The sequence below is a fragment of the Dryobates pubescens genome, chromosome 18 (genome assembly GCF_014839835.1).
Source record: "Dryobates pubescens isolate bDryPub1 chromosome 18, bDryPub1.pri, whole genome shotgun sequence".
NCBI lineage: Eukaryota > Metazoa > Chordata > Aves > Piciformes > Picidae > Dryobates > Dryobates pubescens.
In genome coordinates, this window is record NC_071629.1 from 8,706,237 (window position 1) to 8,833,195 (window position 126,959).

A 126,959-nucleotide genomic window follows, 5' to 3' on the forward strand; every position below is an offset into this window, starting at 1 on the left:
CAACTAGTGCTATAGCCAAGAGTCTATGCATAGATTGCATTTTTGTGAGGACTGAACTGTGGTGTAAACACACAAGAGAGAAAAATCTCCAGTCAATAAGAATACTGTTACATGAATAAATTCATATTTATTTATTTGGCCTAAGAAAATGTTGTGACTAAAACACTGAGGGAGATCAAAGAGACAAACAAAAAAATCACCAAATGAAACAGTAATAGTCGGTGAATTCAGCTTCCCTCTTATAAACTGCTCAAATGGGACAGAGCAAAACAGGTTCTTAAGCCCTTCAGTAATCACAATTGAAATAAGTAGCTGCAGAGCACACAAGAGGGGAGGCTATTCTTAGCTGTGTCCTAACTAACACAAACAAGTTGGCTAAAGGTGTAGCTATAGCTGAACCACTAAGCAGCGGTGAGTACAGTGAGTGGTGTGGTGTTTTGTTTGAAACGAAAGCTTTCTCTTTGTTACAGAACACATGGAAACATCTGAGGGGGAAAAAATGTACAGTACTTTAGGAAATGAGCAAATTAGATCTGACAGAACAGTGATATGTAAAATAATGAATGTGAGACAAAGGGTGCATAAGGGAATTCTCAAGACACCTTTCATCATAACAAAACCAAAAGCCTTGCAAGATATTGAAAGATATTTTCCTTTCAAGCTATGGAAATCTTTCCCCCCTTTTTCTGGCATGTGTTTTCTCAGTCAGATGAGTGGGAACCACTCTTCCATCTGGCTGAAGTGCTGGGTCTTGCTTGCACAAGACTTGACCAGTGAGTAAAGTTGCTCAGACTTCATATTCACAAACAGAAAGTGTTCTTTTTCAGCCCATTTGTAATGGGTGAAACAAAATATTGAGACCTTACTAGTATTCAAGAAAGGACAATTAAATGCTCAGAAACAGGTCATGAGCATATCTAGAGTAATATTAACTAGGATAAAAATCTTAAGAGATTTAAATGTTTATGATTCACAGTGTATATAAGTACTAGCTGATGAGACTTAACGAAATATTTCCCTTTAGGGCAGATTTTTCCTTAATCAACCATCACAGAACACTACCTCTGGTCCACAATACCAGACTAAAGGGACAGCTATTGTGATCCAAGATGGCAGGCTCCATCTCCCTGCAAGGTGACATGCCTACTGCTAATGTAGAGTGGAGTTGCCATCATTGGAGGTGTTTAGCAGGAGACTTGATGGGGTGCTTGGTGCCATGGTTTAGTTGATTAGATAGTGTTGGATGATGAGTTGGATGCGATGATCTTGAAGGTCTCTTCCAAACTGGTTTGTTCTGTTCTGTTCTATTCTAATATGGGAGTTTCCATTTATTTCTTTCCCCCCCATTTTAAATTCCTGCCCAGGTAGCCTTTTTGAAAAACTTGCAGAGTTACTGTGTGGATTGATTATGTCTTGCACCAAATTAGCCAGTGACTGGTGTGGACAAGGAGTGTTTGCATACATGTGTGTTGCTATTAAAGTCTGGGTTGTGGACTGTGCAGAATATAATTTTGTGAGGAGTTCCCAGTTTGCCTAAATTTAAAAAAATATATATATCTTGGCTGTATTGGTAGATTACTTAGTATGATCTGCTTTGGGTGGGATCTTGCTTCTGTAGCTGTCACCTGCCTTACTTCAAAATCAGCAGAAACTGCAGGTGGGACTGGCAGGAAAGCAGGTGTCATTTTGAACAAGTGCAGTCCTGTTAGATCAGCAATGAAAGCTGTCATCTCCTGCCAGAAAGGAGAGGGGGGTCCTGTCAAGCTACTGCTTCTATGCTGTGAAAGTAATGTATGGATATGTTTGTAGGAAAACGCAGAGCTGTCTGATACAAGCAAGCGTAGTGGGCAATCAGCAGCTGGTGTGGTTGCCTACATCTTGCACATCTAAGGAGCAGTTTTGTACACTGATTGAAGCAGCTCAACATCCACAGCAGTAGCATGATCTGTAACAAATCTCCTCTGCCATGAAGGCATTAAAACTTGAAACCAGCTCCCTATTCTGTTGACAGATCTTTATGATCCTTTCATGGGAATACTGAAGTCTGCAGTTAAGTCAGAAGCATGTTTAAGTAGTATACTTTTGTCTGTATTTTCCTTGGCTAGAGGTTGAAGTAAGTACAGTGTGCAAGTGATGCAGTAAAAGGGGCTTCAAGAAAGAAAAGAGCATGAGATTTGTGTGTTAGAGATGTAAATATCACTAGCAGAGCTGCACTGCAGAATAAATTTAAAGGTTTATAATGGGTTTCTGTCAAGAGGTTGCATAATGGTTAGAAAGGCGATACATGGTTCAAGTTCACGGTTCAAGTCTAGAAATGGCTGCAGATGGAAAAGTATTGATTTATACTAGTGACAGTAAAAAAATAAAGGAAATAATTGAGCTACTAGAGCTAGTTTCATGTTAAAAGAACAATGTTGATGTTCCAGTTGCTTGCTGCTACTGGGTGTCAGGGTGACTACAGTAGAAATGCCTGTATTTCAACCACTGATTTGCATCTTTGAGCTTTGAGATACAAATAATTTCATTTTAATAGCTATCAACACTGAATTTAATGGCATTACTCTATATTCAGTAGTGTTACTGGAAGCAGATGTTTTTGTTAGTAGGAAGCAAACCAACCAACCAACCAAACAATCTATATTTCTACCCAATTCTTTCTAGTAGCATAATTCTTCTCCACACTGGAGAATGAAGATGATGTCAAAGATGTGACTATAACTGCCTATATGCTGATCAGTCTATACTAGCTGACCCTAAATGATTTAAAAATTATCATGAGATCACTCCAGTCTACACTGTTGGAATGGAATTTACATGAAATGGAGAATCACTGAAGCAGAGCATCCCTTTGTTCCCAGTTAAAATGCTTAATGAGATTGGAAGGGCACAGAAATCACTCCCTCTTGGAGGGAGTTTATTTTTTTCTAGTCACTTAAAGCAAAATCTGTTACTTTGTGCCACTAGTACAGTATCTGCCATTCTAACTTAGGATTTGCAAGTGACCTGTATGAACAGTTTAGGAGAGGTCCCAGCAGGTTTGAGTTCCACAGTCACTCAAATCAGTGACCATCTATCCAGGCAGCCACACTCCTTCCTGTGAAATCGGGAGAGCCCAGTGGTGAGTTTCTGGGTCTCCCCTTGACATGGGTTAGCAAGACAGCTGAAGTTGATACCTGAAAAGGGAATGTACTTCTTGATCTTCTTAGTTGAGCCTGTGGCATAAGCATTGGGTAACATCTAAGCTGAAGAGCTGCATGCAAAGTGACCTCCTGCTCCCGTTCTCTCCGTTCATTTCTTGCCTCTTTTCTGAGCAGAAAGGGTGAGCTGAGGCAGGCTGGGGTCCACTTCAGTTACATCTTGCCCTCTGAAGTTTAGATTAAACTGGTCTTGCTTAAGTTGTACCTGAAATCTTGATGTAAATTACTGCTAGACCAAGAAATTGTAAATTGGGATTAGCTAAAGGTGTGATATGCATTGTATGAAATGGTATTTTCATCAGCCTTCTTTGCAGACCTACCCACTTAGATACTGACTCCTCAAGCTGCATTTATACTATAGAGAGGTCTGGCAGAAGTGTCCACAATGGCAGAATGAGGCTTTGAGGACTTTTCTTGTGTTCCCTTTGGAAAGATCAGGTGTGCCCAGCTCTGGAGGGGCTGCTGCCAGACATGCATCTGATGTGTTCCTGCCTTTTTCCACTGGTCCATCTGCCCCAGTAAGAGACAGTGCAAAGCAACAAAGATGAGTGGGATTTCTGGGGGAACCTAGGCTTCTTCCTAAAGGAGTACTAATGCTGGCTGCTGCAAGAGCAGATGGGATTCATAGGAACCCCAAGCTCCATCTGTTCACAATAGACTTGATGAGCCCAAGATCCAGGGCACAGCTGAATGCAATGGTTAGCCCAGCGCTGTCAGCTGGAGGTGGAGGACAAGTGGGTCAGAGCAGCAAGATAAGAAAACGGAGGGCAAAGGCTTTTCCCTTTAGGAAACAGCAGAAAACACTTTTCACTGCTGATGAAATATACCTGTAGTAGAATCCAAACTCTTCTAAATACAACTGGCTGTCCTTTGAAGAGCCTTATTTTACCTTCTAAGTTGCCTACAGTTGTGCTGCACTGAACAAATCGGCTAGCCGATTGCAGCCTACAACCTTTTACTTAGTGGGTGGAGCTGGCACAGCAGCATTTGTAACCTCAGAAGCTTGAATAACCCAGTTTCTAAAATCATCGTACTTGCCAGCCTATGCAAAGAACATATAATTAGAGCAGCCTCGACTATTTCTGTTGAAATCACTCTTGCAGCTTCTTGTTAGTTCCGATAACAGGAATGTTGCTGCTTCTGCACTAATTGCTCTAACAATCTTCTGAGGGTTCAATCCTGCAGTTAACATGAACAGTTCCTGCTGAGCGTGCTGCTCTTAAAACTAAGGGACTGTCAACCCTGGCAAGAACAGAGAGCAGTGCTGGCTGGTGTTTTGAAAGTTTTTCTTGCATAAGAGGGAGAAGAGACATTATCCACTTGTTGGTGATAGACTGCACTCTAATCTGTTCAGACAAATGTGTTTGCCTCCATCAAGATTTCCACAGCTAATGTCTATCAGCGTTCATGAGCTCAGTTGTGACTTTCAGGAGCAGTCTTTCTCTACCGCAAAAAAAAATGAACCCTCCTGGGTAAACAATGAGTTCATCTGAGATTGCATCCTTTTGCTGATTAACTCACTGCTTTTCCTGTGGGGAGAAGACACTAAAGTTATCTTAACTCTATTACCTTTTACATGTTTGCCTTTTACCTTCTCCAGGGAGGGAAAGCTGCTGCCTTGTTTTGGCTGTGATTCTCATTTGCCACCTGAGATTTCCAGTTCTGGAGCACCAGGGCAGTTTGCGTCTTCATGGCATAAATTCCTAGAACTGCTCAGCCTCAGGTGAGGCCATATTTCCAAGTGAGCTTGTTTTCTCAGCTGTCTAGTCCTGCCACAGCAACCCCAAACCACCTCTGTGCACGCTCAGAAGACAAAATCAGTTATGTATCTTGAAATGCCTAGGATCATCAGAACTTTCCACACACAAGACAAAGCTTTCCTTTTAAAGGCTTAGCTGCTGTTGATAGGTTCAGGCTAATGCATTCGCAAGACAGGATCTTGCCCACATAACACAGGTTAGAGTGGTGTATTTGAAAGTCTTTAACACAAATTTATCAGTCACTGCCTCTGGGGAATTCTCCTGGTATGTTGCAGTCATCTGGATATTTTAACAGAGTTTCAATAGACTTGCATCAAAATCATTTTGCCATCATCTTGACATAGTAATGTAGTCTCCAGTGATTGCAGTGACATTATTTTGCCATCATCTTGATATCATCTATTACAGCATTGTGGTCCCCACGCTCTGGCTTTGCTGAGTGCTTTGCCTCATTATATTATTTTCTTAGGCTTGCTCTGAAATTAGCACAAAATCGTTGTGGTTTTCCTAGCAACTTACATGCATAGGGGGAGTTCCCTGAAATCAGAAAAGATATTTCAAGTACACTGATCTGCTATTTTAAGAACACTCCAGATTTTTACCATTTTTCCTTTAAATGACCAAAATATTTAATTCATGCAAAACTGCCAGAAAAAAAAAAAAAAGTTCACTTAGGAGGTAAATGATGTTTTACTCAGAATTTGGCAAGAGTACTGAAAACTGATTCCAAATTATGCTTTGTTCAATTCTCCATCATTAAAAGCAACATAAACTTACTTACCCTTTTTAGGGCACACTTTGCTTATTGCAGCCTGAAATAGCCACAGTATTCCTGTGTTTGTGGTGCAATGATGCCTGTGTTTGGGATCCACCTTATTCTGAACAAGCTCAGTCCCTGACTATATCATTTTAGGTCTTGATCACAAACCTATTACAGATACCTTCACAAGCACAGGTAATTTAGAGATTGATAGTCTTGTTGAGTTGTCTTGGATAGGGAAAAGCCTGAGTTTGGGCTCAGCCTCGCCAGGTTTAGCTAAAGTTCAACTCAGATAATTTTTGTGGGGTTTAGAGAAACAACTTCTTTGGTGGAATTGCTCCTGCATGTATGAAGTAGGCACATAAGTACTTGGAGAATCCAAGAGTGCAAGAGACAGATGTAGAGATTCCCACTGACTTTAATGGCTTTAAAATGGCTTCAGTAGCTTTACATCAGGCCCTTGGAGAGCTTCTGCTTGTTAATATTTGTAGAAACAGGAGGAAATTTTAAGCTTGGTGCATCAGTCAGTGAACAACAGTAAGCCTCTGGCAATCCTGGAAGTATTATAGTTTGAAACTTAAGTATGGAAAAATGCTGTCTGTGGTATTTCAGCTCTCTGTAAGCACTAGGAACGAGGAGGCACAATGCTGACATAACCAGAGAGCCAGCTGACGCGGGACCTGATACTAAATAGCAGTTTATACTTCGCAACCTTTTGGTAAATTGCTGCAGGGTCCCTGCTTCTTAACACCCTGCCTTGGTGTTCTCATGCCTCTATTCCACTGGTCTCTTTTTCACCTTTTTTAGTTAATCACATTTTCTAAAGAAAACAGAAGTTAAAAATAGGTTTCCAGTGAAGGCATTAATCCTCCTTTTTTCATGCCTTCATAGGAGGCCATCAGATTATAAACATGAAGTTGGAAGAAAATGAGTTTGATTATTTCTTAATCAGGGGAGAAATCGCTGGGTTTCTTCCTTTTTTTGCTATTGATGTTACCCTTTTCAAAAGTACACACATAGCAGGAGTTTTAAAGTTTCAGCTTTTAAAGTATGTTGTCTCACATTCCAGTACTGATCCTTGCAGTATTGTCTCTTGGTTGGCTGCCCTTTCATTTCTCTTCAATTACAGCTCCCTCAAAAGCTGTATAGAAAAAGATGCAAAAGAATAACACAGGCCATTATTCTGGGCTTTCAGTGGTGATAGACTCCACTACAGCAGACATTCGAATAATGGCTGAACTATCACTTCCCCCAGAGGCTGTTCTAACAAAATACTACCCCAAAACCCCCCAAATTTCGTGGCATTAGCTTGTCAAAATTAAACATAAATTATGGGATGATGTGGAATCACTTTATTTTTTTTGGTATAAAAGCAGAATTACCTCACAGTTCTGTTAGCTATATTAAATCTTCATTAGTCCAAAAATGAGACTGAAATCAGGCCATTCATACACTGACATCTGCTGCGCTTGCAGATGAATAAAACTTTGTGCTTCTCCCCTGCATTCAGTGGGCTGGCAAACAAATAATTATTTTTTTGTTTCTGTTTTGTTCATACAAAGCCACCAAATCTTGGTGCACATACATACAATAGTAAATCTCCCATTGTCTCTACCCAAGCCATGTCTGGGGCCATCTATATGCACGTTGTTAAGTCTGTCCTGCAAAAAGCTGCCCAGTAACCCTGTTCGTGTGCCAACAATCATAAATGTGGTCTATTTTATGGGACATGCTGGGAAACTACTTGTGCTAGGGAAAAAGTTACTGACAGAAGCAGCGGCTGTCCCCAGGATGAGAAAACAGGCAGGTCCATTAGCAATTCCTTTGTCAGGAGAAGGAGCAGCTTATCTTCATCATGCAGCCAAGGGAAGTCTGAATTACTATCAGGAAAGCAGGAGGGTAGCTACTACTATAAGCTGAGGGGGAGGAGAAAGAGAATGGGGAGCAGGTCACTGGGACTCTCTGCTTCTGTAGGGAGTGAGAGGGCAGTTAGATAAAATGAAAACAGGGTCAGTGTCAAAATGAGGATGTTTAATTAAGAGGCAGCAGCAGTGGAGTGAGCAGGGACAGGAGAAAGGGGGACAAAAGATCACACAAGATAAAGGGATTTGGGGGGGGAGGAAGTAGCAAAGTCAAAAAGCTCAAGGGCCATCTTCTAATTCTCTCCTTTTTTGACAAGGAGAAACATTTCTGGAAAGGAATCTGTGCAATACTTCAGCAGTCATGCTGTAGGAGGTAAGAGATGCAGGAGGAAGGTCTGAGATTGCTTCAGTGATCCTCAGTGAGAGGTGGGAGACCCTTGGGAAAGGGACACAGCTCTTGGAGGGGAGTGGAAGCTTTGTATGAGCAACTCGTCTTACATTTCAGTGTAGGTGAGTGATTGTACATTTTCATGGTGGGGACAGGCAGGTAGAAACCCCCTTTTTTTCCCAAAGGCAGGGAATGGCTTTTGTGAGCCTATGTGCTGAAGCTGGTGAGATGAGGTGTGTGAGGAAAAGCTCAGCATGGAGGGAAAAGGGCTTTTGCTATGAGACCCCAGGCTGAAGCACAGCACGGTGTTTAAAATCCTTCTGCCAGGCTCTGCTTGCATCTTTCATTTTAAAACAATGAATATCGTTACTCCTAATTTATTGTAGGATTCTCAGAGCTGGCAGATCACCAGTGTTGTTCCTTCTCCCTTTAGATTAACTCAGCCAAGCTCTTTCTGTATTTCCCTGAGCTGCTGCTGTCAGTGTTGTTGTTTTGAATCCTGCAGCACCAGCTAAGTCAATCAATCACCACAATCAGTGCTGGCATTGAGACACAAAATAACACGGGGGAAAAAAACCTACTCTAACCCAGAGAAGGGCAGAGTGGCACTGTGAAATCAAGAGCAGACACATCCTGCCAGTGGCTACACCAGCTCCTCCTTCCCTGCTCTGTGTGTGTGTGTGTGTTGTGGCTTTTGTCTTTCCTGCTACAAGTTGGAGAAACTTGCCCCAAAGTGTTAGAAAACTCATCTAGTGAAACAACAAAATATTTAACTAGCACCTCAAATCCAATCCAAGCTAAGCAGAATGGGGGAAGGATTTGTGATTAAATAATTGGGTTGGAGTATTCTTAGTATATGTTTTATGAGCATGTAACTAAGTGTTATGAATTGAATGAAATCCATTGTGTAACAGAACACATCTCCTCTACACCTGTCACCCTGAGAAATATATCAGTGCTTGTACAGGAGAGGAATGCAAGAATTCTTGCATTCTTTTGCTTTTCATGTACCAGCAGACAAGCTCTGCCAGCTTCTGATTCCCCCTTCCCTGATTTTATTAGCATTACAGCAATGTCAGCTCCCACTGTGTAAGTTCATATACATTAACTTTCTCATTAATTGGGAGCTGTGGCTTCAGTGGGCAGAGATGGTTTGTCTGGGACTTCTCTGGGAATATTTGTCTGGCTGTCAACTTAAAGTGATCAAGATTCTAGAAACAATTAAACAATTTTAATGTAACAATTTTAATGTGAATCATAGAATCAACAAGGTTGGAAAAGACCTCAAAGATCATTAAGTCCAACCTGTCACCCAACACCTCATGACTACTAGACCATGGCACCTAGTGCCACGTCCAATCCCCTCTTCAACACCTCCCAGGACGGTGAATCCACCGACTCCCTGGGCAGCACATTCCAATGGCTAACAAATATTTAACAACTGTATTGTTTAGTGTTTTCCACATGTGGCTAGGTCTGGGTTTAAATGCATTTGTCGGAGGGATAAATCCTTGGCTAGTGGCCAGCCATGCAATGTCTCCACTTTGTGTGTGCATTACCTACAAATCGAACTGATGCTCCTGAGCAGGGCAGGAAGTGTAGCAGGTAGGACATGCTCTGCTACACGAGACTGTAACTTGGGCTTCAGCATTTCTGGGGTTTAATGGCAGCATTTAGTGCTTTCTCTTTTCTTCTGAAACAAATTCTTAGCTTGAGCATGGAGCACAGGTTGCATTTTCTCTAAGCAGTTAAATCTGCTCTGGAAATGTGCACTCAGTAAAGCCCCTCTGTGGTCTGCAGAAGCAGGTCCAGGCTGAGTGTGCTGCCACAGGTGGAAGCAGTAGGCAGTAAAACTTGGACAGTTGTACTGCAGCACAGCAGAGAAAAAGCTGCCAGTTTAGCCCCCAGTTCAATAATGCATTGAAACCTCTGTTCAAGTGCAGAAATGCCTGCAGGAGGGATTGCCTCTCTGCTTGAGATGAAGCACCTGCTAAAGCACACTGCTGAGACTGGGACACTGTGAGAGGGCTGGGATGGGGATTGCTGGAGCATTGTGCCATAGCAGCATCCAGGCAAAGCTGCTATTTCACTGGAGTGGATTGTCCTTTCTGAGTAGTAAAGTGAAGTGGATTTTGAGAGGTCATCCAAGTCCATCTGCAACTTTAAAAGCACAGATTCTGCTAAGTCTTTGTGTACTCCTGAAAGCTTCCAAGGAAGCTCTGCAACCTCCCCAGGCGATCTTTTCCAGTGCTTAACTAGCCGTATTATTACCAAGTGTTTCCTAATGTTTAACCTAAATTTCCTGTGCTCCTGTTTAACCCAATACTTGTTATCCTATCCACAGTGGATAAGGAAGACTACTTACACCTTTCCTCTTCATGTGCATATGTAGTCCTTTTCTGCAGTCTATATGAGAACATTCTTTCTAGTTCTCCTTGTAGCTTGTATTTCCTAGACCCCTGGCTGCTCCCAGTGCTCTCTGATAGATCTTTTCCGTTTGGTATCTGGTTTTTTTTGAAGCTGAAATATGTTGCTTCAAACTGGAAACGTGGCTCCAGCTGTCAAAATCACATTGTATTCTAAGCAAACATGCTCAGACTAGCCTGCCTAGCCCATGCAGTCCTCCTCAGGACTCTTCTGCACACTCTGCTGAATGCCAAAAGTAAGTCACTCTTGTTCCTACAAACAAGACTGCAGCAGAAGTATTTCACAGAAGCAAACCCAGGGCAGATGCCTACAGAAATGGATTTAACAACATCCTTCCAGTCAGATAGAGAATTTTGTAGGAGGAGGGGGACCATAAATTTTCCTAGCTTACTTATGACCATGAGGAGGCTGATACTAGAAAGCTTTAATAAAGTTGAGATTTATCTTCTGCTTCTCCCTGATTCCCACCGAAGGAAATTAAATTGGTTTAACAAATCTGTGTTTTTGACAAAGCCATGCTAGCTGTTACTCATCTCCTTGTTATTTCCTGAGTGGTTACAAATAATTTGATTGCTTCTGTATTTTTCCAAAAACTGACCTTCACTCACTGCTCTTTAATTCCCCATTACAGTCTTTTCACTCCCTGTGAGGAAACACTATATGCCATTTTTCTGTCTTCTGGATATGCAGCCATGTTCCAGAAGTTCTTAAAGATAACCACAAACGGCTGGGATACTGCTTCACACTCTCCAGCAGGGTACCTTAGGACAAATTGTATCTGACCCAGCCAATTTGAAGGATCTAATTTATCTAAGTACTGTTTAATCTGTTCTTTCCCTGTTTTCACTTATGTTTCTACCCCTTTGTCACTAGTGCTGTTCCCTGCCTGATCTCATTTGACCTTTTTGGTAAAGATTGCAGTAAAAGAGCTTCAAGCACTCGCCCTCTTCAGCATCACCTGTCAATAACTTTCCCTGTCTTGTTCAATAGCAGGCAAACACTTTTTCCTTATCTTTCTCTCATTATGAAGTATGTTTGCAGCATGTTTTCTTGTTATCCCTTCTGCACTGATGTGTTCTCCATTCTCATTTGACCTTCCTGACTTGGGCTCTACACTCTCCTTCTCATCTTCATCCTGGTCTTCAGTGATCTGACCCAGGTTCAACTTTCTGGTGTTTGAAGGTCATCAAGGAGTGTATGATTTAGCTAAGGTGTTTTTTTCACAGCACTTCTAATGGTTTTTCTGCTTTGGGATAATTTACGTATGTGCCCTTAACAGAACTATTTCATGGCACCATCAGCTACTCTCAGGTTTTTCCCCTGATGTATTACTTACCAGTTCTCTGAGTTTATTTCAACTGGCTGTCTTCACATCTGCTGTTTGTATTTTGCTGTTCTTTTTGCCATCAAGGAGCAGTGAGTTTTCTTGTCCTGTGATAACTATCACCCAAATTGCCTTCTGTTTTCATATTTCTAAGCCTGTTACTCCTGACTCTTGAAATCAAGAGTAAGGAGCCTTGTATTCCGTTGCTTTTCCAGCCTTGGTATCAAGACATTAGCAGCATGGGAGTTTGTGTCCTGTGATACCCTGTGTCCCAGCAGGTATCTCCATTAGCCTCCCCGCTATGTGCTTCCATCATCTTCAAGCCTTTGTGCACTGGATGTGTGATTCATCTTGTTGCCCTCCAAAATAAGTAACTCTGTCCATCTGTTCCTTGTGGCTTTACTCTAGACACTCCATACCCCCCCATTGTGACAGCACCTGTGTTCAATCCCTAGCATTATTAGCTAGGGATTTTCAACCAGTTCATCTCTTCCCACGTTTTACAACTGTGGAGTGAATGTGTCTCTGGACAGCATTTATCCCTCTTCTCTTTCAACCAACTGTACTGTCTCTATTCGTGTTCTAGTCATGCAAATGATCCCAACAAGTTTCTCGTGCCAATTAGCTCATCATTTTGAGCACATATTAAAACATCCAACTCCTTCTGTTTACCCCCTGTATCTCTTGCATAAGTTCTTGTGATTACTTTTTGTGATTGCACCCAGCATATACCAGAAGTACCTCTGAAGTCAGGGAGTCCTGTTCCGCTGTCGGTTACATGAACATCAGTCCAAGTGATTCTACTGCTAGGCAAGGAGATATTTCAGATTTACTTGCATGAGGGTGAAGGAAAAATTTGGCCCATTGAAATTAATTCTGTGTGAAATAGGTGTAGGCCAGGAGGATTAAGCATGTTTCTCTAATTGCTAGATGTGTTATATTGTATGTAATCAGTGTAGTGGCAAAAGAAGACAATGGCCACACCCAGAGTATTTCATCATCAAGCTTTTTTGGATCCTATAATTGTCCTCCCCTTGTTACTCTGCTCACATTAATAAGGTGCAGAGTTTTACATAATTGAGAAAATAAACTTTAAAAATGGGAAAAAAAAAGGAAACACCCAAACAAAAACAAACACTAGCTGAGGTATGCTTGCAGGGAGAGTTACTACGGAGTCTGTGCTACAGCAAAGCAGCAGAAACTGAGGTAGAAAAAGTTGGCTTTTGAGGTTTTATTACTTTTTGCTTTGTGATGACTGGCTTTGAGCCCACACATTTCTTGAATACACAATGGGGAGTTGGGCAAGACTGCAGAAATAAATTTTATTAACGCACAATCACTGCAGCACCAGACAGAATAATCTCCTTTAGTCTCCTCTAGCTGGCAGAGTCCTCTTTGTACCAGGTCAAGTCAATTAGCAGTATAATGTACGACAGGTTTTATTTTAAAAGGGTTTAATTAAAGTTTTGTTACAAAGCTCATACAAACTAACAATCTGTCTTTTAGGGATATGTATTATCTAGAAATTGATTTTAACTTAAACACTAATTTATAGACTGTCCCCTTTAATAAGTATAATTCCTTGGAAGATATTAAGGTCCTTCTGCCCCAAATAAATTCAGGTCCTGATTCAGCAAAACACATAATTACTAAGGACTTCAATGAGGCCACTCATGCACTAAAAGCTGAAGGTGTGCTTCAGCACTTTGCTGAATTGGGGCCTTACTGTAGCACCACTGCCCTGATTACACACATTGTTCAATTCGGCCATGAGAAAGTTGTTTACAAGAATTAGCGATGACTTTAAAATGGTTCATACAGGCCATTAAAGATGGGAACTTGCCCTTCTGATGGATATGTTTTTTCAGTAGTGCTGGCATCTTCTCAGTTCTTTTATCTAACTGCAATGATTTACCTGTGTTACCTGTACATGTATTTTTCCAAAAAACATTGGTCCTATCAAGCCTTGGCTTTTTTGTCTCCCCACAAGAGAGCAATGGCTGGCACCCCAGCAGATGTAGCTGAGCACAGCTCTGCTATCATAAATGCAGCTAAGTCAGTTTACACTAAACAAGGATTAAAAGTTTATGTAAGTAGTCCTTCTTAATGGAAACAAGTATGTTGTTCTACTGATTGCTAACTACAAACGTTCACCTTATTCTACTCCCCACACAATAATAATAGCCTAAAAGCTGAAGAATATATCACACTTCAGGAGAACTTATAATTCATCAGTATATGTGAGGTGTGGTTTTGTTTCAATCACGAGCTACATAAATAAGAAATGGGTGGATTGAAAGGATTTCTGTATGGAAAAGCTCCCAGGTGTTTTCCTGGCTCTCCCCTGGGCAGTGTGGTTATATTACATCAAAACTCCTGGGTAATTAATTTGCTCAACGGCCAGTGAGGCAGGCAGACTGGGTTCTATAGTTAGCCTTGGAGACACCACAGAACTTGCTACACGTTTATAGCATGCGCAGGAGCCAGGAATGATGGCCCCTGCTGGGGCAGCCAAAGTGGGTGGGTCAGATGCTGTGAGCGGGGCTGGGAAAAACCCAGTAGCACCCCTTTAGTCAGCTCACAGCCATGAATCCACAACAATGGCCAGAGACACCAAGAAGCCTTCAAAAGCATCTGTCTTCTCTTCACAGCATTTGGGAAAGTTGTGCCTTTTTGTTGTAATGTTTATTACCAAAGCAAAGGCCCCCTCGTTTTTTATTTTTACTTTTTAAATCTTCGAGACACATGGAACAGCAGGCCAGAATTTGCTTTGATTAATCTCCAGTCTGGTTCTACTGTGTTCCTCTCTGTGGTATAAATCTAGACTGCAGCTGGTAGGGGGTTGTATGCTTTACAGGGGGAAAAAAAAAAAAAGTCTCAGCACCAAAACATCCAAAGTACTTTTTCTGCCACCTTCTGCCTGAGCCCAACAGAGATGAGGCAGGGAAGGGTTGTATGCATTGGAAATGTGTGACAAAAGAATAAAATGGGGAGCAAGCAAACAGCTTGCAAGTGGATTCAGAAGACCTGTAGAAAGGAATAGAGGAAAAAACTTGACCAGAGAAATTCTGTGGGACAAGTCCAACACTGATGGCTACTGTCACAGATCCTTTGATTTCAATGGAGGCTCTGACACTGTAAGCAGCTCAGGCTACTTCATCTTGATGGCCTTACTTGTTTCAGCATAGCTGTTGGGTGGGGATGCCTGGCCCTAATATACATCATAGGCTCCGGCTAGCTAGAAGAACAGGCTTGCTCATTTGAAATTGAATCAGGCTTTGAGCTTATGTTTGCAACAGAGAAACATAAGAAATGAAACAGTTTGCAGGAAAAGAAAAAGGTCTTAAGCAATCTGATAGAGTCTCAAACCAACCTCTTCAAGATTTGTCCAGGATTAATGCTCAGTCATCTTGCAAGTGAAATGCGTGCCATGGCATATTTTACAAAAATGGAAAGTGCCTGTGATACCTTCTGTGAGCTCCAGCACACAGCAGGGTGTGAGGTTCTGCTGGAAGAACTCTCGGGCTCAGGTGCGCTGGGAGGCACAAGACACGGCCTGTGCTCCTGATGCAGGTTACGAGGCTGAGGGACGTCTGACCCGTGCAATTAAACAGAAACATTTTCACTGTTTGGATTTCTTGTTGGCTAGTCAAGAAGCATGGGGTGGTTTTACTTGCCCTTTTACAAGTCTAAGTCTATGTATGACCATGTTGTTTGCAGTATGTGACACTGATAGGAATTTAAGGACCGGAGCGCAATTTTCTTGCCTCTGAGCACATACATGCACAAGTTTGTGCTAGATGTGGTCGAATGGCTGTGTTTGAGGCTGTGCAAACCCTCACCAATGTGAGCCCTGGCAGAAAGTTGCAGCTGAATGGTACATGGCAGGAGCGAGGCAGGGTGTCAAGAGTTAGCTGCTGTGTAAGCTCCTGTCTGATGTTGCAAGATGCTGAACAGCAGCCAGTGCCTGGTGACTAAGCTTTCAGGTACATGGTTAACTTTTAAGGTCCCACAGTCTTCATAAAGATACTTGCAGGTTTAAAGTCAAGTGTATTTTTTGAAGTGCATTTGAGTTTGAGGACAAACTGATCAGCATTTTAAGAGTTCATGCCTAGAACTGTAAAGCAGAATAAACCCAGGCCTCCACGTGCAAAAGCCTAACGCATCAGCCCACTCTTTCATCCTCCCTTTCCTTCCCTCCCCTCCAGAAACAGTCTCACCCAATTTTACTGTACTGTAATGGAAAATAGAAACCACAACACACTTGGGTCTCCTTTACCAATTTTTTCAGTGTCCAAATAGGTCCCATAGTGCTTCTCACCATATGATTTTGCTTCCCTCAGTCAAAGTACCCATATGGGATAAAAATACAAACAGCATTAATCCTAGGAGGCAAAATACAGCAGGAACAAAAAAAGGTAGCAATGAGAATTAAAATATCTGCAAATGAATTAGCTAGCATCCCCTGTCCTTTTAACATTTGGAGTGATCTTCCTCTGGAAAAAAAATAAATTAAGGTCAACACACAAACTTCCTCTGCTTCCTGGAATTCTTACATATTTTCACTATGATAACATGATTTGTGTGTGTGTAAATGTAAGGGGAGAGGCAGCAGAAAGCTGGCAGAGAGCCCCCTCCCCCTCGGTCCTGGGAGAATGCCTGAAGCATGAGCTCAGCTGTTCGGGCTCCGTGCATGGTGTCATACACTTCCACAAGCAAATTCACAGTGACATTAAGAAAAGAAGATCTGGGGCCCTAGTCTCTAAAGTGTTCACAGTGTCCACGAGACAGCTCCTACATAAAGGGCTGTTTATTTGTTGAATTATCAAATTGTTGCCCGCAAAGGGGCTTGGGGAGTCCTGAGGTTTTCTTTGGTACAGTCACAAAAATGCATTTTCTTCTATGTTAGTTTTCTCTGACAGAAACCCAGGTCTGCATTTCTGCTTCTCCCCCCCTCCTCCCACGTATATAAATACCCTTGGGGAAAAAAAAGGTAGCCCACAATTACCCATGAATTAAGTCCCTTACAGGTTTCAAATAAATAGTTGAGGAAAGCCTAGGAAGAGGAAGGATCTCAGCACAAAGCATGTCTGTATGACATGGTGTGCTTCTGAGAAACAGAATTTAAGTGATTTGCATATGGCCACCTAAATATTTAATGGGTTTGCAGTTTAGGAAAGCAGGCTTAAAACTGTGCCATGCAGTCTATGATCTTATCTGTCTCCACTGGCTATGTTAGGTCAAATGTGTTGTTATTTTTAGGGCCTGATCCTGGAATTTCAGAAGCTGTTTGAGCACCCAGCACCATTATAAACTGTGGCTCCTCTTCGGCATTGTAGCTGCACACAGCTGAGGCCAGTACACATTCAGGTTTCTAAAGCTGTTAGAGTGTTTGAGGCTCTTTAAGCCAAAACCTGCCAATGTCGTTCCCTTCACAAAGAAGTTTCACACTAGCATCGTATCGGTTCTCAAGCTGCCTTACAGCCCCTTCTTTCTTTCCTCTGTCCCCATCCCCCAGCTGTGGCCCGCTCTGTACATGCTCCCAAACTCAGCTAAGCATTTCGTGAGTGTGCAGGGCTGAATGCACATTCACAGGAAACAAAACCGTGAGATACTTTCAAAAATGCAGACACACAAAACACTTCTAGACAGCTAAGGCAGGTGCAGAGTTTACGCTTCAGATGACTGTCCAGTTTTACAGTGCAGGACAGGGGCATTCTGATGAGACTGCTCTCAACAGCCACAGTAAAATATTAACTGAATGGAAAAGTTAAAGAGAAAGAAGGGGCTCTTCCCAGTGGAATTGTAGCATTCTCTCCTCTTCACATTCTTTTGAGCTCATTCATTCCTGTGAGCTGCAATAACAAGTTAGCTATTTGTATATATGGTGAGACTTGTAATAGAGAAGAGAGAGAAACTCGCTCAGAAGCAAACTCCTGTATTGCTGCTCTTTCTGCAGTGATCACTCTACTTCTTCCCCCAGCCACAAATAGATTTCTTTCCAATTCCACTTCCAGGCAGCCTAACTCTTTGGCACAGGCACCTGGTCCCTGGAGTTTAAGGATCAGGCCTCCCATCACAAACACGCATACAAATAACCACCATTTTTTCGAGCCCTCGCTCCAAGTTACTTCATCAGCTAAACACTGGAGCCAAGGAGGCCGATAGCCCTTGGGATTCTTAATATCATGCAGAGTCAGATTTTGCTGGCCCAATCCTGGTTAACCAAAATTCCTGTTGACACCAATGGGAGTTGCAGGTGCTTGAAAACCTCTCACATACATGGATCGTTTCATTCATCATTCAGCTGCAGTCTTGTCTGGACAGGAAGACAGTAACCTTTAAAGAGCAACACTTCACAACCATTAAGCAACTAATATTTTATGCATTTGTATCACAGTTGGCTCCAAAGACAACCTTGGCAAGTGTCTGGGGATTTCTCTTGAGAGTAATTTTGTCTGTTTATACTGCTGTTCTGTTTAAGGTGTTTAAGGCTTGTTTCCCTGATCCTTCTTCGTTAGCGATAATTGAATAGCTTAGAAGTCCGATCATTGTTTGGCTGAGTCTTCCAGTCAACAACCCACTGATTGAATAATCGCTCCGGAGATACAGAGGCACAGAAAGATAAGTTTATCACCATTTTCTAGCACAAGATCTTCAACGTGCTTGTCAGACCATTAATTACATGTTTATGAGCAGCTGCAAATTCAGAACTTGCCAGAATGCAGAAAGACTCCTGTAGCCTATGATTTCAATTTCCCTACAATTTAACTGGTGACTTGGGCAACAATGTCCTTTGCGCAGGCTCCTCATTTGGGGGGGGGGGGGGAGGGAAATCCCTTCAGTTGCTTTGCAAGGAATTTCTGTGCAACCTCAGGTGCCAGCCCCTTCCTGCAGGCTCCCAAGCAGCTCCGAGTTCTTTCTGTGCTAAAAGATTTCCTTTCACCACCCCCAGCGAGACAGAGTTTACCTTCTGCCTGAGGCAGATTTGCAGCTCAGCCATGCCAATTATAAAAAATGCCTCCCAAACGTGTATTCCTGGTTTCCAGAGTGACTCTGAGGTGCTGCCACACCTATCTTCAGACTGGCTAAAAGTTACCAAGAGGCAATGTGGCCACAAGGTAGTCACATACCGTGGTGATGAGCATAACATGACTTGTTAACCAGATGGTCAGGGATACTTGGATTCTCAGCCTAGAGTCCCTAACTGAAAAAGGCTTTTTTTGTTGTGTTGTTTTGTTTTGTTTTGTTGTGGGGGTGGGTGTAGATTGCTGTTCGGCTCTCCTCGCCTTGCTGGGACATACCATGCCTGGCTTCCCTCATACGCATTACTCCAAAGTTGTACTTGCCTGTTTCCCTGTCTCTTCAGACTGCACCGGCAGTCCCAGCCAGAAGATCAGTTGGCCAAGTTGTCTGGACAGGTTCAAAATGGCTTTCAAATAGGGGCTATTAACACTGAAGGTGTGAACTATCATATTCAAAGGCAGAAGGACTCTCTGGGAAGGAGTGTGATAATTGAACATTGTTCCCACCTTGTTTGTATCACTGCTTAGCTGTATTCTCTCTGAATCTGAGGTGAGCTCCCGCAGAGAAAACTGCTCTTAGCTCCATGCTGCTCCATTTCATTGCTGTTGACTTCAATTCAACTGTCTTGAAAACATTTTCTCATGGCTCCTATGGAAACTATGATATGTATTCGCGCTAGCATCTTACAAAAGCCTTCAAAAATAGTGTGAATCCTGGTGAAGTTTGAATGTGCAACTGCTTTAATCCTAAAACTGCTGACTGCCCAAAAGCCTCGGAATCATTGTGCCAGTAATTGTATCAATATGTATGGTAGAAGTCCAGAGGGCAATGCAGCCAGAGCAGAGTGCCATTACTGCTGCATACAGGGAAGGGAGTACAATAATTTGGCCAGCATGCTAGGCTTAGGGTCACCTGTGCAATAGGTATTTCAAATCCACCCAATTAAACAATGTTAATTAGCAGTGGTTCTTTTTCCTAGAATAGTCATAGCTGTTCTTCCCTGTCTAATAGTGGAAGAATGCCACCAGCTCCAAAAGTGATTTCCAAGGACTGATTAAGGAATATTTGTTCAACTAGAGAAGAATGAAGTCCTACATATATGTTAATACATCCCCACTAACACAGAATGGCTTTTTGTTGTTCTCCTCTGTCTGGAACGTGAGCAATTTATAGTCTGCTGCTGCATTTAATTAGCAGTAAAAGCTTGTGATTTTTAAGTCCTACATTTCCAGGCTCTGTTGTTGGGGGGGGGGGGGGGGGAAGGGAAGGCTTAATTAAAGCAAATTATGGAATTTAAAAGTTAAAGTTGGATACAGCCAGAAAATAGGGGCATGATCTTAAGTAGCTGCATGGCTGTCTCAGTTCAGATTACCAACACAGAGCGAAGGTAAACTGCATTCAACACAGATATGTGGGAAGAACTTGGCCTTGTATAGCTCCCTCCTTGGTACTAGCCAAGATAAAAATACATCAGGATTACCAGCATCTAGGAAACTAGCATATGGTGCTGCCGTAGAATGTAACACTAATATGTTTCAGAAAACCATCATTTTTTTTTCTCTCTTTTTGCACAGTTCCTCATTAATCTAGGCACCATTCATTCTCTGCCTGGATTTTCCCCGCATTTTTCCCATGAAAAGAGAGGATATGCTTGAATTAATTTAATTAATTGCCAGATGTTTTGTTTAAATAGCCCTGGCAGAAATAACTTCTAGTAGCCCAGGTTAAATAGCCCCCTTCACTGCAGCAGTTCACACTTATTGTGGCTGTCAGCCCCTCTGCATTGAGTCAGAATCACACTGCTGTTACTGTTGAAGTGGCTTGGGAAGTTGCAGTGCTTCTTTTCTCTCTCACTCTCTGCTTTCATTTCCCTGCAAGAATAAGAAGATCTCACCCTAATCTGGGGATAAATTGTTTTCAAATACTTCAGGAGGAGACAGAGTGCTCAAAAGGCATTTAGAGGCTCATTTCAAAGCCAGCTGAAAATTGTCTTCAAATGAGCAGACCTGGTCCTTCTCTGGTATAAATCTCTGCTTCCATGGGGGTATAACTGTTTACATGAAGTAGGAATCAGCCAGGTGGCATCCCCTAAGACTGGAAGCCATCTGCCTACATTTTCCACCTTCCCATGGCAAAGCACAACTACCCTCAATTTAATATGTAAGCTGCTCCAAATAGCAAAGGGTGCCCAAGAGCAGGGTGATCACCATCCCCTTTCTGACAGGGTAATGCCTGCCTTCCTTGCCCTAGCCCCAGCTGCACTGGCCCTGGCAGAAGGTAAGGAGAGAAGCTAGTTTGTGTTCCTCTTGCAAGCTTTACCTGCAAAGGTTAGCCTGGCTGGTCACGGGAGGGCTGCACCCTTTTCTGCTTTTCCCGAAGTTAATCTATTCTGCACTGCACAAAAACAAGTGAGGCTGAAGTGACAAGACAAAAGAAAATGCAATCCTGTTGATTCTGTTGTTTCTGCCACTGCTGTCAGCCCTGAAGGTTTTGTATTCTAGTAAACAGAGAACTCATTATGACGTGCGAGTGACTTGAGAAAAGTGATGGTAAAAGAGAGATGTAACAAATTTTTTACCTTTTTTTTTTTTTTAAACAAAATATAAACCCAAAACCATGCTCTGAATACTGAGATGGGTGTGCAGCACAGAGAGCAGGCAGTGGAATCATCAGCACCCTTCACCAAATCCCTCAAATGCCATCGAACTTTCAGGCACAGCTAACAGCTGAACCATAAAGGTTCAAAACCTCATAGACCTTTCTGCTGGTCTGTAAAGCCCACTGCCACAGTGTGGCATGGCACATCCTGGCGGCAGTGGCAGTCAGAGACAGGTTCATCTGCACCCAGAATTGTTCCCCTTGGGGAAGGGAACAGGACAGAGCCGGTAGCTGGGATTAGATGTGTGAGCACAGCAGAAGGACCAAGCAAAAGTCTTACAGAAGCCCAATGAAAAAAGCTCTGTTCAGGAATGTGTCAGGTGACCAGGAGCAAAAGATGGACAGAAGACCAGCAGGACCTAGGGGAACAGGCTGAGAGGGCATGTGCCCAGACTTTCAATGGTTTACAGTAGCATTCTCCTTTTTTCTGACCTTTACAATTCAACTATCACTCTTGGCCCTAATGAGCAGAGAGTTACTATCCCCACCATCCTTTTGCCCTTGCATAGTGTGTTACTTGCTCCCGAGAGATCTCTACCTAAAAGTAGTTAAATTCAAGCTGTTTCTTGAGCTATATGAGACATCTGAGATTGTGCCTGTCTTGTAATTTAAAGATGCTCTGTAAAATCTTTTGAGTCATTTCCTTTGGGGGAGTGGAAGGGGACAGTGGTGCCATTTCTTAGGACAGTGCCACCTTACTCATTTTAAGAACAAAATGCATAATTCTGGATAGCTGTGCAAGTTGTGCTGATACTGTAGTGGACACAGCAATGAATTTTAATAGCTGGTATTTGTTCCTATACTGAAGAGAAATAGAGCTTTATTTTTTGGCTCAAGAGATGTGACACTAGTTGAGACAACACACATTTTTATACAAGGCTGCAGCTGCTAGCAAATGGATGTATATTAATATGACAGGATATGCTCAGTAGCCCTGGGAAAACAAGATTTGAAATCAATAATTTCTAGTAAATCACAAACTGACATTGGCAACATCCTAGTCTGGCTGAATATTTGTATCATCACAAACACTCTTCTTTAATAAACAAAACAGGACATATGATCCTTTGTGCATTGGTTCTGCGTTTTCTTGACATCTGAGTGAAAGTATAATTTCTAGCCTGATCCAAGGGATCTCTGACAAAGGGAAGAGGGTGACATTTGTTCCTGTGGGCTTTCTGATTTTAAATCTCAGGGCCAATTCTGCCATCAGGTAGTCTATGAATATTCATGTAAATTGTTTTGAATTGAAGAATATGTAACTTTGCCATGTATCTGGCATGGAAAGTATAATTTGACAGTCATGAAATAGAGAATGATTTAAAATACAGTGTCAGATTTAGCAAAGAGAGGACAACTCTAGAAACTAAATGGAAAATTCAGGAAGAAAGGTGTGTTTCTCGAGTGAAGCAAAGTTATGTGATTCTGTCTTAAACCCAGTGAATATAGAACCATTTTTTGAAGACCTAGATCTATTTAAAGCAATTTGAAGTCTCGTCTCAGCTATGGGCCAGAATCTGCCTTTCTGTTGACTTCTAGAGGAGTTGAGGAAGGTCCATATGTTCCTGATCCATGGATGTTTGTGAACTGTATGATCCAGCAGTGAGAAAACAGCAAAGCTAGAATTATTGCTAAACCTTTTTTTCATTATTGTATCTCCTGTGTGATGCCTTACTTGCAGTCAGGTACAGGAGTCAGTTAAGAGTGTCCCATTGCCCATTGAAATTTGGCAAGTGATGCCTGTCACTGTTTCCTCCTGATTTGATACCTTCCATGGGCTGGAAGCTGCTGTGTGCCCACTTGGCTGCTGGAGCTCTGCAGCAACTGACAAATGTGAGAATGCTGCAGAATGTAATGCCTGGAGAAAAGGCATCTCCTGGGTAGTGACAGGCACTGCAAACACAGGCTCGTGTCGGCGGTGCCTCTGCATTTGCATGTAGACTTTTGGTTGAGCGTAAGATGGCTTTTATTTTGAGATGTAACTGCTGCAGCCTCAGCCCTGCCATCCTGTGCCCCAACAGCCCAGTTCCTTTGGTGAGAAAGGTCAGTGCGCAGCCCATGCTCACTGGGCAAAGCCAGCTGCAGCCACACGAGGAGCACATGTACTAAATCAACAGAGAAGACATTTTATGCACAGCTCAGAACTGGAAAAATGCCATTAGAAAACTTTTTCTATGTGTTATTGCTAACAGTACAGCTGTTAAACATGATATTATGTTCACTGGTATCATACACTAGAGTTTTAATGGAAAATCTTATTAGCTGCAAGACAATCACAATGGAAGTGACCGTTAAGTGCTGTACAAAGACAGTTACACATGTTGGTTGTAATTCAGCCTTTCTATGGAGCATTTTGGCCTTGACAAAGGTGCATCAGGTGTTTGATATTCTTCTAGCACTGCTTCTTTGCCATGGTGGCGATCTGCACTTTTCGCTTTGCAGCTTTGTATGGCCTGATTGCAAGTAGAGATGAAGAGAGGTAAAATGTTACAGAGCTACATCCTGCAGGCCAGACTTCACTCAAATGAAAATGAAACACCTGGATCAGATCATCAGACTTCTGTTTACATGAAAAGATTTTGAGTAGTGGTCTTGAGTTTGAAATGTCAGTAGGGCTGGGGTTTTGCCTCATAAGCAATGCTGGTGGTGCAGATATATCTGTGTGCTTACCTAAGCACTCAAGTAATCCCTTCAATTTCTGAGAGTGTCATACATAATATTAAGCATGTGCTTAAGTGAATCTCTGAGCAATGCAGATAATTGATTTCTGTTTTTAAAATATAAGTTCAATGTAGATCAATTTGGAACAAGCATTTGGCAGCCACGCAGACATTAACAACTTGAATTTAACCTATACTTGACTAGAGGCTATATGCTTTATGCTATGTAACTTTCTATGAAAATGTGAAGAAATTAGTAATGGAGTTGTCACCTCTTAGCTCGTAAGCACAGAGATTCTGCATCTGTTTTTCTGTACAAAAGACTCAGCACTCACTTATTTACATCATTTCCTAAACTAGTTCCTGTAGCCACTGAATTGTTACTATGCCAGTCTACCCTTTGACTCTGCCTATACACTCTCCCATGGACACTCATTTAAATAGTGACCTAGTGGAGTTCTTCTTTCCTGTCCAAATCAATGAAGGCCATGCTGAAAGCCTTTAGGTGACTGCTCACAAACGGGAGCTTTCCCTTGAAGCTTCCTATTTTCCAAAAACAATGTTTCTTTAAAGCATTAGAATTGATACATTAACAATTATACAGAGTTTTCTGCATATAAATTTACTGCACATAACATTACTAATTTCTGCATACAAAATTACTTAATGTGGCAAGTATTACTGAGGAAATTAAAACTGTTTATTGATGTAATTTATCGGGTTTGGGGTATTTCCTGTATGCTTTTACTAGGAAAAAAAAAAAAGAAAGTAAGTCCAATTAAACACATTCAGAAATTACCCCAGATGCTGTTTTACTCAACACATAATGTTACCGATGTTAACAGTATAATGGACTTCAGAAATGAATTGAAATTGTGCATGCGTTAGAAATGTCAGCCCAAAGACATGATAGTGTCCTGTGGGGGAAGTGCACAAAGGACAGGAGCCCTCTGCTCTGACCATCAGTCGTTACAAGTGGTCTGTGCTTAGGAAGAGACTTGCTAAGGAACTGCAATTGTTCAGTAGAGGTTTCTTTTCTATCTTGTGAAGCATCAGCTGTTGCCTGTGGTTAGAGACAAAATACCAAATTAGCTAGATCACTGAGCTAATCTAGCATAAGAAATGCAATACTGACCAATCAGACTGAAAGTTCATCTAGCCCAATGTCTCTGCCTGCTAATAGACCTTTAGGAGAGAAACTCTGAACACAAGGCATGGACAAAGAGAGTCCTTCCTCTACTATTATCACCTACCAGCTTCCAGCATTTAGTAGTTCAGAGCCAGAGGCCACACCCAGCATTTCATGTTAAATAGCCGCTGATTAATTCGTCCTCCATAAATACCTCCAATCCCTTTTGAACCCACTTATTCTACAATGTCCATCTGTGGTAATGATCCCCACAGTTTAATTAAGTACTTTTAAAAATAGGTATCACTGGTATCCAGAAGGAAAAGCTTTGTTGGGTGCACCTTGGAGCTGATGGGAATTCTTAAGTTCTCATTCATATTATGCTGGCTTGTATTACGCCACAGTTGTGTTCATTCCTTGAAAGCAAACACAGTGGGGTTTGTGTGAGTTTTCTGTCACTTTCTATCAGAGGAATAATTTTATATATATTTTTAAAAACATTATTATCACCCTGTTTCTGTTTGGACTAATAATTATCTTTGCTGTGAGATGGAGTTACCTACATCCCAGTTTATGCATCTCTTCCTTGAATTTTGTGTTTGGAGTAGAATTAGGACAAACTCTTGCTTTAGCTTGTGAAAACTTGTGTCTATCTGTTGCAGTTCATGTGAGTTTACCCCATGGGAGCTTTGCCTTGCATCTTAGCTCCCAATAAACATACACTCAAAGTGCATTTCATCCAAAGCCATTGATTTTACCTGTTTTCAGGTCAAAAACATGCAAGTAGCAAGCATCACATGATTTCCATCCACCTGATTCTGGGTCACTGACAAATTTGTGAATCCTTCAGTGAATCCCTGGTGAATCCTTGCACTGCTCAGCTGCTGCTTCCCTTCAGTGTACAAGGCAAGCCTTGGAGAAGCCCTTGTCTGCTCGGACTTTTGCCATTCTTGATGATGTCAGGAACACCCAGAGGTCAGCTGAGAGTCAGGCATGATTCTCCCATGAGAATAGAGTCCCAGCATCTAGATTACCTGGGTCCTCAGTTTTAGCATGTTTAGTTCACATCAACTTGAAAGATGCAAATCTTTCTTCTAACCCTTGGCTACTTCTTATTGACTGTACCTGCTGCTTGCAGAACTCAACACTGTCTTGAGTATGTGATTCTTCAACCGGTGAGCATAGCATTGGGCTGTTATTTAACATATTGCAGCTTTCCAGGTAACAGTTCTCCTTAGATAAGAAGCTATGGAGTACAGGACAAGCACTGGTCTTGTTTGGTTGGTTTGGTTTTTTAAAGACAAGACATGGTTTGGTGCATCAATTTGTTATTTTTTAGATTTATTACTTCTCAGACTCTAGCTTTTGAATAAGATGTCTCAGCTCGGAAAGAAATGAAGCTAGTTTTACAAGTGAACAATACAAATTATATTTTCTAGGGATATGAAAGATGCTATGTGAAATATAGCAAAACACTGTAATATTGACAAAGAACAGGATGCATCCCAGCCAGGCAAGTCCAGGTTTGTTGTCCAGCCTTCAGGGAAGCACTGGCAGTACAAGAATATATTTTGGCAAGCTTCAGCCTGTGGCCGTAACAGCCTTGATGCCCTCAAACTGTCTCTTTTCCCCAGAGTTCCACAGCTTACCTTTTAGCCCCCAACTTGCTTGGGGTAGGCCTAGCCTAGGAAGATAAAATGCTGCCCTGAAGAAGGCAGTGCAAGTTTTGTCATTGGTTACAGAGTAACCAGGGATTCCCCCAGGTCAGCTATACTAAATATGCCTGAAGAAATGGCTCATAACTAAATCAGCAAAGACCAAAATCGCACCCCTGAAATCCCCTGCTTAGCCATTACCCATTGCTGGAAATGAGTTATCCCTGCAGGGGTGTTCCTTTTCTGTCAAATGTCCCCACTGCCTGGATATAGGCTTTCTGTGCACACCCGAACCTGTTCATGCTGTTGACACTTTTGGCATCCCAGGATGTACCTTACAGCTTCATTTGATCAGTTCAGAGCACCACACTTGGCGCATGGGGTCACCTGGCACTGGGCTGCCAGTGTGAAATCCAGACCGCCAGATCTTGTGCAGCTTGAGCTTGTAGGTTCAAAAAAGTGGCAAAAATGTTTGCCACTGTACTTCTGTGGACTAACCAAGTGATATAAGTTTTTTGTCTCAGCCCCATTTTCATCTGAGAGCATAGCTCACCTTAGTTAGAGAGGAGAACAGAAACCATGATCTGGCAAGCAGATCCCCGTGATAACTAAAGATAACATCATTCCTGCTCCATGAGCAGATGTAGACAGGACTTCTACACATCCTACTCATGTCATCTTCCTTTTGGGGGAAATTCTTTGGTATAGTTTTATGAAGAGAACAAAGCAACTGACATTCTTTAGGAAATATTGCATATTGCTATTTGTCAGCAACTTCAGATGTCTGGCAGGAGTCATGAGTGATGTGGTTTGCCCAAAACTTCTGGACAAATTATTAGCATGCACTGTAGGTGCTGCATAGAGAAATTGACATGCACCTCCCATTATCTGGACATGGCATTGTCAGTAAGCTCAGTATATCTACAGAATCCCACAGATTTCACACATGTGTATTTTAGGCCAAAAGAACCCCCCTCCAGACAGATAGATGGGAGCTCTTACACATGCATTTCACTTCTGAGGAGGGTTCCAGGTACTGCATACTGAACAGGCAACTGTAATTCCTTTCAGGTGGAGCTTAATGATGAATGCATGTCTTCAACTGTGGTTGCTCATTTTGTGTGACTCCTGCTCAGCGTGTTGGCTCTTTTAGATTCCCATGCTGTGTTTCAGCTCTAGCATCTCAACCAGGGTTGTAGATTTGATCAGGGCAGCCCAACAAACCCAAACATCGGGTGTCAACAGGCCTCCCCTTACACCAAAACTTTTTGAGATCTGGCCCTCAGAGTCTGTAGAATTCAGGGTGTTCACACCCACACAAGTTTATCTTTTTTGTGCTTTTTTTTTTTCCCTCTTCATTTTTTTTTAATGGACAAAATACATCAAAATAATTTTCAATAATACAGAAGGCAAGATCAGTAGAAAAATAAACCAATAAGCTTCCAAACAATACAAACCGAAGTAACACAAACACTGCTCAGGGCAGTGGGCCTTATTGTGCAGCAGTCACAGGAGGCTTCAGCAAAGATGAAATGAAATGTTTCTCTGTTGATGAACCAATATTCCTGATATTTATTCACTCAGGGCACCAAGATGGATTTGGTCTATAAGTTAATTGTAAGTTGAAGATGACTGCTGTCTGGAAAACTTTCAGGAAAGTGAGGCCAGGTTCTGGCTGCACTTGCATTTGGCCACAGTAATTGGGTTTTATTCAAATAACTTTAAGTCTTATTAATTTTATAGGGCATAATTTACTAGTATTAGAATAGAATATTGCTATTGTAGAAATTATTTTTGAAAATTAGACATTTTATTAGAAATGGTATTAGGTCTCCTGCATCTCATCCACTGAGTCTGTGGACCAGGACAGAGATTCTAGCACCACCAATGTATTAGGACAGGAGTGACAGCCATACTGATCTAGCAAGGTAATGAAAAGAAATTATACCAGCAATTATTTGTGGACCCAGTGTGCTCTCCTAGCTGTCTGCAGCTTGCTCTTCAGAGTCCTTTCTGTGCAATCCAAGAGGAGGTCTGAATAGGTTCTCAGCTTTCAGTTGATGGTCTGTCAAAATTAATATTCAGAGGTTGCAGCTTGTAACAAGCACATTTAAAGTCATATGAGAAGTGCATGGTTTTACGACATGTCTCTATTCCGAGTTGTGTCTGGCTTCAGAAATACACGGAGGGGAAAACCGAAACAACTCTGCCGTTTCCTTCTTGGTAACCTGAGTTCACCTGTGTGAGAGGAGTTTAACCCTTTTATGAGTGTTAAGAGTGTTGAATATTGTATCGTAATGGCGTAAAGAAACAGGAAACTACCCCTCTTAAGAGTAACTGAAGCTTTTATAATTTATGCATCGAGCTCTCTTTTCAGTGATTTGTACACTTTGAGATAAAGAGAAAAGTTTTTAAAAGTCCATTAATCGCCAACGTCTTTCTGAGCTACCCTGCTGTGGTACTAAAAGAACTTTGAAGCTCTGCAGAGAAGGCACCAAACATGCTAGGCACCTTCTGGCGTGTTAAAACACTGTCCATGGGCTGCATGATTTTCGCCTTTATGGACAGAAGAAAATAAATAAAATCCTCGGATCTGTGAGGTTTCTAGTTTCTGAAAAGAAAGTGCTACTTCCCCTTTAAGCCTGGAGCCGTTCGTGCGTGTGCGAGTGTGTGTGTATGTGTGAGAGAGAGTGTGTGTGTCTCCTCCTCTTTGAGTGACACAGCACTTAGATATGCCTATCAGTAACTTAAACCCCACAAACTCCACCTTCTAAGTGAGGAAGCTGTGGGTTGATGGAAATGTAGTGAGCAGATTGAGACAGACAGTGAATCATTAGCAAACTGCAACGCCAGGATGAACTTGTCTGGAACCTAAAAGGAAAAAACCGTCTGAGAGTCCTTCGCGGTGCTGGGTTTTGCTAAATACAGCCAAAGTGGATCTAAAAGCCGGTTGATCCCCAGTCCAAGATGCTGCTGGTTTCCCAGCGGGTAGAAGCACCACGCATGGAGCCACATATTCCAGTAAGTAGCATCTGAAATCGATATGGACAGGAAAAGTAGGAGTTGCTTTAAAAGGACTTAGCCAGCCTCGGAAGAGTTGCTGGCCCGGACCCGCGGCGGCTGCAGCCAGGGCTGTAAAGTTTGCAGAGCCGGTTCAGAAAAGTGCCCACCTTAGGCGGGCTCTGCCCGGGTGTTGGTGTTTGTAGGGGCTGCGCTGGGGCTTTGAAAGAGAAGGAACCAGAAACTTGGGGTAAAAAAATTCGCCCCCCCCGTTCCGATGAGAGCTGATGCCAGTCCACAGGGCGAGGAGGGAGACTATCGGGGGGGGCTGGGTGGTGGTGTCCGTGGGCTTTAAAATGGTGGGGAACAAGGTGCTCTCCGGGGCGGTGCGATCTCCGGCACGGCAGAGGGGCAGCCGGTGCGTGGCGGCGGAGAGGCCGGCTCCGGGTGGCGCGCGGGCAGCACCCGGGGCTAGCACCGCTCGGTGGGGTTTGGTGTCATCGCTCGTGTGGCGACGCGCGGGGGTGAAGTGGGGAGGGAAGGAGGGGGGGGGTGCCGCCGGTGTCGGCCCGGGGGCGAGTGGGATGCGGGAGGTGCTGGTGCGTCCAGCGCCGCGGGATCCTGCTGTCCCCGGGTACACAGAGCCCGGACCGGAGTGGCAGGGAGGGACAGACCTTGCGGCGCTGGGGGAACCTGCCGGGAAGGGTCACACGCAGAGGGGCTAGCGCCGGTCTGTGTTATTATTTTTTAATAACTCCCGGTATTTGCGTTGGCAGCGACGAGCAGGGTTATTTTGGGAGGCTGAAGCGCACGTTATATAGGCAGGATTTTGAACAAAAGGCTCCATCGAGCCCGAAGGGACCCTCGGTTGTTCCTGAAAAGTATGGAGCCAGCGCTCAGCCTCCCTTTTGGGCGAGGGTGCGTGTGTGTCCCTTTCTCGAAACGGGAAAAACCCTTAAGTGAGGGAGATGGTGCAAACGCCGCGCGTTTGCCGCTCTCCCCAAGACTATACCTGTATTTGAAATAAAATGCATGCTGACTCACGATTTAAACTGTTTTGGTTTCTCATCCTGTGATTAAGATCGGGGTTTAGAGCAATTGCAGGGTAAACAAGGCGCTCGCTGATTCGGTCCCACGTCTCCTCCCGAGGCAGGGGCTGCCCCTCTCCCCCAGTCAATAGGCGATCCCTCCTCCCGGTCTCTCCTCCGCTGCCTTCCCCGGCCTGTTGCTCGGCCCGGGGGAGCGTCGAGGCCGAGGGCAGCGCGGCTTTTGTTCGGGTTTGGCTGGCGGGGGGTTGTCACCAGGGTGACTCGGAGGGATCCCGGGGAGAACGGCCGTTTCTGGAAGAAAACGGGCTTTGGTTTCCTTTCACACCGCCTGCCTCCTCCCCCTCCCTCCCTCCCCCCTTCCCTTCCCCTCCCCCCCCCCCCCCCCTTCCCCCCCCGAACAATAAATTAAAAGGCTGCTTTTGTTTTTCACGGTGCTCCCGGCAGGGCGGCCGGGGGGAGGCGGCGGAGCCCGGCGCTGGGGAGCGGGGGCCGGGAGGCGCCGCGGAGCCGCGGCCCGGCGTGGTCCCTGGTACGGTCCCTGGTGCGCCGTGCGGACGCGCGGTCGCCTCGCCTCTTCCCGTCGGAAGCAGATGAGCCCGTCGGGCACCGGGCGCTTGTAGGAGCTTCCTGGCACGGGTGCTGCAGGAAGAGCCTGCCGCCTACTCCGGCACCGGGGGACACCCCGCAATCCCTCCCCCGAGCCGCTAGCGGGGAGATTAACTGCGTCTGGCCCCTTCCCTGAGCCGGGGGCGGAGGCGTCGGGCACCCCCCGCCACCGCTCCGGCCGCCTCCCGCTGCTGTGCAGCCACCTCGGCTCGGGAGGAGGGAGGGAGGGAGGGGTGTGGGAGCGCCGGGAGGGGCGAAATGCTCCCCCTGTTATATAATGTGAGTGTTTCCCTGCTTAGCTCTGTAATCCCTGGGTAATGCTTAATGCCTGTGCCCCGGAGGGGGGCTGAGGGGCAGAGGGGGCCTGGCCCTCCCGGAGCTACCCCTCTGGGCCGAGTTGACGGGGAAATAAAGCTGCTGATGTGCGAGATGGACCATATGGTGCTTCTAGGAGAGAGGGAGCCGGAACGGCCTTGAACCTGCCGGACCCAGCAGCTGTTCGCTGCCTCCAGCCGTGGGGCAGATGATGGGTTCCCCCACCCCGGCTCGGCGGCAGTGGCAGTGACATCCCCGAAGGAGCGGGGGCCGTTGAGCCCGGCATCTCCTCGTCAGAGCCGGCTGCCCGCCGGAGCACATTGCTCTGTGTTACCGTGCGAGCAGGGTACCGGTGGGGGGTGTCGGGTGCTCCGAACCGAGCCCGGTAGGAGAAGCCGCCTCGCCCGGGGACTGACAGCCACCGGTCCCACTCTCCAGGCAAAGGCAGGCAAGAGCAGTCGGAGGGAGTTATACGCTGGCACCCAAAAAAAAAGCAGCCATCTAGTTCTGGCACTGACCATTTTCAGTTCTCTCTCCCTGCCATATGTTTGGAAGAGGTGGAAAAAAAAAAAAAAAAAAGCAATTTGGGAAAGATGCTCTCAGCTGAAGGGAGGAGGTGGGCCGAGGGAGCAAGATAGAAGGAAATTCCATGTTAGGAAAGCATTAGCAAGGGGTGACTTCTAATGTTTTCCTGCCACTGACGTTGACAGTGACACACATGTGTGGGTTGAAATTGGAACGTCACCGAGTTTTTAAACTCAACCAGGAAATAGTCTGTTGCTCAGGGATAAAAAACAAATAGTATCTATTGTAAGACAGGTAACATGCAGTTAACATCTCCTCTCAGTGAGTGAAAAGCTGTTTAATGGTTAGAACTGAACAGCTCAAATTTAATTTAGCTTTTTCTTTTCAGAGAGGGTTAAGGGGGGGTGGGGGGTTGGTTGTGGTTCTTTTTTTTCCTTGAGGTTTTTCATCTCTATTTTAAATCCTTTCAACTAATGCTTGAGAATCAGAAAAGCAAATATTGACAGGGCTTCACTTTTAGTCCCTTGTAACTAAGTAGTTTGAACCTGTAAAGTCTCTTGGGTTTTTTTTAGTTGTTAAAGGGTTGGGGGGGGGATTAGTAATTACAGGAGGCAGTTAAATTTTGTGAAATTCTTTTGTATGGCTTCCTGTTACACAAGGAGGAATGTTTTATAAATACAGAGTGTTTGGGTTTGTGCTGACCTTGTTACAAATGTTACTGTGTGGTAGCATTTGGAGATTTAAAACAGGATTAGGGAGCTGTTATGCTAGATGGTTTCTGAAGGTACAGGAAGATGTACTGCAAGAGTTCATGATCCAAGGTGTCAGGCTGACACTTCTGCCCTGGCTGACAGGTGGTTAACCTGATTGGGTGCAGCAGTAAGGACAAGGATCAACCTAGGTACTGGCTTCATGAGTGACAAAAGTTAGGGAGGCAGAAGGTAACACAAGGGCAAGGACAACAGTAAGTAAAATCTGTGAGTCGTCCTGTAGGTTAAGTACAGTGCAACTCACTGGTTCCCAGTCATTTAATCAATAAATGTTCTATGTTACTTGCTACTCTGATGAAAGTTGTCTTAAAATAACTTTTATGAGTACATAGCCATGGGAAAGTGAAGTAAATCTTGCAGAAGCTGTGACAAATGGACTTACTCAAACTGGGGGATGGAGTACTAGAAGGTTGCCTGAGCTCCTGAAATAGGGGGGAAAGGCAGGATCCCCAGGTTTTCATTGTTCCACTCCTGCTGGCTGCTTCTGAGCGTCAGCCTTCTTCAGCATTTAGGCAAAGGTGACTGTAAGTTACGATTCATTAGCAGCTGGTATGGTCTCCAAATAAAGATAACTAAATCAGTTTAAATGATGCTGGCACCTCTCCAAGGAACCCTCTTTGTATCTGACACATTTGCCACTCGCTTCTTTAAGGAACAATTAATATTATACACTGCTATTTTTTCCTCTATGTGAAGAGCAGCAGTGTAAGTCATTACGAAGGTTTTCTACCTGATGTTCTAGTTTGACTTGCTATGTTAAGAAAGAAAAAAAAAAGGAAAAGTATTTTGAACTGAAGGAAGCAGAAGACACACCAAGGCTTTGCGTTGAACTGTTTTATATCAATATTGATTTTTTAAGGGGGTTTGTGTTATAAAGAGGGAGCTTTTATCCCCCTGAGCTCTTTGGCAATTATCTTCCTGCCATAAATGTTGATACGCACATAATGGATGTAACTAAAAAATCTCCTTATCCCAGCAGAAAAGGCTGACTGTTTGTTGGAGCAGAGAGAATGCTGAGAGTGTGAATAGGCAAACCCATATGTCGCTGGTGAGAGAGATAAATGATGGACGAACAGGAGTTGGTTACTATGGATCAGCACAATAAACCAATTCCCATCATACACCTCTCTTAATAATATACCAGTTTCAATGCCATTGACGGGTAACCTAGGTAGCACCAGTCAACTGTAAGTTTTTCAACTGTTCTTTTATACATCTCAAAGAACAGTTGGGACTGTTCTAATTTTTTCAGATGTTGACTGCTAAAATTATGCAGAACTTCCTTCCTTGCCAGTAATTTTGAAGGGGAACTTTAGAGCGTTGCTGTAACGTGCCAAATGTGCACAATACTGTTGTATACTCATAGTAAGTTTTGTTTTCTGCATTCGTAAAAGGAGTGCACTCAAAAAGGCAATTGCTGAACAAACACATGAAGAAACTGTTTAGGTGTTTAGTCCTACCCTCATTAGTGGGGTTTTGGATTAGACTGGATATTGGAAGGTACTGGAGAATTGTTTGAAGTGGAAAAAGCAAAAGAACAATGCTGTTTATATTCTAAAAAACTGCCAGCCTTGCAGAATAGTCAGTGATCAATAACACGGTTTTAACTTTCTGTAACCCATTTCAGGGCTGCCAGCAGCTGAAGGGAAGCTTTGGAGAACAGTCTGTGCTTGCATCGTAGTCTCCTTCCCATGCTCTTTATTATTACTGCTAGTGCTTTGCACAGAAACTTGAAGTCTTTGTCAGTTAAAGGTTTTACTTTATGTCCTTGTCTTCTGGTAGGTATTTTTCATTGCAGTTGCTGTGGACCAGCCTGTTAGCTCTGTTCAAAATGAAAGTGTATCTCCAGGTGACAGCATAGGCAGGGCTCATGGCTCTTGGGATGTGGCTCCATCATTTTCAAAGTCACCAGCTGTGATACCAGAGAGTGATGCAGTCAGAGAGGGATAACTAGCAAATGCAAATGAGCTATGGAGAATCTTTATTCCTCTGGGAAAGCCTCTTCACCGATGATAATTTTCAGTTTTTAAATGAAAGAAAATATATTTCGAAGTCTTTAGTTTCCTTCAAGGGGAAAATACTTTGTGCAACATTTACCTGCAAAATTGCAGTTGCTCTTTTCAGAGCTGTTTACTTTGGGGTGCATCTTGGATGAACTGAAAGATGTTTGTGAGGCCAGGCAGTAGGGCTGTACGCCAGTCCTTCTCCTGTTGGGGCCCAGCCTAGCAGTCCTTTTTTATTTTAGAATAGAATAGAATAGAATTAACCAGGTTGGAAGAGACCTTTGAGATCATCGTGTCCAATCTATCATCCAACACTACCCAATCAACATCAATAATAGGTGAGACTCAGATTTGATCCTAGATCAAAGGATCTAGGCCCTTGAGTAGGGAAGAGGGAGTTGTGTTGTGGTGTTGTGCCCCCCTTCCCCCCCGCTCACTCTCACCTCTTGGGAAAAGTGAAATGGAAGCGAAGCAGGGTGAAGGACATTATCTTTTCAGGCTCAATTTTAGCTGGCCCTTTGCTTCTGTGGTGGAACCACAGTGTCCAAAAGGGTAGAGCAGAGGAAAGACCTATGGATTTCCTTCTTCCCCTCCCAGCCACACAGTCCAGCCAGCTGGACCAGCTGGGAGATGTGGGCTGTGCCCAGGGAGTGCAGCCGATGGCTGTTTCCGTGGGGCCAGTGAAGTGCCAGTGGGGCCCAGGCGTGGGAGGTGCAGGGGGATGTGGGATTTCGTATGGTCCTTCACTCCAAGCACTGCCTCATGGCTACAATGAGCCATTGATAAGCGCTGACCTGATTAAAGGGCTGTTGCACATGGGAGGCTGGGGTGCGCCCTGGGCTTTGCGTGGGGGCTGCTGGCCTGACCAAAATTGCTCTTTGGGAATGGGTGGCCGGGCTGAGGAGGAGGAAACTGGAATTCATCAGCATACCCTGTCCAAAGGGAGGCATCGTATTATGACTTGTTGAAATCTGCTCTGCTTTTCCCTGCAAGGGACTTGGCAGTTTTATTGATAAAGAAGTGTTACATAAGTACCCCATCAGGCATGTCCTAATTTGTTAATAATTGATGATCTGGGTAGTACAGACATACTGGTGGTGTTAATGTGCTCCCATGCTGATCTGCAGTCTCCCCAGGCCCCCTGTTTTGCTTTTACTTTACTTGTAGTGCAGCCTTTTCCTTTTTTTTTTTTTTTTTTTTTAATTATTTTTCAAATTGAATTTTTCTTCTGAATATACCTAGTGATCCAACTGCAGGTGTCAGTTGTGCTTTCCCGTGCAGGCAGGGACAGCTGGGGGCTTATCCTGTCCCAGACGTGATATAGATTACCTCGGCAGGGGAGGGTGTTAACTACATTATTGTTTCACCCCATGTCAGGCAATCTATTGAGTGGCATCAGTGTTAGCCCAGGAGGAAGCCAGTTTTTTGTACCTTCCACCTTTGGAGGTAAGATAACAAGTGAAGTGGGACGGATGCCGAGGTGCCTCAGCAGTTCTTGCATCAGGATTTGTCAGCGCGGGAAGCCAGCACTGAACCAGCACCCTTTGGTTTCTCCCTCTCCGAGAACAGGCTGTATTTGCATGGGTTTTAAAAACAGCTACTTTTGTCATGCCACAGCTAGGGAGATCAGAAAAAAACATTTACTTCTGTTGACACACACCAAAAAGAAATAACTGCTGGATATCATCAACATGATCTGGCTGCTTCTTTTGTCTTGTGTTGGTTTACTTTTGCATTTCTGGGGAAGTGTCTTTTTCTCTAGAGCTAAGTATCTTAGAACTCTGAGCAAGTTTGGGATTTACACCTACCCAAGACATACCTATATATTGTTTTCAGAATAACATGGCACATTTACTCTGTTGTGGGCAATGAAACCCATTACAGCCTTAAAATCAGAAGCAGCAAGGTAACTTTCTAGTTATGTTGTGAAATCTAATACCATTGTTCGCTTTTATTAACGTCTCGAGGTTGATTATATGCTGGTTAAAAGCCTGTTCTGCTGTGCAAAAGGCTGTCTTTAATTTCAAGTGGTTGATCCTGATCAGGCAGTTAGAGCGGCTGTAGCAACAATTGCTTGGAGCTCTAAATCACATTTGTCACAAGATCCGCCTGGTACTATTGGCTGCTCCAAGACTTACTCGCGACTTTTCAGCGGTAGCCTTTGGTTGGATTGCAGTGGTGAGGGACTTGCCAATCTTGCATGTTCTTTGTGCCTAATTCTGAAAGACTGGCAAGCTTTATGCTGTGTTTTCTGAAGAGGGCCCAGCTTTACTAAGCTGCCTGTCTGTCAGGGATTAATTTAACCTCTAATTACTACATTTTCTTCACAGTTTGCTGCACATGAGCGTGTTATAACAAAAGCACAAAGAAGTATGTCATTTTATTTAGCCACTACTCTGAAATTAATTTAGGGGGTATAGAGTCAGATCTGACACACTTGGTGTTAAAATAATTGTGCTGGCATTAGAATTAAAGTACATAATCTTGTTGTTTCTAATGATACAACAGTACTAGTGTAAATAGAGTTGTTAACTCGTTAGTCATAGCCACAGTAATAGAAATGATATCTAGTTGCAGAGAAATACTCAGATGGGCATGGAAGCAAAAGTTTCCCCAAAATAGTGCATGGTTCTCCCAAAATACTGCATGGCTCCTGCTTGATTCCCTTCCACCATTTGGGTTTCGGATTACGTGCCTAAGAGAGGTTTGTTGATTATTTTTATTGGGGGTTTTTTTCCAGAAAAGATCTTCCAAATTGCAAGAAACAAACATTCACAGTGGCTTGGGTTTCTTCCAGCCTGGGTAATGATTTTTGAATATATTTTTTTTTTTTAACACTCGGCATCTTGGGAACAGTACAAAAGGCCATATGTCCTCTTCTGCCTGCTCACACTGACATCAGCAGTTCATGTTGCACTGAGAGCAGTGTGTAGTCTTGAAGGAAGGGAGTGAGCCTGTTTCTGTTATGAAACCTAAGATGACTTCTTTTTTTTTTTTTTCTTCTATAGTTCTGTGTTTCATAATATTTACAACAGAGGGGTTTTGTTTTGTTGTTTTTAACTACTTTGGGAAGGTCTGGAGTGGGAAATGCAGCCTCTTTCCAGTTCAGGTACCTCTGTTTAAAAGGATTGTTGCTGTTACATAAGAATTTTGCAGTTGCTGTCTTCATTCTGCCTCAAGTCCATCACCTCTGAGCAGGTTTGTTGAGATGAGTTTGAAAATTTAATTTGTCACATAGGGTTGGGTCTGCAGAATTGTTGGCTCCTCAGTAATGATTTATTTCTAGTGAAAACAGAAGATCAGTTGTTTATTTTCATGTCATGCATTTAAGTTACAAGGCATGGCCTCAAACTAGTAATTCTCTTTTGCATTTGATGGGAAGCTTCCCCCAAAGATGCCTCAAGGTCAGGTAGGACACAGTTACCAACTCAAATCTTGTAGTCTCTTTCTCAAAAGGAGAATTAATGTGGCATTGTTATCCAGGCTTGTGACAACAGTGACACAGGACTGCCAAAAAGACTAATGGAAGGAGATGGATGATTGATTCTCTTTACAGTAGTAGATCAGGTTATTTCTCTCAATTCTTTCTTCAGTTCTCTCAATTCCCAAACTGTAACCAGTTACTGTAATTATTTACTCTAATTACTTCCAATCTACAAGTAAATTGAACATAAATTAAGATCAACTGATGTACAGGATGGGATGGTTCAGTGAGCTGGTGGTAAGGTATGGAGACGCTTTTGCTGATCAGCAGTTACACAGGATGGCTGTTCGATAGCTGTGTGGCATGAGTGGCAGGACCCTGCTCCAACTTTTGTGTATACAAGTTTTCATGTAACAATTTGAAGATTTCCTGTTTGTTACTGGCTGAGATCTTTAGGGACTTTTCACATAGTTGGAAATTGTATTCAAAATAAAGGCAAGTACACTTTACTCTGTGACCCCTTTGTTGTGAATTAGAGTTTTATTTCTTTGCTTTGGCTGTAATGCCAATGCAGATGGATTTTTATTTTTTTCATAGAATGGTTTGGGTTGGAAGGGACCTACAAAGGTCATCTAGTCCGACCCCCCATGCAGTGAGCAGGCACATCCTTCACTGATCAGGTTGCTCAGAGCCTTGTCAAGCCTGACATTGAATATCTCCAGGGATGGGACTTCAACTATCTCCCTGGGCTAACTGTTCCAGTGTTCCACCACCCTCATGGTAAAGAACTTTTTCCTGACATTGAATCTAAATCTACTTTTCTCTAATTTCAAGCCACTGCCCCTCATCCTATCACTTCAGGCTTTTGGAAACAGTCTGTTTTCTGCCTTCTTGTAAGCTCTGCCTTTGAAGGTCTATTAGGTCTCCTCAGAGCCTTCTCTTCCCCAGGCTGAGCAACCGCAGTTCCCTTAGCCTGTCCTCATAGGAGAGGTGTTCCAGCCCCCTGATCATCTTCATGGCCTTCCTCTGGACCCACTCCATCAGGTCCATGTCCTTCCTCTCTTGGGGGCTCCAGAGCTCAACACAGTACTCCAGGTGAGGTCTTGCCAGAGCATCATAGTACATTCCTGACATCACACCATAGTATCTTCCTTTTAGGTGAAACTTCAGAATTCAATGTAAGAGGAAAGAAACAATTTAAAGACAAAAATGGCATCAACTCCCAGGCATGTATTTCAATCTTTTATTCTCTGTCACAGATCTTTGTAAACTAAGTTTGGGGCAAGGGTAAACAAATATTTTATGAAGGTATTTGTCACACACAGATCCCCTCAAACATGAAAAGCTGCTTTCCCATACAGTATCACTTAATATATTAATATTTTCCTTTTTTTTTTAAGAATAGTTAAGAACATATTTAAGAATAATCCAATGCTCATTTCACGTGGCAGTCAGAATAGATACTGAGTTTAATTTCATTCTGCTTTGACTAGTTACTTTAAGTCTTACCAGGATTTTCACAATTCCAAATTTATATGCAGAAATAAATTCTGAATTCATGTGGTATTTAAGGAGCCCAGTAGATCACACTGATGGCCAGGTACTTTTAAAGATTTCACTTTTCCTGTTCTCTTAACATACTTATTTTATTAATTAACTGTGTGGATTTAAATAAAGTCATACAGACTGAAAAATAACCCCAAGTATATACAATCTTGCAGTCACAAATACAGGCAAAAGGTTTTGATCTCTGACTGCCAAATGGTGACTCATTAAAAAGGAATTTGTGTTCCTCCCTTTTCAAAGGGTTACTCACTACCAAGCAGTAAATATCTAGTTTTGATGCTACTGCATTGAAATGCCTGACATTGTTGGGGTATTAAATCCAAACTCTGTGTGATTGTTTGATCATGGGCTCCGTGAAGTTTTGTTTTGTTGTTTGTCTCAATTTTCTTCAAGCCTTACCCTGTCAGTCTGAGTACAGTCTAAAATGAAACACATTTGGATTCTAGTAACAGAGGACCCTTTCCATACTTTAAGCAGTGGGTCATTCAAATTATTTTTAAAGACACAGGACCATGCATTGGGTTACACTAGACAAGGACACTGGAATTTATCTAAATCAAAAATACTCTCTTTGTCTTCCACATCATGGGTTGTGTGCTAAGCACTTTCTACTCTTGTGTTACATAAAGCTGAAAATAAAATGTACTGAAGAGACACAGTCAAAATCCAAATCCAACAAAAGACACATCCATTTCCTCAATTTCCATATTCATTTTGATTCTCCGAGCCATCTCCTTTTCTCTTCTTACCTATTCTTGTCCAAGGAAGGGCACAAAGTCATATTTGAATCCTCAATCTCATCTCCTTCTCTTACTTAAGGATTGGTTGGTTTGAACTTTACGTAGCATTGAGAGGATGTTTTCTTGGTTGCAACAATACTCATGTTTGGCTTGAAGCAGGAAGAGAGCGTGTTCAGGCTTTTCAGTCTCCATGAGAAATGAGTCTTGGTCCCTGGTCCCAGAAGGTAGATCAGCCTTAATTTCAAGTGAAAATCTTGCATCTTCAAATAATTTCCTATGTCAGTTAGAGTTCAGTATTCCTGAATTCCAGTGATGAGTGAAATCTAAAGTTTAGGGCAAGTGTAAAGGATGTAAGAGAAAATGCAGATGTTCCTCTTGATGCAGCTCCCCCCCTCTCCTTCAGGGCTCCTACAGTCTGTCAGCTGTAACGGAGAGATTTGATTACTTTGTAGTGTTAAGCTAAAAGAATAAATCTAAGTGCCTTGGGAATGGGGAACCAATCCAACAATCAAAACCAAACAAGTTAATAAATGTGAAGCAATTCTGCATGGTGCTGCTGCAGAAATGCTACTTCCAGAAATGCTTATGGGCAGCCATGGCCATTGGACCAGTCAATTAGTGTAAGTATGTTCACTGTACACTCCACCATTAATTGGATGCTGGGGGGTGTGCTCTGTGTTTTGAAGAAATGTGTGTCTTCTGTTGGTTATAAATTATGAAAATCTTGAATGTCACAGTCTGAACTGTTTATTATTCAAGCCCTTGTTTCCCAGTCATTCTAACATACCTGGGAAAAGCTTGACTTAGGCAGTCTTTGTTGCCCTTTCTTTAAAATCATTCTGGCACTACACATCATCTAGAAATTCTCTTTTTCCCTTTGCCAGCTCCTCTTTCCCCCTACGCTGGCCCCCAAACATCTAGCCAGAAAGAGAGCATTTGAGTTACTGTCCACACTGGCAGTTTGAAATTCAAACTGTCCACTTGGACTGATTTCTTCTGATGCCTGTGTGCCAGGGTACGTACAGTGTGGGTTCTTTGTAAGGACAGTGTGCTCAGAAGTATTATGAGCTACAGCAACAGTGTCAAGTACTGTTGTGTAGGAAACCCCCCACTACTCGTCTGCATGGAACTGAGTTTGAATGTTGGTACTTGTACAGATAAGACACAGATTAATTACTGGAAGTCTCGTGCCAGCCTGCAGCATTAATTTTACCATATCTAAGAATGGCAGGAATGGCAGATTAACGGGTAAGAGACTGATTCTGTCTGCCCATGAGTCCTCCCTTTGGAGAATCTATATTGGTAGCTACATGTCTTATTTCAGGATTTAAAATGGTCACTCATTTTGCAGCCTTCATATGGTCCAACAAGCATCCCTTCACTGGCGTTCGCACCCAGCACAAAATCAGGTACAGGCCTTTGTGCAAGGGCTGCAGAAAATGTACCACTGAGTGCTTTGCCATCTGCTACCTAAAGTGCAGTGAAGCAAACTGTTAAACTTCATGTGGAGCTTAGGGCTTGATTAACTTAAATTACCTGTTGTATGTTTGCAATGCCGAGGGCATTAGGTGGCATATATTTTCAAGAAATACATGTTCATTATTAAGACATGTTAAGCAATAACATGGAGTGGTCATTTCCTTTTGGAGCATAGCTCTGTGTCTCTAGTGTAATTTGTTTGTTTATGCGTGCTGCTGGATCTTGGCAAGGAGGTGGACCAGCACTACAGGCACGAGCTGAGCTGCTCTGCAGTGCTGGCTGGCCTAGCTCCACAGGCTGATGCTGCCCAAGCCACTGATGAAGAGCCAGAGACCTCAGGACACATAGAGGTGAAGAGGTCCAAAGTACGAGGAGGCAATGGTAGGGGACAGAGTGCAGGGATGGGCTGGGACCAAAGGCAAGGCAAGCCAGAGGAGACAGAGAGTGCTGAGAAAGCCAGGCAGGTATCTGGAGGAGGATGGAGGCAGTGCAGGTCCAGGATTCCTCCTGTGCCTGGTCTGCCAGGTCCAGCATCTCCTATTGCTTGTACTGCAGTGTTTCTGTGTTCAAGCTTGTTTTGTGCTTCTTCACTGCTGCCTTGCAGAGAGTGCTTTTCTCTATCTCTCTCATCTGTTTAAAGTTTGTGACTCTTAGTTTTAACTTGTACTCTTGCTTTCATACATTTGTTGTGATTGCTGTGGTGGATAAATTGGACTTTTTTAGCAGCTGTGAAGACATCTAACCCTGTGTTGACTCTTCAAAGGCAGGCAGAGCTGTGGCAGGGAGCAGGCATAGTGCACCTTTGATTGCTCTGTGATTATGGGCATGTCTTGGTTTACTTCGTTAGAATGATTTTCATTTGGGCAACTGCAGTGCTTGGGCAGCCCAGCCATTGACCAGCTGACCAAAGCACCCAACTGCTATTCAGGGTGCAGCTGCAGTACATGCTGATTGGCTTGGAGCCAGAGCTAACACTGGGACAAAAGTCATGCTATGTCTGTGCTGCTGTCCTTGTGTAAATTCACTGGTTCAGGCAGAAATAGTGAAGACTACTCTTATCTGGCTAACCTGCTGGTTACGGCTACCAGGACAACTATGCTTGTGTGAGCCAAGTTTGAGCTGCTGAAGTTGCTTAAGACCTTAACTAATCTGACCCTTAACCCACGTGGAACAGCAAAAGTGCACAGAGCAGCATCTCTAGCCTTCTCTGGGCCAGCCCTGTGGGCACGTCTGTGAGTTCAGTGCACCTTGCTATGCCTGGAAAGCTGGTTCAGATGATCAGCTGAGCTGCCAATGAACCATCTTCCCAAATCTTCTTCAACAGAAATTTCAGATCTTAGTGTATTCTTAGATTCTCTCATCCTAAGATGGCAATGTTCTCTTTTACAGCTGGCTCTCAAGCATTCTAGTTTCTCCAGAATAAGGGGACGTAATTCAGTGTTTATAAAGGTTCTCTCTGGGAGTTTTCTCACATGTAGAAAGAATGAGTCACTTGACATTTCATTATTGAATAGGAGCTGATTTACAAGTGTGTATGCCCTAAGATGAATGCTGGTGGATGAACTGTACTATGGTTTCCTCCATGGCCATGCTGTAAATGGGCTTCAGCCAGTTTGATGTAATTCATTCTGTGACACTGTGCTATTCTTTGAAATGGAAGCATCATCCTTCTTATGATCTTCTGAAGGCTAGAAGGCCAATTAACATGGGAATTCTTGACTAGCTTTAGTTCAGCTCTACTACTCCAGGAAAGCATTGTTCCTGAATTGCACAAAGAAAGACTCTTCAAACACGGATCCAAATCAGCACACTGGAGATCCTGTTGGTAGGTGTGGTGACTATGATTAATATTTACTCGATGTCTTTCATCTTCCAAGTACTTTACACAGAACAAGCATTTCATCTTCACAAAAGATGCATGAGTTAGGTGAAATAGGTTTTAATGTCTCTTCTTCAGTTTCCCTGCCTTTATTAATAAAGCAGAGAGAATGTAGTAGTAGTTTGCTCATGGTTTCAAAGAAGGCTGGTGCAAAACTCTGTAGTTTCTTGTTTCTGTGTCCAGACTAATGTTTCTCCTTTGTAATAAGAAGCAGCAGGAGAAACTTTTGAGTAAGAACATCATGAGAACTCAGTGAGGCAGCTTAGCAGATGCTGCAGCTTCACCTGTGGCACTTGCTGAGTGATGCACTGTGCTCCCTTGGCACTGTGATCCCTCATCCACCCTTACAGAGGGATCCCCACAGGTTGCTGCTTCAGTTCCAAAGCATCTGTGGACCTTTTAGGCTGATAAAACTGCTCCATTTAGTCACGGGTCTGGCACATTGGAGACAAAAGCACATATTGAGATTCCTGGACTAAAAAAGTTTCTGCTGGAGTGAATATGATGAGGGGCATACATGGTTTTAGGCAACTTTTTGAGATGTTCATGTGGAGATGTACTAGAAAGTGCTTACATTACATTGTTGAATTTTAAGCGTGCAAGTCGTCCCATTAGTATGGAAACATTAGTTGTTTACCTTTGGTTTGGATCAGGCTACTCAGAGAGCTTGATTGGAGTGTATGCTCAAGAGCATTGCTGAATTAGGGCCCTAGTTAACAGCAAAGGTTGTGTCACCCTCAGCTGCAGACTGGCAGAGAAGTTGTTGAGGGCCCAGAGGTAGTTTTTTTTTTGATTAAGGCGCTTCCAATCAAGATGAGTCGATGGGCAGAGCTTAACATCTGAGAAAGTTCTTACCTGAGAAGGCATCTGACCTTTTGAAAGAGAAACCTCCTTTGTAGAGGCATACAAGTGGTGTGCCCCCTCCATCAGATTGTAGTCAGTTGACTGTAACGGAAATCCTCACCTGGAAAGGTTGCACTGGAAGCAAGCTTCTCGCCCTCTGTGCAGGGAAGAGCAGTTGAGTTTTAGTTCCTCCAGTCCCACCTTGAGTGAACGTTAAAATGAGGTTGAGCTGACAAAAATTAAACTCCTGAAATAACGCTCTTGCCTGGAACTGGAATCTGCTCAGAGGTAGTGGCTGTGAAAGCCACTTCATTTAGTCTGGATTTGACTGTAAATTCAGTCTTCTGTTTCACGTGGAGTAATGATTTTCATGCTGCGGTGAGGAATCACTTGGCAAGAGGAAGGAGACAGGAGAGCAGAGCAGTGCAGCCCTGCACCCCTTGTAAGGCCATGGTTCAAAATGTTTAATTAGTTGTTTCAAAACGGTGTCTCTTCTCCTTTGAGGAAGGAATGATGTATCAGCAAAAGCTGACCAAATTGATGTAGCAAATCAATTCTATGGTAATCCGTTTATTTAAACTTTGGTACTTAATTTTATAAGCTCTTCTCAAGTGTTCCTGTGCTCCCGTTCATTAGCCAGTATTCTTTTATGCTATTGCTTGGAGGTTTGTGCTGCAGATAGCAAAATGGCCAGGACATGCCACTTGAAACTGCCTCTAAATGTAATTCAAGCAGGTCTGCAATAATAGTGCTAGAAGAAGAGCTATTTAGTAGCATTATTAATGGGCAAAGAGTTCAGGCAGGATTATGAAAAAGTAAATTTTTATTAAGAGTGGAGGAGCTAGAAGAATGGACTGATTGCCCTGAGTCCTCTGGGCCCTGGAGCAATCAATTTCCCTTTCTAGTATTCAGTTACTTGCTAATTGTATTGATTTTTATCAAATATGTGTACAAATCAATTTTATATTTTAGTGCTGTTAAAAGCTTCCTTCCTTCCTTGCAGGCAGTGCTGCTCTGATGATTCTCATTGTCTTTCTTTATTTTAATGCTTTTATCTTAATGCATGTTTTTGTTGGGCCACACATGTTTTTCTTTAGGGCATTTAACCCCCTAATTTTTTTCCCAGGTAGGGATTTTCCCCAGCTCCTTAGGGTTGGACCAAATAGGTGTAACTCGGACCAAATCTCTGTCAGGTCAGTGGAACTGTCTGTTTTGACTGCAGGAAAGGGATGTGTTGTGTTGTCAAATGGGTGGGTGCAAGGGACCATGTAGTGGTGACCCCCCTGACGAGCAGGAAGCAGTGCTAGCACAGGAGGTGACTTGTGTTGTGGAAAGATTGTAACTAGAAACAAAGAAGGGGATAAACGCTGAACCTGATGCGCTCTGATTGAGTGAACATTAAAATGAGGTTGAGCTGACAAAAATTAAACTCCTGAAATAATGCGACCTTTAGTACGGCCTCCGTTGTTTGTGAACACGGAGTCACTGGAGCTCTTCAAGTAAAGTGGATGCTGGAGACATCTCTAAGCAAAGTGAATGTATTGAGCTCTGAACAGAATAAAACAACAGTCTCCATTTGTGTTTGTTTATGCCCATGGCGATTTAAATTGTTCCTGTCAAACGTACCTATTTTCCGAGAGCACGAGCTCGCGCTCTCCTTTTAATGTGAGCTACACAGTCTGCAGCTGAGCAGAATCTCTCTGGATGCTTCTGTAAGCCTGAGAAATAGACTCTCAGAACTGAAATGTTTGGGGTGTGTACAGCACTGCTGGAGGTGGGGGGAGAGACTTTCAACTTTTAATGGTGTGAGCAGTAGTCATGAGAACAAGGAGAGTTAGAGCTCTGCTTTTTTACTTGCCTCTGACTTAACATTGCACTGCAGAGTTTATGATGCTGTGTTTTTTGTTCATATTGATAAGGCAATTGAAAAGAAACCCAACTCTTATCCTTTCCTTGGGGAGGGAAGAGGTACATTAGCAAGTGTCCAGGTATATAGGCATATCCATCAAAAATAGCCTTTACATTAAATAATCTACTACATTGGTAGAAACATAAAGCAGTTGTTTGGTTTGCATTGATTACTTTGGTCTTTTTGTTGTTGTTGTTCTCCCTGGTTTCACTGATGTTTCTTCATTACACAGTGATCCCAGCTGAGAAAGCTAGCAGAAACCACAGGTATCTCAGCCTCTCTTGTCTGCTAGTAGCTGCTCCCAAAGGCAGTGGTGCTATGTGGTATGAGAAGACATACCCAAGCCCTTCTGCCAGTTCAGATGGCGTTTAGGAACCTGGGTGGTGTTCACCAGGAGCCCCCACACAACAGCTCAGTAAGAAGCAGGTGTCTTTTGTGACCTGTAACATGGCTTTGCTATGTTCCTGTGCTGCCCAGCAGCTTTTCTTGCTATGGGGTGCTTGATATTTTCACATCCAGTGTAGGCACCACAGCCATAATCACCAGTGTAATGTTTTAGAAGCTGGTTGGGAGGAACCAGTCTTATTATCCTTTGATCTCTGTGTGCAGTGAGATTCCTTGCTGCATTCCCAGCTAGAGAGAGTGGGACAGATTCTGCCTACCCCTCGAAGCTGGCGGGCTCTGTAACCCAAAGGGCAAGGGCTGGGTGGGAGGAGAGCCCCTGCTAGTGCTGCCTCTGGCTCAGCATCATCTCGAGCGCGTTTTTGTCATTAGGTTTATACAGCACCTCTTGTAGGAGAAATCATAAACTGGGTAAGCTGCATGAGAGGGGTCATTATAACACAGAGAAGATAAATGTACCGGTTCTGCTGGAGGCTGTCCTCAGGCTGTTTGTTATGTGTCTCTAACACTGTCACTACATCACACACTTCCTCGATCTCCGTATTACCCTACAAGCCTGTCTAATGGGATCCTCTGTTGCTGATTCCGGCTTACCCTGACCTACTTCTTTCTTGTGTCCCAGCAAGCTGTCAGGAGCTATCAGAGCACTGGGAGCTGAAATAAACACTCACTGAGGGGAAAAGCAAGGCTGTCTCTAGTGAATTTAATTAGCTTTGTTTAACTGGCTTGTTTGCTTTGTAAATCACATCATTTTTAGTCAAATTTAAAGGATAAAAAAAAAATCTGTAATTAAAATCAAATGATGCACGACCTTATTAAAAGTCAAGGGTTTTAGAAGTTCAGTACAAAAAGTCATTTAGTTTGTAACACATTTGCAGTGCTCTGCATATTTTAGGGGAAAGAAGGATGCGTTGGAGATGCTTTTTGGTTTTCGGGGTCTTTCTTCAGGCAGAAGGGAAATTGTTATTACTCCTGAGTCCATATCTTTACCCATCCTTAAATTTGGGGGGAAAAAATTAAAAATCACTGGGTTTGGGTGTTTTTTTTAATTATGACTTAAGTCTTTTAATCAGTACTGTAAGCTTGCTAGATACAATTTTTGACTCCAAATGAAGACTTTTTACTGGTTTGGTTTTTTTCCTGTCCTCTTGCCTAAGCATCAGTATGTTATCCATACTTTGAATCTCTGCCGTTGCGTGAGGCCATGGTTTAAATCATGGTTTCCCTTTGCACTTCTGTCGCATTTTTGAGCGTTAGAACAGAAGTCACTGCCATTTTGGCTCTGCCAGACAAATGAAGCACTGACTCGGCAAGTCATCACTGGGTTGAATTTGAAAGCACTTATAGTGTTTTTTATCAGGCAGTATGTTATGCCTTTCAGGTGCTTTACTGTATTTCAGTGTGGTGCATATTTCTTTTAACAATTGATGTTCTTGCTCTTGTCAGCATAGGGTCTAATCCTCTTGCTGTTGGAAATGATAAAAGCCCTATGAATTCCTAATATGTCTTATCAAAATCTGGCTAAAATATAAAATGTCTGACCCCAACTTCTGATTCTTCTTCAGCAGAAATATATTTCTTCCTTGCACCATGCATGAATATTGATAGAACCTCCTGAGTACATGGCTTATAGAAATAACACCCATCCTTGTGCTGAGCTGCAGCATGAACAGAAAAAGGATTAAAGGACCACTGAGAAAGAAAGGGGTATGGATGAACTTGCAGTGGGCAAAAAAAGGTAAAATACAACATAAAATGACTACCCCAGAGTATGAGAGGAATTCAAAATCTGTTTCATGAAGCTGCAGTATTTCTTCCAATCCTTTGAAAAGGATGTAAGATTGGTCAACCTGTAGTACTGCACTGAGAATTATTCATGGTAATGATTTGATGGAGGAGTATAACGAGCAGTCCAATTGCTCAGTGGCTTCTGAGAACTTGCGAGCTTAGTGATCACTGTGAGATTTCAGAGAAGGAAAAGAGAAATGTTCTTTCCTCGGTAAGAGTGTTGGAGGTCTCTTGGTCCACTTCAGCCTGTGGGGCTCTCTGCCGAGCCAGGAGTGGGAGTTGTATGGAAATCTTACCAAAAGAAACACGTTAGGAGACTTCAGTGGTTTGACAAAATGGAATCAGAACAAGGACAGCCAGGTAAGTGGGATAAACCAGTACCAAACTTTTGAAGTCAAGTGAACTAGGTTTGTTGAGTTACAGCAGTGGGGAATGAGGCAACGAAAGTTGAGACATCCCAGTTGAAGAATTCACCTATCTTCAATGACTCCACTGAATGAATGCAGACCAGAAAATTTGAAGTTCTGTAACTCAGAAACTTTGCTCACATCCTGCTGCTTTACTGGATTCTCTCTCTCCCTTATGGATTGAGGTCTTAAGTATTTTTGGCATCTGTAGCTGAGATGTTTAAGAGTGGGAGGAATACAAGTACTTCTCTTGGGTCATCATAGAAAAGGGAGTGAGGTGAATATCATGAAGCTTTTATCATAGGCATGGAAGCAGACATATTTTATAATCTGATCCAATGTGAACAGCAAGAAAAGTTAGGGTCTTAATACCCTAGCAGGAAGGTGAACAGTGCGATAATGAGGGGACTAAAGCTGATGCTCACTTGGACCCAGTAGCTGCTGAGTGCAGCTCACTGCAGCTGAGATCTGGGTGTGAGGACGAGGAGACTTCAGCACTGTGGGAAAGTGGGAATTTAGTGTGTTTGGCAACAAACATGATTAATTGAGGAGTGCCTGTCATCTCTGCGATAGCACCCTAGTGCCTCCATTCATCTCTCCAGTCACAAGGGAGGGAGCAGCAGCACGGCTCCGTGCTTGGAGGGCACGTTTGCTTATGGTGTAAATCAGGAGCTGAGAAAGGGATCTGTCCTGGCGCCTTCCTCTGTGCTCAGAAAAGTGCCTGGCATGTTCTGGGCACCGTCATAATCTGAATAATAAACACTTAATTCCCAGCTCCTCATATTTGGCTGAGGTTGTTCTGTTAAATGATGCTTTGCTTAGAGGACACAGAAAGGGGCAAATGTTCAGCAAGACTTGAGTCGTTTAACTTAAATCAACCTCCTCCTACCCACTATTGACATATCAAGAGAACCAATGAGGCATGTTTAATTACACATGCACTGAGTTTACAATTAGTCTGCAGACAGTGATTTTTTTGGGGAGGGGCTTGGTTGGTTTTTTTGGTTGGTTTTTTTTTGGTTTGTTTTTCTTCTGACACAGCAAGGAATGATTTGATCCTGCAAGAGGTCTTACTAGCTGTAATATGAGCAGGGCTTGTCTGGGGTTTTTTCCATTTTAAATGCAAGCAGAATGTTTTTATCTTCTAGGTCAAATGATTTAATCTGATGCTCTAATGTTACATGGTCTAGCAATCCTTCTGCTCCCCTTCTGCTTGTAATAAGTGACAAAAGTACGGCTTCGTGCTTGATAAATGGGTTAACAGTATTCACAAGGCAGGTAATAGAAATCCATATTAATAGGTGGAAATTGGCTCTTGATGCCAGGCAGGAGAGTCTAATGAAAGTATTATTGTTTTAGCTTCCAGCTCCTTTGGAAGCTGAAAGCTAAATGCCTGTATTACATTCTTATTACCTATTTATCACACCATATAGCTGAGTGGATGTTTATTAAATTCCATTCCTGTTTAGTGCCTGTTGGTATACTTTTCACCGAACGTGTTCTCAAAGGAAAATTTCTGGAAGTGTTTCAGAAACGCACAACTATTTTCCCATTCTCTTTTTAGAAATTAAAACCATTGTTGCCAACTGTCAATGTACAATTGGCTTGGAAATTAAATTGTTTCCTGCTAAGCTGTAGAGAACCATCTAAAGCTGCTCTCTAATTTAGGAAATACATACTTAAAAATCTGAAACCCATACGGTGTTCTTGGGTAATGTTGATTCTATTTTAGTCTTTGAAAATACCCAAGATCCCAAGAGTTGAGCTTACCTAGTTTCAGCTTTAATTTAGCATTAAATTGCTTCATTGGGGATTTTGTATATGACCTTCTGTATGTTTGTGATTCTTTTGAGAATAGTTAAAATAGTACTGAATACCATCAAAGATAAGGAATTATGAGCCTGTTTATTAATATACCTACTTACGGCGCTTCTCCAGCTTTGTGTTCTTATTTTCTTCTTAAGCAGCACTTTCAATTCATTCCATCTAGACTAAAAAGGGGAGGAGGAAAAAAAAAAAAAAGAAAGAAAGAAAAAGGAAAAAAACTCAACCTGAAAGCCCAGAACAGTTCAGATATTCCCACATAGCTTTGACCTGTAGAGTGCTGGGATTTCAAGGGCATTTCGCACGTTATGGGATCAAGAAAAGAGGGAAGGTGGGCTTGCATTTTCTTCTACCTATAATAGTCAGAGCTCATCCCCCTCATCAGAGTACAGTGACCACCCAGCATGGTGGAGTGATGCAGCTTCAGATACAGCATGAGTCAGGCAAGGATCATGGCTGTAAGCCAAGGGCTCCTGGTTGCATCTCTGCCTCATTTGGTGGAGTTATACCACTTCCTTTCCTGACCCTGCATCCTCCCTTGATGCCTGTGAATTGTACCTGCAAACCAGATAGGAGGGATGCCCCCAGCTTTTCTGGAAGCTGTGTTTACTGGTCCTGGGCTGCAGAGACTCAAGGCTGGAAACCTGTCTCAGTTTGTGTAAGCGGTTCCAAATAAGAGGTTTGAGTCCCACTCTCACACTGAGACGCATTTGTAACATGTTGAAATCCGAAGTGTATGTTCTTTTGCTTCAAGTTTCTAGCAGATGCCTCAGAAATACCTGGGGCTTGGTGCAGGTGACTCTTAGGCTTACAGAAAGCCTCAGCAGCTCTTGCACCCTGATCACAGATTAAAGTAGCCCCAACGTTGGTGAAATGCAAGGGTTCCTTCCTATGAAAACCTGCTTGGACGATCAGGCTATAAGGTCTGGACTAAATGAGAAAGACCAAGGGGTTTTTAATCAAAGACTTTGATAGCTCTTGTCTGCTTGAAGTTTAAATTCAGTGGAATATTGTATTGATCCTTCAGTGCAGTATGTTAAATACTGCAGTTTTAACCATGCTTGCTTGCTTACAGTAAGAATGAAGACATGAGAGCTGCTGCATGCATTTCAGCTCCCTGCTGTGCAGGTAGTAGTGCAAACACTTTCACTTCTGTAATGAGCAGGTTAATCACTTGATCACTTTTTCTAAACTTCTGGTGTCACTGGTCTTTAAAGAGCTAATCTTTGTCATTAGTGCCTCCTAAAACTGCACAGTGAACAATACTTTCAAGTTAGAGAGATTGAGGAAAAAGAAACAGCTATAAAAGAATGTCATGTTATGCCCCACTTAGTACTGATTTACATTATTAATTTAACAGGACAATTCAAAACACAATTGTAATCGTGCTAACAACTTGTTTGTTTGTTTGTTTGTTTAAATAGTGGGGAGAGAAACAATCAATCGGTCTCCTGGCATAGGTGCAGCATATGAGAAAGTATTTCAAACGGATTTTAGCAGGCTTACTGAGTTTTGAAATGTCATCTATCTTGCTCCAGGAAATATTATTAACATTTTAAGAGGCACTGCAAGTGTTCCTTAAATTTCATGCATATAAAAATACATGTACACTCAGAGAAGTTAATATATCTGTTTATGTATAAATAGAGGGGAAACTCCATCTTTGTTAAGCATTTGAGCTGTCTCGGGAATAAGATCTTTAAACTGTTATTCTTTCAGTTTTAATAATCTTAAATGCCTTTTAAATGCTTGCACCTCTGCTTTACCTTTGCATTCACTCACTTTGATAAAGACTCTAATAAATTTCATTTCTGCTTATGGCCGATCTCTAATAGTTTTCATTCTTTTGGCTCCTCAGATCTTGATCAATCCTTCAGTACGTTTGCTGTAAGCACTGCAGGCTTGACTGTTCCCTTCTCTGTACCCTAGTAAAGTACTTTCTTTATTCCCCATTTTGTAGCACCTTTAAAATGTGGATCTATTTGAGTCAAAAAGCATACAGTGCTTTCTGAAATCATACTGCTAGAAATGCTGCATTAGATCCTTTTCCATGTAGTGTTAACAGTACCACTGAATTTGTAGCAGTGGAAGTCATCTGAAAGACATCCATATATATAATAATGTCCATATATATAATAATATATATGGACATAATAACACCAGTATCTCCTGACCTTGCTTTTCCTATTCCAGACATCTGTAAATTCACTGTGATAATTTTGTTGTTGTTGTTTAATTAAGCTCTTTCAGATGATACTTTGCCAATTGGTGTTTGGGCAAGTGTTTAAGGTTTTCTTACTTATTTTTTCCTAAAACTGTTGTCTAACTCTTCGACAGTTTGTGCATATTTAAGTTACATGAGTTTGGATTCTATCCTTGGAAGTCAACACAAAGTGCTTAGCACGAGGGAGAGCTCTTCTATGGTTTATGGTACCCTCGACAACAGCAAAACCACTTAACAGGTTTAATGTGTTTGGATAAGGAATGCCCAGAAGAATGTATTTGTGAGCCCTGTGTTGTTTGTGAAGTCACACTGACGCACAACCGAGGGCTGGAGGGAAAGTTAGGAAAGGGGGAGCCTGACAGTGCTGGGAGTGAAGGAGAAACTTGTCCAGGGAGCATTTCTGCGGAGATAGTTTGTCGGCTGTTTATTGATTGCGCAGGTCATTGGTGAAAGGTCAACAGCTCTGCTGTGTCGGCAGATAAAGATAGAGGAATGGCATGCTGAGGTCACATTGGAAAGGAATTCAGTCACGCTAAAGAAAGAACATTTTTAAACCTTTATTTACTCAAAAAGGGTTGTGAGGTATTGAGCCTGCACGTTTGCAGCCTTTCAGTGTGAGATTAAGAAACCTTATTCACAGCTTTCCCCGGGAGTTTCCCCTTTGCTTTACAATCTCCTTAGAGTCAAACAATTTCTAAGCTTGCCACTGTAGTTCCTGGTGCCTGTTTTTGTTTCTTGCAGAGCATGAGAAGGGTACTTCTTTGAGCAAAGAAAGGCTGCTATTTTTTCCTGAACTACCAAATTTTGAAGCATGAATTGAAATATCCCTCCCCCCCAGTCTTTTTTGTTTTCCCTTTAAGCGTCCGTAGAGTGCTGAGCAATGTTTATGCTGTTTATTTCAGTTGAGTTTTGCTTTTACCCTATTTGAAAGTAACTGTTGCATTTGAGAGCTGAGATTTAACACATCTGAAGGTTAAGCTCTTTGTGTTCAGGACAGAATATAAATTGGGAGGGCTCAGGTCCTGTCTGATTATCAGCTGGTGTCTGCTGTGGTTTCCACAGGCTGGGTAAACCCACTCCTTTTCATTTTTATTTCCCTCTATTAGGAACCAGTTTACATGGAGGCTAATTGGCCATTATGATACTTCAGAAAGAGTGTTGCTGTACAAACAGCTGAAGTTCACACATAACTAATCCACTGCAGAATTGTGCAGAGAAGGTGTCAGTATTTTATGGCTAGTTGTTTTCCAGAACTGTGAGTCAAAACACTTTCCAATAAGCATGATATTTTCCTGGTCCAGACCTTCCCTGTCACCAAATTGCACTTAGTCCCTTGAAGTGGTGCAAAATCCCCCCAACACCAGGAACTACACTGTGATACAAGAATTATGTGGAGAGACACCTCAAACTACATCCAGACACAAGGATAACCTTGTGGAGAGACACCTCTGACAATCCCTTGGCGAAGTGGGTGGCAAAGAGCATGCTTGTTTCCTTTGTTGGGTTTGACAATGCAAGAACAAGATTTGCCTTTATAGAAGATGTGAAAAAAAGGTCTCTGTGTTGGAGGTGACTTCTTTGACTGATGATTTTAATATTATCACTTATTCTGGGCTTCTAAACTCCAAAATTACATTTTTAAAAGGTCCCTGTCTCTTTCTCCAGTGACTTAAAGCCCCTGAGTTTATTATCAGGGTAGATTGTTTTAATATTTTAAAAAATATTTTAAAAACTAATAAATCCTGCCTCTTAGATCCTCCAAGACTGCTCAGGTAGCTTGCTTCCCCTCGCTAGTGTTGATGCATTTCCATGAAGACACTCAAAACTGCTCCAGAGAAGATGCTAAGCAGCATATCCAAGCACTGGGCATGGTCCCACCAGCATCCTTATGTACCCTCTGCATCACCACTGCCAGCTGGGGCTTCTGCCTGCTCAGGTTTATAGGTTGATATTTTCAGGTACAGTTGGTTGCCTTCTGTACTTCCCAGGGAAAAATAGATGTCACACCTGTGTTTTGCAATCACCTTGTCTCTGCTCTTCCCCAGCAGCCCATGTGTGTGGGTGGAAGATGATGGTATTCTCCCAAACTCTGCCCATGGAGCAGGGTCCAGCGGGCACGGGCAACTGAGGTGTGGTTGTGACAGGACAGAACAACAGAGAAGCTGCTTCCAGCTGTTGGTGTAAGACAGGTGTGGCATGGGCTGCATTTTGGGTGGCATTTTAATAACACAAAGAACAAAGTTTTTCAGAGGCTAAGACTGATGTGACGCCAAGAGCAGGATTTATTTAGTTACTGATGTGTGGCAATACTATGATTTAAATCTTCTTCTGACTTCTGGAGGAGAGGGGTGAGGTGTGTGTTAGGTTAAATCAGTAGTGACTGTAATTGAAAAAAAATATTAAAAAATGGCCAAAGTAAAAATTACTAAACTGGATTTTAGTTTAAGTTATTAAGAAAAAGATAAAGGAGTCTGGAGAGGATGTAAGGGATACACTGCTACTTGCCTGTAGCTGCTGAATCACATCCTGCTCCATCCAGAAGTAACTACATGTTGGCATCTAAATGCTGTTGAGTCACTTCTGCAATATGAACTGATGATTTACAATCATATCTCAGAAAAGCATCTCCCTTTAGTAGAGAAAAAAAGAATAATTAAAAAAATGCTTTTGCAAGGGGCTGCCTCAGAATAAAAATCTCTGGAAGGGGGTGAGACTTCCTTTGGCAACAGGCAGGGAAATCTGCAAGGAACGTGGCCCCCATGAGTTGCTCAGGGAGCTGCTGGGAAAAGGTGCAGAGGTCGTTAAATAGCCAGCTAGCAGTGCTGGCTAGAAGCACAACCAGGAGGCTGGCTCTGAAGATGCAGGAGCTACAACTCCCTCCTTTTTTTGTTGCTGCACACTCCTGAAACCTGAAGTGGAGCTGGGGGAGCAGACTCCTACAACTACCAGCAGAGTAACTTGCCAGCACTGTGCCCAAAACACCGTGACTGTGTTCTCTGGTGTGCGTGCCCTCCTCTTGCAGAGAATCAGGCCTTTGTCTGAACAACTCCTTTCTCCTTTTCTTTCTGAAGTTTTCAGTTGGCGACTAGAAAAGCAGGGGGAGAGAAGGGGGCAGCCTGCAAAGATGAAGCAGCTCATGAAAAGAAAGCTGCTGAATAGGCAAATTGTTTTATCTGGATGGGTTTTGTGTTCCTGACTTAGTGTTGTAAGGGAAGGTACAGTAGAAACACTGTTCTGACTCATGTGCTTCTGCTCCAGCCAGGAGATCACTCTTTCTCCTGCTGCTTCTGGTTCTCGAAAGCTCTGAGCCTGTGCTATCTTTTTCCTCCTCCTCCTGAAGAGATCCATTTGCTGCCGATGGCATTTCTATTTAGCACTGGCCGTGTTTACACATTGTAAAAACCGTGAACTCATCTCAGGGATTCTGCAGTTTTGTGCGCCCCCACAATGTGGCATTTCCTATGGCAGCTGACTCCAGAAAGGTCCTGTGTTTCCAACCTCATTTGCTTAACAGCCTGGAAAGAAATACGGGAAACTGAGGATAAATCATCTACATGAGCTTTAGAAGGACATATTTGAAAGCCCAGCCTTAGGAGTGGAGATCCCAGCTTGCTGTGCCGTTGGCTAAGGCTTCTCCTGCTTTTCTCTTCTTCCCTGAGAAAAACTTTTGAACCAGCTGAGGCTGGTGGCCACTTGGGTAGCTTGTGTAATCCCAGGCTCCAGCATCAGATGTGGTGATAGTCTTTGAAAGGGAGAAGTGATAGCCTCTGTATTATTAAAGGTCATCAGGCATCTGGTACAAGCTGAAATGATTTTGTGTTGTGAAGGCAAAAGAGCAAAAAGGATGTATAAATGTTGAAAAGTAGAAAAGAAAAGGGGGGGGAAAAATAGTAAATTTAGTGCTTCAGCACTGTGGGGAGGGACAGAAGGGTGGGATGTGTGTGTCCAGGCAAAAAAATCCTGATTAAGTAAGTCCTGTTGATTCAGGGACCTTGAAAAGAGAATTCCTTATCTGATGTGACTGTTGGGGTTTTTTTTCCCCATTCTGAACTGTGTCAGTGAGACACTAAAATCCTCATTAGTGCTGGGGGAGAGGAATGGGGCTGCTGACTTCTTCTGTGCTGAAATTGTAATTTAAGAACAAGGGGGGAGGCTTGAGGGCCGCGAGAAGTTTTCTGGCTTTTCATCTGGGAATAAAACGCTAAGCCATCCCCCCTGCTCAAAGGTAGAAAAACAGTGAGCAGGACTCTGTGCAAACACAATGGCTCTATCTTGCTCTATTATGCCACAAAGGAGTGGCTTGCTTAATCTCCGAAATTAATAGAGCAGAGAGGAAACGGCTCTTAAAGAGATGTGTGCCTGCTTCCTTCCTGCGCAGAGCACGGGGAGCCTGGGGCTGTGAGGTAATGTCATTTCACATAACTAGAGGGCTCTTCTTGGGAAGGATGATTACAGTAAGTGTAGCAGCTCTGGAATTTCTGACTTTTCAGTGTATTTTTTTTCCCTGCTGTGGTGGTGGGGATTTTTTCCCCCTGTTGTTTAAACCCCGATAGGTTATTCTGGTGAAAGATGATGCTGTGAGAGTTTGTCTCACGTTTGATTTTCAAGATTTTTGTTATTTTATTGTTGCTATTGTGTGTTGGTGGTGGTGGTTGTTGGGGGGGGTTGTGCCTCTTGTTTAGTGACATCAGAGAGAAATCAGCCTGCTGCTCCATTCCCCGCCACACTTAGCACAATAGTCTAAACGTGTTTTGAGCTGCTGTCCTAGGAGAATGTCAGTTCAACCAGAATTAACAGAGTGTATTCTAGTAGAACAGCTCCTTTTTCACACTGTGTTGGCCCTTTATAGCAGTGTGTTACTCTTGGTGTGAAGCCAAATTGACTGATAAGCAATGGACTAGATTTTCCTGCACGTGGTCGAGGCTGCTCACATCTATCCAAACATTTTTAGCTTTAGGAGCAAGACCTAGCACTTAAAAAACTAAACCCCACCTAGCCATTGTTGCTTTGGAGGGAGTGAGAGAAGAGGAGAAAAAAAATAAAGGCTTACCAAGAAGCCTTCAGGGGTTTTTTAATTGCTTCAGGGAGAAGGGTGGGAACACCAGGAAGAGAAGCCTTAGGGACCAGGGCTTCTGAGTACTGTACTGCCTCCAGCCCATTTAACTTGGGAACAGGTGGATGGTGCTCAGCATGTTTCGGGAGCTGACTTTAGTTGGACAGATGAAGCTTTGCTCTGCTTTCACTCCTTAACTTTTGTGAATAATTTATGTGTGATACAGCAGAGTAGAAATAGGCCTTCAACACTGCATTTTAAACCAGTGTCTAGAGCAGCATAGCATAGTCCAGCCATGTTGTGTATCTTCTGAGTATCATCTTTCCTAAAAAGAAAGGATGCATGAAGCATTTGGGTTTTGAGCTACAATCAGGGGTATTCTAATAAAATTACTATCTATAAAATGCAGGACTGTTTGTTCTCTGCTAGCAGAAGGATGTATTTTACATATGAACAATAGTAGGTTGCTTTTCAGAAAATGTGGGTTTGATATAAAGATTATCAGTGCTGCCACCCCTCTCTCCCTTCATTTATTATTGGACTCACCGCAGCAAAACTGCTGAGCTCCAAGTGCTTTTTCAGCTCTCATTCAGCTGCATGATTTGTAATGACTGTGTTGAGCTAGGAAAAGGAGGAAGCTTAAATTTGGACAGTTGTGCATCTATCCACAGTTAACGAGGCATCTAATTTCTCTTCAAATTCAATACAGCTTCACCACAGTCCTGGCTGTAGCTTCAGGTATACTGTAGTGTTTTTTGATTTGTTTCTTTACCTTTGCTGTTATCAGTGTCTGTTAAGATCCATCTATTTTGGATTTTATTTATCTGAAAGATGAGATAAAGAGCTGGCATTGTATCAGTGCTACTCACTAATGGCTAGGGAGGCTTAGTAGCCTTTGGGCTGCCTGACTCCACGTTGGCTACAGACGCTTCTAACCAGGTACTTGGTGGAGGTTGTATCTCTGCAGCGACCTTTTTCTCATGATGCCTTTTCAGGAGTACCAAGTAGCTACATCCCTTTAATGCTCCACACCAGATCTCCCTTCCAAGTGTCGATAAAGCTTAGCTTCAGAGTTCTGCAAGCTCTTGGGGGCAGGGACGCATGTTTTCTTCTCGTTTTTGAGGCAGGTATCTAGCACCAGCAGTTCTGACTCTGCCTGATCTGCAAGGAATTACCATGATTTGCATAATACCAAGAACAAACAGCAGCACATCACAAGGTGGGGTGGCTACAGTTTAAAATAGAAGATGGCATAATGAAGTTCTTAGCCTAAATGACAATGTAAAATTAGCATTTAGCCCCCCCCTCCCCCCTTAGTATTTGCCTGTTAATTGGGTGTCATCGTCTATATATTTACTATTTAGAGACTGTTACAGCAATATGAAGATGATTGAAATGCATTACATAAAACTGTAATATCCATCAAAGTTTCCTCCTGGTGGGGGCTTAGATCATCCAGCCCACAGCTGGGAATGGTGTTACTTTACTTGTTCTATTATAGACATCCAGACATATACACAGACCTCAGACTTATAAGAATGTGTCTGCCAGGTGAAGTAATAAGCACATACTAGACAGTCCACAGGATCATAAGGCTATTTAAATAAGAAGAAAAAGTTAGGAGCAGAGATGAGAAAGGAGGTAATTATATGGCTTGTAATGATACCCTCTCTAACCTTCCAGCTAGGACTTCTCAGGCTTTCCCTTCTTAAGACAAGTCCAAGCATCCTGGAGCAGGTTGGATAGAGAGGATTTCCATCACATCCTTCCTTTGGACTGTTTTTTGTTGTTGTTGTTTTGGGGGTTGTTTTGTTTTGTTTGGGGTTTTTGTTTGTTTTGGATTTGGTTTGGTTTGTTTCTAATGATTAAATCTTACTGTAGTGCCTGTCATGTATTTTGATGTCAAGTCTCACCAAATTGCAAAAAGTTTCCATTTCTGGCTGTTCTCCAAAAAAATACAAACCCAAACCCAAACTGACATGGCCGTGAACTGTGCTCTTGGGCATCCCTCTGCAGTCAGGGCCTCTCTGAAACCCCGTGTGGGTTTGCCTGTTCCTTACACTTCACAATGCTTCCTGTTCCCATGCAGTCATTGGGCCCCCATGATGTGTGCTGGCCTGTGACAGCTCTGCCCATTCATTTCCCCCCGCTGCGTTTCTCTCCTCACTCATAACCAGCGCAGAGTTAAACAGAGGCTGGGGCTAGATGCAGACTCTGGGGTCCTGTGCCGTACACCACTGGAATAACAGAAGGCAGGCAATTTGCATTTTAATAACTCCCTCATTATGTATTTGTCTGATCTTGTCAATATTTTGCATTTTTTAAATTTTGCTGACTGCAGATGCTGTGGACTATCAAGTCGATAATTAGATTGCCTGATTTTAAACACCTCAGTTGTAAATCAGAGCAGCCCATTTATACAGCCCAGTGCTCTGACTGGAAAGCAGCTGCAAAAAAAAAAAAACAAAAAATTGAGGAAAGCTCTGCAGGCAGATTTGCCATTGTTAGGCATTCCTTCATGACCTTAAAATCGGTGGGATTGCTCCTTTTTCATCACCCTCACCTATGAAGCGAGCGTGGTTCTTCTGGCACCAAGTAGCAGTGTCACAGACTTCACCTTCAGTTCTTTCCATCTGTCCAATGAGGGGTGGGGTTTTTTTAATGTTTCACCTAAAGCTTGAGCTAACAGGCAAAAACCATTAAATGCAGATTGCACCTTCAGGGCCCCCTTTGAATTGCACAGCACAGCTTGCACTGCAGTGTTGTCTAAGGCTTTGGGATTATAAATGTTTGTGTTAGACGCATAATTTCTCTTCCACCTAGCGCAGTTATTTGTACTGCACGTGAGGTTTGAAACAAGTCAGGTAGGGCGAGTGTGCAGAAGCAATAAAAGCTCTTTATATGCACTGGTGTGTGGAAGGTGAGAACAAGGGCTGGTGTCATTATAAAAGATGTGGTGATCATTTCATTCGCACAAGAGCCAACTGTCAGTAGTAGATATGCAGAGAAAGCCCTGCTGAAACCAGCAGGAAAGTCTCCAGTTGTTTCATCAGCTCAAATCCAGTTATAGAATAGAATAGACCAGACCAGATTGGAAGAGACCTTCAAGATCATCACATCCAACCCATCACCCAACACCATCTAATCAACTAAACCATGGCACCAAGCACCCATCAAATCTCCTCCTAAACCCCCCCAATGATGGTGACTCCACCACCTCCCTGGGTAGCCCATTCCAATGGGCAATCACTCTCTCTATGAAGAATTTCTTCCTAATATCCAGTCTAAACCTCCCCTGGTGCAGCTTGAGACTGTGTCCTCTTGTTCTGGTGCTGGTTGCCTGGGAGAAGAGGCCAGATCCCACCTGTCTACAGCCTCCCTTCAGGTAGTTGTAAGAGAGCCATAAGGTCTCCCCTGAGCCTCCTCCTCTCCATGCTAAGCAACCCCACCTCCCTCAGCCTCTCCTCATAGAGCTTGTGCACCAAACCCCTCACCAACTTTGTTGCCCTTCTCTGTTACAAAACAGGACAGAGATTACTTTGCCTAGAGAATATCATGAAGACACATTTCAGAGAGGAAAAGACCAAGTCCTGCTTTTATTTAAAAAAGATATTACTGAGATAATGAAACAGAAATGCGTTTGATGCGTGGGGCGGTGACAAGCCTGGACCAAATCATATTTGCAGATGGCACTGGAATGTGGCAAAATGGGTCCTGAGAGGACATCTGCACAAGGAGCACTCAGGAGCAAGTAAGCATAGAAAAAGGCAAGTTTTGCTTCTTTAAATTTGTATCAGGAACCAAGGGGGGAAAGTTGTGTGCAGATGTGGCAAAGCAGCATTACTTACTGTAAATAGCTTTTTGTTCAGCATGGAAAGACAGCAGCTCTTCCTGGGGTTGTTTGCTGTTCTCATGTGCCTATCTGATGGTTCAGCTCGTTAATGGATCAGGTTTCTATAAAAAGTATCTATTTGTTTGAGAGCCATGTGCTTCAGAAGCTGGGAACGCATTACATTCTGGAGAAGGCTGCTGCTGCTTTCTTACATGGAGATAAACACATTTTTAAGGGGTCGCTAAAGTTCCTCCTTGTTCCTGGATTACCCTTAGAGGGAAACATAAACCATTAGCAAGTCAAGGAGATGCACTTGAGGTTTATTCTCCATCCCTCCCATTCAATCTATGAGCTTCTACACATTTTAGGGGGGGTGTGGGGGGGAAGATAGTTCAGCCTCTCTCAGAACCCCAAAACTAATGTGTGGCCATGAGACACCCAGGTCATAGCAATGTGAGAGCTGTCTAGGAATCCTGTTGCAGCTCCTTTCTGTCATAATTAAATGGGCTGTCCCAATGGGCTGGTGGTTCCAGAGTCCTTATGCAAGAGCTGCCAGAGGCACCCTCCTGGCAGAGCCGTGTCCCAATGGGTGCTGTGTCACCCATGTGCCCTGGAAGCAGGAGGTTCTTATCAAGGAGCAGAATCTCATCTTGCCCAACCACTTGGTGAACAAATGTAGTGACACAGTGTCTGATCAGCTTGTGCCACACTTCTTGCAGGGAATGACATTTTCTTTGCTGGGCTGAGGAATCAAGGCTTGGACTTCACTGTTGGTGCAGCTCCTTTGCAGACAACCCCAAAAGTCCTTTGCCCATTGCTCAGTTTCATGTCCCACATTAGAAACACTGTATCCTAAATGAGCAAAGTTTATTTCCAGGGAGTTCCTCATATTGACCCTTCTGATTCAGTGTCTGTCTTGTTCCAGAAGATTTTATTTGTCTTGCAAAAATTAGGAGACACCATTTAAGGAAACACAGAGGGGAAAAAAAAACAACACTTTCTTAAAGCAAATCCTACCCCAATGTCACCCCATTTCTTCCTGCATTATTTTTGGTGTCTTGTGTACTAACACAAAGTACTTTGAATTTGGTTCAGTGCTGTGAGTAAATTCCCGATTGGTCATGACCAAATGTAGTCCTGACTTGATTGTTCAAAAATTGTCAGCAGCGCAGATGGCTTGATCTGGAAGATGCTGGATGATCAGTTAGGACTTGCAGGCTCTCCAGTGATAAAATTAGGTTTTCTTGGCAGTAGATAGAAACCACAAAAAAGGTAAGACAGCTCTTGTTAAAAGAAAGGACTAATGCAGAAAGGAGGAGATTTTTATTGCCTCATTTTTCTGTTGGAGGACTGATAAATTGTGGTGCGTTTTTCCTGTAAAGACTCACTTGACATTTATCTTTCCCTGTTCACATGTAACTAATAGGGAAACAAAAGAGGAAAATAGTGTTTAACTTAAGGTGTTTAAGAGGAAAAGAGGGGTAGTTTTATTAGAAAGATACAAGCTAGGTCTGGTTCCACTTTCCTACTTCTTATGCCGTCATTTACACTTGGATAAAGTGGACAGAAAATGCAGCCAGCTTAGAAAAGTCCTATTTTACATCCATGTCTAAATGATTGCACAGGGAAGCAAGGTGAAGGACTAGGTCTTTGCTGGTTGTCTGCCTTGGATTTTTTAATGGAAGCAAAATTAAGATGACTGTAAAAGGGAGAGGGAGAAATATAACAGCTGAAACCTCCTGACTCATGTGCTTAATCATAGTACACCTTTTCTGTGCATCAGCACCTCTCAGGTCTGTGCAGAGCTCCTGGGATATCAGTTCTTTAACAATCTTTATACTGGTACCAAAAGGCATGAAAAGTAGGTTGAGTTCTAAACTTTTTGTTCATGTAGCAGAATCCACGCAGTTACAAATGTGCAGTTTTAGATTTGATTGCAAAGAGGTATAAACCAGGGTGTCAGTCTTCCTTAAAAAAAAAAAATAATAATTAGGCAATGTGTTTGGCTTTTCATTTGTTTCTGCCTCCAGATCTGACTCAAATGTTTGTGTAAGAAAGGCTTCACTTAAAAAGTGCAAGGTCAGGTCTTGGTGTGCTGCTCAGAAATGGCATGGAAGGAGGGGGAAGAATTGCTGTGAATACATAAGGCTGACATTTCCTGCCCATTTCCTATATCTTGTCTGGCAAATCTAGTGACTGATGCACAGGAAATCAGGTACAGTTTCTCTGCAGTCCCCACAAACAGCTTCAATAGGAAACAGGCTCATTTTGAAGAACTGGAGCTCTCTTCCTCCAAGACAACCACAGTGCTGGGACGAGGTGTACTGGCCTGGGTGTGTGCCACACTACAGTGCAGTACCAGTGGCACCGGTGGGCTCTAGGAGGGACTCTACAGAAAATTTAATTCAGAAGAGAAGTTGGAATGTCACTAGGAACTCAGGAAGGGGTAACTTGTACTCATGACCCATGCTGGAAATACTGTTGAGAACCAAGGCTAGGCTGGCAGGAGTTTTGCACAGTGGTAAGGATGAAGGCAAGGGGTTGCAGCCATGGTTAGCACTTGGAAGTCCTCAAGTCAGTCCATTTGATGAAGTTGTATTCCCTTCTACAAAGCACTGCCTGAAAAGCAGGTCACCTTAAACCAGAAGACAGCCTCTGTACCAATATGAAATAAAATGGTTGCCCTCAACCATTTTTAGAGGTACTTAACACCTTCTTTACCTCAGTTTTTACTACCTGGAAAGAACGTCTACCAGACAGCTGGCCTGCAGAACTGGCAGAGGGAGCCAGGGAGCTGCATGGTTTCCCTTTGTTCCATGAGCAAGTGATAGGAGCTCTCCTCAGCAGCTTGGACCCCCACAAGTCCATGGGACCAGATGGGATCCATCCTAGGGTGCTGAGAGAGCTGGCAGATGAGCTGGCCAAACCACTCTCCATTATTTTTCATCAGTCCTGGCTCACTGGAGAGATCCCAGCTGACTGGAAGCTGGCCAACGTGGTACCCATTCACAAGAAGGGCCGGTTGGATGAGCCAGGGAATTACAGGCCTGTCAGCCTGACCTCAGTGCCAGGAAAGATTATGGAGCAGGTCATCCTGAGTGCAATCACACAACACTTAGAGGATGGCCAAGGGATCAGGCCCAGCCAGCATGGGTTTAGGAAGGGTAGGTCCTGCCTGACCAACCTGATCTCCTTCTATGATCAGGTGACCCGCCTGGTGGATGTGGGGAGGCCTGTGGATGTAGTCTACCTGGACCTCAGCAAGGCCTTTGACACCGTTCCCCATAGCAAGCTCCTGGCCAAGCTGTCAGCCCATGGCTTGGATGGGACCACACTGCGATGGGTTAGGAACTGGCTGGAGGGCCGAGCCCAGAGAGTGGTAGTGAATGGTGCCACATCCAGCTGGCAGCCAGTCACCAGTGGTGTGCCCCAGGGATCAGTGCTGGGCCCCATGCTCTTTAACATCTTTATTGATGATCTGGACGAGGGCATCGAGTCCATCATCAGTAAATTTGCTGACGACACCAAGCTGGGCGCAGGAGTTGATCTGCTGGAGGGTAGAGAGGCTCTGCAGAGGGACCTCGACAGGCTGGGCAGTTGGGCAGAGTCCAACGGCATGAGATTTAACACATCCAAGTGCCGGGTTCTGCACATTGGCCACAGCAACCCCATGCAGAGCTACAGGCTGGGGTCGGAGTGGCTGGAGAGCAGTCAGGCTGAGAGGGACCTGGGGGTGCTGGTCGACGGTAGACTGAACATGAGCCTGCAGTGTGCCCAGGCAGCTAAGAGGGCCAATGGCATCCTGGCCTGCATCAGGAACAGTGTGGCCAGCAGGAGCAGGGAGGTCATTCTGCCCCTGTACACTGCACTGGTTAGGCCGCACCTCGAGTACTGTGTCCAGTTCTGGGCCCCTCAGTTTAGGAAGGATGTTGACTTGCTGGAACGAGTCCAGAGAAGAGCAACAAAGTTGGTGAGGGGTTTGGAACATAAGCCCTACGAGGAGAGGCTGAGGGAGCTGGGGTTGCTTAGCCTGGAGAAGAGGAGACTCAGGGGTGACCTTATTACTCTCTACAACTACCTGAAGGGAGGTTGTAGACAGACAGATGTTGGTCTCTTCTCCCAGGCAAGCAGTACCAGAACAAGAGGACACAGTCTCAGGCTGCGCCAGGGGAGGTTCAGGCTGGATGTTAGAAAAAAGTTCTATACAGAAAGAGTGATTGCACATTGGAATGGGCTGCCTGGGGAGGTGGTGGAGTCGCCATCACTGGAGGTTTTTAGGAGAAGACTTGACAGGGTGCTTGGTGCTGTGGGTTAGTTGCTTGGGTGGTGTTGGATTGGTGATGGGTTGGACGCGATGATCTTGAAGGTCTCTTCCAACCTGGTTTATTCTATGTATTCTATGTATTCTATGTATGTAGTGGCTAACCTGTTTCAATCTCTACTGCATTTGCAGTTAGTGCTTCTCAGCTGAGTTCAGGGACTTCCACCTGAGGGGCTTTCATTTTTTATAGTGGATAATCATCTTACTGTGCTGAAGGTGTGCCTGTTCACTGGCAGTAAGCCAAAGGTGACTTTCTCTCAGTGCAGTTCAGTTTGAGATTGCTGAGACTACCTGGGCACAGTGTACACGGTGGTCCTTCTGGAGGTCCAAGCAAGGCCCAGCATGGTGGGTCACACGAACACAGTGCTTGCCTGCACTAATTAGTCCCAGAGCTACCTCAGTGGACCCTTGGCTTTGGGATGTCTGAGCCCTGGGGAAATAATCTGAAGTGATGAAGTGACCTCAGGCAGCTGTGTTGAAACAAAGTGAACCTCACACCTTTGGGCTAGGGTTAAACTGGAGCTCCTTCAATTCTCTGAACATCCTGAAACTTGAGAGTGGACACAACACTGTGCCTAGTGACAGATCAGAGCATCTTCAGCAAAACCAAACTTCTGTGCTCAGTTTGCAAAGGTCTGACTCCCCAATAATGCTCCATAGTGCCGTCCGGACATGACAGTCATTTCCTGATGGTTACAGCAGTTACACCCTCACTATACCATGCAACTGCAACTGAAAGAGGAACTTCTTCTGTATTTCAGGAAATTTCATAGTTCTTTCAGGTTTGCAAAGTTTGGTGTGAATGGTCATGTGTGGCTCTCCCCAGCAGTGACTTGCCATGGGCTGCTACCCAAGCAAGTTGTGTTCCTCTGGCCCCTTCTCCAAGGTGGGCAGGGCATCCCCGCCTGCACATCTGCTGGTGACTGAAGCCCTTTGAGGAGGAATGGCTGTACTCTTGAGAAATCGCTGGACTCAGTGATACCTGTGAAAAGCTAATACAAAAAAAAGAGCTCTACCTTCACTTTCCAACACTGGGAGAAATGCATGTTCTTGGAACTGAAAACTTTTTGGGAAACAGTTTAATTCTTGCAGGTAAGCTGAAATGTCATAACTGAAAGGCACAGGTTTTTTCATCCTAAACTAGGTACATGTAGTTTGAGTGTTCTGACCTTTCAAGAATGTGTTTGCTCAACTCCAGACATCGCGTCTGTATTAGAAAATGGAAGGGTAATTTACTGTTGATGTCCTAACAGTATGCACTGAGGTTTCCTGTAATATCACTGTTTCTTAGTAAAGGCCCAGTCTCTCAACCCATGGTTTTCAGCTGAGGAACCCTTAACAGGATAGGGACCGTACCCCAGAATGTCAGCCTCACATCCTGCTTGAAGGAGAATCCTCTTGTCATTTAAAATTCTTTAAGAAAGGACTCAGAAAAAGCAAAGTACTTCAATTATTTAGTTTCTCATTAACCTGATGCTCCTGTTACATGATGCCAACCCTTTGAATGAATCACTGATGTTCTTGATTGTATACATTCGGTGCTTTAAAGTGGCTACCTGGCCACTGCCTCCTGTGCATCTCAGCCTTGCTTTGGTGCTGCTGCAGAGTCAAAGGACACCCTCCTAGCCCTCATACTGTTTCCCTAGTTCTTAGCCTCCCAGATGTATGGTGATACCTCTGGTAGGGTAGAGGAAGCTAATGAACACACTTTGTTTGGAAATTCCCATTATCATTTAAAGAATTTTGATAACAGAGTGTTTGCTAGCACTACAGTAATGGGAGAGAAGATGTCTTGGTCCAGAGAGGGAAAGAGACTCAGTTCTTTTGAATATTCCCATGTTATGAAATTAGAGGCACAAACAAGGCCAAAATATCAACAGCTAGACTATTTATTACACAAATAAAGTGGATGGGTCAGAAGGGGAGAGAGAGAAAATAGTGAGTGACAGAGAGAAAGGGGAGAGAAAAGAGGAAAGGAATTATATTACCACACCCCTCACCCCCCAAGACAGTTTGGGTCTGTGGAAGAAGGCTGCTGCAGCTTTGGAGTGGAGGAGATGTTATCCTTGTTGGCTGTGCTGTCTTCTGAGCAGCCTCTTCAGCTCCACGACTTGTAGCAGGCAGAACTTGGGACACAGAGAGAGGGTTCCTCTTGGTCTGCTTCTTCCAGGCTACATGGTGATGTCTCTCATTTTTCTCTCCTGGTATTCTCTTGGTTTTGATTCAGAGCAGCATTGCTCTGGTCTTTTCCTTCTCTCATGTTTTTCTTCTCAGTGGCATTGCCCAGGTCTTTTCCTTCACCTGTGTAGAGGAAGCTAATGAACACACTTTGTTTGGAAAGTCCCATTATCATTTAAAGAATTTTGATAACAGAGTGTTTGCTAACACTACAGTAATGGGAGAGAAGGTAAGCACAAGTGGGGAAATGAAGAGCCCATTTGTGAAGCACTCACAGCATCTAAGGTTTTCTAAGGGTTTTCAGGTTATCTTGTCCCCTTGAAATTAAATTGGAGACAAGTGTCTAGGTTCATCTGCAAACCTCAGCTAAGGCACTTAATGAAAAAAATAGTTCTTTACATAATTCCCTTCACCATTAGCAGGATGTATGGGAGTCCATCAGTACTTCCTCTGTAAATCAAGATATTGCAAGCTATTGCCTCCATATGAGCTCCAGCTCAGTGTGGAAAGCATTTCAGATTTGAAGCTTCAAAGATCAATCATCTGTTTAACACTTCCATTGCCATGATGAGTTTCTTCTCTCTTCATGGTAAACTTGTAGTTTTGAAATACCTCATACAGATAACTCTTAACACTGTTTCCTATGCACTCAGATCTGACCCAGCTGCTGTAGCTGAAAGTTGGAGCTGGTGGTGCTGGCACCATTTTCAAAAGTTGCTCTAGGGAATGAAAGAGCAAGCTTGGGGCCATGCCCCAGCCATCCAGAAGGCTTCTGCAAGATAGCCCCTCTGCAGTCAGCAGTAAGTTTGAAGCTCTTTTTAACCCCCAGCAGTACATCACCTTCCTAGAGCTTTACAGAGACCACATAAAGTATTCCTGAAGCGAGCAGCATGCTTCATTCTGTGTGTTCAAAACTACCTCCTCTGTTATGACAGATAACTGCAGTCTGGCTACAAAATCTGTAACAGGGATTGGTAACCCTCCAGGATGATACTTGGCACTCAAGAGCTAACACATGTTTTTGTTACATGAGCATGAGTCTAATAAAATGGCTCACTGGTTTAATATGCCTCTTTGTAAAAACAAGATGCAGTTGGATTTAGAAATTGTGATGATTTGGCAAGTTCAATTATTAACTTCTCTTGCAGGGTTAAGCTTTGACCAGAAATTCGCCATGAACCCGTGGGCACATCCTGCTAGGAAACAACAAGCAGAAATACTTCACTGTCCTCCTTGATTTATCTGCACAGTGCAAACGTGTAGTGTAGAGCTGTATTTTCCCTGGAGGAAGTCACAGCAAGCTCCATCACCACTCCAATGTTTTAATGTTTCAGTACATTATGACAGAGTCCTGCTCTGCTCAGGACAGTGCATCTGAGGAAACTTTGGCAGGTCTTAAACTGGCCTGTTGTCTAGTCTGCTTTCGCCATATTTTGGGAGAAAAGTTGAATGTGGTGAAGAGCCTGAGCTATGTTAGCTATGCAGTGTCCTGTGGGATTGTTTGTGAACACAGCAGCTAAAGATAGAAGTGCACCATAGAGATGCTAAAAATACTGTCCAACTCTACGGTGGTTGTTTAGCATTTGGAGCGCTATAGTTGGCCTTGCGCAGACAAAAGGAAGATGCAGTTTTGCAATTTGAATATGCAAATGAAATCCTGATCTTGCAAATGTGCAATCATATGCTCGAATCTGAAAAGACCACTTGTAGTCCTGAAGTTAAGCACTGCCAGGATTAAGAATTTAATCAGTCAAATACGGTGTCATCAGAAGTTGGTGTGATTGCATGTCAATGTGGAGACTTCAAAAAAACAACCCAAAAAGAGTCACATTGTGTGATTAAGATCAGATTTTTTCATTCCACATGTTGATACTTTGGAACCATGTTGTCTGATAAATCACCTCTTATTAACACAGCAGGCTGCAAACAGTTTCTTCTTTACATTTATATGCATGATTTAGTAAACAGTATTTTAATATCAGTGAGAACACATGCTATGCTTCACGGCTTTCAACTGTGTGACCTTTAAAGGCAGAACAAAGGCTTAGAAATTAGAGTTTACATAACACTGAGAAGGGTAGAAAGCTTGAAAGGCTATGTAATTCACTTCTGCAGCAAGAACACCATTTTCCCTAACATTGTTTGCACAAGTCAGCATTTATGTTGTCAATTTGCAGTGATGAATGTGTGATTAACATCGCTTCTAGAACAGTGGGAACTGGTGTCTGCAGCAAGTTGGGAGGGTCTCTGCTTAAAAAGCAAGTAACGGAAGTGTTGCATTTTCTGCTGGAGATAATTTCTCCAAATGCTCTGTATTTTTAATTCACTCCTTCAGTTAATAATAAAGAGCAAAGAGTGAAATCCCATCCCTGCTGAAGTCAGTGTCCCAAAATATTTATTCCCCTGAGGCCAAGATTTCAAGGGCTTTATACAGGATGGAGACTTCGGGGGTGGGGTGATGGATGGTCTGTGTTTGGGTTTAGTTAGGTCTTTAGCACCACTGTTCTGCAGAGTCCCTTTGAAGATGCTTGTGTAAGTAACAGATACCGTTCAAAGAATGTGTGTTGTAGGAGCCAGAGCTGCATGCTGGTCTGGTCACCTCACTGCTTCAGGAGGAAGGAAGCCTACAAATAACGTGTTGCCAGTGAGCTGTGCTCCTATTGCACTTACTGCATGTTTAGAATAGTGGAGTTGCTGTGTAGGTACAGAGGAAATTTTTGGGATAAAATTAAGTAGTCAGGAACAAATTAGGTATTCACCACTGGACTCTTTTGCTTTACAAAGTGTTTCTACTTCTATATAAAGACCTCTCTACACCCATGTTTGGTGAGAGTCTCACTAGATTCATGATTTTTTTTACTCATAAGTGAGGCTTGGCTTTATGGTTCTGTATTAATCAATACCCTGATTATTGTTTCATTTTTTGAAAGGCAGAGGAACATCCAGGAGGCTCACTAAGGCCCTGGATGAGTGTGTAGGAGCCATTCAGGTTGTTTTCTTTTCCTTGCCTATTCCATCCTTCTTAGAGTCATGCTCTAGTTTCTGATACGGCTTAGCAGAAGCTCCAAACTGCTCTTTGAAATGTTTTGTCCCCTGCCAAGCCTGGAGAAGAGCTCTGGACACAGTAATGTGATGCTTTCCAATACAGGATGTAAGCAGAAGGTGGCTCAGCAGTTGGACCCACGTAGGGCCATATCAGGTTAGCAGTCAGGTGCAGCCACACAGGCGAGCTTGGAGCTGTTACTCTTTGGGGGAGTAAGTGTGAGTGTTTCAGCTGCTGAAACAAAAATGCCTTTTTTTTTCCACCCCCAGGATGAAATACCATTGTTTCTTATCGGTCTGAGAATTTGAGAGATTTTTTTGGCCCCAAGTTTGACCTAATAGAAGACTTTGCCTTCAGGCTGTTAATTCCCCAACCATACGTTTGCACAAAATGGAACCTATAGTTTGATAAAATCATAGGAGTAAGTCTTCAGGGGTGTTAAAAAACAGTGCAATATGTAGCAGAAAAGAAGTGTCAGACTAGGTTTCATCTGGTTATCTAGTAAATGGTAAACCTACCTCATAATTTAGGAACCTCTACAGCCTGTTTCTTATACTCAGGTCCTTTTAGCTTATGATCATTGCACAACTGTGACAGCGTTAGGGGCTGAAAAAGAAGAGAGAAAGGTGTCTTTCAAATCCCAGGGGACCCAAGCAGCAAAAACATAACTTTTTGCTCAGTGAAGAGGATCTGCAATTCTCCAGCCTAGCTACTGCCATGAGAAATTAATGTAGTCTACAAAATTACCACAGAGTGTTCCACAGGACTTTGAAATTAATGGACTATAAAAAAAGATATAAAACAATACTGCTGGTATTAAAACTGAGGTAAGATGAGGTAATACTGATGGAAAGGTGTTGAGTCTAAGATTGATCTTGATTTACAGCCAGATATGAAAGAAATGCTCTTGTACTACAGCTTAAAAACCAAGAGGCAGAGAACTTGTTCTGTCTTCAGCTGTCTAGTTAATAACACTTGTCATTAAATGGAATGTGGAAGTTACAGCCAAACAATATGAGTGACGTGATTGCTGTAAGTCTTCAGATGACTAATTAAGAGGCATCTGTACAGAGATCTCCTGCTAGCAGCACAAGGCAGGAGCAAGCAGTAGTCCTGTTCCTCCAGATCCACTTGTCAGCAGCAATTTTTCTCTTGGAAAATGTTCCATTTTAACAGGGTCGTTAATACTGAAAGCAGATGAATTGCTAAGGAAAGGCAAGATAGGAAGGCTCTGAACATTTGTTTTGATAGGGCAGATCTCTGTTGGTGCCTTTGAAATGAGACTGGTAATTCTGTCTGACCTGGAAAGCAGCAAAACTACTGGTCTGGAGGGTTTTCTTCTTTTCTTTACAGCGAGTGTCACTTGCTTATGTGGGATGGCAAAATGGGTATTTTCTTGGCTATGTTTTTTTTTCCTCCTTGGAACTGATCCTCCAGTGCTATCTTCACACAGGCACCAGTCGTGTTGCCTGTAATTTTACAGCAGGATAATAAAAAACCACGTTGCTCACAAAGTTGCTGCTGTGTAGCCTGTAAGACAGTCCATTTTAAAGCAGGAATAGATCACATATATTTGTCATTATGAGCATAACCACATTCACATAAATCAGTATGAGAAAATCGTATTTGTAATATTTCCTTCCCTTTCATTTTTTGTTAATATTTGGGGGGGAAGACAAAAAAACCACAACAACCAAACCCAACAAAAACCTTAGGCTCTTGGTAGTCCAAGTTGAATTTCCTGTTAGTTTCTGCGGTTTAAGCTTATTGTAAGATCACATCTTTCCGGGTTTTGTATATTCATGATGTTTGGGATTTTTGTGCTTACTTGCTGAACAGGGCAGTTCTGAGTATTTGCAGCCAGGGTTGCTTCCTATCTATGCTGCATGGTTACCTGGGGAAGAAGGCCACATAGCTGAAGGAAAATGCAAGGTCAGCAATCACCATTTCAAAGTTCACATCTATTCAACAGTCAAAGGAGACCTTCTGTACTGCAGGGAGCAACAGTGCAAGCAAGCAAAACCTGTTGTCATGGGCTCTGGTGATGTGCATGAGGTGTGCCTGTCAGCCCAAGTCCAGGTGATGCATGCAGGCATGGGAGTAACTGCCCCTTTAGTTCAGGTATTTTTACATTCAGAACAGAGAGTGTTGCCACATTCATTAAGGGAAAGCACACACTTGCTTTTCTTCTTATAACACGGCTTGAGGTTCCTGATTTACTGAGGAAATAACTGGAGAGGATCACAATGCGTGGTGACAGTAATGGGGCAAAGGATCACAGCATGCTCCCATCAAGTCAACTGATGTTTGTTGTACTGATGGGAGATTGAATTCTACAAATGTAGCAGCAGTGTTTAGAAGATATTTTACCTGTACATAATCCAAGTAGGAACTTCCAACCCATGTTAATATAAGAGTTTTAAAGATGGCAAATTTCGCATTGCCACTGTAAATTATAAACGGGGAGAAGCTGTAGTTTCAGGTGAAAATAAGCTACATAATGTGTACAAGTAGCTAATACCTGATGTTCTTTTATGCTTAAAATGACTGCTTACATCCCCGGTTCCTCTTCCTACATCCTCCCTTCCAGTTGCCTGTTTCCATGAGCATGATGAATACAAGGAAATCCACCCTGTGAATTTTGCCTGTTCATAATCCTTTCTCCACTCACACACCTCATTATAAATGGATCTGCCACCTTCCCAGCCTGCAAATACCCAAAAGACCCCAAAGCAGACTTTACTCTGACACTCCTTGGCTGAGGAGCTGGGGCATTGCTATTTTTAAGCATGGTGAAACACATCTCTGGTAGCTTGGAATGGCTGTGTGATCTCTTTCCTGACAATGTGAAATGACAACTTTATGTCCATCCATGCTGAAATCGCTTGAAATCAGAAGGGTCAAAAAGCCTAGAGCACTAGGAAGAATGTGATTTTAGCTTGTGTTTCATCTTAATGTGGAGAATGTGAATGGTAGTTTTAATTGCTTGAGCCTCCTTGGGTTCTCCTTGTAACCTGTAGCCTGAGATGTGACTTTGATAAAGCATAGTTTATGTTTCTCATAGGCATGGACTGCTTTGGCTACTCGCTGGTCAGCAGGAAGCATTTTCTCTTGGATTCAGACATAAAATGTGAGTTGCTGTTACCAGACGGCAGCCAACACGCACAAATGGAAACTTGCAGATGTGCTAAATGCACTTAATGTGGTGCCAGGATCTGCTGTAGTTAAATGGAATCCTTGCCCATGAGCATTTGGGGTTTGTTGCTCATGTGCAAGCCAGCCTGCTCCTGGAAACAGCTCAAGCAGGGTTGCAAGTAACTGCTGCCATTTGAAAGGCAGTCTTACGTCAAATCCACTTTCCAGCCTTTAAACACGCACTCAGATTCCCACCTCTTTTTTGTGAACTGTCCTCAAAGATTAGTAGGACATTAAAATCTTATCTGGAGTGTGATAAATGAGGCATAGAGAGCACAAACCTTTCCAAGCTGTGTATTTAAGGCACAGGAGAAAAATTTGCAAAGTTTTCTTGTTTTGTATGGAGAATTGCCAGTTTCATTTTCTCATTACATGACTGTTTTTGTCAGAACAGATAGAAACATTTTGGGCTGATGGGCAGATAGCTCTCGCTGAAGCTTGTTGAAGCCACAGAGACTGAAGTCTTGATCGCTGAATGCTGCAAACAGTTTGCCTCTGGCAAATGCATACTTCCAGTTTTGGCAGTGCCTAGTATTTGAAGGAGACAGAGAGTGATAGATTCTCTGGTCAGCCCCGGTGAGCAAACCTCAGTCTCAGGTTTTATACTTTGCAGAGGAAAAAAACCCAGTCTGCAATATACCTTGAAAAAATACTTGGTGGGGGGGAACCAAAAAACTTCTGCTCATCTCAGGCTGCTGTGTTTCTCAGCCCTTCCACTAATAATGAAACATTTTCTCTCTGTTAAAATAACAAAGATATGCCAGGTCTTAGCAGCCTGTTGGTGACCTGGATTTTCCTGAGTTTCTGAGGAACCAGTGTCTTGCTCTGGAAGGCTTGGTGCAAAGCTGCCACAGCCCTAGAAAATCCCAGGATCTGTGGTGGGATTGAAATTTTTCCCACCTGTCCAATCTCCCTTTAGCATCATTTCTCTCTTTTTCTTCAGTCAAACCAACAGAAAAGCCAAACCCTGGGATTCCACAAGCGTTACAAGCATCTTGAGATTTCTAGTGAAAGAAGGTTATCCAACTCCCATTCTGGATATCCCAGTCATGGATTCATAGATTCTGTGCTATTAAACCAAGAGAGTCTCCAGGAATCATAGTGCATGCTAGAGACAGGAGGTAGACTAGCCACTGAAGGAGAATGTGGCTCTACAGACATTGGTTCAAAACGGCAGTGTCCTGTTGGGCTTGGTTCTCACTCGAAGAAGCTGTGTAGGTGTGGGAAACACTGCTGTAGGTTGGATCTCTCAATGGCAGTGAGTGGGGTGGGTGGTTGCAGATCAATAATCATCACACTGCGGTTGCTGTAAATCAAGGCTTGAATCTGACAGGCTGCAGAAGCCAGGAAGAGGCACAGAAATACTTCAGCTAACATTTTTCCTCACTCGTGTCTGCATTGCATTGACCTAAATAAGAATCTCTGGTTGGATTTGGATTATTTCTGGTGCAAGGGGGATCATTGCAAGGCTGGAGAAACAAGGCTCTCCTGAGCAGGCCACAGTGGCTCTTTTCTCCCAAAGACCATGCCAGGTGAAGGAGTCAGTGACGGATGGAGAATTAACAGGGGCTGGCAGCAGGGCCATGGGGCAGCCTGGTTCATGTGGAGAACTGTAGTGGCAGCTGAGGACAGTTGATGTATTGCAGAGAGAAGGAAGGCTGAGTGACAGGGAGGCAGGGAGCCAGTCCAGAGGTGCCCGTTCAGTTGGTTATTAAAATCCAGTGGAACCACCACTGTGTATATTTATTAACAATTTGTTATCTCTGCTTCCGTTTTTGCCACTCCTGGCCTTCGCTTCTCCCTTTGTTGAGAAATAGTAAGTTACTCAAGGCCAGCACCGCCTCCTGAGTTTGGAAAGTGCCTGATGCCAAAAGCCACCCCAGCAGGAAACTGCAGAGAGCTCAGTCGAGGAGAGGGCGCAGCTGAGGACTAGTTTCACTTGCCGAGTCCACCTTTCCTGCCTTGCCCAAGAGAAGCCTGTGGAGTGCGGTCCCCACACACAGGCAGTCAGTTCTGTGCAAAGAGTTAGCGTGTGACAAATGAGCTGTTTGCAGCTACAGCTGTATCACCACTTCCTGGGAAGGAGCAGGGTAAACAGTTGTCATTTATTCTTCTCGTGCTGCCATTGAGAGCTCGCAGTGCTGTGTTTTGTAACTTGGGACTTTCCCAGAGAGGCAGCCTGCTGGCTTTGGGAGGATGGTAGTGCTGAGATCAAGGTACTCTCACTTCTAAAAGCAAACCTGAGATAATGCAGAACTCATAATCGAATACTCCCAGCCTTTGTTTCCCAAGTATTCCCAAACAGAACTTAGCCTGTGCATGCTGATGCATTTTAATGAATGTTGACAAGGTCGCAGGAGCCCCTTTGTTGCTCGTCTGCTTCGTCCTTGCTTGCACATGAACAAAGCCCTCTCATACCTAGCCACAGACAGCCTCCAGCCACCTTAAGTGCATGGGCTTATGTGTTACGTGTTTCAAAAATATTTCTCTCTGTTTCTCAGGTACTCAGTTTGAAACAGCTGTCCAATATACACATCAGCAGAGAAAGGGGAAGAATGTATTTTGGTCATAGTTTATGTCGAGTAGCATCGGCCCTGTCAAAGAGGAGGAGAAAGAGTTGGAATAAATGCTCTTCTTACTGGGGGATCCACAGCTAGATGAAGGAAGTGGGCAGTAAAAATGTTTTTAGTAAGAGAAGAGTCTAGAAAGGGATAGGTAGACCTTAAAGAGATGGTCTTGAGACATCTGAGAGGACTGGATGAATGATCTGCAACAAGCAGCTTCTTGAATTAGTTAGGTCAAGAACTCCTTGTCCTGAAAGCTGTAGTATTTAGTGATGATCTCTTGCCACCATTGTTGTTAGCATGTCTCAGCCAGCTAGTGTCCCCATAAGAGAAAACTCATTACTGTGCCCTCCACTGGTCAGGGCTGCCACGGTGACATGTTCACGGAGAGCAGACACTGAGAGCTTTGGGACAAAAGTACTGGCTCCTCAAACAGCACCAGCAGAGAGCAGAGCATGCTGTATGGGAGTGAAAACCACCTGTGTTTCAGTGGAGAACAGTGAAACGAACCTCCCAGCCAGGCTGCCCAGCCCAGGAGGGGATTTCTGTGTATAGATGATCAAACTTAAGTGCCTGGTGAAATACTGTTGCCTATTTTTTTTTTCATTTGTGTGCTTGAAGCAGAGGGCTGATGATACCCAGGTGTCCCTCCTAACCAAGATTATTCTGTGATTTGTTTGGTTGCTTTAAGGATGGTATCTTTCTCTCTCAAATTAGGGTCTGTAGTCAAATCTGTCTTAAGCAAAAGCAATGCTACTAAATTGCGTGCCTGCGCTGGTGGAAATTTGTCTTCCAGATTTTATGGTCCTTGTGCAAATACTCGCCTGGGAAACAGGATTCTTGCTTTCCAAGAGAGCATGACACCCAATGTCACTCCCTCTCTTACAGCCAGGCTACTTATGAGGGCTAAGCAACAGCATCCTATTTAAAAATCCTGTCCCAGTTTTGGAATGCCTGTGCCATCTGAAAGCTATGGCCTTATTTTATCTGTTTGTAGCTAGGAATAGTCTTGGGGAAATGGAGTTTTGTTTTCCCATCACAATTACTCCCCAGTGCAACAGTTAAAAAACTATTTTTCAAAGTGTTTAGAAAGCCCAATTTTTTCCCCCCAGTAACTCAGAGCATAGGAATGTCCTATGGCAATAGAATCACTGGCAAGGACATGCATGCCAGCATGTCAGCTGGCCAAGTATGGGAGATCCCCCACCACTTCCTGCCTGAAGGTTCCCAGGGTGCAACTTGGAAACACAATGTGTTTATTTTGGATGTGTGAAGCCCCTGTGAAGATTCTCTATACATGTCTGGGTTTAAATATATGTAGTTATGCTCTACCAACATGTTTCAGCCTACACAGTGCAACATCTGTTGAAACATGCAGCTCTGGCTTAGTTTCCATGAAGAAAATGAAGGAAAACAATTTCATCCATCATTAGACCAACACTTGGGAGAAGATTTAGGCCTTGTTCCATTTCTTAAAGCTAAGCAAATTTTGGCCTCATCAGCCCAGAGGAATGATGGAATCACTGATGCCTCAGCTGTCTCTGGCTGTGATGTCAAGCAGCCTCTTGCAGGGCAGCAATTCACACCATGTGTAGGCACTGCTGGCCAATGAGGGCTGTCAGGTAGCCAGTGAATGGTGCACTGAAAGCAATGCTCCACATTCAGCATCAGTTCTCTCTTCCCAGTGGTTTCTGAGTGCAGCCCTTGTTAAAGCAATGCAACTAGAGGTCACAGGAGAAAACCCCTAATTGCTCTAGTAAGGGATGACTCCTAGAGAGTAGAGGGAAGATAGCCATGCAAGAAGGTCTCTTTTACACAGTGCCATTCAAAACTGCTGTCTGTTGATGGAGGGTAAAGTGAACTGCTTCTAAAACCTGATCAGCAGGTTAGATCTCTGTAGTATGCAGACCTGCTCTTCCATCTGCCATGATGATGGTGTACAAATAACTTGAATCCTCTCACTCTCCTCCAAATGTCTGTGTAAGATGGATACCAGCACAACAGCATCCAATACTGATCTTAAACGCCATCTATAGCCTAGGCAAGGGTAGGCACAAATCTGCAATCCTCTGCCTGCCCTCAAGTTTAGAAACAAGCAAGAAAACAGCTCTTGTGTGACTTCAATTGAGTGAGCCATCAGACAGCTCTCCCATATTCCCAAGTCAGAACAATGCATATTTGTGGTCGATTGCCTGAAGATGGGTGGACCTTGGCCATTTGCACAGTGACCTTCATGGGCACATTGCAGGAGGAGTCATACAAGTTGTGCCCATCCTCTGCCCCGCAGCCTCTATACACCCTGTAGTGACAGTCCTATGATGCTTCTGTAGTGACTTAGGCAAAATTATGATGTGTGCTTAATAATTAGTGTAACATTTAGAAGTTAGCTGTAGCCACCACAGCCCTGGAGTGGATCTGGTTACACTGGGGTTGGTGGCAGGGCTTCTTTGGTCATACAAGCTGGTACTAGGTATGAATATTTTTTGTGGTACTAGTTGACTGGCAGCACTTGCAACTGTAGGCCAGAGCTGGGAGAGGCTTTATGTGAACCAGCTTCTATGGTTTTGCCATTGCTGATTAGATGTGTTTCTAAATGATAACTCTTCCATTGATAAACAAGGACATAATTCTTATTTCCCTTAACTTGAAGCGCCAATGTTAATGTCTGGTTAATCCTATGACACACAGGTCAGGCTTGTTAAAATTGAAAGCCACAGATGATTATATTTGGAAGAGATTGCCATAGCACACTGAATTAGTATTAGAAGCATTGTTTCCAGTTTCACTTTCTTTAGTAGAAGGCAGGGGTTTCTTTCTTGCTATCTGTGGATTTACAACTCAACCATTTCTTGTACATCAAGATAGTTATATAACTGTATTTTGAAAACACTTCCATTTTTATGAATGAGTTGTAATCCTCCAAAAGAACAAAGCTCATACTGCCTTAAACTAAGAAGAATAAACAACAACAACAAAAAAAGATGTTTAGCTGTTATTTACTGTATCTGAAATCGAAAACATCTGTGCTTAGGAAGCTGGAAAGTCTGTTTAGATAGATAGCTGAGAATTTGTTTTGGTTTTGGTTTGTTTGGAAAGTATGCCAGTTATTTCAGATGTTCTGCCTATAAAGAATGTAAAACAATTTAGTTGTCCCAGGTCTGAATTTAATCCGAGTCACTGGCAGAAGGTCACTACATTCAGTTCAGGATTTCATTTAGCTCTGCCATTTAGACCCAAAAAATGTTACCATAAAAATGCTGGCATGTTTGTTATGCAAGGAGTATAATGTCTTAATTGAAATGGTACCAGAAACTATTTAAAAAACTTCCATTGCAGTTCACATGACAATATTTTATAGCTGTAACATCTGTTTTAAGGCCAACATGTGAGATTTAGCCTTTGTCTGACTACAACTCTTTGAATTTCAGCAAACTTTTAGCTACTTAAATCCTGATTGAATTTGTCTTATACGATTGGGTTTTTTTAATTGTATGATTTCATTTTCTCTATCTCCAACCCAGTGTTGCACTGTGGAACTAGAGAGCATGCTAGAATAACATGTCAATAACATGTTCTTTCTTCTTTACTTTCACAGTTACAGGGATCCATTAAAAGAAAACTGGAAGATGATAGCTCTCCTGCCTCCGGTGGTGTGCCTGATGTCATTTTCCCAAATGACAGTAAAAGACTCTGTCTGGATGACGTAAACCTTGCCATGGGCCAAGGTGCCAATCCCAATGTGGCATGTCCAGAAATGCAAAGTTCTCCCTTCTCCAGCAGCCACAGTGCTTCTTCCCTGGGAGTCACAGGTCATCCAGTTCTCCTTGAAAACAATCACATGAATGGCGGCGGCATTGGTTCCCCCTTTTCAGTGCCACCCAACACAGAAATAAGTCAAAAGGGGTCTATAGGAGGGCAAAACAATAACATTGTCCACTATGATGAGAAAGGAAACAGCTTACAGTCTGTGGACCAAGAGCTGCAAGATCTACTGGAAGAGCTGACCAAAATGCCTGATCCTTCTCCCAACGACCTGGATCTGGAGAAGATTTTGTGCAGCAAGGCTGAAGAGCCACTTGGGCTGAGTCATTCTCAACCCAGCATAAGTACCACTCCAAAATCCTCTCCACAGACTTCCCACTTGGAGAACCATGTTGCTAACAAAGATTTTTCTCCAGGCTGCAATCCAACCAGTGGAGGATCTCCTCAGATGAGACCATCATCTGCTGGAGCTAACTTCCAAGTTCCTGCCTCAAGTAAGTCTGCTGCATCCCCCATCTCTACAGCAGCTCAGAGCAAGAACCAACCACCACCTATGCTTCCAGTACCCTTACCCAACATACCTGGCTCCAACTGGCACGCTCAGCAGCTAAAGCAGCTGGCAGCTAGCAAGCAGGTGTCTACTACTAAGCAACAAGTACAGGCTCCCAGCTGGCCAACTATGTCTCCTCCTGGTCTCTCTCCGCCTTACAGGGCAGGATCATCCCCACACCATCAACCTTTCAGTCCTCAAAATGTTATGGTGTCTGGCATGCCTGCTAATAATTTACCAGGAAACAACATTCAGAGTCCTCAAAACACTCTGCTTTCAAGCATGACTTCCAGCAGCACCGCATCCAATGGCCCCTCTCCTCCTTATGGGTCTGAGAAACTCTCCAGTCCAGCTCTGAATCAGCAGCCCTTCAGCCCACAGAACTCCATGCTGCCCACCCTGACAGCAGCCAGCTTACCAGCCAACAACATTAAAAGTCCACAGAACAGCTTGGTTGCCAGCATGGCCTCCACAAATACTGGACCTTCTCCACCATACAGGCCAGAAAAGCTGTCAAGCCCAGCTCTGCATCAGCAGCCCTTCAGTCCTCAAGGTACATTAATCTCTAACATCACTTCTACCAGCAACCCCACAAGTATGCAGAGCTCACTTTTTAAATCAATGACAACAAACCAGTCCAAAAATATGAACATAATTATGCAACAGCCATCTAGTAGCTTACAGCCAGGTCTGGTGAATGAGAACCCTGTTAGCCAAGACCAGTTTTCTTTCAATAACACCAAACCACTGTCTCACTTTGCCTCAGAGTCAGCTACTCAAAAGATGTCACCTCTGACAGCAGGACAAGGGCAGCAATCTCTCATTCACTATCTCCAGCAGCAGCAGCAGTCTGCAGCCACACAGCAGTCCCAGCAGGCTAACAACAGCCAGTTTCTCCAGCAGCAGTTTCGACAGCTGATGCAGCCGCATCGGATGCAGAGGCACATGCAGCCTGCCACATTGCCATCTCAGAGCAGACAGGTGAGAATGTCTCTTCTGTCTCATAGGGCTTCTGGGAAAATACTGAGTCATTTATTTTTCTTATTTTTAGCTTTCTGTTTCAAATGCAACGTGGCTAAACTTCTGGGGTATGCACGGTGTATACGTGGACTGAGGCAATAACAGAATCTGGTGCTATCACAGTAACTTTATTTCTTCAGCTGAAATGTACCTGAATTCCACTATGCATTGTCTTTTCTAGCCCAGTGGAGAACTGGGCTCTATTAGGCAAAACACATTTCATACCACTAAAATAATTTTTTGTGTGTATAGGTGGTATTCTTATTTATATTTAGTTTATATTGTAAGCTGTAGAGATGTTCCCATGTTTCCCATCATCCTTTAAGTGGGAATATCTCTTTCTTTTGTTGTTTTGTTTGTTTTTTCTTTTTTCCTAAGTGCCCTTCAACAGATTCATCTCCATATTGTGTTTCTGAGGCTAGAAAAGATCGGGTAGGGAGAGAAGTGAATTTAACATCCGAGTCCTTCAGGGACAGCAGGTCAAACAGTGCAGTTCCCGGATAGCAAGGAGGCAAACTTGAAATACTTGTTACTAGCATTTGCCAGAAGCAATGCCCTGCTTTGGATGAGGGCCATTCCCCTCCCTTTGTTGGTCTTTGATACCAAGCAAGCTGGTAAATGCAAAAATGTGGCTGGCAGGAGTGAGGCACAGCCCTGATTTCCCTCCAGCAACCTTCTCTCATAGATTCGAGGTTTGGTGTGAAGCACTATCCTCTACTGCCCCAGAGAAGAGAGATTCACTGTGGAGACTTCAGAGCAAGTAAGGGCTTGGGGACGCAGTCTGAGAGCAGCATGGGTGTGATGAATAAATAAATAGCTCTCCTTTTGTTAGGAAGAGTAGTAGGAAACATTGAACCTCATCATCAAAGCCTTGTTAGGCTGAACCAACACTTTGGAAGCAGAACCCTCCAAGCTGCTTTGCTGTCCACCCAGGCACTCTTTGTGAAGGACTGGAACACTTCTCATCCAGCAAACCACAGATACAGCTCTGAAGCTCTGCTAGGATCTGCTCAAAAGCATGGTGATTGGCTGGAGAATGCTCTCCAAAGCCTGGGTTTCTTTGCTCTTCTTCCCTGCTAAGTGGCTGGTTCTGTAAGTGACTTGGTGTAACCTTGTCCTGTAATAGCAATGAGAAATAATGGGATAGTTACGAAATGGCAGCTTCTTAGTGGTCAGTCAATGAGGTGAATTTTCCACTGTGCCACTTTAGGATCTTTTCCCAGCATTGTGCATGCTCAGTACTCCCTTGCTACAATACAGCAGCTTAAAATGGGAAGGATTGGTGATTTACTGAATTTGCTTATCCAAATATGTAACTCATAACTATATGGCAAGTGTAGTTCACTCTAAAGGAATATCAATATGAGGCCCCTGAGTCCCCCAGAGGTCTGAAGTAATTAGGTTACTTTAAGCACATGAAGACCCTGTTTGTGTTCAGCGTTCACCCAAATTAAACACGAAGTAGAGGGACTTGCTGTCTTGGAAGCTAGAAGTATGGATGGACACACCACAAAGCGAGTGAGCCTCTGCAACTTCATGAATCACTACTGCACATCAGATGTTTTAGTCTGGAGGCAATGTGGGTGAAGAATACATTTATGGTGGCTTTTTACCGCATCTCGAACGATGGCTAGGAAGTTGTTAACGGCAGTAACATGATGGCTTTTGATCCTGTGTCCATAACCTTTGAGCATTTTTGTTGGGTGGTTGGGTTTTTTTTTTCTGGCTCCACTGCTGGGTGTGTGGAATTGCCACATCCCTGTTGGATTCCTGAGGTTTCCTGTGCCCTACTTTTCCCTGCTTTGCATTTTTGTCTCACACCTCTGAATCCCCTACATCACTGATTAGCCAAAAAAAAAAAAAAATCATAAAAATTTTCTGCAGTGAGTCTCTTTAATTGGCCAAAACAGCCTCTCTTCCAGCAACTTTCCTAGTGCTCTGCCTGGGCTGCGTTTTTGCCTCATTCTCACTGTCAGAGAGAGTTATTATAATTTGGCGGCTATCAGTAAAGATCAAGGACAGTTAAGACAGTGATTACAGGTGATGAGCATTTTACATTTTCAGACTAGTTAGGTAAGCTTATGGTGCCTCCCTCATTTTACAAGTAAGACTTATTACAGTAATTATACACCAGCTGACAGTGCTTCAGTTTTACAGTCTGTTGAACTGCTGAAGAAAAATGGTGGATGTTCAGCAGCAGAACATTTTGTTAGGTTTTGGTAACTTTACTGCAAAGGTTGTAGAAGAAAGTGGACCCTGAGTGCTGTATTAAAAGGAAACTGACATGGAAAAAAACATTCTCGGTAAGAAACCTTAGAGTTCTTGGATACTTGCTATGTTTCTTTGAGTCTAGCATGTAGATCTGTTACTTGTCTGCAACAGACTTCTTATTTACATCGAGATACTGATGCTGATATTTTGGACCTGACCTGCTGTGTACCAGTTTTACTCCATTATAGCAAAGTATTCCCAGTGGCTGTGGTTTTGATTTCCAGCAGTGTACCCGAGGCTGAATTTGAGCTTTGCCGAATCTTGGTGCCAGTTCTCTCCCAAGGCAGGTGATGAACAGGACTTTGCAAGCATACAGCAGTTGTTTCATTAAAAGGCAGAATATTCAAGATTCGGAAGACAGGGGAGGCAACTTCTGCATCCTCAAAATTTAGTTATTTTTCTGATGGAAAATTGCCCTTTTTAGTCTCATTCACAAGAACATTCACTTGAAGAGAAATAATAGTGTTCCCTGGAATGTTGTTTAGTGTTTAAAAGCCATCCCGTTCCTCTGTGTATGTGTTTGTAAATGTGACTAAAATTTATAAAAAGAAGGCATAGTACTCTCTTTTTGTGTGTGTGAGCAAGAGGTGCAGCTTTGTACAAAAGAAGAATGTGGATGGTGGCCAGTTGGAAGGAGAACAATAAACCATGAAATTTGATCCTTGTAGCAGGCAGAGCAACATGGGGAAAGAGAGCAGGGACTGGGACATAGACCCAGAGTGAGCTTTTTGCTGCTGTTTTAATGCGTGTTAAAGCAAAGGCTCCACATTCCCAAAGCTGGGCTACTGCTGGTGCCTCACGGCTCTGCTGTTCTCATGCTTAATGATATATCTCTTAAGCGTAATCAGTCTGCATCCCAGATCCTGTATTGCCTGGACAACTGGTAAATCTGATAAGGGCTAATCTTTTCCCATCTGAAGCACTATGCCTTTATTGTTGAGCATTGATGGATATTGATTGAGGCCCTGACAGTTTGCATTGTGCACTACTGCAGAGCCTGCTGGTGCTAACATCGCTCTTGTGGATACGTGCAGGTTTTCATTTTACTCATGTAGGACTGATGCTTGCTGACTGAAAATATACTCAAAGGTCTGGGCTCATAAATCTGCAATATAAAGATGGTATCAAATGCCAGGGAGTCCAAGATAGTCTGCAAGGCTATCACACAGTGTTTACCGGGCTTAAGCTTAGCCACTTGACTTTACTGGCTAGTTTTGGGTGCATGAAAATCTGCATTTGCCCAGGCAGGTTGAATAATTGGGCATCTGCCTGATTTTCATGTCTAAATAGTTTGTACTTGCAGATCTCCTATTCTGGCATGTCAGATATATTGGACTTAATTCTGCCTTCAGCAATGCTGATACATGACCACTTCCAGAAGTGCTCTTCTTTCACTCCCACCGATATTAGACCAGAGACAGGACTTTGTGAACAGAAAGGAAGGTTCTCCTGAAGGCAGGAAAATGAGCTGGTGATCTGTGCAGTTTAAACTCAGGCTGGAATAAAAGAAACCCTTTGGGTGGCCGTTACTTCTCCAAGCCCAAGTTTGCCTGAGTTAAAATCTGAGTCTCGGGGAGGAGGGCAGTATTGCCCACTGCTCTGTGTGTAACATGCTGAAAACCAAAACACAAGTGAAAAGGTTGTTTTGTTTTGTTGGGGGGATGTAGCTAATAAATAGCCATTGTTTGGGTGGGACACACTGTGCGTTTCTGAGCTCTGCTTGCGCTGTAGGAACCAAATGTGCTATTCTTAGAGCTCTCTGCATTCCTGCTGACATCCAGAGAGTTGTATACTGGATTGTCAGTGAAGGGTATATTTGTTTAGCTCCATTGCCAAAAATGATGGTAGAGGGAAAATGATAGAAGGGACAGAGAGAAAATAATATTATTTGCAATAAAAAGTTCTGTATTTTACTGCATGTGGACTGCCTTTGAGATAGTGAAGAGTATGCTCAAGACAGAAAAAAAACCCGTTTGGAAAGGACTTGATAGTTTCTTTAACTGTGGTAAAAGCTGCAATACAGTATCTGAGTTGGCAGAGTAAATTATAGGTTGCAGAGAAACACCAAAACCCTGAGCTAGATTAAATATACTGGGGGGGGGGGGGGGGGGGGGGGGGGGGGGGGAGGGGAGGGGAGGAATTAAACAAAAAGTCTTGTTTCTGAGCATGAGTTTTCTAAATATAGAAACAAAACTGAAGAAGAAATGCACTGTTCTAAAGAGCGAAGTGACCCAGAGCTTAGATGTCAAAGGTTAAATAAATATAATGGAATACAAAATACAGCTTTTATTAATATAAACAGAAATGTTAATGCCACAGACTGATTCCTGGGTGTCCTACATTATGTGAAGTTATTTCTGCCTGTGAAAAGTCAGCACACCGGGGCTGTTAGGTGAGGCTCTTCTGATTCAGCTGCACTTCATGTTTATAAGCTCAGATGCTGATTGATTAAGAGTTTGGAAACGCAGAGAACGCAGCCCACAGCATCTGAGTACATACAGTCCTCTTGCAAGTACAGGGGGAAATCATGTTTTATTTGGCATTTCCGAGATGTCACAAGGACTCTTTCTAACAACCACGGTATGATGTATTATTAATTAGACCAGAAGCACTGGACAAATTTCATCTGCAGCTTCAAACCCCTCCTCCACCCCTTCCTCTTCCTTTAAGTGTTAAATCCACTTTGAATGAGGTCCTGCTGGTATTTTCCCCCTTTCCTTTTCTTTTTCTCTTTTTTCCCCCCACTGTTTTCACTTTTTTTCCCCTCCTATTTTATTCCCTATTTTTCTTTCTTCTTTTTATTTCGCTTTTTGTTTTTCTTTTTCTCTTTCTTTTTCTTCTTTTTTTCCCCCTGTCTCTATGTCTGTTCCTTTCCTCTTTCCCCTTTCCTTTCCCCTTTTTCCACCAAAAAAAAGTTTATAAAATATTACCTTATTACCCCACCCCCCCCAAAGTAATGCAGTGGAGAAGAAAAACAGATTCGATTTCAAAGAGCAGTGGTAGCACAATACTGAAGCAAAGCCTTTGAGGGAGTGGAGAGCTTTTGAAGGCAAAGCAACAAGCCCTTCAGCTAATTAAGTGCCTTTGAATAGGTGAATAAAGGAAGATGGTGATGAATCTAGATTACAGAGTGCACTAAGGCTGAGCCTGGAGTTTGACCTCTCCACAGATGTAAAAACATCTTCTTGAATGGTCATTTCTGAATTTATATTTATCTGTGCACTTGCAACTGAGCTGATATTTCTTTTTCAAACTTGGAGATTCTCCCCTCCCTTCTCTCAGCAGAGTCTGAAAGGAACTTGACCGAAACTGACATCTTCTCCTTTCCCTTTCCTTTCCTGTGAATAAATAATGTAAGATAAAGTTTGGGAAGTAAGGAGTAAACTTTTGGAAAGGAATGAGATGTTTTGCCTCAACATGACAACAGTAATACAAAATTTGCAGAAATCAGTAATCAAGATAAAAAATGTGGTTCATAGCTGATCTTCTTAGCTCATTGCTCTTTCGCCTGTGTTGCCTTACTCTGTTAGATTACAAGTATTTCAAAGCAGTTCCCTGTTGCAGTGGAACCCTTGTAGACATGTCTTAACCTTCCCAGTTGTTTGGATTTTATTTTAAGATGTTTACAGGCACTGGTATCTCTAGCAGCTCTGCCCGTTGCACTCAATCATTCCTTCCAGTCTAGCTATCTGTTGTGCTGAAAGCTCTTTTGGTTACCACATAGCACACTGTTAGGGGAAGCAATCTGCAAAGAAGCAGCTTGTAAATAGGCCAAATCCTTCTGAACGCCATGTGGGGAGCATCCTCCCCTACCCTCACCCTTCTTTTGGATCTGAAATTAATGTGGACACTATATCAAAGCTGCACCCATCTGAATCTTTCCCTTAGTTATGGCCTGATTAATGAAATGCAAGATGTTCTGCCAGCAATTTAGCACTGAAGTCACAAACAAATCTATGGGAATCTCATGCTAGATAAATTAAAATCCACCTGGAAAGAAAAGAGAGACTCAGGAGGTACTACAACCACCAGGAAGGGGTGCTGGAAGAGGAAGTAGTCATGTACTGTGAACATGTAGATGGAAATGTGACTTATGCCAGAGAAATCTGGGACAAGGCACTGACAGACTGCTTTTAATGCCCAGGACAAAGGCTGTGTGTCAGTGCTGTATCCTCCCCACTCCACTCCTGGCAGGGTTGTACAGCCATGAGGTGAGTGGTGGACAGTGTGTCATTGCACAGAGGTTCTGCATTAGCTCTAAAAGCCCTCCCCTTGTTTTTGTGGTTTTGAGCTTTACGCAACAGGGACTTGTTTCCTTCTGCTCCAAAGTGCAGGGTGGAAGAGAACCTTTTCTCTCAGAGGTGTAGGGAAAGTGGTGGTATCATCCTAAAAAGTGTCTGATTCCTTTGATGTGAAACGATATCGCTAGACCCATTTGTACCAAACCCACCCTGATCCTGCCAGCCTGGGCAGGCAATTTTTCTTGGGTGTTCTAAGCAGCTTGGTAGCACCGTTCACACATTTTCCTGGGCTAAACATTGGCTGAATCAGGCCCCAACTGCAGATTTTCTGGCTTGCTTTGTTTTCAAGTAACCCATTTTGCTTTCTTTATTGTCACAAAACAAAAAGAAAAAAGAGAGATTTCATCCATATGCAGAAATCTTTCATTTATAAGCAGCTGAGCAAAAAGGCTTGAAAGGTTTGAACATATTTTTTTCTCAACAGTGCCTTCAGATGCAATGAAGTTATAGACATCCTAAGAATCTAGAGAAAGACTTAAGGAGCTTCTCTGTTTGGCTTCTTGCTGAAGGCCATAACTTCCTTCTGTGTATCACCCTTAAAAATAACAACATGACTAGTGATGGGTAGGACACACTACTTGCATCCTCACTTACAAGTCAGTGCACCCACAGTCCTTATATTGAAAAGGTGTGTTCATGGCTTGGCATGCTGATGAATAGCAATGAGGAAATGGTTTCCATGACCTTATTGCACACCTAACTTGTTTCATCTCTGCTGTAAATTCCCATTAATATCAGAACATCTTAATTCCATTTGTTTCCCACATTTGTGGTAGATTGGTTTGTTCATTGTATTTTCTGAATCTGTCTTCATAAATGGCAGCTTGGGAGCTTATTTTGAAATAGAAGCAGGCTGGCTTTCAGAAAATGTGCTCACTTCCCTAAAAGCATGCCCTTCTTAATAACTTAGATTTGATGCCTAAATTAATACTTAATACTTCTTTTTTTCTGTGATACTGTACCCTTGATTTTGGAGGTGATGTCTACCTAGTATGACTTCGTAGTAGTCTAAAATTGCATCTGTGTTCCACGAGGCAGAAATAATTTCAGAACCAAAAGTCTAATTTGACAATTAGAATAAAAAGGCAAACAAATAAATGAGTCCCTGGGATGCTGTTAAATCATGTGCCTGGCGCCCGCCGGCAGTTCGGCAGGGTGGGGTGACTGGAGCAGCCTACTTTGTCCTTCTGCTCTGCTCCTCTGTCATTTCTGCCTCACTGCAGTAAATGCTGCACACAAAATAAAAGTACAAACATGTTTTGTTTCAGATGCAATACCTAGAAATAACTTTCCTGGTAAAATGAACTCAGTCTCTCTCTCTCTCTCTCTTTTTTTTCTTTTTCTCTGGGCATTTTGGAGAAATTTCAGCGTGTGGGTGGGGGAAAACAAAGCCGTGGCTGTAAACAGGAACTGATATTGTCTCTGTGCCTGAATGGGGAGAGAAACTGAACTGGCCTCCGTGGTTCTCTCGTACATCTGCGAGTCTGGAAACACTGGGATGATTCACAGTTTGCTGATTAATACAGGAGCAAGCAAAATGGTGTGAATTAACGGCCATTACAGAGCTATGCTGGATGGCAAATATCCCCCTAGAACAAATGATGTTTCACAAAGATTGCTTAGAGGAAGAGGTAATGGGTCTTAAATACAAATTAGAAGCAGTCCCATCAAAGCTGTTAACATTAAGGTTTAAAAGCCAAACACTATTATGAGCTGTCTTCAAAAACTGTACATTTAGGAAGCATATCAGTCTGTGTGTTGGCTGTGTAATATTTGTGTCTTGAGCACTTTGGACTGTTTCAAGCAGCCTGCACTAATGATTGATAGAAATCCACAATCAGAACATAGCAGCTCTTCTTAGGGCTTTGAAGGCTAATCACTGCTACATGTACTTTTTAAAGTTAATTTTGCTCTATAGCATGTATAAAGGCAAATATTATCATTATCAGTATGTAATTCTTAAAAGCAGTGCTGCTAACAAAATGTAATCCTGTATTACAATTTAACCCTTTGCATATAAGAATGTTAAAAGAAGGAAGATGGGAAATATCTTACTTAAGCATACATAATGTTCTCTATATAACCAGGAAAATGATTTGGCATTTCCCATTGAAGTAATGAAAACGCCATTGGATCAGTGTTGGTCAGATGCAGATGTGAATGCAGGTTATGGACAAGCTTTGCTGAGCTGTGTTTTCCCATTACAGAGCTGATAAGAGACTCGCAAGGAGGGTAAGCCCTGTAATGTAGACAAAATAGTATGATATACCAGTCTAAGGCATTACATTAACAGCTTGATCTTGTAAAGATTCAAACACACACACACCCCTACATTTCTGCACTGGGAGGTCATTCCAGGACGGCTACAGGATTATTTTTGAGAGCAGAGTGAATCATATATGTGTTACAGTACTTGTGTGCTTAAGAAAGACCAAAGGTGGAGGAAAAGGATGCAGCAAACGGCGCAGTAACCATTGGCAATGGCATATTAGTACTATGATCAAAACCAAAAGAGAGAGTTGGAAGCTTTGATGCACTTGCTCCTACCTCAGCTCAAGTTTACACTTCAATTACTTTTGGCTTTTCTGTTGTTGTGGTTTTTTATTTTCCTTTGGGAATTAGTACCAGCATTTTGTAAACCTGCCAAACTTTGAATAAGTTTGTGTTTTAATCAGTCCAGTGATTATTTGCAGTCTTGTTGGGTAAGTTTTTTATAGTAATGCATTACAGAAGCAAAATTTGCCCCATGGAGGAGGCAAAGCTGCCCCCTCCTCTCAGGCACAGCAACAAGAAAAGCAAATGTGTGTGGGGGGAATAAAAATCTTAACAAAGACTTTTCCCCTTCTCTTTTTCTTTTGTGATTGCAGGCTGCTAATGTTGATGTGTTTCCTCTCTTTCCAGAAAGATGAGGATGTACTATCCTGGGATACCAGTATTATGTGTCCCTGTCATAAACAAATCCATTTCTCTCGGTACTTATTTACTTGAGGCTTTCGGAAGCTTCTCTTTGCATAGTAAATGTGTTTAATATTTCCTTTACTCCACGGCACTATTAAGTATAAACTGTTACTGTACTGTAATGAAGGGTAGTTTACATGGCACTTGGATTTGACAGTCTGTTTTCTTTCACCAGTGCTCTGAAGGGCGTGTTTAAGCAATGAATGAATGATCGTGTGAGCATTATTTTTTTTCCGGTTGTTGTTTTGTACAGCCCCCTTTTTCTCCTCCTTTACAACTCACTCAGAACACTTTCTGGAGCAGCATTTTAGTTTTCTACGTAGAAACGTGACGTTTACTAGAATAGATGCATAACGAGGACGAGATACTTTTTTTCTTCTTTCCCTCTTCTCCCAAGAGATACCCTGGGACTTCCTCTATTAGTCCATTAATCGCCGTAGCTCAAAATTCGGTTTGATCAAAGGAGCAGAACAAGGTTGAAAAGTGCAGATTCTGGCAATTGACTTGACTGTTTAGACTCCCTGCTGAGCTCATTTAGAGCTGGAATTAAGCTATTCCTGCTATATTTTTCGTCCTTGGCTCAGCGACAGTGCTGTGCCCAGCGCCTCGCTGGGGAGTGCTGAAGGCAGCGTGGCTGAACCCAGCCTGCACCAGCCAGCAGCCGGCAGGAGCCAAAGGAGCTGAACCTCCCTGTGCCAGGAGAAAGCTGAGTAATCTTGTCTTAGTTTGATAAGAAGGTTTGTGTTTACATTGCATTCGTTACTCCACTGCAGAAAAAGTTAAGTGATGTTGCTGGGGTCAGTATTGATGATTCTGTGTTTTTTATTTAAGCATCAGGTTTGTGTCTCTTGCAGCTCTTTACTGAGGTTGGAGTGTGTTACGAGTGGGAGGGAAAGACGTTTTTTAAATGGGAAACTTGTAAACAACGTGAAGTTTCTTGTAAAAGTTTTCTTTATCAATATAATGACTCACTTAAGGAATCCATTCATTTTTAATGCCTATTTATATGTGCAGTTAGAAACTGGTACTGTTTTCTGGCGTTAATAGTCTTGTTGGTTCATGTTTGCTTAAGGCAAAAAATGCAGACTGCCCATACCTGTGTTGTTTGCTGCAGATTAACAGCCGATTTTGCAATCCTTACACATCTCAAATTCATATTGATGTAACCAGGAGTTACAGGTTCTCCAGGAATAGTGTTAGACTCTTGATGTCATTATTTGTGATTCTGCAGTTCCCCAAAGTGTGCTAATATTTCTGGAATGGAGGTAGACTCATTTGATGTGTAAGTTCTTACCTCATTAAAGTGAATTATTGTTGCTGAAATGTGAACAGTATTCTATTATCAGAAAATATTATGTATTTAATGGTTTAACAGTGCCTAAGGTCAGCAAGAACAGAGAAATGCTGATAATATCACCACAGACTGTGTGATGGTCCTGAAATGTGAGCAAATCTTTAACTGGAAAAAGTTTTGTTAGGCATATCAGAATTTTCTCCTAGTTTAAGGCTGTCAAAAAATCCCCCACATTTGTTTAAGTTGCATTGTAATTGGGAAACAAACAAACAAACAAATGACCATTCTATAAGAAGTTTTTATTAAGAAAAGAGAAAACGCTAGCAGCGTGGGGAGAAGTGGGCAAATCCGTTTTGTCCCCAGTTCAAAGTCTCAGCTTTTCCTACATAAATGGCATATATCTATATTTCTATACATTTCAATTTTAAAGAGAACCATGACCTTCATCAGGGGGCCTATGTAGAATAAGATCAGAAAGGAACTCCTGACTTGCATGTGCTGCTCCATTCTAGGTTCATGTGTAAAACTACTGTGCTTTAGCTTACACAGGTTTCCTCAGATTTTGTATTTTATAAAGCTTTTGTCAGTATGGTGAGCTAAACTCTTCCTCCCCCTGTGATTTCTTTTTCTTTTTCTTTTTCCTCCTGCTTATGATAACAGTAAGGCTTTTCAGAAGATAAAGTGCTGTCTAGTTGCATGTAAAATACTCATTTTTTTTTGCCTTAATCTGCCTGGATTAAGCTAGGGGGAGGGTACCTACCTGCTGTTTTACTGTCACATTTAACAAAGGTAAAGCTGAATTGTATCCTCTTGTCCTAACGGAGACTCTTTTCTCCTGACTGGGTACTAAGAGGCTTTTACTGCAGCACTAACATTTTTCCAAACAAAAACTTTGCCAGTTTCTGAAGAAACAGCAGAACAAGTACCATCTTAGACATGCTGGAAGGAGTCTTGCACCATGGATTATAAACTGAAACAGTTGGCCAGAATAAAGAATTAAAGTAATCCTTGATATTAGGAACACGAAAAAGACATGACCTTCTGTGTGAGTTTCTAACCCAGCTGCACTGTAGGCTCCCCTTTATCACCATTCCTCCTGTACCTTTACTGTGCAGAAAACAAAAGCCCAGACATGAAGCGGTGAAACTGGAAGGCATGCTTGCAAATATTAGAGACTTAAATTCATTGTCTTTTTAACCGTAGTTCGTGATTAGAATGACAGGAAGGAAATGAGCATAAAACATCCTATTCTATCTCTATATAAAATCTTGCTTGTGAGAGATACAGTTACCACAATAATGATCAGACGCTAATTGATTCATTGTGCTGGGAGACAAGTGCTGAGCGGAGGAGCCAGCAGGGTCATTTTCTTGCTCTAACTCTACTTCGGTTGTTTGCTGAGGAAGGGCAGGAGAGGGTTATAAAGCTGCTGCCACTACATTCAGTGCATGTTTTTCTCAGAAGAGACACCGCCAGCCAAGATCTCTTTCCTTTGGAAATTGTGGCTGGGAAGGGCCCCTTTGGCTCGGCAGACAAAGTGGGCAGTCAGACAGCCCCTTTCCTGAATCCCAGGCAGGCACCAGACGGCTGAAGGAAGAGAGGCACCAGGCTGAATTAGATTGCCTCCTGCTTTGGACAGTAAGGCAGAGGCAGGCTTAATTGCTTTGCAGCTGTTCATTTTTTCCCCTTCTCCCTCCCTTGCCCTTCTCTCCCTCCTCCCTGCTGACCCCTGTGGCAGCTGCAGCTGCAGCCCCAAGGAAACCTCCCAAACTCAGGGAGAACTGTCAAACGTTTCTGGACTCTTTTATCAGCCCTTTTCTCAAGTCTAGCAGCAAATGGGAACAGAAAGGGAACTACTAAAGGGGGGAGAGAGGGGAATTCAGTGTAACCTAGTAACTTCTCACATTTTTAGGGGTTAGTTTGTACGCTGGTTTTTGAATGCTGCTTGTGGCATGGGGCAGGTTGGGGCAGGGGACAGGGCAGTGACAGGCAGATGTGTCTGGTGACATCCTTTCAGAAGAGGCAGCTGAGTGTCAGGGCAGGTCCTGGCACCCTGTCCAAGTGGACCAACTGGCAGAGCCTTCAAATGAGCCCCTGTGATGTGGCACTCCCCACAGCAGGATTACAGGACATTTGAGATTTCCTCTCTGGAGCTGTGATGCCGTTTCCGGAGATCTCCCAAACTGCTGCCTGGCAGCCTGAATGTTAGTTGGGGCTGGTTTGGTGGTACTCTCACCAGCAAAAGAGCCTCCACTCTGAAATATTCCCGACCTGACACTATTAAAGAAAAGGCTTTTTTGAACCTCAGAGAACTTGCAGGGATCTCCATCCCTCAAAACTGGCTCAGGCCGGACTTGCAGGTTTGCATGTATCTCATAATCCCAAACTGTTTGAACCTCATATTCATGCAGAAAGCGGAGTTTGTTTTCTTAATTGCTCTCACTCCACTCCCAGATTTAAAACTTTAAAAAACCACGTTTCCATGCCTTAGCAATGAGGCTACAGCCAGCTTTCAACTCACCTGCTCTGCAGAGAGGGGCTTTGCTGTCTGCTGCTCAGCCTGCCTTCCTGGGTCTGTTCACCTCCAGCAGCAATGTCAAGCTAACCTGATTTTGCAGCTGGTATCAAGTGCCAGAGGCAAGCTTTGTAGATGTCTCTTTAATTCCTGCACTTGTAGAACTTAGTGTATATTTTCCCTCCAGTTCCACTGACTCACACAGTCCTTGGGGGTGGAGGCAGGGGAAGAACAAGAAGGCTATAACCTAGGTCTAATTTACTCATCTGGTAAAGCCAGTCATCAATGAGCCTTTCCCCTCTCTGTCCACAAACATAGCCCCTCTTGGGAGCCTGTTTGGCCTCCCAGTTATAATTATGGCATCAATAGTTTTGTAGTTGACTGTTCTCCTAGGCTAACTGCATCTCCTCTGCCTGGGTGTCACATCTGGGTGATAGCACTAAGATGTGAAATGCCCGGTGAGCCGACAGCACAACACAGGGCACGCAGCCTGCGCTCTTTGGGAGCACAGGCTGCCATGGCACACTCATCTCTTTAGGCTGCTTATCTTTTATGATATGCTTAACAGCATAAACCAGAACTTGAGGTGGGTGCCAGTGCAGGTTTTTGGCGTGTTTCTTTTAAAGCACAGAACTGTAATGGAGATCTTTGCTCAGGGCTGGTGCAGAGCTGGAGGGTGTCATTCCTGGAAAGGTAGCGCAGCTACCAGATGCTCTGGTGGTCAGAGGGATTTGCATCTGTAGGAAATGGATTTTGAAATACGGGACAGGAGCATGTAAGTGACTTTTTTTCCCCCTTATTTTAATCTGTTCAACATGCAGCCTACAACAGTTCTGCCAGTTAGATTTGAATTAAAACCGGCTCCACAAGGTACAGAGGCTCTCGAGCCTCGTTGCAGAGACCGGAAATCCATTGTGGCGTCCTGATTAGTGCCGGTGAAATCGGAAACCTTTCTCGGGGCAGATAACAATCTCACGAATGAAAATATAACCTGTTAATCCTGAATTTTAACAAGGATGGTTATGCAACTCCAGGCCAAATCCAGGATGTGTTCTATCCGTGTGCCACTTGGTCAGAGAGGACTTGCTGATAGGGAGCAGTGGGATTGTACCCCTGTAGTACTCTCTCCCAAAAGCACCCATGCTTTTTGCTAGTGTTTTGCAGCCAGAGGCAGGAGAAGGGGTGCTGAGGGATGAGGCTCAGTGCAGAAACTGGGATTGATGTGTTGGGACCCACTCCACTGAATTTCTTGGCTGAAGTTTCTGAAAACGGAGCCTCTATTTAATGTTCCTCCCGCATGTTAGTTGTTGCTGCCTGAGGAGGGGTGGTCTGGCTGGGGCCATCCATGCTTTTGCAGTCCCATAATAGTCCCTTTAATTATGGGTAACAATAGGTTCTGTTTTTTCCTATGTTAATAACAAGTTCCAGGGTATAAATAACTCTGCAATTAAAACAAAGCACCTAACGATTTACCATTTGACACCTATGCAGTCTGCTGGAGCCTTGACTCTGCAAGGAATTTATTCTCCTGCCCTGGATATTTTATAATCGTTTCACAAAGAGCACATGGATGCTCCAGTCATTAAGAAATGCCAACCAAGGTACATTGTGGTACTGGGGAGCAGAGAACAAATAGCTGTGCTGGTGCTGAGACTGTAGAGAGCTCTCCTTTCAGATATGCAGCCGTGGTTGGTTTGACTGCTTCTGTACTTTTGCTTTTAAAGAAAAACACAAACAATCAGGACTGCTTTATTGTGGGACCCATCTGCTCCTCCAGAGACTTTGCAGTGCTTGTTGATAAGAGCAGCACATGTGTGGCTGTGTCCTGCAGTCTGTGAAACACCTCTGCTGCTCTGCTGTGGTTGGATGTTAGCCGGCAGATGCTGCATGTCCCTTGCTTTGTGCATTTGGAAGAGCCAATGTAAAGGTGAAAATCCATGTAAATAGGCCTGGGGATTCCAGTCACATTGGCCAAGGAAACTGGGGCCATGGGGAGAGGGGAATTCACATCTGCTTTCAGTGGGACACATGGAGCACCATCTCTCACTTCTGAGACTGTGATGTGTTTAATGTGGAGCGTGAGAATGAAGTTGCTTAAATATACAAGTGTGCCTAAAAATGTAAAAACAAAAGCAGTGCTATTTTAAGACTCTAGAATCAAGGGTTATAAATAACCCAGCTGCTGTGTTACTCCTGGCTGGGTGTGTCAGTCTTAAAACATCACCACAACTGTCACTTCCCTTTGAAGCAGCTTGTCAGCTAATGATTCTGGCAGTGGAGCCTCCTCTGCATCTCCATGTTCTCTTGATAAGCACAGGTCAATGATAAGGGGCTCTCCAGGCTGATGTGTCCATCACACAAGCTTTGCAAGCACACACAAATGGAAAGGTGGATGCTCACTGGTGAGGAGTGCTGCAGATTCACTGGGATTCAGTGGTGGGAGGTAGCACTAGCAGGGTAAAGCAGAGCTCACTGCTAATCACAAGCTGTGGAGCTGGGGCTGCTGAATCACAGATACAAGGCAAAATAAATTACATGATGAAGTGCTAGTTTGAGACTTGGGACTTGTGGGTTTGGCCCTCTGTGTTGTCAGCTTTCCTCTATGTCTGGTTGGGATTCATCTTACTCTGCCATCTGCTGTAGCCAATGGGGGAAAAGGTCTTTAGAGAGTAATTCCACTTCACCCTAATGTGTACCTCTGATATGTGTTGGATGATCGGTGGTGAGGGAAGCCTGGACAACATGGTTAGGCTTGGCCCATGTCTGCTGGAAGTACCTTTATTCTCAGCTGTGGAGAGCCAGTATACAAAAGTCTGGGAAGTTGAAAGTACCTTAAATAGCTGACTTCTGTCTCAGAGAGCATTTTCCTTTCAGTCTCGTTTTCCAATGTGGTGGCTGGAAAGAGGTCCCTTTGATGGTGTTCCACCACCTCAGTACCGTGGGCGAGAGGCTGGGGGACAGGCTCTTCTCTGGCAGCTGTTTCCAAGAGGAATTCTGGCTGACTCCAGCACATGTAATGACATGTTTATTTGCAATATATGGAGCCAGGAGACGTCTCTGGGTGATAGAGATCTGGAGACTAGTAAACAAAAGAAGGCAAAGTTGCAACTCAAACTCTTAAGAAGGCTTTTTAGGGTCTAAAGAAAACAACTATAAAACCAAAGAATGAGGTGTTCCAAAAGGTCTGCAGTGGTATATGTCAGAACGAGGTGCAAATGTATCTGCCAAGCCCCTGCACTGGTAAGATACCAAAATAGAGGTTATTTTTACAGGGAGCTCTAAGCAGCCTGTACCCAGAAAATGTGGGGGGGACGGAAAGAAAAAGACAAAGGAGCTTGTTTGCCACTCCTTTCTTTTTGTAATAGATAGAAATGGGCCAGGAATCTCTCCTGGTGTAGCTGAGTGTTCCCCAGAAAGGAGGAGTTTACTGCATGTTATCTCAGTGTTGGAACACTTGCAAATAGGCTGTGTCTTAGCATCAATAAAAGAAGCAAGACATTCTGATGTCTGGAGGTTTCCAGGAGTTCGTGCTGAATTTTTTCTCCTTAGCCTGCTTGTAACACAGAGGGGTCATGTCCTGATGTGAGGCTCCCCTAGCACAGAACAAGCCACTTTTATTTTATGGTGATAAGATGATTTCCATCAAGAAATGAATGGGGATGACAGTAGTGACAAATAAAGATCTTAGGAGTTCAAAAATGGTAAGCTGACAGCTCCATTTTGAAACCTGGATGTCTTGAACTAACCACCTAGCCACAGTAATTTGGCAGTCTGCTGACTGCAGTGGGCACCTGCATTCTCCTCACTGCTGACAAACAGAGAGCTTCTGGAGGTGGCCTGGGTGTGGATAGCAAAAGTTACAGTAAGTGTTAGGTGAAAAATCAAAGGCTTTGTCTGAAAGCAAAGTTGTTACTTCGGTCTGAAAATGGGGACTTCTGCCGCTGCTTGCCGCGGTCAAAGTGCTCCTGGAGGGCAGCAGAAGGACTGACTTAATGCTCCATGTCTTTTTTCTTTTACACTGAACTCTTAATTATGCCTACATTTCACTGCAGATTAGCAGGGAGTGCAGTGTGGAGCCCGAGACCCCCAGGGTGCAGCGAGTGCCCAAATCTCCTCTGCCCTGCCCCTGGGGTGTGTTTGCAGAGGAGATCTGTGGCTCTGTGAGGATGCTTACACACATGCACACACTCTTACGGTATGAAGAAGCTCAGTTTGCTTTTTATTCCTCCCCCTCCCTTCTTCTTTTCTATAATCATTGCAAAACAGGAACAAATGAGTGTGTCACTTTAAACCATGAAACCACTTAGTCTGTAAAGACAGATTTGGCGTCTTTGTGCTGGCAGTTACAGGCCAGCGCTGCGCTCCATAGTGATCCCACTGTTCTCCCTCTGCCCCGCACCCCACCGCTGCTCCCCACCCCCTCCAAGATTTGCTCTGTGTTTGCCTGCCTCTGTTTTTGTGGTTGGTAACCAGCAAAAGAATGGAATGGATTTAATGATTTGTTGGCTGCGGTGCCGGCATGATTAAGTCAATAAAGCTGCAAGCTGAAAACAGTGTAGTTACAGTATATGACTTTAACCTTGTTAATGCATGTTTATGTCCTCCTGCCCACTGTATAGCTGTACGTTGCATAAAGAAGATCTGACCAATCTTTAACCCATTAAATAATTCATAAAGTGAGAGCAGACATCAGCTACTTGCGGAGCAGATCAGTAACCATGGGGTCAGCAATAACTTTGGCTCCCTGGACCATATCCAGCATGTTTAAACTCTGGTGATGTCACCAGGCAAGCTTCTAACCTTAATCATTTGGATGGGAACAAAGGGAAGTTAACTGTTGACATGCGGTGTCAGAAGAGCCCTCATGAGTGCTCTGCAACATCTCTGCCTTGCAGGGAAAGTGGACTAGCTCCAGCCTCCTTGCTTCTTTTACACGCTTCCTTCTTTCCTTACAGCAAAGTGTGGCTGGCCAAATATTCAGAGGCACATGTTTCCTAGACTCCTGTTATCTCAAGCAACAGAGGCACCAAAATCCCACAGAATTTCAGGAAAATGTTGGCTGACTGGCAAAGGTGGCATTTGAAGGCACTTGGTTGTTTTTTGCAGCATGGATAAGTTTTGAATGAAAAGTATCTCCTGCTGTGTAAATGACAGCAAAGGACATGTGATGGGGGTAGAAGGGGGTAGAAGGCAGGGATGCAGGAGAGTCTGTGGAGTGAAGCAGTACTACTCTCGCCACAGTAAAAGCTTTCGCTATAAATTGTCAAGCAGGACTTGCAGGAAAATCCAAGGATTCTCATCTGTGGCTACCTGAGCCAGTCTTTTCTTTCATACTGGTCAAAACATGGGGCTGACATCTCCTAGCACACAGCCCTTTGCACAGCTCCTGGCTGGGCACCGAGGGATTCTCCAGGAGCAGTGATGTCTGTAGTTTTGCAGCAGCTTCTTTTGCTGGCATGTAAGGGGTAAGTCATGGGATCACAGGCGTGTGGCCGGGACATGCTGCGCTCCACTGGTCTGTGCAGCCAGGTTAGAGGCCCTAGGGGATATTACAACTTGGTGTAGTTTAGTGCTGTTTGAGATGCAACCAGCTGTGGCCGGACCTGGAGGAGAGATGCAGAAAGGAGGACACGACAAAATCTTACATGTGGAGTGAAGCAGGAAAAGTCTTTCACCTCTTACTGGTGAGCAACATGGAGCATTCTTCTGCTGCAGGTCTCTGGACTTGTAACCTGAGGGCAGGGAAGAGGTACCATTTCAGGAGGCTGAAGACATAACCCCCATGCTGCCCCTGGAACTGATCCTCAGCCTCCTGTTCAGGGAGCAACTTTAATTTCTTTGGTGGGGGTGCAAGGCAGAGACAGAGGGAGAAACGAAGCAACTTGTCAAGTCAGGTGAAGAAACTGTATATGATGGAACTGGAAACTGAACCTGGTCATGTGAGCCCCAGTCCATAGGGCCAAATTTTATCCTGTGACTCAGTCATGAAACAAGCTCACTGGTCAAGATCATCTCCTTTAGAAGTGGCTTGGGAGTTCACCTTTAATGATACCATTTTCTGTGTCTCCTGACAAATTGCACGCTCACAGTCTCATGAGGTATCCTTCCACTGTGTGTTCAAAGACACGCTTGCTTGTGCATTGGAGGCATCTGTGCATCTATCTGTACAGCATGTATCCAGGTTTGCTTGCAAGACCTCTATGAGGTGCACCTCTTCATGTCTAGGACTACTGGGGCTATTAAAGGCACCCACATAAAAGCCCTACATGATTATTTATGAGCCAGATGGCAGCGTATAGCAGAGCGTATCTCAGAATCCAAATCAGCCCAGTAGTGAATTTTCCAGGTGCCAAAAGATACACAACCTGAGTTGGGGATTAGAGCCAGGACCTTCAGTCTGCTGTTGCCAGCATCCGCAGCCAGAGACCAGGAGGGAGACTGACCCCTGGAGCTAGCGCTGATTATTCTCAATCACTCAGTTATTCCCTGTTGCTTTATGGGTGTGCTAATGAAGACTCTCAAATTAATTTGCTCTTTCTTTCTCTTTTTTTTTTTTTTCTTTTGGTTTGATTTTGCCATAATCCAGAGCAGCAGTCTCTGTTTCAGAGAAGAGGCTTCAGAATTTATGGCATGTCAAATCTGAACTGAGTAGAAATTCCATGTTCTGTTTTCTTTGGTTTTGGCTTGCAACGTTGTGTGACGCGCCTGAAAATCTTTCTTTACTGGTCTGTCGATTTCAATGAATGAACGCACATACACCTAGTGAGGTTTTATTATCACTCACCCACACAAGGTGTTAATTTTTGTGCACTGACTGCATTTTTTTTTCTGCTTGATGGAAAACAGAGTCGCTCTAAGCATATGCTAATATTGAAGGGGGGGTGGGGGTGGGAGGGGTCCCAACTTCTGACCCATAGCTAATATCCTGCAAGTCACATGAAGCTACCAAGGATTCTTGAGCTGGAGTTCGAAATGCCTGTTTTATCAGCAAATAAACACCATTAATTGCTTCTAATAAGTCATGCAGTGGTTAAATGACAAGATCCTTATTAATATGTGTGTATATCAGCCTTTTCTCTCTGTGTGTGAGGGGGAGTATGAAGTGGTAAAATTATTTAAAATTAGTGGGGAATATTTACAGGAAGGCATAAAGAACTGTCAGTAGAGGAAAGCAGCATTTTATGTTCTTGTCCCAGATGACCTTGCTCCAAGGACAAACCAGAGCTTGATGAAATGAAGCTGCAGATGGCTAGTGATCTCAACTCTGTAATAATGAAATGACACAAGAAAAAAAATGAGACATATACAGTTTGTAAATACAATCTGAATGGAAGGGGAGAAAGGCATTTTTAAGGGGAGATTGAGTTGACTTGGTTAGAGCAGTTCAGCTTTGGGTGTTTTAATAATAATTTCCATTTTAAAAAATAATGGAATCGCTCCTGGTTCCTCACACACAAGGTCACCTTAATACATTATTGTTTTTTTTTTCAAACATGTCAGTAGCTTGGTCTGGAAAATTTGATCCTGAGGACTACCTAGCTGCAGCCTACTTTGTGTTGATTATTTTAGCATGTTATTTGTAACTGCATTTTGTTTTGTGAGATGTGGTGGTGATTTCTGACACCTGATTGGGTAGAGGATGATCTGATACAGCTGTTTGCAGTGTTTGAATAGTTTCATCGGTTAGGAAAGAGTAAGCTTGTGAGAGGTTCGATACTGAAAAAGTGATGTGATACTTTGTGCCAGAAAGTGCTTGCTTTGTGTACCTTCATGGGAAGTCGGGAGTGTGTGCTGTTGGGTTTTGCATGTGGGCAGGTTTTCATGCAAAGGGCTTCTCAGAAGCTGTTAGGCAGCCAGCTGCTCTTGAAAGTTAACAAGACTTGGGCATCTGCCTCTGCAAACTGAACTTTTGCATGGAAAGGAAAATGAAATTCATGGAAACATTAGCTTAGAAAAATCAAGGGATTTGCAAATCTCTCTGATCCAGACCATCTCACAGCAGTTCACAGAGCTTTTCAGAAATGTGCAAGTAGACAACTGATTTCTCCTAGTAGCTTAAGAGTTCCAGACATTCACTTTGCTAGAGTGAAGTCTTCACTTCTTTTGATGAGATCTTTTCTACTCACCATAATATATAAATTCCCCAGCCAGTCACTGCATTTCTCTGTAGCAGCTTCTGCTGGGTGTTGAGCTAACCTGTCTCCTTTTGAATCTCATTGACACCTCTGAGAGCATGCCTTGACATAACACAAGGATTACTCGAGTCAAACCACTTTATAGATACAAGATGTTGTAGTTTGTCATCACAGCCAGCACAACCTTGTAGAGACAGGCAGAAGGACTACTGGATGAAAATGGGTGAGATAAATACAGTTTTAGATTATCTCACTGAATTTATAGGCAAGCTGCCCTCCATGGGAACAAGAGCAAGGTGTCAAGGGTTGGAGAATCATGATAGCTGTACAAGCTAAATATAAATATTTTGTTCTTCATAGAGGATTCAATTTTGGGTCTTGACTGTATGTTACTTAGACAGATACAAAATACTCACCTCTGTATCTTTGGATATATGCACCAAAACCCAGTAACAGATATAATTTTTTGTCACAGTACAGTGATGCAGAGGCTGGTGGGGATGAGTTCGGCCCTGCAGCATTGCACTCAGGGAGAAGGAAAGTGTACTTAGGTCCCACTGCCATTAGGGATCTGGAAGAGCCTCCATGAAAGGTCTGCCTTTCACTTGAGGTGGTGCAGTAAAGCTATTTGTCTGGGCTGCCTTCACCCATGGCTTGGAGGTTCATCTGGGCCAAAGGGGAGCTGGTTTTTTTTATTTGCAGGGGAGCTGCGGTTGCTAGAGTCTTGATCATGCATCCTTGCAAGCATCACAGTCCCTGGGAGGTTGTGTGTGTCTGATACACCCTCTCTCCTATCTATCTGTATTGTGCCTCAGGCTTTTGGCTGCTCCCAAAGCTGTTTCCCGTGTTCTTTCTAACAACATGGTGCTAGTAACAGCATCACAGCTTGATTTCAACTAGCCTGCTAAGGGATGCATTTCCATGTAAGAGAAAAATCACTGTGGCAGTGATTCACTCTGGATTTGTGTGCCTGTTCTGTTGCTCTGATTGCTGCAGCTCTTCAATGGCAACTCTGAAAATACTGATAGAGTCCTTGGACAACAGCTTTGACTAAATTGATTAAATGTTTTTAAGAGGAGAAGTGGACTCAGTTTCCAACTAATTAATTCTGGGTGCATTTTTAAAAGCACTGTGGATACTTTGATGGATTTTGCTCTGGGTTGAACAGCATCCAGTATAAGAGCAGCTATAAGGAAATTTGGGCTTCATCTGCTTTGCTTGAAAGGAGGAGATCCTGGTGCGACTGCTAGCCAGGTGTGGTGATCTTGTCATTGCTCCTAACAAAGGAGGAGGACTACCTTTGAAGGAAGCTGTGCATGCCTGTGCCATATAAAAAGAAAAAAACAACAAACAACCACTTTAAAAGAACTTAATTATTTTAAACCAACACTGTATACCCATGGATCACTTACCGTGTCTTCAAACAAAACCTTTTACTGACTGACAGCCCCCAAGATAAGGTTAGAAACTTGAATCTGGTAGTATTTCACATGCTTCTATGTCAAGTAAGTGGGTGAAAGAGGGCTAAAAAAAATAATCCACTGAGCTACCCAGTTTTATCAACATTCATACGTTGTGTTAAAACAAACACACAAGCAAACAAAAAGCTTGGGAGTGTTTCTGAACTGCAAGGCTGTTTTATCTTGAAGAGCATCTCTGAGTAGTGAGCAGAATAAAGGAGAGGGAAAACAAGACAGAAAACTTCCAAAGAGCAAATGAAACATTTTGTTAAAGGTGAGAAGCACACGTAGCCCCTGATTTCTGTGAAGTAAAGGACCTTGGCATTGCACAGACATCACACTCTTTAGTGGACTGTCATGATCATTCTGCCATTCTGGATTTTGTTTGCTTTGTTTGTATGCATTAGCCAAACAGATTCACCATCTTTGTATCTACTTAGATAACAGCTGTGGAGGCAATGATCCTCCTCTGTAAAGGTGGCATCAAGGTTTTCTATGGGGCTGCACAAGGTTACTAGACACTGGGAGTCTGGCCTCTCTGTGGAACTAAATATGAAACTCTTAGGGTGAGGCAACTTTAATACTGTTAGTGTAATATTTATAGAGTCATTGTGCCTAGAAGTCTTAGTCCTGGCCTTCAGAGGCCCGTGCCTGAAACCCTCACCAAGGAGTGCAGCATACCTACCAAGCTGGAGATGATGCCAGCTAGGCAGGCTGGAGCACAGTGAAACAGAGAGGCATTAGTTTGAAACCACTATTTGCATTTCCTCAGCAGAGTACAGAACTCCCCATACACAACAGATGTTCTTAAAATACAGAACAAAACTCAGCTAATGAAACTTCACCCCACCCCTAGAGAATAGCTGTCCATGCTATGACTGTGGATCCACCCAGAGTCCTTGGCTGAGTGGCCAGGGCCTTGTGGATCAGTAGCACGGGCTCCTGTCAAGTCCTGTAGCCATGTTTTTCCTCTCTGTGATTTTTTTTTTTCACTCTGTCATGCCTCAGTAAATACTTCAGGCTAAGTTATCTTTGGTTACAAAAATACTACTAATAATTAAAAAAAAAAATTATTGGAAAGAGTAGCTGGTCCCTTTCTCATACTTACAGTGAATATCTACCCTGAGCAACGCCTCTCCTTTGGTCTTTTCCTTTTATGCTGGTGGGCTGGGGCTTATCTCAACAATCTGTCTGTTTTAAGATCTAGAATTACTGGACTCAGCTGTATGTCCCATTGGATGTGTAAGGAATGTTTCTCAAATCAGAACTGTCTTTGAAATGGAATAAACTTTTAAAGTGCAGATACTATATGCATTTTTAATTAGACTCGTTTCCGTTCTTCCACTTTCAGTTAGGAAGTGCAGTTCTTCCCAGACTCTGCAAATACCTACTGAAATTTGCAGAGCTGCCTGACTCCCTCTCAGTAACCTTGCTGTGACCTGGTTGTATGTTAGAACCACAAAGAATTCAGTCTCTAATTAGTCCATCTGTTAACTATTGAAATTCATGGCTTAGTTTTATTGTCTGGGTCTGTAACATAATGCTGAATGGTCTCACCTGGCAGCTTATTTCTTATGAAGCAAATGTGCCTTTCCAAGAGCCATTTTGGTGCAGATAACTGTCTTTTCAGCATTGGACAAATGACTCTGTCTAGCAGCCTGCGGTCCCCTTCATGCCCTCACTGAAATAAATTGTACATCTCCAATAGCTCTGGGCTTAAGTCAATACAATTTAACATGTACATTTCTTTGTTATATTCTTTGGAGTTACACCGTAAGAGCAGATGGGGAAGTTTAATAATGATAAATGAGTTTAGTGTTTTCACATAGTCCTAAAGAACAATGAATGCTCTTTATTGAAGATTAGAGGGATTTTTACATATTTGCCAAAGAGTGATTACAGCTCTAGCTCAGATCCTCGGAAAGTCTTGCTTTTAAATTCTTTTTGGACTGTTTGTTAATGAGGATTCAGAGGAATTAGGGGCCATAAATTTCTTCATTCCCGCTTAAGTGAAGCCACAAAGTGATTACTGGATGTATAACTAAGTGCTGAGGACTGGAGTTTATCAACTGTGTTCACACAGAACAATTCATCTCCATGCTTATTTACTGCAATTGTGCATCTCGGATGTAATCAGATGATGGGGTTGGGTGAGCGGAGCTCGTCAGTGGATTTTCAAAAGGATGCAGATTCATAAATACACATGGTAGGTTGTGGTGGGACTTTATGCACACTGTCCCATCAAACGTGTGCCTAAACATTTTGTTGGACCAGACCCACGCTTGCTACGTTTGGATGCAATATTCTACAGATGCATTTGCCCAGCCTGAACAGCCTTCCATTGTGCCCTGGCTGGGTGGCTGGGTTTGACTGGGTCATGCAGCAGCTTTTACAGCTATGATCAGTGCCTGAATACAGACATAAACAGTGTATGTTCCTGCACGCTTGGAACCTGATTTTCTTCTCCTTGTTCTTGAAACTAGTGCACAAAATACTAAGTCAAAACCATGAACTTCAGTGCCTTTTTGAGCAGAAACTGACACATTGGAAAGCTTAGGGAATGCTTCAGGAGCTCTGGACCTGCTGTGTGACAGTTTGCCTAGCAACAGAAACACATGCTCTCAAACATGTGCTCTCCAATTCCAAGTCTGTGTGGTCTGCATTTGGGTAAGGATTCTGCCCAACTGATGGTTTCATAGGAGTTTTTCAAGGGAAAAATGGCAAAACCCATGATACTTACATGAAAACTCATTTATTTTAAAAGCTGAAGAATAAGAATCCCCTTTCACCATCTGTACCCTCCAGTACAGCTTACAGGTAGCTCAGCCACACCACCCTTGGGTGCAGACACCTGCTTCCATCATTACCAGCTTCAACAAGAGAATTCTCCTCTCTTTGCTGCCTTCCTGTATTTTAAAGCAGGATAGTCCAATCTATAGGCACGTTAAGATTCTGACTTGTTTAGCTTTGCCTTACTATGGAAAAGAAAGTGATTTTTCTTGGGGAGTGATGAAAAGGAAAAACGTTTAAAGTTCATTAACCTTTGGTACAGATAGCAGTGTCCTTTAGACTACACCAGAGCTATTCTTAGTCATGACGTTGAAGTGGTTACTTTTCATTGTAAGGGAATACAGTAGTTCCCACTAGTGGTGAAAGGAGAGAACTTTTTTCCCTTTCTTTTCTTTTTCCTTTTTCCTTTTTGTCTTAACCTAAATGCAAACCGTAGAAGGAAAGATTTTGAATTAATTCATTAATTCCTTGTCTTCTCATCTATGCTATTTTGTCCTAATTTCCCCAAAAGCAATATTTGTATCTATAGATTGTTTCTTTACTGGCTAATTAAGTGTTATACAACTTTGCTCTGAAAAACCCAGCAACTCATTCTGTGTATTTGCAAATGAACTTTGCTGATTGTCATTATTGCTATAGGGTGCCTGCAGAAAATCCCATATAATTAAGCTGTGGTACTGCCAGAGCACAAGAGCTGCAATTAGTAAGGTGATTTACACTACTTTACCATTAATAATATGGAAAAATCAACATTATTTTCTTGATGGTGTTTAGGAGAAATTAGAATGAGGTGGACATGATTAGGAAAAGAGACTTTAATGTTATGACTTGCTAATGCAATAGCCCTGAGCAAGACATCAGGATGATTGTCCTTGCACTAAACTCATTTGCTTCAGTAAGCACAGACCCTCTGCACGCAACAAGACAAGTTTGGAGGAAATTGAATAGATGGCAGGGATTTTGGTGGTACGAACATTTCAGTGTCTTTCATGTGCAGAGTACACAAACTGAATCCCTCCACTTTCAAATATTCCCCTAGAGGCAATCTGCATTATTCAAGGCTTAACTATGGTTGCAGAATCCTGTCTGACATGAAAGCAGAGTGCTGGCTTGACACGAACTTTCATATTTACATCAATAGTAAATCATATTTACTTTTTTCCTCTCCTCCCTCTTCTTCTGTGGGAGAAAGAGAGTAAAATGGGTAGGAGGAAAGGGGGAGGAGGAGGGATGTCCACCAGAATTGGAAGCTAAGCACCAGTAATAAAGTCGAGTCTTATGAGACTGCCCATGAATAGGAATGATAATGAGAGCAGTGATGAGCTGCAGGTTTGTGTCTTTTAGTAAATTATCTAGCAGGCATTTACATTTCATCAATTGTGCTTTTGCATAATAGACCAAAGTGCTACAACAAAAGGAGGCACCATAAAAATGAGTAATTTCAGCGACCTTCTTGGTAATCACTCTTCCAGAGAATATCTTGGAAGGAGTTGGGTGATTCCTCATGGTGAAGCTGCTGTGGAAAGGTGCCCCAGGCCTGAGAAGTCCGCCTAGTGACAAATGCTTTCCAAGGCTTTCTTCTGGCCACTCTGAAACATGGCTTGCATCCTGTTTTTTCCATCTGAGCATGCTTCTAATTGTCAGATGTCAAAAGGCAACAACCATTTTCTTCTTGCTTATCTCCTGATAACATTGATTCTCAAACAAAGGATGTGGGCTTCCATTCTGAAAACAAAGGAAGCATGGCCCTGCTAAGGATGCTGGATATAATATACATACTTCTCCCTGCCAATAATAACAAAACATCATAAATAATATAGAAGCTGGATGTGAAATGGAGAAAGGGGAATACACTGGTAGTGCTGTGCCTCGCTGCTTCCCTTCTTGTCCTCAGTGAGGCCTTGACTTCTTCCCTCGTTGTTCTCTTCTATTTCCCCAACTACTTGCCAGATCCTAACATATTTAGACCTCAGTTTGTGTTTTGTTTTTTTTTTTAATTCTTTCCCCCCTTTGAGTTGTGTCTTCATGGTGCCTTTTTTTCCCCCTCTCTGTAATGCTCTTTGGAGGCAAGCCCTCAGCTGGTGAAAGTCAACTCCGATCTTTCATTGGGAACTTGGAGTGAGGCCAGTTTGCACCAGCCAGGAATGAGGCTCAATGCATTACTGAATTCTGCCCAGCCATGACCTGGCCCTGCATTTTTACATGGAATCATAGAATCGTTAAATTAAAACTTAGTTTCTATTTTCTTGCACACAGGTTACATTTTCATCAGCCATGCAGCGTCAAAAAGCAGAGGGGTATGCCATTTAGAATCACAGAATCATAGAATTGTTAGGGTTGGAAGGGACCTCAAGCATCATCTAGTTCCAAATCCCCTGCCATGGGCAGGGACACCTCACACTACATCAGGTTGCTCAGACCCACATCCAGCCTGGTCTTAAAAACCTCCAGGGATGAGGCTTCTACCACCTCTCTGGGCAACCTGTTCCAGTGTCTCACCACCCTCCTGGTGAAGAACTTCTCAACAGCCAATCTGAATCTACCCATTTCTATTTGTGTTCTGTTCCCCTTAGTCCTATCATTACCTGACACCCTAAAAAGTCCCTCCCCAGCCTTCTTGTAGCCCCCTTCAGATACTGGAAGGCCACAATAAGGTTTCCTTGGAGCTTTCTCTTCTCCAGACTGAATAGCCCCAACTCTCTCAGTTGGTCCTCATAGGAGAGGTGCTCCAGCTCTCTAAACACCCTTGTGGCCCTTCTCTGGACACATTCCAGCATGTCCAGATCCTTCCTGTAATAGGGACTCCAGAACTGGATGCAGTACTCCAGGTGGGGTCTCACCAGAGCGGAGTAGAGGGGGAGAATTATCTCCCTCGACCTGCTAGCTATGCTTCTCTTGATGCAGCCTGGGATGGGATTGGCTTTCTGGGCTCCAAGTGCACATTGGTGGCTCATGTTGAGCTTGTTCTCCTCTCCTTTGACAATTATCTGTCCTTGTTTGTTTGATCATGGAACCCCCACAAGAACCACTTCAGTCTCAGGCTCACATCTTTCTCATCTTCCTGGGTCTGTTGGCACCTTCTCGTCTCTTCTGCCTTTAGGTTGCTGTTTTGTTTTACTGTAGGCTTTCCTTTACATTCAGTTCCCAAACCCTACCCTAATGCAACTTTTCTTTCCTTATGTCTTTCATTGTAACAGTTGGGGAGCTGGTAGGAAATGTGACCCTTTACTCACATCCCTTCTGCCAGCGATGCAGCCATATGACTCCAGTTACGGTAGTGAATCAGTCCTGTGGGCTTGGGCTAGTCACAAATAATTTTGGATTAGACTTTTACTTCTCTCACTTCTTCTGCTGATCCTCAGAAATCAGGGCAGTCCCCCAATCCCTCACTGTTCTCACCATGACTTGCGAGCCCATGTGAATCCATAAGGTGTTCTGTCTTTGGGACAGCCAAAGACTGGGGAGAGGGCAACAGCAGAGAGGATAAAGGCTTCTGTTGTTATCACCCTGATGAGATTAATTTTCTTGTTTCGTGTTTCTTGGCAGGATCAAAATCCTGGAATTGTTGCCAGACTTCAGGAGCCGGGCTCCATCCCAAGCGGAGGCTCTGTGCCGGCACCAGCCACGGTGAATGGGTACACGATGAGGAACCATTTACTGAAGCAGCAAATAATGAAACGACAGCTGATGCAGGTACGATGTTCAGTGCCTCTGTGGGCTGTTGTGCTGTCCACCTCACTGGGAAGGACAGGACTAACTGGAATGGGGAAATCACCGGTCAGCAAACACTAAGGAGTGACCCTGCAATTGCTGGGTTGAGTCAGACTAGGACTGTGGTTGAGCCCAGGATGTCCTGCACGAGAGGGCAAGGCCAAGTGCTGCTCAGCAAGTCTGAGTGCAGATCCGCCCACTCATATGTGAGGGAAGGATTCGGTCACCTCCGTATCACTGCTTGGTCAGCCACTGAATTGGGAGGGAAAATGCAGAGAAGGGAAGCTTGGAGAATGAGTCAGCCCCAGGAGAGATGTTCTCCATGGTTGCCTTTCTCTGTGGTTTCCCTGGAGATTTACCAGAGCAGATGTTAAACTCCAGTTTGTCCTGGATTTGGCTGGACTCTAGCAACAGAAGTCCCTCTACAAAGCTTAAAACATACTGTATGGAGGAGCAGAGACAGGGGAATCATACAGACGAGTTGGGTGAGGCAGCACTGAACATGTGTCTCTGACTTTCTGAGTGTGCTGCAGGATTTGGGTTAGGGAGGCTTATTTCTTTGGATGGGAAGTAGATCAGTAAAACCCTCAACAAAGTACTGTCCTGCTCATTGATAAAACTCCCTTTCAGAACCAACTCTGCCTCCTTGTGATCAGTTGGCTTCAAGCTTCTCTGTGCTGCTCTAACTCAAGGGGATCTAGCCTCAGCTCCCACAACCCCCAGAGAGTTCCCCAGGTTCCAGCTGCTGTCCCCAGCAGGGATGCAAGTGTGGTGCTGGGTTCTGGGGTTAAAAGGTGGTGGAGACACATCAGGTCACTTGGAGAAAGCCAGCAATGGCTAACTCAAGGAGCACCTGCCCTGGCTTCCTGTGGTTACTGCTGTGTTCTGGTTAGAAGTGGCAACCAACACAAAAGGTGACGGCTCACAAGAGCAGAGCCTTCCTCCAGACGGACTAATGGTCACCAGCAGTCTCCTGTTTGTCAGCATGTGCCTACAATGCCACCACAGATTCTGTTCACTAATAGACTTTTGGGTATCTTTTGTCCTTGTACCTGGTATGTCAGAGAATATGTCCAAATAGTCAGCATGGGAGGTGCTGGAGAGATTGGAGGCTGTAGCCTCTGGCTCTGCTGCACCTCACTCAGAAGCTGGTGAACATGGGGGTCTCTATGTGCACCCAGATCACCTGGGCCATGGGTCACTGCACAGCATCTGCTGAAGGATGTGCTTCCTAATGCTGGACTGTTGTCAGGACACCTTTGCATAAGGGGCATGGGAGCAATTAAGACCTAGTCTGAAATTAACTGTCAGGACTGAATCTCTTCAGAGCTGGGAGGGGGCAGGGTGTGTGTGAGGTGTACAGGAGAGGTGGTTAGTGGTGACAATGGTGACATTTCAAGTGTCTGTTGCTATTCTATCTTGTGAAGAGACTGCAACTTGACTCTTGTGCCCCTTGTTTTCCAGGAAAAGCAGAGACAAAATATGCTGGGAGTAACATCTGAGCAGAGGAGTTTGTTTGCAGCTCAGCAGATAAATCAGTTTCAAGGTAAGGAGGGAGATGGCATGCTATGAAAGAGCCTGGAGGAACCAGGGCCTAGGATCTGATTAAATATAGGGGATTTAATGATTCTCTGCCCTGAAATAAAAACATTCACTTTCTAACACATATCATGAGATTCACCTATTTCCATATTGCTCCAGTAGTAGCTATGTTATGTTACAGAGGAGCGGCCCGTGTAATGTAAGAGAAAAAAGGATCAGCAGCCTTTTCAGTTCTGCCATGTTTCCAGGGTGAATGTGTGCTCACCAGCTAACATGTCTCTTTGTATGCAGCTGTGCAGCAGCCCATTCCTGCTGACTGCAGCCAGGTGATGCCAGCTCCTCCGCCCAACCACCGCATGCTGCCATCTAACCCAGCCATGCTCCAGAGCACCTTGGGCTCTGGCATGGCCTCAGCCACTGCCAGCCAGAGCAGCGGGTCAATGGTGATGATTCCTCACAACACTGGCAAGCAACAGGGCATTTTCCCACCTAATTCTGACTTTAACATCCCACTGCGGCCGAGCCAGAACTCACTGGGCATGAACTCGGGGTGCCAAACAGCGCACAGCCACTCTGCTGTGCGGCCAGGAATGCCGATGTCAGGCTTCAGTTCCGGTTCCTTAGCAAATCACTCTGCCACTCAGCAGCACCTGAGGCAGCCGAGTATGCCAAGAATCCCTAATGTCTACCCCAACTCATCTGCCCAGATGTGGACACCGACTGCTGTGCCAAGAATGCCAAATCAAAGCCAAATGGATACCAGCATGCAGCAGTTCTCTGGTAACGCTCTCTTCTCCAAACAGAACGTAAGACCCACTGCACCGGGTCAGCAGTTCTCTCAGCAGGCTGTAGTGCCACCTAATCAGATCGCTCCCAGCGTCCAGGTCAGACAGATGCAAAAACTGAGTATGGGGCAGTCTGGCCAGGGCTTGAGCTCAATGAGTAATCAGAACTTGAGACACAATTTAACCAGAGGACCGTTGCCAGCTATGAATGTTATGAAATCAATGCCACAAGGAGTCTCCAGTTTTAACCAGCTCAATCCTGCCTCAAGCCTCGGCCCGCCCAGCTACCCTTCCACGGGGCAGCCACCCGACGCCTTCAGCAGGATGAGCGCTGGTGCCGCCGAGCTGCCGCAGTACGACTTTGTGTCCCAGCACAGCAGCTCCGTCATGCCTGCGAACTGCAGCGACACCGACTTCCTCGACTCCCTCATGAAGAACAGCAGCAGCAGCAACGACGAAGAGTGGTTGAACAATCTGACAATGATAGATGACATTTTGGGACAGCACGCTCAAAGCTCCAGCCACGTTTAGCTGGGAGGGAAGCGGCCTGATTGTAAATAACATACCTATGGCTTTAGGAGGGAAGAGACAACCCGGGAAAGCCGCCACCTCCTTCAGTGCAGAATGAATAGACTCAGCCAATTCTTTGCCTGCATCAAAGTTTAATATTGGCAGTTTTTCAGATGACTGTACATATATTTGAATATTTTGTAAATTATGTTTTCCTAAACCTTAAATGTAGAAGTATTTATACTTCTTTGCTGGACTGTTTGTAAATAAACCTATAGCATAACTTTTTGGTTTTATTATAGGGATTTCATTATACCTTGTTATAAATATGCAAATAATATTGTTAGTTTCAGTAATACTGTGTATTACAGCAGAAAATACTTATGTTTTTGACATAACTTAACACATGAACCAGGGGTGTCATTGCAGCCAGACTAAGCAGAAATCAAATGTGGCATCTGTCCTCCCAGATCAAAAGGAAAGATTGAAAATTGGCATTAAAGAAAATAAAATCCATAAAAGGAGCTGCTGCTTGCCTTGTGGCTCAGTCTTGCAGCCCCATTCTCGTCCGTAGGTCCCGTGAAGACTTCTAGTGTGTTCAGGGATCTGCCTGCAGAGATCCATTTGCAAGATCCTAGGCATGTTCTCAACTTGATACACTCCAGTAGGTCGATTTGAGGCTGACAAGGCATCCTCTTGTCCTGCAGTGAGCGTGTGCTTGTGATGTTTCAGCTGCTGACCGGCGTGTGTGTGTGTGCGCGTCTGGGCATCGTAGGCATGGCGCTGCCTGCGCTGGGTTGCACTGGGGAGGAGGCACGGGGCAGGCACTGCCAAGCCACCCTGGCAGCTGTACCCTCCAGCAAATAGGTAGCCTGGTTTGCGCACCTCTGCCATGTATATTTGTAGTGTACAGGTGATCTGTTCCTGGTTTTAAGGCTTTTCATAATTTCTGTTTTAATGTGAGACTTTTTTTTCAGGGCAAAAGTCTATAAACATTAATAGTTAATTTTTGATGTTTTTTCTGTCAGCTACTATTGTCCTATGTATATTTAAGAGTCTGTTTATAAAAGATTCACTGTACTGTAAACTTCTTAAAATGTTCATACTTTGTGTAATCATATTTTAATAGTCACGTCATACTTCGCAATACATTTGTAATATATCGTCAGCTTCAAGCACAGAATGGTTTTTTTTTCTTCATACCATAATAAACTGCCAGGGGAAAATTGCATACACTTTTATGTGCTCATTTCTCAGCCACAGTGTTTCGTACCTGCAGATATTTGGATTAATTTGATTTGTCCAGGATGCTACCATCATCAGTCTAATAACACATACAAATGCATGCGTGCTGTTAGTGGAAGAAATGGGCCAGGCAAGGATTTGAAACAGGCTTTCATTTTATTTTAAGATGGGATTTCTTAGGCTCACTCTCCTTTCTCAGTGTAACATAGGTGAACATGTAATTAATCTTTGTTTGATAGGGTTTTTTTACACAGCACCGTGTTTATTCAAGTGTCAGCTCTTGTTTCTAAATGCTTTTATCAGTTGGCCTGTCAGCAAATGAAGCTGTGCCTAGTGTGAGGTGGTGAGGAGGGCTGGGGGGATGCAGTACAGTCCCACCTTACTCATTCAGTGACACCTGCAAGGGCAGTGGCAGGTACAGCATGTCACTTCTTTGACGCAGGGATTGTCTGAAGGGAGAGCTGGTACGTGCCCTGGAGGAGGTGAGGCTGGGAGGAGGGGTAGGAAGGAACAGGAAAATTTTAAGAGTCTTAAATAAATGCACAAATAGCAGCCGTAGCTAAAATTGTCTCATTTAAACAGGGCCGGATGCTGCCCAGCTTCCTAGGGCTAGTGGAGAAGATGTGTTGGTGCTGCCTGTGGTCTCGTACACACTGTGGACACAGCAAGCCTGAGGAAAACTCCTGGGAGGGGTTCTCCCTCAAAGTTATCCATGACAGAGGAGGGGGTTGGCAAGGGTGTCCCCACCCTGAAGTGGGGCCTTCTAAAAGCATGTTCTCCACAGTTGGATGGCAGAAAACATCTCCTGAATTCAAAAATGAGAGGGGGCAATCAGGGTTTAAAGCAGTAAAATAGAACTGATGCTGCTAACGGTCAGATGGTCAGAAGACCTCTCCCAAGCACTACCACCACCATCCTTGTCAGAGATCTGCACGGCTTTGTGATGGCAGGGGCAGATCCTCACAGTGCAAGAGGACCTAACCAGCTGCATCTTGAGAACATTAGGTACCTGTGTGAAAGCAGGGTGAGGAAGAAAGAGGCCAGGTTTTTCCAGCAAAGGAAGTCAGCCCCACCAAACAATTGCCCAAAACAGAATGAAACATGGCAAGCATCTGAATGAGACAGAAACACCGACTCACCTCCAGACTGCAGAGAGGGGGGAAATTACTTTGCCTGTGAGTGTCTGTGGCGAGGACAAAGGTGAGTTTGTTTGGCTCCACACACTGGCACTGTTTCAGCAGCTTTCCTGTTCTGAGCTGTGTCCTGCCAGGGAGCAGCTCTGGCTGCGGCCAGGCCTGCGTTGCTTTATGGAGCAGCAGGTTTGACCACAGGTCTGGGAGCCAGAAGTGCCTGACCCCCTCTGGGCCAGCAGCACGGCAGTCACAGATGGCAGAGAAGGCTACTGCCCACATGCTCTTCTTTAGGGTATTAATAAAAATAACACAAATGCCCTCTTTTCCTTCTTGATTTTGTTTGTGTCAGCACACTTCTAGCTTCTCAGTTCTGTAGGATTTGGGTTACAAGTGCTGAGGAAGACATCTCCAAAGGCCAACTGTTTCCCAGAGCATTTATGGAAAACAGTTCATCTTGTACCTGTGTTGTGTACCTACTTGTCTCCACTCTGGGGTTTTGTCTAGCTTTCGAGCAGATAGAGCTTTTCACCTCTCCATATGCCAGTTCTTCACATCTCAAGAGGGAATAGTCTCCTTGATGTGAGGAGTCGGGAGTATATCAAGCTTAGAAGAATGGGATTAAGTATTATTATTATCTTGCTGTCTTTGGTTGTATTTGTAACTGCTGATTCTTGAATGTGTCTTTGGGCTGCTGGCATCTAACTGCAATGGCCAGTGTGCTGCTTGGGCTGCTGCTGCTCCCTGAGGTTAGCAAGCAACTTAGGCTGGAACACAACACACAGGTATGTACAGGGTGAAGGTCTGATGACCATGGTAGAACATTTCAGCAACTGGAGCACTAGCACTGCAATCCTGGTTGATGTCAGGCATCAACAGGTAATGCCTCCATCACAAGAAATTGTTTTGTTTTGAAAAGAGAAAAAAATCTTTGTCTGTACTTTGTCTTCCACTTTTTTCCCCCCCTCTCTCTCTGCTTAAAGTGTGAAAATGCCCAAAGTCTGATCATGCCTTCACCTCCATGGTCTGTACCACGAAGGTGAATAGTTACTGCTAGTGAAGGAATACAACTTAGTACATCTGTATGATTCCCCCATTGTGTTTACTGGACCAGCAGATCACACCACAAGGTGTACATAGACTTACGCCCCGAGCCAAATCTGCTGCCTTGTATGCAGTGTAAACACGTAATAGGTGTCCTGAAGGCAGTGGTGTAGCACAGGATTTACACAAGCACAAATAAGAGCAGCATCTGGTACTGTGAAAGTGCCACATTAATTTGGATTTCTAAAATAGTTACAAGGCATGAAGTGTCTGGCAGCACTTGCTGTTGAAAGCTATCATTTATTTCCCAAACAAGTTACGTCACCAGACGGCCCTCATAATTATGGCCATGAAAACAGAGGCAAGACAGTAAGGTTTTTCCCTCTCAAATTCTAAAATAACATCAAATGCCTATAAAGGCCAGAATTTCCAAAGACCTGCACTCACTAAAAGTCTGTCTGTCCGAAAGGTTAGTAGTATAGGTCAGGCAGACTTACTATGGAAAAATTCTCCTTGTGGATTTTATCATCTGAAGCAGCTCGCTTATGACAAAGACAAAACAGAAACCCACTCTCATTTCTGTCAGAAAGGTGCCTAGGAACAGATGTCATGGGCGTGTGGATCAGGCAATTTCTCTGGCAAGCCTAACCCTGACTTATGCAGAACCTGAGCTCTGCAGCTCAGTGGCTTTCCAGGATTGATTACATGTCTTTCTTAAGAAGCTTTCAACAAAGGAAGCTGCACTCATGTTGAAGTGTAAGGTCAAGTTCTCCTCTTGTGTAGGATGTTGTAAATCAGGAGCTATTCCACTGCCTGCAGCAGGGTAACCCCTGATTTACACCAGCCTGGGAGCAGGAACAAGCACCTGGTGAGAGGCTGGCACCTGCCTCCTGGTCCTGCCCATATGGCCCCATGCTGTAGAAGAGGGGCTGCAGATGTGCAGGGTGACCCCAGGAGAGGACTCACTCAGTGCTGGCACCTGGCTGCAGGGCAGGCAAGGACGAGGGAAGGCGTGAGGGTGAGCAGCTGGCCACCACACTGGCTCTGCCTCTTCTCCTGCTGTGTGTCTGCACTGAAGGGCAGGTCCTGAGAGGGCCCTTGGCTCTGGCACATCTGCCCAGCCATCTATTCAGGCTGAGCTCAGGTTTTGGTGCTTAATGCCAAATGAATGCCTGTTTCACCTTTTATTCCCTGCTGTATATATAGCAAATTAAAAAAAAAAAAGAAAAAAAAAGAGAGAGGCTGGAAAAGAGTAGGGTGTTTTAAATACAAATAAGGGTCTCTCCTGGGCAAGCTAAACCATAAGCATGGGCTAGCAGCTCCAGAAGTTACTGAAAACTTTGGACTCTGGTTGGTCAAGAGGCCTCCTGTATACAATCCTGCAGAAAACTGGGGAAAGGCACCTTATTAAAGCAGCCAGGCTGAAACCAGCAGAGTTAATCACAACCATTTTCTTTGCTCCCTCCCTGCTCACCCAATGGTTTTGTAGCGCTGTGCAGAACAAATGCACTGTTTTATACATGTCTTGATCCATTTCCCATTATGCAGAAGGTCTGGGACTTGGCTTTCATCCTCACTCTGCCAGAGGCAGTCATTTGCCTAAGGTGGGTTTGCACTGTCTGAGATGGGCTGTGTCTGTTGGTGCTGGGTGTGTTGGTGCTGGGCTATGTACCCTTTGTGTAGCCATGCAGATGGTGGGGACACAGAGACTGATTTATTTGCTTTCCTGAGCTCAGGAAGTAGAAACAGTTAGATTTTATTTTTTTCCTGGAGGTTGGCATGACAGTGGTCTGGGTTGCATCATGACTGTATGTCAATTAAAGCAACCCATAGCTACAGCAACGATTTCTCCCCACAGCCCAAAGGGCCCTTTGTTGTGTGGCTGAACCCTGCTGCCAGCCTGAAATATGTCAGAGCCAGAAACCAGGGAGAAGCTCCTGGGTTTTGTGCATCACATTGTTTTTGTCCTTATCAAAGTTTATGATTTTGCAATTTAATCTCTGATGTGGTTGGAGAAGAAAAAATAAATGCCATTTTTAAGCTCAAAGTTGAACTTGAATAAAAAAAAAAAATAAAAAAAGAGGTCATTTTAATTGTTCTGCTGTTGTCTTAATCCCTTTTCAAGGAGTGAAAGGACCCCAGTGCTGACCTCACTTGGTTTCATATCCCAAAGCTGTGCTGTGTTTGATGAAGGGCTAGGATAGAGAAGACTTAGGGCAGTCACAGGAGGTGGTGAGACCAGCCTATTTTCTCTCCTGAGGGGAAACCAGCCTGAAGCTATAAAGTGGTGAAATCTCTTTCTTCCTTTGCTAATGTAGAGCTGTGCTTGACTCCATCCAGATGCAGAAACATGCTTTGTTTCAAGTTTACAGACTGTTGCTCCTTGTCAGTCCCAATGGCTTTGTATGGAAGCTGGGGAAACAGCATTACCTGGCAGGCCAGGACCTGTGCTCCTTTCCTCTTCTCAGCCCATAAATTATTATTCTCTTTTACCTGTTAGATGCTTACAATATTTGCAGTTCCCATTAGCCCTCTGTTTGAATGTCACAATCTTTGATAAGTACATATATTTTCCTATGCCCTTTCAGGATAGTTGGCGATGTCCATTAGCAGAAGGGGGACTATGGGGCACAAAAGGCTCAGGACTCAAATCCCAAAGCTGTTTAAGTGCCCAATGAAGCAGGCAGACACCAGTAGGATTTTTCAAGTGTCGTTAAGCAGCCACATCTCTCAGCTAGGGGGTTGTGTATTACCCTTGGTAGCTGTGCACCAGGTTGGACTTCATTTTATAGCTCTGGGAGGATAAGCTGGTTGTTTCTGTATGGCCTGTTGTGGGCAAAATGAGACTATGAGTCAGGCCCTTAGGTGTTTTAATTTTCCAACCTCAAAAGCCAGTTGGCTCATTCTACCTGGGAAGAGCATGCAGCCCGGCAGGTAGGCAATGGAGGATGAGCCATCAATTTCACCTATCTTCTGTGCAAGCTTTTTGCTTTACTTGACAGAACCATGCCTTGTGCCCATCTTTGGGATGCAGTGCACCTCACCCTGCCAGAGGGGCTGGGCTCACAGCAAAAATGTGAGTGGTTCTCTTTTATTGGCCAATATTCCTGACAACTTTACCACTCTGGCCTTGGCCATGTTGCAAAAGCAGGACAGCAGTGAATGTAACATTGCCTGGGGTGAATCTGAAAAGGATGGAGGGAGACAAGGTGGGAGAGAGGGCTCAAAAATGAGCTGGAGATAGATTTCATGTCAAGGACTTCACTTAGAGCCTCATCCTCTGTGCATGAGGGTGTCTTTTCCCCAAATCCTGTGGTATGGTCACCTCTGCCAGAGCCTGCTCTCACACCAGAACATGCAGAAATATAATGATGTCTCTTTGATAGGAGAGAGCTGGGAGTGTGGCTGGGAGGTTTGCACAGCTGACTGCTGAGAGATACTCCTTTGCTGCTCTGCAGAGCCCTCTCCTTGGTTTGAGGAACCTTTCCAGCCCAGTGGTGTGCTCAACACTGGAAACCAGAGGCTGCCAGTGTTCCAGCCAAGCTTTGCACCTTAGGTTACCTACCCATAAAATTGAGAGAGTCCCTCTTCCATACAGATAGCTTGAGAGGTAATTATTTAACACCGACAAAGTGCTTTGAGCAGCTTGTGCTGTAAAAGTGCCAAGTATTCTTATTAGTCCCATGTCTTTGCTTTGCTGTGTCAACCAGATCACAGAGCCTCCTGGTACCATAGCAGCCTCCTGCAGCACCCGCTCCCCAAGCAGCAAGGCCATGCAAAGCAGATTAGCTTACAGCTGGCCTTTTCAGGACAAAACCAGCAGTTCCCACTGCCTGCAGCAGGTGACTGCATATCCAAAGAAAAAAAATTAACTAAATACTTGTAAATGCTTGGCTGCAACAGGCTGAGTTTTGTTGCTTGAGTGACTGAGAACCCAATCCCTTGTTGAAAAGGGAAATGAGTTTTTACACTCATGAATTTCAGGCCACGCTCTGAATCTACCTGGAAAATTAAGTGTTTTGTTGGTGTGTCACAATTTGTGTGGGCAATTGTGCATTTGTAGTTATTTGCAGCTACTCAGAGACTGAGTTCATGCTGTTCAGCTACATGAATACTCCAAGAGGGTATCTTCTCTTGGATTTGCAATTCAGCTTCAGCAGTTACTTGACTAGCTTTAGCCTGAAGAGTGGAAGTGATTTCCTATTGCATTTACAGCTGTTCTGACTGTTTAACTTATGTTTGCTCTTTTTGGGGGTTGTGTTTGGGTTTGAGGTGGGATTTCTGGGGGGAGGTTTGCAGGTTTTTTGTATCTCCTCGCACATCAATGTATTTCCTTTATTTTCTTCACACAGTCCTTCAGACCCTTGATAATAACCTATGGACTGCCATATCTGGCTGTGAAGAATGGTTGCTTGGAATCTGAGGCTGTTAAGAGATGAACTGGTGAGTATTTAAAAAATGACCCCCTTCTCCCTGGCCTGCTCTGTGATGCTTAATTATATTGAGACCTCTAGTGTATTTTGAATTTAGTACAAGTAACTTACAGTTCAAAATCATCTAGTGGGGGGGTGTGCATCAGAGAGAAAGGCTTGCATCAGACTCATTCGCAGAACTGGCTAGAAGTGAGTTGCGGTATGAGTACAGCATTCAACAGAGAGGAGCCAAACATTATTTACTAGAGGTAGGAAAGAAAAGGTCATTGCTTTCTGGAATGATTATTAGTGTGTAAGCCAGAAAACACACCCACATCTTCAGCTGCTATGCTAAATGTTAACATGGTAAGCCATGTGTAGATCTACCATCACAGGCCCATGCTTTTCCAGCACCCTCTAACTCACAGGGATAAGTAACCACTTCACCATTTCACCTATTATTCCATCTTCCAGCCATCTCCATGGCCCACTGACTTAGAAACTCAAATACCTAACAGGTCTTGAGCTTCTTATGGATGGCTAAAGAACCCAAGAGTGTAGCAAGACACCATCTGCAACCATGCTCAGCCTGGCATGAAATCAGACAGGGAAGGTCTTTTCATCTTCTTGCACCTTGAGGTATGATCCTAGAATAATGTTTTGATTTTAATTGTCTGTCAGTGGGTAATTTTATTCCTGGTGTTAGCATCCACAATAAGCATGACAGGAATTTTGCCTCTGTGGCAGTGATGACAGCTGTGGTATCTCTTGTCCACATCCTCAAACGTAAACTGTCAGCTATTCTAGAGAGCAAATACATTATTTGTGTATTTTATACAGTGCCCAACACAATAAGGCCCTAGTCTCTAGACACTACCATAATACTACTAATAAATAATAACTCAACACTGAGATTAATACTGCCACACAGAGACTTTCTGATTTGGTACATTAAGTTCTTATTTTTTTCATGCTGTGAATGTAAGCTGTAGCTGGAGATACAAAGGGCTGTGACGATTACTGTAAGTATGCTGATCTTCTGAACCCTGAATGGAGGTCACTGTTGTATAATAAATTGCATTAAAATATAAATGAAAAGAAATCATGTACAATTTTTCCAGCAAGAATTATTCACAAGAAGCTTCATGGAAGAAGGGACTGCATTAGCTCCAATAGAAGCCATTATTGCTTTCAGGTGGCTGCCTGAAATTTTGCTAATTGTCTGAAGAAACCTAAACCAGCGTCTGATGTGACGTTCAGGGCTTCCAAAGACCCCTCTTGTCTCAGTGGTTTTGCAGAGCTGAGAGGTTTTGTTTCGCTCATTAGATCAACTAAAGCAGTTCTGCTTTGTAATAAAACAATTTTCTCCTACTCACCCGAGTGCAAAGATGAGCCAGGCTAGCTGATCCACAGCGGCGTGGCTTTTTCAGTCCCACAGGAATGATCCTTGGTCCCATGGGAGTTAAGAGAAAAACTTCCATTGACTGCTGCAATGGAGATTCCTGCTAACACCATGAATGCCAGCTGTTTTTAATCCTGCCAATAAATGGCAATTTTCTCTAACAATGGGAAAGAAAATTGTATCTGAAACACAGTTTCTCTTCTGCCCACCATGACATACTTAGGCAAACTGACTATAGTGGTGGGTGTTCTTTTTTATTATAAAGAATAACACTTTGGCATAACAAGATTAGATCTATTTTCCCTACAAAGCATAGTCATAGGAAAGTTGAATTAAGCCAAAATCAATAAAGCATGAGGCTTGAAAAGCACAAGAGAAATATTCTCCATTCCTCCATCTACACGCTGGCAGTCTCTGAGGACAACGGCTTGAATCCAGCCTGAAGTTTATCACCAACACCTGAGAGTGTGGAATTTCTTCTGAATTAATGGATCAACTGGGCTTTACAGAGAGAAATCAGTAAAGCCCTGGTGGGTAGTGGTGCCTGAAACAGCTTGCCAACTCATTGATTGCTGTAACTTCATCAGCAATCGCTTCTGTTCGCAATATGACAGCAAATACTACCACGGAAATCAAGCGAGAACATGTTCTGATCTAAATAGATACAGGTTTCTAGAGTAACTCTTACATGCTGAATTTTAAGTTATTCAGATATTATTTTAGTTTAAATTGTACATGTGTGGACCTTGACAATAAGAAGCTGTTGGGGGGTCCATCTTAAACAGCTTTTTTTACACTGATAACAAACTGATGCCAAGCTGCTAAGCTTTTACAGTATGTGTTAACTTTAACCACTTCACTGCTGCAGTCTTAGCTGCCCTGTATGACTCCAGTTCTTCTGGGATTTGAATGAACGCTCAACCCTTCAGAGAACTTCGGAGCAAAGGCAAAGCACTTAACAGGTATTAGTCGAGGAGGTACTTCAGTTTTATGAGCTACATTTACACATTTAACAGGTAACTTTCTAGTGCAATTTACATTTAAGTGTACTGGAAGCTTATTCCTTTGTGTGCTATTTAATGTAAGAGGATTGTCTTCTTTTTCTCTTAATTTGGGGCATTGTTCTGATGGTACTAAAATTAATTCCACTAACAGTTCTGGTAATTCAGTGCATATTACTAACTCCTGTTTGTTTGGTTCTTGTCATCCAAATTCATTCCAGTTCTCTTAAAACCTATTTACTATGCAGATTGAGAATGACACACATGAGGAGGAGTTTGCTTTCCCGTGAAATGCAGCTTCTTCTCAAATAAAACATACCAAATACTTCTAATATCTGCATGGAGAAACCAGATTTTTTTTTTTTTCTACCTAAATATAGAATCACCAAGTACTTGATATCAATTTTCTCTGTCTTTGAAGATAAAGAATAAGCATCTAATAGGAGGTATCTGTCTACTAGTTGCAGCAGATGTATGTATGTATATGTGTGTGTGTATATATATATATACATATGCATGTATGTATATGGATTCTATTGCCACGTGCCAGGTTTGGGAGACAGCAGCACTGTGCATGAAAGCCAGCATCTGCCTGATTTCACAATAACAAGTATGTACATTCAGTCAGTGTTTCTGAAAATGGTTCCCAAAATACAATTGCTATTTCCAGCGCTTGGGAGTTGCAGGATCCAGAAATACAACTGGCCTCTTATATAACTCACCTTAATGCTATTGTGAGTTAAGCAGCAAGGGGCAGTTGTTTTTTTTAGGATGCTAAAGATGCTTTATTTGGTAACATGTTACTTGATAAAGAAATGATTAGGCTAATTGAGGGAAAAGCTAGATAGAAATAGGTTAAAGAGGTCTTGAAGTACAGCTTTGAGAATTAAATCTGGCAGTCTTTATTTAGCAGAGACAAAAATAAACATCAAGGTAGCAAACAAAGGACAATAACAGGAAACTAAGGGTGTAAGTGGCACAGTGCTGGAAAAGTAAAAGAATCACTGATATACCATATCTTTTCTAATATCTAACTCATAAAGGGGAAAAAAAGTATGCATGTGAACATACACCCTCCCCCTATGTATGTGTGATGTTTAACATACATTGTCTTTCCCAGGTTATCTGTCACAACAGCAACTATAGCTAAGCAAAAATTGTTGTGAAGTAGATGGATATAAATCATCTCTAACCTGATCTACTGTCTTGATTTAAAGATGTGGTTCCCCACCTCCACTTAGTTTTGTCCCCCTACTCTCCAGAATAGGAAAACAAGTTAATACTATTATCAGGTATGATTATGCTCCCAAATTGCACTTTGTTGTCATCAGTCTTG

General features: G+C 43.4%; 1 protein-coding gene across 1 annotated transcript; it reads left to right on the plus strand.

Moving 5' to 3' along the window:
* Window positions 1-28,210: 28,210 nt before the first annotated feature.
* Window positions 28,211-116,606, plus strand: MAMLD1 (mastermind like domain containing 1). Its single transcript, XM_054169397.1, has 5 exons — window positions 28,211-29,867; window positions 81,381-83,078; window positions 112,388-112,534; window positions 114,017-114,098; window positions 114,386-116,606. Exons 1-5 carry the CDS (start codon window positions 29,814-29,816, stop codon window positions 115,408-115,410), a joined length of 3,006 nt encoding a protein of 1,001 aa, XP_054025372.1. The 5' UTR covers window positions 28,211-29,813; the 3' UTR covers window positions 115,411-116,606.
* Window positions 116,607-126,959: the final 10,353 nt, after the last annotated feature.

Bases quoted from the DNA above. Each gene is read 5' to 3' on its own strand.
- MAMLD1 (XM_054169397.1), top strand. From the start codon at position 29,814: ATGCTGCTGGTTTCCCAGCGGGTAGAAGCACCACGCATGGAGCCACAT. The intron at 29,868-81,380 runs GTAAGTAGCATC...TTACTTTCACAG, and splicing joins GCATGGAGCCACATATTCCA to TTACAGGGATCCATTAAAAG. The intron at 83,079-112,387 runs GTGAGAATGTCT...GTTTCTTGGCAG, and splicing joins TGCCATCTCAGAGCAGACAG to GATCAAAATCCTGGAATTGT.